Here is a 128,829-nt window from a genome sequence, read left to right on the forward strand (position 1 = left end):
CCACAGCACCTTATAGTGCATGGACACTTGAATCCACGAAGCTGCCATACAATGGGCCTGCTTAAAGAGGGTTGCTCTTTAAGCAGTTGCCTGTTGCCTGTTGCCTGAGGTCCCCTACCGACATAAATCTGGCACAGTCAAAGCTGAACTTCTTTGTGCTCAGCTAATGCCGCTCAAATTATCAGCATCACCACTTTCACGCCCTGCGTGTTTGAGGAGGTGGGTGAGGTGGCTTTCCATATACCGTAAGTAAAATCGTTGTTTTTGAATCCAAGCTCCAGTGAGCCATAGCTAATCAGCCAGCCTTTTCGTCTTTCTTACAAACGGTGTTGCACTTGTAGAATCAATTCCTTTGTAAAGACACTCATATTATTCATTGTCTTAAGGCACACTCTGGCACGACAATAATATTCTCATGAATAAAATATCAACTTTTCTTTGAGGATGATCAAACCCCTTCTCGCATTAAGTCGGATCTCGTGGCACATTGTTAGCAAAATGGGCCTATGCCGACTCAGGTCACCTCACTGCTCACCTGTGTAAAAAAAAACTATGGGCATGGTTTAGGCTGAGGATCTGAATTTGAACAACTCCAATAAAGCAGTGCTGCTAACAAACATATCCAATTGTATGTGCTTGGTTGTGCGTCAGTTCTCTCCGGTAATCAGCCGGTAAAATTATGATTACTCGATGGATAACAGGAATTACTGCTGACAGCATATACAATCTTAAAAGATATGAAATAGAATGGTGTTTCATGTTTTTACCGCATGTATCAGCGTCTAATGGCAACAGCTCAAAACAATGTCGTTATTCCTCCTTGAAATTAGCAGCTGTAAACTGTCTGCTGTGACCCTAGGACAGGGGTGGGCAAACTTTTTGACTCACGGGCCCGCATTGGGTTCTAAAATTTGACAGAGGGGCCGGGCCAGGAGCATTTGGAGGGAGTGTTTGGGCCGGAAATACTAAACCTAAAGCATTAAAGGACGACCGACGCCACCGGACAAGTTATGTCCATAATTTATAAAATCACTTCAAATGACTTCGACTGGGCATATTTTACAAAGATTCTACAGCATATAGCTATAGTTTAAGTTTTAAGACTTGCGCTGAATATTAATGAAGTCTTGTTTTCGAGGTGATTACGACTCCCATGTGACGTCATGTTTGGACCGCCCCAGACCGAGAAAGCGACACACAATGCATTTTGGGTACTTTGTTTGGTCTGAAAACTTCGTGTTGATCCGTGTTGATGGCGAAATTAGAAGGAAAACATAAATAACGCCATGGTGAATCGTTGTGTGTTGCACCAAGACAACTATTTGATATTCGCTGACACAAATTCCCAGCTGACAAATCAGCCCATTTCCAACGGAGCTTGGGCGCAATCTTCTACATTTTCTGGGTGCTACATTGCTGTCATTGACAGCTCGAATTGATATGGGAGGACTCCTTTAATCAATTGCAAACAGGTACGCTTTCCTCTTCAGAACTATTTGAATCATATTCATGCACAGTTACTGTAAATTAAGCAATGTAGCATTTGTAGTAGGTACATTCTTGATTTTAAAATTACTATAGACTTTGTGACAATGTTTTTTAATATGATTTGTTGTCTCATTGTGCTTTAAGTTGTGAAAAATGGTGTCAGGCAACTTTTCAGTTATCTACCCTGTTGTCCGCTAACTTTTTGTCATGTGTTTCAGACATTGTTTTTACTATAATTTGGGAAAATTCGGCGGGCCGGATTAAAAAGCCTAACGGGCCACGGCCCACGGGCCGTAGTTTGCCCATGTCTGCCCGAAACTCTGCATCACTTATTTGAGCTGTGAAAATAGTCTTCAAAATTCACATTCCCACGTCATTAATTTAGACAGGAGTATGATTGCTAACATTTCAAACCAATTCGACCGCAATGCTGTTCTTCTCAGTGATTTTTTTAAAAATAACTCCCTAAATGAATACTGTGAAAAATGTGGATGCCATTGCTTGTGCATATTAAGTGTACAACCAAAACACTTCACTATCTGGGTGTATTTTTCGACATGCTAAACAGCCAATGAAAACATATTTATGATTATTTTTGTGCCCATACTGAAATACACTGACAAAAAAAAAATGCCCATACATATATTGTAAATGCCATTAATTGGGCATGATGGAAGGAGTACTGTACTTGACTTTTCAAATAAAGTATGTCTTTACCAATATTGCTAACAAGCACACTTTGCTAGCCTTGTTATTTCAGCGTGCCAGTACACAGTTTACTTTAGGTGAGACGGGTACATCAGGAGATTTTTAGGATATTGGACCCATTATGACCACATACTTAGTTTAAGTTATCTAGCATCACGTTTGGATTTTAGTTAAACAACTGAATAATTTATTTTATAGATAACATTGATAATTAGATTAACAAATCCATTGCTAATCTAATTAGACATCTGGGAAAACAAACAACATACACAACATGATATGCTATGCACTGAAACCTCATGCTACAGCAGCGGTTAGCAGTCTCTGGTCCGGCTAGCATGTGTTGAATTTTGGTCCAAAACAGAAACTGAAGTTGGACAAACTTGAGAGATTTATAGAAATGAGTTTGTACACGAAATCAAGCATGTTGTTTTTACTTATCCACACGTTGAGTAAAATTCCATACAACTCTTTGTTGTGGAGTGCCTGTTTTCACAGCAAAATTTTAAATGTGGAGTTGAATTGAACTACCTTCAAAAGCTTTCAACGTTTGTCAAATTTTAGCATTAAACCAAAGACAGCATGGTTTTATCCAGACAGGCACACAGAAGAAGGGAAATGTGTCACCCAGTGTAGTCATGTTGACTTCAGTTTAAGCTAAATTGTCCCGACAGTGGGACTTTTCTTTAAGAGCAGATGATTTATTTGGACACCAAAGTAAGCAAGCAATTTCAAAATATCAGTCTTTTCTAGGAACTCGTTTTAGCTGCTTGCCTTTGTGATTTGTAACATCCTCTTTGTTCGATTATTGACAGAAAGCAAAGACATGAAAGAGCATCCCACAGTCTGTTCTTTTCGGGATTGAGCAAATTATTTGTTTCTACCCTGTCATCCTTTCCCCACCTCGTCTTCTGTAGGCAGCTCCGTCAGAATGTCTCCCACCGGAGTCGGTGGGAGTTCTCTCAAGTCAGGACGAGCTTTCCATCGGTTTTGCTCTTCTAACCTATTCACGCGGATTCAAAAAGCTGCTTTTGTCTCAGCCAATCGGTCCTCCGGCAATCTTTGGCAGCGATCACAGCCTTTCAAACACAACGGAAAGCAGTCCACCTTAATACCGTCTTTGGGAGATGCAAGTGCTGAGCCTGGCAACTACAGAAACTTGCCTCTGCTTTACACCCTCTCGTTTATCCGCCACACCACCTGACTCACCCTCACCACCTCTCGCTTCTAACTTCCTCACTCAATCATCCTCTCACACTAGATGATCAAGAGGAAGAATTAAGTCAAGAGCCTGACAGGATTTTCCCCCTCTGGCTGCCAAACGCTGCGTGATTGCCGATGGAATGCAGCCAATGATTCACATCAATTACACCATTTGTACACATGGCTGTGTCCGGTGCGCGATGCACAGTCATTTGCTTTTGCAGCCCCACTTAGGCAAATTCACAATGAGGTTGCTTCTTTGCTTCAGTTTTGAGTGACATATCATGATAGCATTAAAGCCGGCGTGGGTGTCTCCATACTTTTAAATGCAGTCAAACGTTTCCTGATGCATCCCCCTCAGCCGCGCATGTTTTGATTTACATGCAAATGGAAAACGAGAGCCTTTTTGATAGCGTCCTTAATAAGATCCTCGAAAGCTCTGATGCAATATTTTGTCAACGTGCATTATTACTCCCCGCGGCTCATGTTGTAACACAGCAGAAGGCGTTGTGTCAGATATTCAGCCAAGGTAATTTCCAGTGCGTAAACACAAATGTCATCCTTGATAAGGTTGAGCCCATGAGTCCAGAAATGATTATAGATGGCAGCCAATAGACCAAACAAATTGTCCAAACATGCTCACCAGCTCAAAGTGGCAAAAATGACCATTTGGATCACATTGCTCTCATCTAACAAAATTAAGAGGTGTAAAATATTTAGCAGAAGTGCAATGTGGGCTGCCGTTTGGTAATATGAGCACTCAAGTGGATGCTTTGTTCAAAGGATTCAACCTTGTTCTTGAACTGATTGTTAGCAAACACCTGGATTGTAAATGGAACTACGTGGTCGTAAAGTGATGATTCAAATCCATATTTGCATGGAAAACCCTAAAACCCTACTAAAACAATCAAATGAAAAACCTTGAGTGTTTTTTGTGCCGCACAACCATTTTTTTCCGTGCAGATTTAGTTCTTCAATTTCCTCTTCAGGAAGTGTATGGATGCTCTATTGCGTTACGGTCCGGTGATTGACTTGGCCTGTCAAAGACTTTCCACTTTTTGCCTCTGACTATGTCCTTTGTTGGCAGCGTTTTTGGTTCATCATCTTGATATATGACAAAGTCTCTTCTAATTAGTTTGGATGCACTATTCTGTAAATTGCATGGCCACATGGTTTGTCGAGTTGTGAATTCCTTCTGCTTCTACCACCATGAGGTAATTTAGTCCTCTGCTAACCTTTTGTGATGCTCTGTAGGCAACTGCAAAGCCATTTAGGTGAATACAAATACGCTCTCTCTCTCTCTCTCTCTCTCTCTCTCTCTCTCTCTCTCTCTCTCTCTCTCTCTCTCTCTCTCTCTCTCTCTCTCTCTCTCTCTCTGTCTTTACGCTGCCGTAACACACATCCCAATTGAGGTTTTATGCAAACATTCTAAGTTGAGTGGCATTTGAAGTGAGGCCTTGGTAAACATCTACCGTCCAAAAGCCTGTATGGATGAGTAATCATCTTCCTAAGCGCCGCTTCAGAACAATCACCTCATTTGTAGCACGCTGTCGAACAATGCAATGTTGAAAGCAGCCAGAAGCCAAAGAGGAGAGCAGAATGATCAAATCTGCTAAAGACAGGCTTGCTTCCTCTCTTTTCTTTCATTATAAAATGATTGATCACTGTATTACATGGTGTCGCAGCTCACATTGAGACTTGGGGATAACAAGGTCACACACATCCAAACCCCCGGCACCTATTTTGTGAGGCAGAGCCAACTCACAATTTCCATTCTCTTCAGTCAGGCGAACGGCAGTCTCGCATTTGGATACTTAGACCACATTGCAATGTTAGAATTCTTCGGAGAGCCTGTTTTGCACATAATCGCTTAATGACTTGCTCCCAGCCGACGATAACTGAGGAATTATTGCTTTTGTATAGTCAGTTCTTGACTAATGTGCCTAATTTGCATCTCCATGCTTCCTATTTAAGATACTAATTGGCAATAATGCATGTCAAACTGTGGTGTGTTTTATTAAATTAACTATTGATCTTAGCCTCACATGCAGCTGATATCTCAGTCTTCGCACACCTTGGTATTACTGCTGTGGTTTGAGAAGGCCTGTCTGCAGCCAAAACCTTCACTCAAGAAGTAATGTCAATGTTCAATAAAAGCCTGCACATCAAATCCTGGATGGCCTGCTTCTGCTTGTCCTCTTGAAGGCAAATCAAATCCTCTGTGTTGAGGACCTCATTATGATCAGCAACAATCTCCTCGATGTTATCTGCATCCACTTCGAGTGCCGTAGGTGTTAGCAGAGATTTTATTACAACAAAAGGCGCGAGTCCGATGAGTCCACGGATGTGGACTAAAACGCGACAAAAGAAGGTGGGCGATCCGTCCAGCACATTCGCGATCCCGGAAAGCACCAAACTTACGCCATCGCTGCTAACAATCAAAGCAAACTCTTGAACTTGCCAGCACAAGACACAGCGAGGCGTCGTAATCATGTCACTAGTGAGGTGACAGCGACTCGTTGAAATGTCCCAGTATTGGTAATGAGGGGATCAACACGCACACCACGCACATTCGCGATCCTGGACTGGCCAGCTCAAGCGTCGTAATCATGTCACTGGTGAGGTGACAGCGACTTGTTGAAATGAAATGAAATTGAAGTGTCTTCTTCGGCTGGCGGAGGTCGCGAGCGGTGACCCCGCCCCAGCTGTCAACTCGCACGTGACAATTCGGGGTCATTAGTCACGTGAAAGCATCGAATAAATAATGCCTTTGTGTAAAGCTTTTCGGCGAAGGATGGTAGCAATGGTGAACGGTACCGCGCTCTTTATTTGTAGAATGGTCGTAGGAAGTTACTCTTAGGGAAGTGACACACAGTGTGAGAGATGTGTCAGGCTGAGATTCACACGACAGCCGCGGTGCGCACATGTGATTCCACAAACGCACACCTCGTTCGTGTTTTTCAATGATCTCCTTCTTCTCCTCGACGGTGATTATTAGGGGATTATCTTGCATTCATTTCTTAATAGTAAAATTATCTGCAAAAAGGTCCACGGAGGCGATCGACGTGTGAATTCAGAGAGAGGGGTGTGGAAAGGTGCGCTGGCTGGAGCACTGTTCGGTCGTGTGCTTCCGCCGAAGATCCGAAGATCACTCCGCCAGATCCGAAGATCACTCCGCCAGCCGTGGTGGGTGTGTATCGCGAAAGGTAGTGCGTATTTCAAGGTTCAATTTTCATAAATTTGACATTCGTAAACCGAAAAGTTCGTAAGGTAGATGGTAGGTGTTCATAAGCTGAGGTGTCACTGTATAGGTATGGAGTTATCTGAGCTTTAAATGGGGGCGGCTGTACAAAATACAACACAACACATACATATTGATTTATATAGCGCTTTAACAACAGCTGAAGCTTTAACAAAGCGCTAACATGGACAAAAGGCAAATGTTGCCCCCTGCGGAGTGGAAAAACATTGCCAGAGGTCTGACCAGTACTTTATTGTCAGCACCGCAAGAAAAACCAAAACCTGAACAAATTTGGAAATGGCGATCCATGTCACACTTTTCAATTCCCGAATAAATTCAGGAATGGCAGCGAATGAGTTAATTACAAGGTCAATTTATTACTCTTTGGCAGGCATGCAATTCTGTTCAAAAACTGTACAGTTTGTACTTTTATATGAGTAAACCTCGTTTTTCATTCTGGTATTTTGGATTTCACGACAATGCAAAAAATAGTTTTTTACTTATAACATACTTTTAGAAGTGAAAATAAAACTACTGAGTATTTATTTGTACTATTGTTTATTTTTATATGCGGCTTATAGAATAAGAAGAGAGTAAGACAAATATTTATTGCCAATCGAAAATAATACAACATTTGTTTAGGTTCCATCTCTCGGCAGCAGCTAAAAGTCACATTAAAAGTTCGTTGAAGTACAGGTGTGAGGATTCATGTTGCCTGCATTGGTCTCTTGACTGCCATGAGGGAGAAACTGGTCTTGAGTCTGTCGATGAGGGTTTTTATAATGTCAGAGGCTGGACTAACAAATGGACAGGGTCAACCGAGATTGTGTGTCTTGTCAAAGCAGATGGTTGGAGTAAGCCTGGAAGAGGTTGGTGATCCACTGGGCTGTCTTGGCAACCCACTCGAATTTGAGTTTTTCCAATGAAGCTCACCCACCATATACTGTACATCCTACTGCAGGGGTGCTCACACTTTTTCAGCATACGAGCTACTTATAAAAACTACCAAGTCAAAATGATCTACCCACGACAAAAATGCAAAACATAATTATTTTCAAATGTTTTAAGGATTCTTTTTATGTACAATACGTCTGTGGTGGTTCTTAATTTGGTTCTCAAATTTGTACAGATGACGGCTGAAGAAACATTCTTATCGTTGTATGTACAATGTATGTTGATGTACCTTGCACAATATTGCACAACACACATAATAACTACATATTGTGATATCATGAGAGGCTGGCTCTCAGCGGGACAGGACAAGAAGTGCAATGGACGACAGGTTTGGATACAAACAAAGGTTTTAATCAAAGGTTTCAGGGGGGATTCACAAGCAACAAAGGTTTGTAAAGTCTCTTCTGAGGTAAAACTGAAGACGGAGTTCTTTTCCAAGAGTCTCTAGGCCTCACCCCTCTTGACGTCCTGCTCATGTAGCCTAGCCACCTTAGCAAGGTCCAAATCCAGTGTCCTGTCGTGTGGTCCCAACTGGCAATGAGTTCCACGCAGCAATCAACTTCTTCACAGAGCACAGCAATCGAGCTTGTCTTTCTCCAAGCTGCATACTCAGAGGCTCTCTGCCTTAAGAGCCTTGCCTGCCAATCCCGCCCTGATCAGCTGCAGGTGTGTGGTTTTAATTGCTGCCTTCCACCAGATGGGGCCAAGACTCTCTCTGGGTGGAGCCATCTTTGGGGGATGTATTTGCCCTCCGGGACACAGCCTCTCGTGACATCACAATATACATAACATAATAAATAACTATTAACATTTTTTGTAATTACCTGAGTTTACTTTGATGACTTGCACTGAATTGAATCAGTCAGGGATGCATAGTCCGTACAGTAGCTGCTGACAGCCAATCTCAAGCATATTTCCAAATGTTCATCATTCATGGTGGAACGGTATTTGGACTTAATGATCTTCATGTTGGAAAAGGCTGACTCACATAAATCAGTGGAGCCGAATGATGCAGTCAAGGAGGTAGCACATTTCCTCATGTTGGGGTACTTTTCCTGTGTGAGTAAGTTACAGAACTGCCCATGAGCCCTGGACTTCAGCAGTTAGAACACTCACAATCTCCGATGTCTTTCCACATTTGCTGGGTTAAATCCTCAGCCATGGCTTCACAGCGCAGACAGCTGCAGAGCTTTGATTGAAGATAATATCTCTGCCTTATTTTTAAAGTCTCTGAACAAGGAGTCAGCTGCTTCAACGAATGCTTCTTTTACCATCTATCCGTCTTGGAAGGACTTATTGTTTTTAACGATGGCGTGACTCACCCGGAACAATGCATCGGTTGGCGGCTTTCGCTTTTGAAGTATGTTGACTGAAAAATGACTGCTGTCCGGACAACTGGGATTTTAGTTCGTCCACCGTTCTCTTTCACAGCTGGCTTTTCGGCGGGAAGTCAATGTCGTATTTTCCATGAACAGTCCGAAAATGCCGCTCCACATTTTCCCATTCCGTATTAAAGTAATATGTTTTACCCCCTTACTTTATCCAGGTTTCTCACTCATTTTGATCACCATATGTTTTAGCAAGGGCTTAAAATCTGAGGTAATTTGCTGACTAGCTTGTAAATTTTGCTGCGTTTAGCGCCGTTTTTTACGCATGAATGGCGACCTAAAGGTAAAAATTCAGTTGTCATCTGAATGGTTGCCCTGTATGTCAATCAAGTGACTGGACGTTTGATAGGCTGACAAATGTTTTTTTTAACTATCACGCTGCGATCAACCAGTACTACCTCCGCGATCGAATAATGAGCACCCCTGTCCTACTGTATATGTAATATATATCGATATAAATAACGATGTCCCCTTGTTCACAGATAATATGATTTTATGTCTGCGATACCCACTTTGCTGTACGACTGTCCTAAAATCGACTAAGGCATCTGTCTTCATTGTGCATTTGTTTGTACATGCATAATACAATGCATCCATGTTTTGAAGTAGAGCATCAACTTGGAAATCTTTGCGCCGGTTCTCAGGCATGCTCTGTTCTAAAAATAAATGACTGGAAGAACAGATGAACCATTCCAATAACAGTTTGGGTGGACTGTGAAAATACAGTCACAGTATGCTCTTGTTTCCTCAAATGTGGAAGAAGTATCAGGGTGTTGTAATATGTGTGATAAAATCGTACAGCAGCCTAAAAAGTCATATTGCTTTCAAATGGGAGACCGTATAGCTGTATAAATCAGCCTCTGTGAAGATTCAAAAGGGGAAGCGTTGTTTTGTATCTTTTCCATCCACAGGAGAAATGCAAATGAGGTCGTATTTCAAGGTTCAATTTTCATAAATTTGACATTCGTAAACCGAAAAGTTCGTAAGGTAGATGGTAGGTGTTCATAAGCTGAGGTGTCACTGTATAGGTATGGAGTTATCTGAGCTTTAAATGGGGGCGGCTGTACAAAATACAACACAACACATACATATTGATTTATATAGCGCTTTAACAACAGCTGAAGCTTTAACAAAGCGCTAACATGGACAAAAGGCAAATGTTGCCCCCTGCGGAGTGGAAAAACATTGCCAGAGGTCTGACCAGTACTTTATTGTCAGCACCGCAAGAAAAACCAAAACCTGAACAAATTTGGAAATGGCGATCCATGTCACACTTTTCAATTCCCGAATAAATTCAGGAATGGCAGCGAATGAGTTAATTACAAGGTCAATTTATTACTCTTTGGCAGGCATGCAATTCTGTTCAAAAACTGTACAGTTTGTACTTTTATAATAGTAAACCTCGTTTTTCATTCTGGTATTTTGGATTTCACTACAATGCAAAAAATAGTTTTTTACTTCAAACATACTTTTAGAAGTGAAAATAAAACTACTGAGTATTTATTTGTACTATTGTTTATTTTTATATGCGGCTTATAGAATAAGAAGAGAGTAAGACAAATATTTATTGCCAATCGAAAATAATACAACATTTGTTTAGGTTCCATCTCTCGGCAGCAGCTAAAAGTCACATTAAAAGTTCGTTGAAGTACAGGTGTGAGGATTCATGTTGCCTGCATTGGTCTCTTGACTGCCATGAGGGAGAAACTGGTCTTGAGTCTGTCGATGAGGGTTTTTATAATGTCAGAGGCTGGACTAACAAATGGACAGGGTCAACCGAGATTGTGTGTCTTGTCAAAGCAGATGGTTGGAGTAAGCCTGGAAGAGGTTGGTGATCCACTGGGCTGTCTTGGCAACCCACTCGAATTTGAGTTTTTCCAATGAAGCTCACCCACCATATACTGTACATCCTACTGCAGGGGTGCTCACACTTTTTCAGCATACGAGCTACTTATAAAAACTACCAACTCAAAATGATCTACCCACGACAAAAATGCAAAACATAATTATTTTCAAATGTTTTAAGGATTCTTTTTATGTACAATACGTCTGTGGTGGTTCTTAATTTGGTTCTCAAATTTGTACAGATGACAGCTGAAGAAACATTCTTATCGTTGTATGTACAATGTATGTTGATGTACCTTGCATAAATGAATAAGCCAATATTGCACAACACACATAATAACTACATATTGTGATATCATGAGAGGCTGGCTCTCAGCGGGACAGGACAAGAAGTGCAATGGACGACAGGTTTGGATACAAACAAAGGTTTTAATCAAAGGTTTCAGGGGGGATTCACAAGCAACAAAGGTTTGTAAAGTCTCTTCTGAGGTAAAACTGAAGACGGAGTTCTTTTCCAAGAGTCTCTAGGCCTCACCCCTCTTGACGTCCTGCTCATGTAGCCTAGCCACCTTAGCAAGGTCCAAATCCAGTGTCCTGTCGTGTGGTCCCAACTGGCAATGAGTTCCACGCAGCAATCAACTTCTTCACAGAGCACAGCAATCGAGCTTGTCTTTCCCCAAGCTGCATACTCAGAGGCTCTCTGCCTTAAGAGCCTTGCCTGCCAATCCCGCCCTGCATGTGTGTGGTTTTAATTGCTGCCTTCCACCAGATGGGGCCAAGACTCTCTCTGGGTGGAGCCATCTTTGGGGGATGTTGTCCGGTTAAAACTTCGTTTGTCTTTCCTGGTTCGCGCATTGTCTGGAGTTCACTTGATAAAAATATCAGCAAGTACAATAGATGGTGAACAAAAAACTACTTTATTCTAATGAGACAGAGAAAGCACTTCTCGTCTCGGTGGGACGAAGACATGAGCACAAGAGCACAAAGAACAAAGAGAAAGAGCTCCCGCTCTGACAAGCTTTTAAACATACAGAGTGGCGATCTGTTGTCCAATCAGTTGCGAACAAGTCGACCTTTCCCGTCCAATCGGTTACGAGCAATTCAGTGTTGGGCGGGTCTCAGATTGAAGTTGGAGCCGCTGCCTTTTCCTTCCACGGCTATTGTACTAATAAGACTGATAGTTTTATTTAACTAAATTAGACTGAAATTAAACGTGCACAATTCATAATATATACTAAGCTAAACATGAAAAAACATATGTTTACTTAATCTAAACATGAAATAACGTAATATGTTTACTAATGTGCATAAACACTCTATCAGATGTATTTGCCCTCCAGGACACAGCCTCTCGTGACATCACAATATACATAACATAATAAATAACTATTAACATTTTTTTGTAATTACCTGAGTTTACTTTGATGACTTGCACTGAATTGAATCAGCCAGGGATGCATAGTCCGTACAGTAGCTGCTGACAGCCAATCTCAAGCATATTTCCAAATGTTCATCATTCATGGTGGAACGGTATTTGGACTTAATGATCTTCATGTTGGAAAAGGCTGACTCACATAAATCAGTGGAGCCGAATGATGCAGTCAAGGAGGTAGCACATTTCCTCATGTTGGGGTACTTTTCCTGTGTGAGTAAGTTACAGAACTGCCCATGAGCCCTGGACTTCAGCAGTTAGAACACTCACAATCTCCGATGTCTTTCCACATTTGCTGGGTTAAATCCTCAGCCATGGCTTCACAGCGCAGACAGCTGCAGAGCTTTGATTGAAGATAATATCTCTGCCTTATTTTTAAAGTCTCTGAACAAGAAGTCAGCTGCTTCAACGAATGCTTCTTTTACCATCTATCCGTCTTGGAAGGACTTATTGTTTTTAACGATGGCGTGACTCACCCGGAACAATGCATCGGTTGGCGGCTTTCGCTTTTGAAGTATGTTGACTGAAAAATGACTGCTGTCCGGACAACTGGGATTTTAGTTCGTCCACCGTTCTCTTTCACAGCTGGCTTTTCCGCGGGAAGTCAATGTCGTATTTTCCATGAACAGTCCGAAAATGCCGCTCCACATTTTCCATTCCGTATTAAAGTAATATGTTTTACCCCCTTACTTTATCCAGGTTTCTCACTCATTTTGATCACCATATGTTTTAGCAAGGGCTTAAAATCTGAGGTAATTTGCTGACTAGCTTGTAAATTTTGCTGCGTTTAGCGCCGTTTTTTACGCATGAATGGCGACCTAAAGGTAAAAATTCAGTTGTCATCTGAATGGTTGCCCTGTATGTCAATCAAGTGACTGGACGTTTGATAGGCTGACAAATGTTTTTTTTAACTATCACGCTGCGATCAACCAGTACTACCTCCGCGATCGAATAATGAGCACCCCTGTCCTACTGTATATGTAATATATATCGATATAAATAACGATGTCCCCTTGTTCACAGATAATATGATTTTATGTCTGCGATACCCACTTTGCTGTACGACTGTCCTAAAATCTACTAAGGCATCTGTCTTCATTGTGCATTTGTTTGTACATGCATAATACAATGCATCCATGTTTTGAAGTAGAGCATCAACTTGGAAATCTTTGCGCCGGTTCTCAGGCATGCTCTGTTCTAAAAATAAATGACTGGAAGAACAGATGAACCATTCCAATAACAGTTTGGGTGGACTGTGAAAATACAGTCACAGTATGCTCTTGTTTCCTCAAATGTGGAAGAAGTATCAGGGTGTTGTAATATGTGTGATAAAATCGTACAGCAGCCTAAAAAGTCATATTGCTTTCAAATGGGAGACCGTATAGCTGTATAAATCAGCCTCTGTGAAGATTCAAAAGGGGAAGCGTTGTTTTGTATCTTTTCCATCCACAGGAGAAATGCAAATGAGGTAAGTGGTGCAGGTTCGCAACAATGCCCAGTGCAACGCCGCAGAATTCTGCCCCGAGTGAAAATCCGTGCTCAAGATGGTCGCCCGCTTGGAAATGTTTCCGCCACACACAGCGAGCAACATCGCGACTACTCATTCTAATTTAAGAGCGAGCAGTCAAATTGTAAGGAGAAGCCATTTGTGGCAAAGAAAGATGAGTCAGCGTGGGGTGAAACCCATTCGACATCATTCACTTACAATCTAAATGTGTATTACACCTCCAGATTTAGCCGGGGCCCCATCTTCCATTACCATGAAAAAGCAATTTATAATAATGCAAGAATTCCGTCCCTCGTGAGCAAAAGGGATTAAAGAAATTTTATAGTCACTGTGTTTATCGCTACTTAACAGTTAATGATTGGTGAATACGTTGGAGCTGACGAATGATTTTTGGAGATCCATTATCCGGTGTCAAACACAAATAGATGGCGTGAATAGAATCACATCTTCTTTGAGCGACTGTGACCCAGACTTAGTGTTCTTTAGAAGACAACAACACAATTTTGTTCCTTCCTGGCTGATGGCTTGTCACTCTTTGCCATGGGCTATGGCTAGCCTTGCTTGACTACAATATGTTTAGTAGATAGGAAAGACTAGCCTCGCCAATGGCCTCTTTTCTCCTCCATGTGGACGTTTTGATAACCGCCTTATTGAACTAACAGCAGCATGTTGATCCAGGCGCGGCTGGCCCTAAAGCACATTTATTAACCATTGATCGTCAAGTCCCTGCCTGACAAGACCGCCTGAAACCAAAATGACATTATTTGTTCGCCTTGGAAGAATGTATCCATTGTTCAAAATCTGACCAAGGGATCGAAACCCTTAAAGGCAAGCGGGTGATGGGATATCAGGCATAGAAAGGCATGGATAATTCTAAAAGCACTCCAGGGATTCAAAGCCTTGCTTTCTCCTTAGTTCCAGTTCACATATTTAAGTTGGCAGGAAAGAAATTATTTTGCCCATCTAATTTCCATCTTATTACATCTCTGAGTTAGCTCTGTTCACCCTTGATTCACATCATTCCTTATCGTCTTGTTGCTACCTGGTGACATGAAGGAATTCATTGCACTGGACTGGTGTCCCTCTGGGCTCTTTACCAGGGGGCATTGTTCTTCCCTTTTTCACATTCAGTTGCTTATCCAAATGAGGTCAAATCACACCATGTACAGTACGTGTGTTGGGTCTAGTAGCAATTCCTGTTCTCTTGCCTAGTAAATTGAGCCTGAAAATTGCCCATGAGCCGAAGAAGTTGCCTGTCAGCATTTTGACTGTTTTTTCTTTGGAAAGTTTCCCTGTTGATTGGCCCTTTTTCATACTGGTTTTTGTTGCCTTTTTGACGTGTGTGGAGATTTGTTTGAAACGTACTCCAAATACAAAGTTCCTTTAAATGTAACCTCAGTATGCAGGTAGTTAAATGGAGTTGCCTTCTCTGGAAAAAAAACATATTGATCACCTCTCTTTCACGTAGTGAGAAGGTTAACATAAACTATATCTCATAAGAAAATGGTATATAGAAGTCCGTTATGACTGCAGGTGGATACCTTTTTCTTTTGTTTTCTCCAATTACCCTACCAAAAAACTAGAGTTATAATACGGCAAATCATTAGAAAAAAACGACAGTGAGACCTCAACTTACAAACACCTTATCTTACAAACTTTTCGTCTTACAAACGTCAAATTTCTGAAGATTAAACCTTATAATAAGCACTATTTTCATAATACACACCCACCACGGCTGGCGGAGTGATCTTCGGCGGAACCACAAGACCGAACAGCACCAGAGGTTAAGTTACCAACAGTCCTTATGGAAGATGATTCTCCTTCCATAAGCCATCAACGACCATCAAAAAGGTAAATAACACTTTATTTTACAGCACATTTTATTTCTTTAATTACAGTCCTCATGTAATGCACCTCTCTTTCCAAACAGCAATTCCCTTTGACCTCCAACGCCATTCCATCAAGCCATCAATGACCATCATAAATGTAAATAAAGTGACTTTATGATACAATGCAGTGTATTTCTTTAATTACAATACAATAGCACATTTATTATACATAGAATAAGGTATGTTGTGTCTAGTTTTAAGGCTTATTTAGTTGAAAAGTATATTTTATGGAAACCCGAGAACGGATTATTCCAATTGATCACCATATGTTTTAGCAAGGGCTTAAAATCTGAGGTAATTTGCTGACTAGCTTGTAAATTTTGCTGCGTTTAGCGCCGTTTTTTACGCATGAATGGCGACCTAAAGGTAAAAATTCAGTTGTCATCTGAATGGTTGCCCTGTATGTCAATCAAGTGACTGGACGTTTGATAGGCTGACAAATGTTTTTTTTAACTATCACGCTGCGATCAACCAGTACTACCTCCGCGATCGAATAATGAGCACCCCTGTCCTACTGTATATGTAATATATATCGATATAAATAACGATGTCCCCTTGTTCACAGATAATATGATTTTATGTCTGCGATACCCACTTTGCTGTACGACTGTCCTAAAATCTACTAAGGCATCTGTCTTCATTGTGCATTTGTTTGTACATGCATAATACAATGCATCCATGTTTTGAAGTAGAGCATCAACTTGGAAATCTTTGCGCCGGTTCTCAGGCATGCTCTGTTCTAAAAATAAATGACTGGAAGAACAGATGAACCATTCCAATAACAGTTTGGGTGGACTGTGAAAATACAGTCACAGTATGCTCTTGTTTCCTCAAATGTGGAAGAAGTATCAGGGTGTTGTAATATGTGTGATAAAATCGTACAGCAGCCTAAAAAGTCATATTGCTTTCAAATGGGAGACCGTATAGCTGTATAAATCAGCCTCTGTGAAGATTCAAAAGGGGAAGCGTTGTTTTGTATCTTTTCCATCCACAGGAGAAATGCAAATGAGGTAAGTGGTGCAGGTTCGCAACAATGCCCAGTGCAACGCCGCAGAATTCTGCCCCGAGTGAAAATCCGTGCTCAAGATGGTCGCCCGCTTGGAAATGTTTCCGCCACACACAGCGAGCAACATCGCGACTACTCATTCTAATTTAAGAGCGAGCAGTCAAATTGTAAGGAGAAGCCATTTGTGGCAAAGAAAGATGAGTCAGCGTGGGGTGAAACCCATTCGACATCATTCACTTACAATCTAAATGTGTATTACACCTCCAGATTTAGCCGGGGCCCCATCTTCCATTACCATGAAAAAGCAATTTATAATAATGCAAGAATTCCGTCCCTCGTGAGCAAAAGGGATTAAAGAAATTTTATAGTCACTGTGTTTATCGCTACTTAACAGTTAATGATTGGTGAATACGTTGGAGCTGACGAATGATTTTTGGAGATCCATTATCCGGTGTCAAACACAAATAGATGGCGTGAATAGAATCACATCTTCTTTGAGCGACTGTGACCCAGACTTAGTGTTCTTTAGAAGACAACAACACAATTTTGTTCCTTCCTGGCTGATGGCTTGTCACTCTTTGCCATGGGCTATGGCTAGCCTTGCTTGACTACAATATGTTTAGTAGATAGGAAAGACTAGCCTCGCCAATGGCCTCTTTTCTCCTCCATGTGGACGTTTTGATAACCGCCTTATTGAACTAACAGCAGCATGTTGATCCAGGCGCGGCTGGCCCTAAAGCACATTTATTAACCATTGATCGTCAAGTCCCTGCCTGACAAGACCGCCTGAAACCAAAATGACATTATTTGTTCGCCTTGGAAGAATGTATCCATTGTTCAAAATCTGACCAAGGGATCGAAACCCTTAAAGGCAAGCGGGTGATGGGATATCAGGCATAGAAAGGCATGGATAATTCTAAAAGCACTCCAGGGATTCAAAGCCTTGCTTTCTCCTTAGTTCCAGTTCACATATTTAAGTTGGCAGGAAAGAAATTATTTTGCCCATCTAATTTCCATCTTATTACATCTCTGAGTTAGCTCTGTTCACCCTTGATTCACATCATTCCTTATCGTCTTGTTGCTACCTGGTGACATGAAGGAATTCATTGCACTGGACTGGTGTCCCTCTGGGCTCTTTACCAGGGGGCATTGTTCTTCCCTTTTTCACATTCAGTTGCTTATCCAAATGAGGTCAAATCACACCATGTACAGTACGTGTGTTGGGTCTAGTAGCAATTCCTGTTCTCTTGCCTAGTAAATTGAGCCTGAAAATTGCCCATGAGCCGAAGAAGTTGCCTGTCAGCATTTTGACTGTTTTTTCTTTGGAAAGTTTCCCTGTTGATTGGCCCTTTTTCATACTGGTTTTTGTTGCCTTTTTGACGTGTGTGGAGATTTGTTTGAAACGTACTCCAAATACAAAGTTCCTTTAAATGTAACCTCAGTATGCAGGTAGTTAAATGGAGTTGCCTTCTCTGGAAAAAAAACATATTGATCACCTCTCTTTCACGTAGTGAGAAGGTTAACATAAACTATATCTCATAAGAAAATGGTATATAGAAGTCCGTTATGACTGCAGGTGGATACCTTTTTCTTTTGTTTTCTCCAATTACCCTACCAAAAAACTAGAGTTATAATACGGCAAATCATTAGAAAAAAACGACAGTGAGACCTCAACTTACAAACACCTTATCTTACAAACTTTTCGTCTTACAAACGTCAAATTTCTGAAGATTAAACCTTATAATAAGCACTATTTTCATAATACACACCCACCACGGCTGGCGGAGTGATCTTCGGCGGAACCACAAGACCGAACAGCACCAGAGGTTAAGTTACCAACAGTCCTTATGGAAGATGATTCTCCTTCCATAAGCCATCAACGACCATCAAAAAGGTAAATAACACTTTATTTTACAGCACATTTTATTTCTTTAATTACAGTCCTCATGTAATGCACCTCTCTTTCCAAACAGCAATTCCCTTTGACCTCCAACGCCATTCCATCAAGCCATCAATGACCATCATAAATGTAAATAAAGTGACTTTATGATACAATGCAGTGTATTTCTTTAATTACAATACAATAGCACATTTATTATACATAGAATAAGGTATGTTGTGTCTAGTTTTAAGGCTTATTTAGTTGAAAAGTATATTTTATGGAAACCCGAGAACGGATTATTCCAATTTAAATGGTTTCCTATGGGATTTTTTTTAGATAAACACTTTTCGCCTTACACACTCTGTCTGGGAACCAATTAAGTTCGTAAGTGAAGGTCTCACTGTAGTAGTCCTCGGTCCTCAGTCCACAGGGTTTTTAAAGCTTCAAGTGTGAATATGTGATGGTGTTAATACAGTATAGTATATTTCAGTGACGTGCTGTGAGGTTCATGGCAGGTGAGGCACTGACGTCATCACAGTCAGATTTACAAACGTATGAACTCCACAGAGTAGCTTATTCACCATTTGATTGGCAACAGTTAACGTGTTTTGTTTAAAATGTCATGTCAGCATTCTTTATATACTGTATACAAACTGTAGCATAGAAAAAAATAATTAAAAGAAACGTTTTTTACTCATAAATGAAGTCCAAGTGTCTCTGTCTCAATGGAGATCACTGCCAGTGAAGAAAGTCGTCATTGATTCTATTCTGACTGTATGTTTTCAGTCTTTTGTGCTGAGAATGACCGCTCCACTGATGCTGTAGTAGCTGGAACAGTGAGCACGAGCTGGAGCAACTTGGTCGCTTCAGGAATAGTTTTCAATGAGATCCTTCCTGGCCAAAAACCTGAGAAGCTGTCCAGAAGATTTATATTCAGCCCTCACCGTTTGTGAGCTATACAGTCCGGTGTTGATCTTCCTTTAATTATTATGTCCTGCTTCGATTGAAAGTCCAGTTTAGAAAATTCTTTCCATTTAGAGATGCAATCCACCATTCTTAAAATCAGGCCAAACAACACGAAAAAATGACTTGATGGTTGCACTTAACTTGCTAATTGTTTACTGTAGCTTGCTGTCACTAATTCTATTATTGTGCAGCCGAGGAGTCGCAAGAAGAATCTGTAATCACCGGCACCTGTCATGAGGCAGGAGAACGGTGTGCCGTACCTATGCAAACAGTTTTGATAAAAATACAATAAACACTGTAGTACCGTGTTTGTAATGTACAGTGAGTGTACATTACACACACCAGCTAAACTGTAAAAATTTAGTTCATTCACTAAAAGTGTTTGAAAACTTTAATAGCGATATGCAGAGGGACAGCAATGCGGTATCACTGCAAAGCAAGCCAGCACAGTTAGCATCGTGATTGCGCAATCCATGGTGAGGCTCAGCCGGCTGGTGCCTCACCGCTCGTCTCTTCTTACTATTTGAACGGTAAATGTGAAAATTCATCGATTTTGAAAAAAAATCCAAAATGGTGAAGTTAAATGAAAAACAGCTTTAAAGTACAAATCAGTAAATAAATATAATGGCTTATTATTATTATTTTTTTTTTATATTTCCATGATGACAGGTGAGGCACGGCCTCACCTGCCTCCCCTGACTATATTTGGTAAATGGTAGGAATTTCAGAATCAGAATTAGAAGCAGAAAGACCTGTAATCGTTCGACAATAGGGAAATTTGCAGTTCACAGCAGCAATTTGAGATTGGGGGGGGGGGGTGAAAATATAAAAACAAGATATTCTAAGCATAATAAAAAATGTCAGAAGACTGAAGTGTATCTTGTACCTGTGCAAGAATGTTTCATAAAAAACTGGACATAGTGCAAGTATAAAAGAAAAGCACATTGATATATGTACAGTAAAGTCTCGTTATATCGATATCGGATATATCGATAGTCCCGGTTATATCGATATTTTTTTCGGACTCCCTTGAATATCGATATAACGAGACTTTACTGTATCTGAATTGCATCAACATAAGGTGGCTGTGCTATTTACAGTACAAGACTCCAGGTTTTTTTAATTGATTGATTGTATTTATTTATTTGTTTCAATCACACATGATTATTAAGAAGCCTGACAGCAGTCGGTAGGAACGAGCGGCGGTACCTCGCCTTCATGCAGCGCGGATGTAACAGTCTCTGGCTGAACGAGCTACCCAGTGCTGTCAGAGGGGGTGGGAGGGGCTGTCCATCATAGCTTTTAGTTTAGCTTGCGTCTTCTGTCTGTTGCCCACCTCCTCCAGAGTGTCCAATGAGCATCCCAGGACAGAACTGGCCCTCTTGACCAGGCGCTCCAGTCTTTTTCTGTCCCGGGTGGTGATGCTGCCTGACCAGCAGACAATTCCATAGTGGACGGCTGAAGCAACCACAGAGTCATAGAAAGTCTTTAGGGGTGACCCCTGAACCCAAAAAGACCTCAGTTTCCTGAGTAGGAAGAGGCGACTCTGTCCCTTTATGATTAGGGCATCCGTGTTTGTAGTCCAGTTCAATTTATTGTTGAGAGTAACACCCAGGTACTTGTAGGAGGTCACGCTCTCTATGTCTGTTCCCTTTTGTCATATGATAGGGATTTGTATTCAACCAAATGGAACACTATAATGTTTCCTGGTGTCATTTTTTTCTTGACCCGTGTGAAAATGTCTTCCATCAACTTCGCCTTATTTGCTTCTGGCATCTGACCATGCCCACTCTGCCTTCTTGGGAAGAGAAGACAAATTACAACTTAAAACTGTTCCACACAATTCCATTTGAAAAAATAATCGAGGGCCACATAGAAAGGATGAGACAGGACAGCACAGAAACCAGGCAGTGTTTTGTTTTGCCACTGTATTAACAGTGAGATGAGTTTACGATTCTAAAGCTTGACTGACCTCATACTGGAAATACCTTCTGCGACCACACGTCACAAAGCGATTCCTAGTGTCCCCCGGGCTCTTTCCAGGTGCCATTATTTTTTCACGGTCTTATTTTTTTTATTTGCTAGCACCAAATTGCTTCTCTCCACTATTTTATCTCATATGGAGACATGCAGTGGCATTTGCGCTGGAACGTACACATTGCCAAGCTCAATCCCGGGAAGATAGCATTTCTCTTCCCTCCGGGGACAGATCACCCTCTCGCCGACCTTGCTGTCACCACAGACGACACCCCTGGTCTACCCTTTTGAGTCAGGCAACAACCAGCTGTCCTTGTCCATCCACGTTACTTCTGCAGATCCTCTTTTTATTGCTTTCTATCTGCCTCGTTCTAAAAAGAGACCAGAAAGCTCTAGAAACTGTGTAGGAACACAGACAGATTGGCCGATCAGTAATGTAGGTAGGGGGAAAAAAGAAGCATGCAGCTCTGGTTTATATGTCCCACTAGAAAACATTCAGACACTAATAAATAGGCATAAGTATTTGAGCAATATCATTGTTTTTTAGGTTAATGCCGTGACATCATTGTTCCATCATTGCTTGTTTTCTGGCAATTATGTCAGCTTCCTGGAAAAGATTTGATGCACCAATCAGTATTCCTGTCGCAACAGTCAGCAGAAAAGTGTCCCAAACGAGTTGTGTTGTTATTTGACTTTAAATATCATCAAACAGATTTACTAAAAAAAAGAATGTGTCCCAATAAATATGTGTGTGCATTTGATTTGCAATCACAAAACTACAACTCTTGGCTGGTTCATAAATGTTGACAGCAGCTAGTTGGGCCTTCTAAATTGGCAAAATCAATCTATTGAAGCTTTTAAAATAGAATGGTGTGTGTGATTCTCGAAACAGAAACAACAACAAAAAAACTCTTGCCACAGTTAGCATAGCTGATGGTTACACATCTTCTGTTCTGTGGCTCACATCAACAATTCATTCCCATGGAGCCACTGCCGGATGAGAAATGCCTAATTTATACTGGCGGTGCATCCTGAAGTGACATCGAATAGATAATCTGAAAATGTGCCATATAGTCCTGCAAGCGTCATACAAAGGGAACATTATTGTCACCCTTGGGTGAAAAAAAAACCCAAAACCCTGGCACCCTCTCTTTTTCCTCTCTGTGCTGTTCTGCGGTCACAGTGTCACATCTGCGTAGGCTTGGGTGCTGTTCGCACAATAATGATTTAACAGAAAGGGGGTTGTTCTTTTCAGTTGTGTCTTGTGGAAGTTGGGGTAATGGACCCTTGCGCCGCACCTTGGTACGGTTTACCCCGCTCTTATTTTGTATATATATTATTATTTGTATTATTATATATTTGTATTTTGGAACACCGTATTTTCCGGTGTATAAGGTGCACCCCAATGAATGGTGTATTTTCCAACTTTTTCCATATACAGTGATACCTTGGTTTATGAACCCCTTGGCTGACGAACTTTTCGGTTTACGAACGTTAAATTTATGAAAATTTTATCTTGGCATACGAACCATTTTACGGGTTACATACGGAGCTGCCACAATGAGTGACCATTGCAACACAGAACGAGCCCGTTCTTCGAAAAGAAAATGGCAGCCGGCTTGTGTTGGTCCTCTATTCCCCGCCCCCAGTCGTCGTCAAAGCCACGTGATTGCTCAAGAACTCAGCAGTGAGGGGTGGGGGTTGCAGACAGAGAGAGAGTTAAGCCATTTTCCAAAAAACAAAATGGCCAGCAACATTTATTTTGTCCTCTATTCCCCGCCCCCAGTCTTCGATTAAAGCCATGTGATTGGTCAAGAACTCAGCAGTGAGGGGAGGTGGTAGAAACATTAAAGAGACAGGCAGACGACAGAGAGAGACTGACAAAATGGATAGAAAACAGTGAAATTTGGACTCGTCTCAACTTTGATACTTTGAACTTTGATAGTTCAAAGGCAGAGTGTAGACTGCAAGATTAAAATTCCCATCAATCAGGCTCCACAAATAACGCTCACAAGCCATCTGCACACTTGATGCAAAAAGCTATCAACCCAGCTAAACAGAACACAATTGATGAGGAACTAGATACAATTATCACAGAGAAAGCACCTACAAGGGATCATTCCTCAAGATGGTGAAAGAAGAAGGCTATGTTCCTCATCAAGTGTTTAATGCTGATGAAACCGGCCATTCCATTCCATCAAGCCATCAACGACCATCACAAAGGTAAATAAGACTTTATTATACAGTACCGTTTATTTCTTTAATTATAATACCATAGCATATTTATTATATGTAAAATAAGGTAGATATTGTGTAGTTTTAAGGCTTAGAAAATTAGAAAGTAGAAAATTATGTTTTATGGGGACCTAGGAACTGATTATTCTCGTTTTAATGGTTTCCTATGGGAAATTATTTTTTGGGATACACACTTTTCGCCTTACACACTGTCTGGGAACCAATTAAGTTTATAAGCCAATGCATCACTGGACATGTATAAGGCACACTGGACTATAAGGCGCATCTTCAATGAATGAAAAAATATTTTCCAAATATGAGATATAATTATATAAAAAATTTCCAAATATAAGACATACCACATAATAGAGCGCTACAGTAGAGGCTTGGGTTACGTACTACTTCTACAGAGGAAAATGGAGATGGTGGCTGCTGACAGTAGTTATGAAACCTGTTGTGTCTCAATATTACTTCACATGTAAGGTGCGCCTGCGCATAAGGCGCAGGGTCATCTTTTGAAGAAAATGAAGGCTTGTGGAGAAATACGGTAGTTACATTTTTTTGATCAAAGGAAATAAATGGATAAACTACTGTACTACATACACATAGAGCGAAATATTGATCTGAAACATTGATCTGAGTCGACTGACCCGGTCCAGGTACCAATAACTTAAATACTCCATGTGCCTCGCGTGCCGGCGCTCTGTCATCCAGCCTACTTATTTATTCATTCAGTTGTGGCCTGCGGGGAACCTACAAGAAACACTGAGACCCCCCGCCCCTTCCCCTCATCCCAACATCGATATCCGACTAGCATCCATCTTCGTAAGGTCCCCCATAGGTCAGCGATGGAATAACTTAAGAGGTTTTTTTTTGGAGGGGTGGATCACATTGGAAAGTGTATTCTCGTGTTTACCATGTTTACAGCCACACTTGCCACATAAACACACGCACGCACACACACACACACACACACACACACACACACACACACACACACACGCACTCGCACACATGGGTACACGTTCTCGCATGCATAGACACGTTGCTCGGCTGACTTGTAATTCTGGAATTTGGTGAAAGCCATGTTCACAGTCGATAATCGGGACCCACGGGTGCTTGTTGGAACACCAATCTCCAGGCTTCTTCCACAGGCCAAGTCTCGAGAGTACCATCGGGTTACAAGGTGACACCCACCTCTTTATTTGGATTTTACAGTAAAAGTGTGTGTGGGTAGAGGGAAGCTTCATGCCAGTGTTGTTTTGAGCAGAGAAGTGTCGTTACGACTTTTTTTTTGCAATATTTCAGACGGTTCGCGTTATCACTGAAATTTTATGCTCACTTTAATTCATGTATAACTGGCATCTTTTGGCCATGTTTACACCCAAAGCAGATACCTCGTTTTTTTCAGAGCGAGGCAAACAACATCAATAAATGGCACCTTCACTATTTAGTGACAATATGGCTGAGGGTTTTATTATTATTTTTTTCTTTATTTTTGTTTCCTAAATGTGCATTTTGTAAATCAAAAACGGACAGAAAAATTGGTAGATGAACCCAATGTGGTTCCCTGCCCACTTAATTAGCTTTGCAAATTATTTATTATGCATCACTATTTTTATCCGCGTGTCAGTGGAAAGACAGCAATGTGCAAATGAGCAATTATTTCTGCTGCGCGTGCCAAATAAGTTATTGCGGTGACAGCACTGGAATCTGTCAATGTCAATGATAATCCTCTCGGTGCATTGTCCTTTTAATCTCTTACAGAATATATTCCGCAGTGGCGGCCTCCCCGAACACTCATTGTCAGATGTGACCCAGAGGAGTAAAACATCAAAAATGTATTTTACGGCTGCAACAAAATGTGCAGCAGAGGTCATGGCAGACATTATTTCCTTTTATTTGTTTTTCCACCTCTAATCTTAACGTATTCTTCATCATATTTGTGTTTTTTTTATTATATTTGTGTTTGGATTTTCCATAGTTGCATTGATATTAATTACACTTATTATTCCACTTGTCATCGCAAATGTATTTGTTTTCTTTGTTTTTGGTTTGGTATAATCACATATTTTACATTATTTTCAAATACTGGTTTTTGACTGATTATATTTTTGGTGCTAATATTTGCCTGTTTTCATTTGACAGCTGCAAAGTGAGAGGAAAGGAAAGGAAAGGAAGAAATAGAAAATGAAAATACAGGACCTGCAGTAAATGCGCCATCTTGAAGTCAAAACAACAATGACAACAAAAAACTAAGTAAATAGACACAACACAAAACAAAAGACACAGACAAATGTAAGCACTTTCTGTGCCCTCTTTGTTGTATGAAGCAGTTTGATATGAAAGAGGAGAGGAACAAAGCGTCCCTTTCACCAGTGGATCTGGGACATCATGGTGAAATATGGACGTCTGCTACAAGTTAAATGTTGAAAGCAAACACGAAGCTGACAATCATTGATGAAAAGTGATTGTCTCACATCTCCTGAAAATGCTGAAATCCGTATCTGTTCCACATGACGCACAACAACTGAAAGTGAAAAAAAAAAAAAAAAAAAACCAAGGCTCGTGAGAGCACGTGCTGACGGCTGCCTATTTAGGCACCATCTTGGACTTCTTTTTATATTCTTTATTTTGTTTACATTCTCATGTTTCCACTAATATTTGCATGCATTGAAAATGGCTTTCAGTTTCTCACAATGATAAACAGATGACAAGATGGATGGATAGCTTCATTTTAGTTTGGTTTGGTCTTCATTTCAGTATTGTACTGATTTGTTTATGTGATGACCAGTTTATGTGATGACCAGCCTTTACCCATTGTAAAGTTGAATAATCTGGCATAAAAACTGCCACCAAATCATGTGAGTGATTCATGATGACAACTCCTGACAGGGGGAATCTAAATTAAAATCCCTTCAACGAGCCTCTTTTTCATCTCACATTTGCACCTTTTTTCATCTAATCTAAGCGAACTTTCGTCTATTATTTGCATAATTGTGTCGATGATATGTCATTTAAAAAAAATCATTCTGTTTACATGAACAATTCTCAATGTCAACGACGGTAATCCTCCTCAAATCCTCCTTCAAATCTCATATAGAATACTAATGTGACATCCACTCCACTTTCTCAATGTGAACCAAGTATGCGATAGTGTATGTGGAGGTTGTTCGCCTTTATGTTGTCCCGCACGCTCCCTCCTTCCTCTCCTCGGTGAGGATAATCCGTACTGTGAAATTGAAGTGCGGTACAGGGATGTAAGTTATTTTCCTCACCTGAGAGACACTTTCAAAGAGGCGACCGCTCAGTGCGGCTGACCTCCTTCAATCAATCTCGACATCCACACGATGAGAGAGCTTTATGTGAGTTTTTTCTGTCTTAAAATATCTGATGCTGCATCGCAGCGGTGGTACACTGGCTCATATTTTGGAGAATAGAAAGAAGCCGGGACAGCGTGGCGTTAGTATGGGTGGTAACATTTTCAGACATGCAAAAACCCAAACGTGGGATTTTGGTTATTTCACACAGGGACGTGAACATGTTCCCTGTGCAGCCATTGCCACGCGCACACACATCAGTCACCCCGGCACCTTCATAGGGGCATGCACATGTGCCTTTCAAACATACACGGATACCCGCTCAGTTCGAAGCCCCGTCTCCTATTTTTCTCCATTTTAAAGTACAATTTGACCGTGACATTGATTTCGCCTTGACTCAATGTGGCCATAAGAACATTGTTTTGATCCTGGGTTTGGAAACAAAAACCGAACTTGAACATTTTATGTTTATTTATTTATGGACTCAGTGAAGGAAAAGTACCACTGTGAAGGAAGAACTATGGAGATAAAAAAACAGAAACTGCAATAAAGCCACACTGGTGGTCATCACCAACTGCAAAGGCAGATAAAGCACTCACGCTTTGTACTTGGTAGCACGTACAGATAGATGCACGTGTCAAAGAGATTCAAATTTGGAGACCTGTTCATTTCTTCTGGAAGGTACAGGACAAAGAGTCAAAATGAATGTGTTCTATCATTGAGTGTCAGACACCCAACCCACGGCCTTCAGTAGAAAACGACACTCAGCCAAAGCGGAGTCAGGAACAAGAGGCAAAGAACTGTGAAATGTGTCCAATCACAGGTTGACTATTAAAATTATTATTTTACAGTATTTATAAAAAACTATCGGAGTAGGAAACTGTGTGTGGGGGGGTTTGGATGGATGGATGAATGGACGGATGGATAGACAGAGAGAGGAGAGAGAGAGAAATAGAGACAAATAGCGAGATGGATGGATGTGTAGATGGATGAGTGGACGGACGGACAGACAGACAGATCGGTAGTTAGCCAGGCAGATAGATAGATAGATAGATAGATAGATAGATAGATAGATAGATAGATAGATAGATAGATAGATAGATAGATAGATAGATAGATAGATAGATAGATAGATAGATAGATAGATAGATAGATAGATAGTAAAACCCAACAAGTTGAAAGTACTCTAAAATTTTATGGCAACTGATTACATCAAAATTTTTGAGTAGTTTATTCAAAATTTTTGAGTAGTGGAAATAAATTTTATGAGTTTGACTAAACTTAAATGTTATGAGTTTGTTTGGACATAAATGTTATGAGTTTGAATGAACTTAAAAGATGTACTTTCAGTTTACTGTAATGTTTTCTTGTTATCTTATTATTTAAGTTAAACTTAGGTTTCATATTTAAGCGTAACCAACTCAAATTTATAATGTTACATGACAAAATATATTCATGTATACTGTACTTACATTTGCCTTCTATGTCTAAAAACAAAAACCCACCTCACATGTCTGTTTTAGTGCACATTTTTTATTAAGTCTGTGTAAGCTCTCAGTCGTACAGGAGTGGTCCATCGATGAGAAGGTTTCTTCAGCAGTCATCTGTACAAAAGTGAAGGTTTCGGACGTTTCGCCTCCTATCCAAGAGGCTTCGTCAGCGAACTAAAGTCTGACTGGTCGTATCGGCCCCATTTATATATCCCTAATGTCCAGACCTGGTGGCGCCGGACACAGCTTTGATAGGTCCCTACTCTCAGGTTGGGGGGGGGGGGGGCGCGGGACCCCCCCCTGTGGCCCCACTGATTGTTCCTACATTCCTGACTAACGATTGGCCTATTACCCCCACTCCCCCCGGTATCACCTCATCAGCATAACGACCCTCATCAGCATTGCGAAAGTTGCCTAACCTGTTTTGCCTGAGCAAGCTATTGTATGAACGATCCAAATTGAACCTCACACCACCAGACCGGTTTAATGAAGGATTTTGTTGTTTTATAAGAATCGCCTCTTTTACCCCCCTTTCAAACCATCTATGTTCTTTCGCTAAGATTTTAACCTCATTGTCGTCAAATGAGTGGTTGCTAGCTTTTAGGTGCAAATGTACTGCCGATTGAGGCCCACTAGTATTATCCCTGCGATGTTGATAAAGTCTTTTTTTGAGAATTTGTTGAGTCTCCCCAATGTACTGCTCTTTACAATTTTCATTCTTACAATGTATGGAATAAACTACATTACTTTGTTTTTCATTTGGTAGCCTATCTTTTGGATGCACTAATTTTTGCCTTAACGTGTTTATCGGTTTGAAATAAGTAGGAATTTTATGTTGCCAAAGGACTCTTTGTAATTTTTCAGAAACTCCTGCAATGTACGGTACTGCTACTCCTCTCCTTTTAGAATCTTGAGAATTATTGTTTTCGTTCGCTATTCTTTCTTTCTGACATTTGTTGAATGACCACTGAGGGTACCCACAGTTAGTGAGTGCTCTCCTGATATGTTTTGACTCCTTTTCTCTACCTTCAGTGCTAGTTGGTATTAGTTTAGCCCTATGCTGGAGGGTTCTGATAACTCCTAGTTTATGTTGTAAAGGGTGGTTAGAGTCAAAAAGTAAGTATTGGTCAGTGTGCGTAGCCTTCCTAAAGACTTCTGTTTTTAGCGCTCTGTCCTCTTTTATAATTACTTTACAATCCAAGAAGGCTAGTTGGTTCTCTTGAATGTCCTCACGAGTAAATTTAATGTTGAAGTCTACAGAGTTGAGATGATCTGTGAAGGATTGAATTTCTTGTTTCTTAATTATGACAAAAGTATCGTCCACATATCTAAACCAGTGTCTAGGTTTTGTCCCTGGGAAGGATGTGAGGGCCTGTTTCTCCATCTCTTCCATGTAAAGATTAGCCACTATGGGTGAAACTGGTGAGCCCATAGCACAACCATGGATTTGTTTATAAAATTTTTCCCGAAATTGAAAATACATAGTATTAAGGCAGATTTCTAATAATTGGCAGATGTGATCCGGTTTCAGTTTGGTTCTTTCATGCAGAGAAACATCCGCCAGCAGCCTCGTCCTCACCACTGAGACTGCTGCTGGGGTTGGGACAGATGTAAAGAGAGAAGTCACATCGTATGATGCCAAAGTTTCCTCAGGTTCCAATATGAGGTCTTTGATCCTCTCTACAAACCCTGTGGTGTTCTCTACGTGGTATTCTGTGTTACCAACCAACGGAGCTAAAATAGTTTTTAAATATTTGGCTACATTGTATGTAGAGGAGTCAATGCTACAAACAATGGGTCGGAGGGGGAACCCTTCTTTATGTATTTTTGGCAGGCCATAGATACATGGCGTGGCCTCTCCCGGGTATAATCTAAAATACATCTGTTTGTCTATATGTTTTCCTTTCTCTAGCTTTTGGAGACAGTCAATCATTTCTTTCTTGTATCTATTGGAAGGGTCCCTTTTTAGTTGCTCATACGTGTTAGAATCACTGATTAACCTATTTATTTTGTCTTCATAATCCAATGTGTTGAGCAGCACTGTGCATCTGCCCTTGTCTGCTGGCAAAATAGTAATATTTTTGTCTTTTTGTAGAGTAGTTAACGCCTTTCTCTCTTCTAATGTTATGTTGGACGGAGGAAGTTTGGCACTACTGAGAAGAGCTGATATTTTAATGCGTAGATCATCTGCCTCTGCATACGAAAGTTTGTTATTTTTAATAGCCGATTCAGTAGCTGTGATATAATCTATTGTAGGTATAGTTTTAGGAGTCACTGAGAAATTTAAACCTTTGGTAAGTACCGCCTTTTCTGTCTCTGAGAGATCTCTGTCTGACAAATTTTTGATCCAATTCTCCCTTGCAAACTGTTCATACCTAATTTTACGCGTGTTTACCAGTAGCTGAGATTGTTTCAGTAAAAGTAATTTTTGAAATTTACCGTTTTGTCTCTCTTTGGTTTTGCTGTGGTGCCTCATATAACCGAATTTAGTAAATTCACACACTTCCTGATAGATTTTGTGGGTAAGATTAGTTTGTAATCGCTGATAATAAGTTTCTATTTCTGACTGTTTGTTTTTTATCTCTATGTTAAGTCTCCTAATTCGCAAATTTAGAATTTTCCTAGTATAATTTTGTTGCATTTTATCGGCTAAGTATCCGGGTTCCAGGGGTGCTTGCTTCAAGCATTTAGGAATTAACCGGCTCTGTCTACATCTAAGATTGAATCTGAGGTGGTTCTTTAAATCAGCTAATTTAACAGCTAACAGGTTAGGCAACTTTCGCAATGCTGATGAGGGTCGTTATGCTGATGAGGTGATACCGGGGGGAGTGGGGGTAATAGGCCAATCGTTAGTCAGGAATGTAGGAACAATCAGTGGGGCCACAGGGGGGGGTCCCGCGCCCCCCCCAACCTGAGAGTAGGGACCTATCATAGCTGTGTCCGGCGCCACCAGGTCTGGACATTAGGGATATATAAATGGGGCCGATACGACCAGTCAGACTTTAGTTCGCTGACGAAGCCTCTTGGATAGGAGGCGAAACGTCCGAAACCTTCACTTTTGTACAGATGACGGCTGAAGAAACATTTTTTATTAAGGTTTAAAACAACCTTTGATAAAACATTCATGACAACAGTATCAAATGCACAGCATGTCCACGTACCAAAACAACAAATAAACCCCTGAGCAGTTATTTGTTAGTAATTAACACAACATCGTGATAAAGATGTGAAATTAACACAACAAAACAAAACAGAAAAAACAACAAACTATACTCGAATACTTGAATAAATACAAGAGAATACATTTCAATGTACTTGTAGCGTCACCGGTGCGCACCGCAGCTTTAATGTCTTTCAATTCCTTGATCTCCTTGATGTGCGTCTCACCCTGACGCATATCACACGCTTGAAAATGGTATAAAAGGAGCTGCCCCGCTTCTCTCAGCGGGGCAGAGAGAATCAGACTCATCTCGGACTCACAGACTCAAAGAGACTTGCAAAGACCCGCACAAGCACGCCCGGCTCACGCCGGGCGTCGGACGGACATCACGGCACGACTTGCTCGACTCCACGCCACGATCAAGCTCTGCGCGTCACCTGCCTGGGAGATCTGACAACGAACCTACTTACAAATTAAGAGAACAATCAAACTCTTTATACTCGTTATAAGGTGCAAATCAAAGTAAAACTTACTAAAAACAAACAAACAGTATTCATTAAATGAAAAAATATATTTTGGTGAAATCCAGGTTTACACATCAACCTGCACCATTGAACATCCAGGGTTCGGACATTGAGAGGGTGACCTCCTACAAGTACCTGGGTGTTACTCTCAACAATAAACTGGACTGGACAACAAACACGGATGCCCTAATCAAAAAGGGACAGAGTCGCCTCTTCCTCCTCAGGAAACTGAGGTCTTTTGGAGTTCAGGGGTCACTCCTAAAGACTTTCTATGACTCTGTGGTGGCATCAGCCATCCACTATGGCATTGTCTGCTGGTCAGGCAGCATCACCACCCGGGACAGAAAAAGACTGGAGCGCTTTGTCAAGCGGGCCAGTTCTGTCGTGGGCTGCTCGCTGGACTCTCTAGAGGAGGTGGGCAACAGACGGACGCTAGCTAAACAAAAAGCTATGACGGAGAGCCCCTCCGACCCCCTCCTGCCCATCCTGACAGCTTGGGTAGCTCCTTTAGCCAGAGACTATTACACCCGCGCTGCAAGAAGGAGAGGTACCGCCGCTCGTTCCTACCGACTGCTGTCAGGCTTCACAATTCCCAATGATCACATGTGAAAAAAAAAAAAACAAAAACAAAAAAACTGGACACTTGTAAATATGGGTTGTTGCAATATATCTAAATGCATTCTTGATTCTGCACTATGTACAGTCTTGTTTATAGAACGGTTTTTGCACATCTACATTTGCACAGTATACAGTTGACATTTTTATTTTGTTATGCTTAGAATATCTTGTTTTCTATCCTTTCACTCCCACCCCAACCCCATCCCTCTTCAATTGCTGCTGTGGACTGCAAATTTCCCCATTGCGGGACGAATAAAGGTATTCTGATTCTGATTCTGATTCTGATTCAAATTATGAATAGAAAATCAGTCACAAACAGTACATGTCCACATACTAATAACCTCTGAGCCGTCACAAATCAGTCACAAACAGTACGTCAATGTTTAGGTATACAAAGCAGAGTAAAACTATGAAATTACTTATCCAGTGTTGCTTTGTTCCGTAATATTGGAGGGCTTCAATATTGCGGAACAAAGCATTATTCAAACTTAGCAGGCGTGGTTTGAGTGGTCTGTTATCATCAAGACACAGCAGTATTTTCTGAATGAAGGTGAATGTGTGGATTAATTTTTGGGGAGAATCTAAATGCAGTGCATACATTAAACCAAACAAGAGGAGGTGTGTATCAGCCAACCTGGGGAGACATCTCACAATAATGCCATCTTCTATCACAACAGAAATGCTGTTGGAGTTAAACAAGATGGTGCTAGTTGTCAGTTGTCACAGAGAGTAGTGCGACAGGAATGTTTTCAATGTCTGGATCATCTTCCCACTGCAAAATATATCAATAGACATTTGTGTTAAGTCAGGCAATACATACATTGCATGTTTTGAAGAACTGTGAGTGATCTTCTCGTAGGTATGCATGGAGAGCACGAAGGGCCAGACTGCGTCTCGTGTATATCATGCTGTTCCTTTATCAAAAGCAAGAGGAGATAAAAGCCATGTTTTAATTTGGGGAAAGCGACAGGAGCTTAACATTGCAGTACTTGTCTTCAGCATCTCAAACCCAAGACAGTGGCCTATGGAGACCTATGGAGAATTAAGTTTAGGTAAAATTCTGTTCAATATAAAAAAAATACATGCATGTATTATTTTTAATATGATTCGGGTAATTAATCATGTAGCATTAATAAAAATGTAAACATACCTTAGATAATGTTGGTGTTACTCAATTTCCACCCTGGGGCTAAAAGGTTGAATAGAAAAAACAGACAACAAATGTAATCATTGAATTTAATAAAACACCCTGATCCATGTTTACTTTTTAAATTGAATAAATAATCTAATTTACCAGATTAAATAATGCCATCAAGCCAGTCAGGTGTTTGCAGTTTGAAACATGGTGTTTGCAGTTTCAAAAATACATTTAAAAAGTTTTCTGTTGTTGTGAATGACCATTTAGAACTACACCAATTGTACAGAGTGATATTTCATTTGGCTAGCATTATATTTACTTAGTGCCTTCTTAAAACGGCAGCACAACTGTTGCACTTTGAATTAGCATGACTTCTTGTGCTGCCTTTTAAAACAAAGTTAACTCAAAGCACCAACCTGCTGGCGTTGCAGCATCTGTGTGGCGGATTTCGGGTGACCCTTATAACTTTTGAAGTTCATATAAAACTTAATTTAACACCCATTTGACGATTATTCTCAGACCTTTGCCGACACAAACATAACTTTTTATCACCTCGTGATAGTTCTTCTCCACCACCCAAACAAACCTGCGCGGTACAATTATCTTAATAACACTGCCGTGTCTTTCTACAAACAAGAGACGTTTAAGAAAAATTCCTACTTACCACAGAAGAGCTCGTAACATTAGAAGAAGTCCTTGGCTCGAGCGGTGGATGATGTCCTCAATCGCAAGCACGACCACAAACGAGTATCTTTGCTTGCAGCAAAGGCGGCAAGAGCCCCAAACGTTTTTTTCAAAATATTCATTTCTTGTGGAGCGACTACAGCATTGACACACGAGGTAATATACATATATAGTATATTAAATATGATTGTTTGTCTTTCCACCCTAATTTAAAATAAATAATGCGTCGGTCTCTGCCAGATTCAGCCGTTGAGAATTCAAGTCCAATGAGAGCACGCAGTGACGTCATCACGCAGCTTCCTGCCGTGAACTCAAAATGTTTGAGTAAACGATTGTCATGAACATGAAGTATTGATCTACTGCAAATTAAAAACGCAGGACTCATTCAAAAACTCAAAACGTTTGAGTTTTTGAAACAAAAAGTCGGCTTTTGAGTTGACTGACCTCAATGACTTTGAGTCAGTAGTACTGTTCGGGTTTACAGTGTAGATAGATGGATAGACAGACAGACAGACCTTTGAAGGGCGAGATTGTGAGAAGTGCAGATAGAGAGGAGAATAGAAAGTATTTACTTGTGTGCAAAGTCAGTTCTCTCTGTGGTAAACCCAAGCCGCTGTGTATTTGACTTGAATACAAATGAATAAGGAGGAGATTTTTGAGCTCCAAAACTGGAATTTTTATTTGGATAGTTTGGGTAAGAGAAAGATAATTAGTTGAGCAGAACAAAATGCTTTTCCACACAGCTCAAATCCAAAATGGTTTCACGATTAAAGCTCAGCTTTAATAATCAGTGCCTTGCATATCACACCCCCTCACCCACTTTTTTTTGGTACAAATCCAACAGTTGTGCTAGCGAGACGACGATTGTTCAAACTTTTTTTTTCCTTTCAAATTGTCTTGTCATACAAAATCTCTTTGCTTTTACACATAGACTGTAACCCAGATTTTTTTTCGTGTAAATAAATTTGGGGAGCACCATTTTTTTCTTACTTTGTCGTCATTAAAAGATAAAAACATGCAAAAAAATGTTCATTTTTGATGTCCAAAAATCATTTACAGATTTTGGAACTTTTCGCACTTGTTCATATCCTACACCCAAAGAAAAGATAAAAAGAAAACAAAACATTATGTACACACATCTTTTTACAGTGAAGTAAAAGTTCAAATTATCAGATGATGACTAAGGCAAATGAAGTTGATCAGTGAACATTGATCAAAACAGTTTTTTGTTGTTGTTTTTCTATAACACTGTACTACATCACTCCAGACAAAAATAATAATCTGCTACAAAAGTGTGATTCCTAACTCCCTTGCTGTGACGAAGAGGCATAACTGTCATATTTTAGACAAGTACCGCAAATTCTACAGTGTTGCTCTTCATTATTCTTTCCATCTGAGCCGAAAGATGATCCTTCATTAAATAAGGCTTCACAAACAAATGGAAAGACAGAAAGAAAATAAAAGAATAAACGGAGTGATCGAAGCATCCCAGAGTGTCACATACTTTGCTTTGATTTCACTCCCCCCCAAGAAAAACGTCAGTACCATTAAAGCCTTGAACATAAAACTAATCATTTCCATCCTAAAGAAATGTACAAAAAGGCACATTATATCCCAGTGCTTCTGTACTGTGAAGTTCAAGTGTAACTGAGCGCAGTCAATACCCAACAACAGTCTTGAATGGTGTGAGCGTCCACCGGTGCTGCCCACAAAGCATTATGTACGCGGGGACTACAACAATAAGCCAGGTTGGTTGGTTGGTTGGTTGGTTCTTTTTTTTCCTTTTTTTGTTGTTGAAAAAAAATATCTGCATCCTTGTTTTTCCTCCTTTCTCTTATCTCACAGTCCAGTTGCAACTTTTCAATGTCCATCCACAAGGAATCGTTCCTTGATTTCGTTGTTGTGGTCTTCTTTGTGTCCTTCTGTGTCTTAATCATCGCTCCCGCCGTACATGTCCGCCAGTTTTCGGAAGCGAGGGCCCCAGTCGTTAAGGTAATCGTAATCTTGATCACCCCCGCTGCTGGATGAGTTGAGTGAGCTCAAGGAGCCGGCGGTGGAGCCGCTGCCTTCGTAGTCAAACACCAGGAGAGAGTCGTAGGGGGGAGCGGTGGGATCGTTGTCAGCTGCCTTCAGGCCCTGCAACAGAGGAAACGGCGCAGTTACTACAAATTCAGATACAGTAAGACGTGCTAATACGATACAATGATGGTGCCCCCTGTGCGGCTGCCTCGACAGCAGCTCCTATCCCTTTTAAAGTCCCTTTCCATTCTACTATTTTATTTATTTATTTTTTCGATCGTGTTTTGTTTATTTTCGTTCCCGAAACCTATGGTAAAGAGATGGGCATCTTCATTGCTTTTTGTCTCAGGTGCCTCTTTGCACTACCTACACCTTGGGTCTTGCCTGGTGTGGTATATCCCTGCCCCTATGGCTCTGGTGTTCAGGGCCTGCTCTTGAGCAGCCAGGATGAGTGCCTCTGTGCTGTCCTTTAGGCCAGCCCTCTCTAGCCACTGATAGGACTTCTTGAGCTCGGCCACTTCTGTTATGGTTCGGTGGTACATCCCGTGTAGGGGCTTTTCCTCCCATGATTGTCCCTCTTCCAGCACCTCATCCTCTGTTCCCCATTGTCTGAGACATTCTCCGAGTACATCATCCGTTGGAGCCTTCTCTTTGATGCATTCATGGAGCTTGGATGTTTCATCCTGGACAGTGGCTTTCACACTCACTAGTCCCCGGCCTCCTTCCTTACGGCTTGTGTACAGTCTCAGGGTGCTGGACTTGGGATGGAACCCTCCGTGCATGGTGAGGAGTTTTCGGGTCTTAACATCTGTGGTCTGAATCTCTTCCTTTGGCCACCTTATTATTCCTGCAGGGTATCTGATCACTGGCAGGGCATAGCTGTTTATTGCCCGGGTCTTGTTCTTGCCATTGAGCTGGCTTCTGAGGACTTGCCTCACCCGCTGGAGGTATTTGGTCGTAGCCGCTTTCCTTGTTACTAGTTCGAGGTTGCCATTGGCCTGTGGTATACCAAGGTACTTGTAGCTGTTTTCAATGTCTGCTATTGTTCCTTCAGGGAGTGAGACCCCTTCAGTGTGGACTACCTTGCCCCTCTTAGTCACCATCCGACTACATTTCTCCAGCCTAAATGACATCCCGATATCACTGCTGTAGATCCTGGTTGTGTGGCTCAGGGAGTCTATGTCCCTTTCGCTCTTAGCATACAGCTTTATGTCATCATATAGAGGAGGTGACTGATCGTAGCTCCATTTCTGAGGCGGTATCCATAGCCTGTCTTGGCGATTATCTGGCTGAGGGGGTTCAGTCCTATGCAGAACAGCAGTGGGGAGAGTGCATCACCTTGGTATATGCCACATTTGATGGACACTTGCGTTAGTGGCTTCCCATTGGCTTCAAGTGTGGTTTTCCACATCCTCATCGAGTTTGCAACGAAGGCTCTCAGGGTCCTGTTTACCTTATACAACTCCAAGCATTCAGTGATCCATGTGTGTGGTATCGAGTCATATGCTTTCTTGTAATCAATCCAGGCTGTGCACAGGTTGGCATGTCGGGACCTGCAGTCTTGTGCGACTGTTCTGTCAACCAGCAGCTGATGTTTGGCACCTCTAGTATCTCTACCAATGCCTTTCTGTGCTTTGCTCATGTATTGATCCATGTGTCCACTTATCTTAGCCGCAATGATGCCTGACATGAGCTTTCATGTTGTGGAGAGACAGGTTATTGGCCGATAGTTGGAAGCAACTGCACCCGTTGATGAATCCTTCATGATCAGGATTGTTCGCCCTTCGGTTAGCCATCCTGGGTGAGTCCTATCCATCAGCAACTGGTTCATTTGTGCTGCTAGGCGCTCGTGAAGAGCTGTGAGCTTCTTTAGCCAGTAGGTGTGGACCATATCCGGGCCTGGAGCCGTCCAGTTTTTCATACCTGAGACTCTTTCTTGTATATCTGCCACTGTGATGGTAACTGGGTTCTGTTCAGGGAGGTTGCTGTGCTCCTCTTTCAGAGTCACCAGCCATTATGCACTGCTGTTATGTGCGACCTCCTTCTCCATTATGCCTTTCCAGTATCTTTCACACTTTCGCAGGTTGTGTTGCGAACAGCCTGTTTATTCGTCTGGCCTCCTTCTCTTTCGTGTACCTCTTTAGGCGACTGGACAAGGCCTGGAGCCTTTGTTTGGCAGTTTCTAGTGCTTCAGGTATGGTTATCTGCATGTACCTCTTGGGTATTGGCCTTTTATTCACAACTCTCTGGATCTCCGTCAATTGACTCACATCTTTCCGAGCCGCCTTGATCTTAGCCTCCAACCGTCTTTTCCATGGTGGGTAATGAATCTTGTGGCTCTCATGGTTGCTCTTATAGCCAAGCATCTCTAGGATCACCATCATATATATATATATATATATATATATATACAGCACCGACCTTTCCCCTGAACAAAGCGGGGCTGTAAAGATGCTGCCCATTACAGGCGCAAAAAAGCACAATGGCCCCTTTGGTGTCCAGCGATGGCAGTCGAATGGCTCCGACATTCTTCACATTCAAAAACAGTACTGGCATATCCATGCTGCCGAAAAGGCGCAACCGCTCAGCACAGTCTCCTCCTTGATGAATGTCGTGGTCAAAAATGCAGAAAAACAATCCGTATCCGTTCCATACGACGCACAACAACACAAAGTGACAAAAGAAAACCCAAAACAAGACAAAAACAACCAAAAAAAGCAAGGCTCATGAGAGCACTTGCTGAGGCTGCCTACTCGGGCGCCATCTTGGACTTCTTATATATATATATATATATATATATATATATATATATATATATATATATATATATATATATATATATATATATATATATATATATATATATATATATATATATATATATATAATTAAATATATATATATATATATATAAGATAAATTTCCAGAGAAGCGCCATGTTCACAAGTGTTAGAAGGCTCAATATAAAGACGTATTCCTGGAACAAGATTTTGCTCTTCACCCTCTGGTTGCTGTAAAACTCAAGTAGTCATAAATATTGAATTGGGTGTGGTTTGCTTTGTTTATTGAATGCTTTGAGATTGTTGTCTGCAGCTTTCAGTCACTGCACAGCACCCTGAGTCAGGATGACAACCAAGAAAGCATCAATAATCTCAATCTATTCCTTCGTTCGAGTCACGCTTGAGTATGAATGTGTTTATTTGATGTCATTGTTGTGGTCACTGACATTCAGTGATTCTTCCTATTTTATGGGCCAAGGAAGGTTTTCGTCAGGTTTGAGTAGTCATTGGGCTTCATTTTTCTTTGGTCGTGATTCTGTATTAATTTGCTTGGGTCTGTCTGCTGCTAAGTTAGAGTGATCAAGGTGAAGTCTCGTTGAGTCAAGAGCCAAGAATCAGTGATGTTCCAGTTCTCCTGAGTGGATTTATAGTTAGCATTTTGGATGATGGTGCGTCTGTTCCATTCAACTAGTCACACTGTGGTAAATTCCAGTCTTCAGAGACCCGGAAGATGAATTTTATCCCACAGTAGTAAGCGCGGAACCTGGCCGCGCCCTCTTTGATTTTCAGAAGATTTGAGAGCGGATGGCAGCGATACCTTGTCATCTTTAATCTCGATAGCAATCTGGGACTCATGAATAAATAGTCGCTGAGAGCACTGAGCACATCTGTGGCTTGGGCGTAAGGGAGAATGCGTTTGTCACGCACGTGTGCCTTTATCTTGCGATGGGGCTTTGAAAGATGGCCCTCCGCATTCCCAGAAATCATTGTGCTGCGAGAGCTCCTCACTATTGATTTTTCAAGACTCCTCCCCTCAAAAACCTGAAGGATTGGTAACATAGGCGTTGATGTGAGTTTTGTCCACCGACCACTTTGGATACGAGCCAAATACCAAATCATAAATGATTTAAAGAGTCAGAAGGTGATGGACACAGACTGAGCAGCCCCTCACATGGCTTCAAAAAAGAGACAGATTGGCTTAAAAAAACAGATTGATTTAAAGTGTCGAGACAATAAGCAATTACTTCCCACTTGTTAACCGTTGTCAAGTGTTTGCTGCCGGCCTGATAATCTGGAGGGGACTATTACACTGGGATCGTTCATTACAATTACACACGTAATTGTTCTGCTGGTTATAGCCCATTGCCCGGTCTGCAACCAAAAAGCTCCATGGGCAGCTTTATAAGGTTAGACAATCACGCAATGCAATTTTATGCCTGCACCGTCGCCCACTTGTCCTGCTCATTCGGGGGAAGATTCGATTGTGGCCATGCTTGAATAGTCAAATTATGCGTTATTGGAAACTTGGCATTGGCAACAACACACTGCTGTAATAAATCACCCTAAGAGGAGTCTTATCTACTGGCCAATCTAGAATTTGCGTTTGTCTTTTTGGATATGAGATTTGAGCAGTCATTGAGTGGTCATCGGGATTTATGTCAGGTTCATAATTCGGATTCTGAATTACTGGGATTGTTACCTGATCAGAATCAGAATCAGAATCATCTTTATTGCCAAGTATGTAGAACACACAAGGAATTTGTTTCCGGTAGAACACGCTGCACTAGTATCGTCGTTAAAAAAAACTGCTAAGTGGCACTATACAGTTCCATTTTGGCTACTGTTGAAGAGTTCAAAGAGTTAATGGCTTGGGGGAAGAAGCTGTTTAAATGTCTGCTGGATTTGGTGCGCATGGATCGGTAGCGCCTGCCTGAGGGGAGTAGCTGGAAGAGGTGGTGGGCAGGGTGCGGAGGGTCCAGTAGGATTTTCCGCGCCCTTGTTCGGATTCTTGCAGTGTGCAAGTCCTCGAGAGTGGGTAAATGATGCCCTATTCTCTTTGAAAAACGTGCAAGGGAAAGGGCCCGTCTCTCGAGAATCAGCAGGACTTTAATCATGGCCACATCATAGGCTTCATTTCAGATAAACTGATGTAATTCAGAATGATTGGGGACTCGCTTTGTGGTTGTCAGCCACTTCAATGCCGTGTTTTTACTTTTAGTGACAATATGCGCTATGGACAGGGAGACACCAGAATGCTCATTTAAAACATATTTGGCATTCAAAAGGTAGCGGTATATTTCATTTATAATGCCGTGAAAGACATGTCTTTTGGAATCGGCGAAAAATATATGACTGCACTTTTCATTTGACATTCTCCCTTCAAGTGGAGTCAATGGTAGCCTCAGGCGCTCTCAGTCACTCTCACTTCTCATCTGACACATCAACTTTAATATGGAGAAACAATAATACTGATATTTAAGTGTGTGGGCATCACGTTCTTCTTTTATACTGTACATGTCTGAGTAGACATGTTCAAGACTCTAAAACTTTTTTCTTTTGTCTGGGAGTACAATCGACAAAATATTACTTGATTTTGTTTGAGGTCAATTTCCCACCGAGTTGGCAAAATACAAGTTCTATAAACTAAATTGTTTCTGATCAGAAAGTTCCATTAAAAAAATCAGACTTTCATTCTTTTCAGTATGCACCTTGAGATTGCCTTTGCTGCTGCAGCAAAACAACCCATCTTGTCACTAACTGTGTAATTATTGTTTTTTTTTTTGCTTCTTGACACACAAACACACACGCACGCACACACACACACACACACACACGCACACGCACACACACACACACACACACACACACACACACACACACACACACACACACACACACACACACACACACACACGGGTAAGCAGGCCTACATTATTTTATTCGCTGGTGCTTTTTATGCAGAGCCCAGACAAGGCAGAATACATAACAGGTGCAATCATGAGTGTTCACTTCACACTAGGTCATCATGCCAGAACTCGCACTGTCCTTGGTTTAAGACAATAACTGGATGAAAGTCATGATTATATATGTATGCTTCCCAATAGTTGAAATAGTGAATTTTGTGGTGCCGGTGTCCTAAATTGCGCAAAAGTATGGGTGATCAAGGCAGCTGATTTAAAAAAACAGAAAAACATAGACACAATCTCCATTACAAAGCATATTAATAATGTCATTTAAAGTAATACTTAACCACATCCATAATTTAGTGGCCAAAATGCATGCAGACGAATCACGTCAATGGGCGATCAAGATAATGTGATTTAACAATATGTAACAAAATGGATACTTATACTTATATGTTGGCCATGGATGAAAATGCATGTGTGACAGTGAATGGAAATGATTGAAAAAGCGCAGATTTATAAACTCAAAATGTGAAATATTTGCAAGCAATTATTGATTTAATTTAAAATGTGGAACACTGAACTTGGGGTGGCCTAATGCAGTCACATGTGGCCCGGGCCAATGTTGGACTGAGCTGGATTAAAGAACATAGAAGCGGGTCATATGTCCCCCGGGTGGATATTCATACAAAAAAAAAAAAAAAAAAAACAGCAGCTTTTGCAAGCACTGTCAATCGTTTTATTTTATTGTATTCTTTTACCTCATTGATGAAGTCTCCGATGTCTCCAGGGTGCGGGGCAGCTGATCTCATGGGATACTGAGGCTCAGGGTGGAGCGGTCTTTCATCGAGACGTCTGATCCCCACAGGCTTGATGACGTCAGGTTCCAAAGTGTCCGGCTGCTGGAGCTGACTCAGATCGTAGTCCTAAAGAGAAGGGATGGAGACATGTGATAAAACCACTGACCATGAAGCCTTCTGAAACTGTTACTGGAAAGCCGTGAAAACATCAGACATGCACTGCAGCCATTGGAAGCACAGACTCTAATCAATGGCCAGACGTGACATGGTGGCTCTGCATAAGCCAAGGCTAATCCTATTAACATTACCAAGGCAACGCTGAATCATGGCCGGGAGAGGGTGAATTGTCGGATGGTATCAGCGCAGCAGAAGATATGGCGCGCCTAATAAGCATGCGTGATGGACAGTCACCAATCCGTCTATCTCTAATATCCACTTTCAGTATACAGGTGTCATTGCTCAGTTACGAGACATGTACTTACAGCTTCTTGCCTGCAGTGTGATGTATAAATGAAAAGTACACCTACTCTACTCCACACACATCAGTCTCATCTCCTGTCTAACTGGATTATTCATGTGTAAACTAAAGCCAGTGAGCCCTGAGGCTGTGTTGGACAGTGGTCATCACACAAGAATGTCATCCATCATTTTTGTTTTGTTCCAGACTGACTCTGGCCTCTATTGTGTGTGTTTGTGTGTGTGTGCGGGCTTACAAAATTAAAGTCAAAATATACAGCAATCAAACGTTGAAGCTAAAAACAAAAAAATCCTTGTCTCACCCCCCATGGGTGGTGTATGTCCCCCATTTTAGCTCAGGTCCCATACCAGACGCCACGAAAATTGAGGGTTCTGCGCATTATCCGTGCTGTTCCCAGCAGGACCTCATCCTCTGTTCCCCATTGTCTGAGACATTCTCTGAGTACACCATCTGTTGGAGCCTTCTCTTTGATGTATTCATTGAACTTGGATGTTTCATCCTGGACAGTGGCTCTCACACTCACTAGTCCAGGGGTCGGGAACCTATGGCTCGCGAGCCATATATGGCTCTTTTGATGATTGCATATGGCTCACCGATAAATATTACATATTATAATACATATTGTCGTTTTTTTCGTCGTTCATTTCCCGTTGGGGCTGCAGTTGGCGGAAAGCGCAATTTTGATTGGATGACACTGACCTAGAATGGCCGAAAGCGCCATGTTGATTGGATGATAGTGGCCGTCATGTTGAAACAGGTAAACGCCCCTTTAAATGAGCCCAACTTGTGCACTTCAGCCTGAATGCACCGCAGCATTAGAGGAGAGAAAATGTTCTGATACTAATTTGCAATGAAACAATACCATCGATGAAACAGTCGAATGTCAGTGACATTTTAATAAGCCCAATGTTAACGTTAGCATCGACATACTTCTGCGAGAAGTAGATTGCAGATAGCAAGTGTGGAAGCTTATGTGTGCAGGCTAGCTAGCAGTAACTTCGCCTCTGGACCGGCAAATTGAATTTAATTCCGATTGTTTTCCTGGATTTTTACCAAACACGAGGAACGGAAAACCATCCGTGTTAATGGTGAGTACTATCACAACGTTATTTTAAATAATACATTCTGATATTTTGTTGAAAAGTGGCCGCGCATGCGCGTGCGTGTGGCTCTCGCTGAAAAACATTTCTAAATATTTTACTTTTATGGCTCTCTTAGTCAAAAAGGTTCCCGACCCCTGCACTAGTCCAACTCAGTCTCAGTTTGAACTACCTTGCCCCTCTTAGTCACCATCCGACTACATTACTCCAGCCTGAATGAAATCCCGATGTCACTGCTGTAGATCCTGGCTGTGTGGATCAGGGAGTGTATGTCCATTTCGCTCTTAGCATACAGCTTTATGTCATCCACGTAGAGGAGGTGACTGATTGTAGCTCCATTTCTGAGGCTCTTGGCGATTATTTGGCTGAGGGAGTTCAGTCATATGCAGAACAGCAGTGGGGAGAGTGCATCACCTTGGTATATGCCACATTTGATGGGCACTTGCGTTAATGGCAAAATTAGAAAGTAGAAAATTATGTTTTCCGGGGACCTGGGAACGGATTATTCTCATTTTAATGGTTTCCTATTGGAAATTATTGTTTGGAATACACACTTTTCGCCTTACACACTGTCTGGGAACCAATTAACTTTGTAAGCCAAGGTATCACTGTACCCGCAAAAATGTTCGTATGTACCGTAGTTCGTAACTCAAATGTTTGTAAGTCGGGGAGCATCTGTGCCCTGGTGCGCCTTTAACGCCAGAAAATACGGTACTTCTTTTGCCAACCCAATAAATCCATTAAGAAAAAAAATCAATAGGAGTGCCATATCCACGTAATCAGATAATTAGTACACATCTACCCCCACCCCCCAAAAAAACAATAAAAGTAACATTTTATTCAAAAACTTTAAAACCTCATCATTAGAGAACACACTCGTCTCGATTCGGACATTTTCATTTATGTATGGGTAGGACTGCAGCAACCAAGTCACGCTGTCTCTAAGTTAATACATTTACCGCAACCGCGTGTTGATGTGCAACGATAGAATTGCACGTTTTCTCCGAGCACAACTTGATGATTTGTCTGCCTGCGATAGTGGCTGCATCACAGTGCAGCAACGACAAAAATCATACACTGTGAGAGCACCAAATGGACTGACACACCAATTTCCTCCCTGGTGGGAGATAGGGAGAACAGAGGATGAGTATTATCCAGACCACACTGCCAGGCAAGTCACCCTCCCCCCTTTCTTTTTAAGCCAATACTGACTCCCTGGACAACGCAGACGAGGCCATTTTATTCTGCTGCCCTTTGTGCCATTTTAAAGGAAAACTTGTTCGCTCTCAATAAACGACAGCTTAGATTTAATTTGCTTTTGAGCAGCAAGACTTCCTTTTTAGACACGTCCTACTCTACAAAGTTTGTGCGTCTGTATGTGCGGATATAAATACACTGGAAGGACATCTCCGTTGCTTTCTCTCTCTGCCTGCAGATGTTTTGACAATCTTGTGGTCATATTGTTACCTGACACAGAACTTCTTTATTGGAGCACAGCAGATGCCTGTCTTCAAATAACATCAGCGCACCAATTACACGTCTCCTAGGCTAATTTACCATTGTGACAGGTCAGAGCGGGGTCTGCTGCTTATTTGTGCAATATGCGAACAATTGCCACGCTTGAGCCAGTGAGAGAATAGCCTATGCGGACTAACCCCTCCTGCCTCCACCAGAACCCAAGAACTGATTCTGCTGTGCTAACAAGAGGTCATTAGGACAATTGAATTGGTGTCGCTACATGCCTGATCAGCGCGACAAGATGCAGAGACGGGACTTTATTCATGCCTCTGGCGTTTGTTCAGGATGGGCTGTGAGTGTTTGGGGTTTCAAGTGAAAAACGGTAGCGCTGGAGAACACACATCCATTATTTCCACAACCAACTCGACCGTAGTGCGTTTGTATCATTGATTCTAACCGTTCTGCCCATATGCAGAACCTTCACAGTTGAATTGTCAAATTCCCTATTTAGTGACAGACGGAAAAAAATTGTTAGTACACCAACACAGCTGTTTTTCTGCTAAATGCATTCACCTTCACCATTCCGTCTCCATGGGCGGGTTTCAGAGAGTTCCAGCTTTAACTATTGCAATGTTAAAATAGTCTATTTATTTTTAACCAAAGTCGGTTTTCTAGTCCTTTTGGGAGAAAAAGTGAAAAATTCACATGCATTGTAATTTCTCCAATGTGTCATGAATGCAAAACAAGTGGAAAAGGCAGGTGAACAGTGGCAAGGCCAATCAAGAAAGTACTATGAGCAAATGTGCTTCTCGAATTATTAAAAATGTGTCCAAAATTTTTAAAATAAAATAATGCAAAAATTCTCATTTTTTCATATTTAGTGTTTATTTTTTGTGGATCTTTTTAAGTGCCACTGATTCAACAAATTTAGTATTCAGTATTTTTGTTATGCTTTCAGCTGAACTAAATGATGAACATACATGCTACTTCAGTGATAGCCTGACAATATCTGGGAGAGTATTATGATGAATGAATCCAGTAGGATGTTTTAGACCTTGGCTCTGAGACATTTTAGAGGACCCCAAAGCAGTCTCTCAGTCATCCTTTGGATTGCTACTTTTCCATTGAAATAACTGATTGCTGAGCAAAAACATGTGCTTACAGGGCTTTTCAAATAATCCAGAGTGTTATTGGAGGCTATTACTCTTTGCATGCGCGTGTGTGAGTGACATCTTTCCTACCTGATCCTCTTCTCCACCGCCTTCCTCATCATACTTGAGAATGTTGTCTCGCACATCATCCTCGGGATCAATGAGGAGTTGCTTTGCCTGCCGTTCTTTATCGCGGCGCTTCATCCAAACCACAAAGAGTAGTACAAGAACTGAAAAGTGTGCGCCCAAACACACACACACACACACACACACACACACACACACACACACACACACACACACACACACACACACGCACACGCACACGCACACGCACACGCACACACACACACACACACACACACACACACACACACACACACACACACACACACACACACACAGCATCATATTACAAAACGGAACCATGCTTATATTTTCATTCACGTGTAATCGGATCTTGTGTCTTAGCATTTCAGGCCGGCTGTAAACTATATATTTGTTTGATAATCCTGTGCTAATCGAATCGTCGTTGGCATCATGTTTAGCTGCTCTGCTAATCTACGATGGCAACGTTTAGGTGACACTCACTGAGAAGGATGATGATGCAGAGCAGGATTGAGATGATGGCACCCGTGCCAAGGCCGGCGGCCATGATGTGTTGCTGGTCAGTGCAGTCGCCATTTATGTCGCACTGGCACACTTTGACTCTCAGGTGAGAGGTATTAAATAAGGGCAGGTTTCCAGAGTCTGTGATGATGATGGGCAGGTCGTAAATGCCACTCTCAAGGAAGCCGATCTTCAGGCGCAACTGAGCGTAGTCTCCTGCAGAGCAAGAGAGACAAGGCAGAATTGCTTAAAAGCTGAACTTGTTTGAGTCATGCTCATCGTTGCACACTTGTCAACCGCCACAAGTACTACATTTCCTCAAATAGTGGTTGCCCTCAACTGCCAAATTAGTTGGTGAGTATGTCATCCACCTGAGGTTACTCTGTTGCTTGACAAAGGGTGGAAGTTTACCAGAATCTTCTTTTTAGTGCCACTTCTGTATTGTATTGTACCTTGCTTTTACTCACAAAATTTCTCCATGTGTGTCCTTTTTAAAATTACACTTTGACTGGAAATGTCTTGAAATGGTCTTCATTTTTATTCCCCAAATCTGTTAAAATAGATGCAGAGCCTTGTACCTGAATAAGAAAAAGAACACCCCTGGCCGCTATTTGCAGATATGTACACGTTTGAGAGTATATAAAATCCAAAACAAGGATTTTCAATTTGAGGCTCACAAATCGACTGAATGACTCTGGATAATGCTGCTTAAGCTTAAAACTCCTTTTTGTGATCATCCAAATGGTATTAGCCAACAAAAATAATAAAGATACATTGTATTTCAGCACAGATGTCTCTCTACCTAAACTGTTTTGGGTGGTTTTGAGCAAAATGTGCATAACATTTCAGTAGCATTCCAATCACAAATTGTTAATTTTATCAACACGAGACAAGATAGATGCTGACATGAGACTCAGATTTTTTTTTTCTGAAGATACTGAGGGCCACAAGAAAATGGGCAGCTGCCACAAATTGAGAATGTCTTGCTTAAAACATGAATTGAAAAGGTACTGGAAATTGCTTATATCTGAATATATATGTGAAGTTGCAAGCTTATGAATGGCACACAATAAATTTGGGGGACTGGGCTGAACAGATTGTTTGGTCAAAAGTAGCCTTTTAATGTATTTGTTGACTGTCAAATTCCGACTTTGACACTGCATTAGGATAGTCATCCTTACCACTGATCCTAGTGATGGTCCAGTTTCTCTTAAGATCAATGGGCATGTTAGCCAACTCAAAGGCAAAGGGCCCAGCATTGGGTATTAAGTCGCCGTCGATCGCTGTGATGTTGATGGCGTTGGGCTCGGGTTTCTCGCATATTTCCACTTCCTGGGGGAACACCCTCGGGGCATTGTCGTTGATGTCCATCAAGTAGATCTGCAGCGTGCCCGTACCAGTGGCGAAAGGGTTGCCTGCATTTCCACAAAAAACATGCGCATAGACATTTATGCAAATCTTGAAAGTTGATTGCGGAAATATCACGCGACGGGCAGAAAATAAGAAGTGACTGTTGTGTCCATACAGCCTTCGACTCCAGTGGGATTGGCCCCATCCAAACGGCATACTGATTTAAGAAAGTTATCTCAAGTGAGGCGGGAGACAGAAAGAGTGCAGTACTAGAACATTTGGATAGTGCAAGTGTATGCGTGCGGGGGAGAGAAGAACGGCTTCCTGACCAAGGACACAGGATGGGAATACTAAAGCAGCAAAACAGAGGCCACTGTCGCTCCTCTCAGACTTCCTCTATGTATTCACTGTGCTAAGATGCTTCTTTACCATTCAGGCCACGCTCAAAGGAGCTAGTCATCCAGTCCTGACCCATTAATACCGAGAAACCTCTTTGCTGGCAGAGTTTTAAGCCTGTTGGCCTTACGCTATGATCTGCAGAACATGGTAAACTCAAACCGAGGTAAATCTTCAGGAAAAAGTCCACTTTATCCATGCGGCCGGATGATTCTCAGATTCTTAACACATTAGCCTAAGGTGAATAGTGGTCAGTGTTTTGACTTCCGGGCATGGTGGCCGCGTGTTGTTGTCCCATAAGTGGCTCAATTAGACATCAATCGTCACTTTGAAGCATCCCGACAGAAGCAGATAAACCATTAGAGCAGCACATTGAACACTACAAATGTGCATTGTTCCTTACCATTGTCAGTGGCCAGGAATGTGGCATTGTACATGCTGTTCTTCACAAAAGTTGATTCTCTGTCCAAAACGGCCATTGTTGTGATTCTACCGTTGTTTGGATCAATCCTCAGCCAGTTGGCCGGATCGGCGAGTCTTGTGTAGCTGATGAAAGACGCTCACATTCAAAATCACCTCACGGAACTAAGAATCAATGTTGAATAAGGCTCTCTTGGTTCGCACGCGGTGACATAACCAAGGATCCATTTTTTTTTTTTTTTTTTTTTTTTCGGAAAAATACAAACGTGTGTAGCAACCAAGCGCCTACAGATTCAAATGTGATCAAATGAGTGAACTGAAATGAGCATATCCTGATCAATTTCACACATGGTGTCATGAATCGTCATTGATGGTAGCCAAAAGTATCAACCACTGTTGCCATTGCTCATTATCAGGTGTGATTTAACCAGAATACAGTCAGTGCTACTCATTTTTAAGCTCCTACCGGATACTTTGCTGCATGAAGCGATCAGGGTCCTGCGCCGTGAAGGTGGTCAGCATAGACTCTGCTGGCTTTCCCTCTTCCAGTTTAATTAGTTTGGGGTTGGGATCAAAGTAAGGGCTCTCGTTGACATCCAGAACTCGTATTGTGACGGTGGCGGTGGATTGACGGGGAGAGTGGATGCCTCTAGCTAGGGGCGCCTCGTTTCTGGCCTCCACTGTCAGAACGTATACTCTGTGCATTTCATAGTCAATGGGCTGGGAAAACAAAGGACAGGGATAGCGAGGCATACCACCATGTGAAATAGGTTGGGGGGTAGGAGGAACTCGTATTAAACGACAGAACATGATGTGAGAGTAACAAGGCAAATTAAAACATTTCCATTTCCCCCCCTGAAACTCCTCTTGTGAAATACCCACAATAGACTCGGATATTCAGTATCTCTGTGAATTAATGCAGAGCAGCAAGCCCACCAGCTTCTTATTAATTACCTTGTTTGAAATCCAAATGAGAAGACACGACTCAAATTAATCTGGCTGATAAACAACTATTATCTATCTGTTAGACTTGCTCCTAAATTCCACTGCATGTTTGTATTGTGATGGCTGCGTTAATGTCTCGATAGGAAGTTACTGATTCGCTGTGGCGACCCCTTGAAGGGAAAAGCCGAAAGGAAAAGAAGAAGAGTTACAGTACATAACAATAAGACATCATGCACTCTTCAAAAGCATAATTTTCAACTTGTGGCCTACGCTGTTAGCAGGACACAACTATATTAAGAACACTTAGAGTACATCTGATCTATTAGTCAAAGTCAAAGTCAGCTTTATTGTCAAATATGCTAATATGCATGACATACAGCACAGATGAAATTACTGTCCTCTCGGACCCAGCATGCAAGACACTTATAATGACTTTAACAAACAAAATAACATAGTATGATTGCGTTCAATTAAGCAGGGTTACAGAGGGGGTGGAGCCTTTGCTCTTGCTGGTCCAATTACCTCTCAATGAAAGTTCGGCAAACCCCTTGCTGCTCATCTCAAATATTCCTCTTAAAATTCATTGTTTTATTTAATGTAAATTACTTTTGCATCGACAGCACTTTGCAGACAGCAGTGCTTGTTAAAAACCAAACAAACGAGAAATATAGTTGACTTTCGTCCAATTTTGTTTAAGCTGTGAGCATTTGATTTTGTACTGTGTTTGTGTATTTGGTATGACCAAAATATGTCTGTCACACCATGAAACATGGGAACTATACAGCATTTCTGTATGAAGGTAATTGGTAAGGTTGGAAAGGTAACCTTACCTTGACAACTGTCACCAGGCCCTCGTTATTGGTGGGATCAGTGGGCACAGAGAACCTGCCGGTAGGGTCACCTCCAGTGATTTTGTAGACAGCATTCCAGGCCTGAGTGTTGGGTTGGTCCTTGTCAGTCACTGTCAGGTTGGCCACAATCACATTCACACGATTTTCGTGGACCTCGCCAAAGAACTGCAGGAACAAGTTTACTGTTAGTCATCAGACAAATTGTCATTTTCTCATCTTGTCATTGGTGATCTCGGTGCCGGTTGTCATCGAAATGCACACAAGTAAAATCAGCCTGGCTGACTACTTACTTATGCAGTTGAACATAAACTCAATAAGAAAACGCAGTTGCCGCTGGAGCGCATCCAGATTGAAGTCCAGGTAGGTGTTCACTGCTTACCGTGTCAGCTGTGAATTCTGGCGGATTGTCATTGATGTCTGTGACTCTGATGACGGCGGTGGCTGTGTTGGAGAGGCCGTAAATGGGGCTGCCCTCGATGTCAGTGGCCTGGACGATCAGCATGTACTGAGGCACTTTCTGCAGTAGAAAAGCGGGAATGGTGTCAGAGTAGTATGGCAATTTATCTACTTCCACAGCCTTGAAAATTGTAATTTACTCACTCATTAGCTCACTCATAAGCTTTATAAAGAGTTTTTGATGGTGACGGTTTAGAGCAGGGGTGTCAAACTCTGGTCCTCGAGGGCCGGCACCCTACATGTTTTCCAAGTCTCCTTATTGCAACACACCTGATTCAAGGGAACGGGCTCATGTCAGACTTCCGCAGAGCTTGGTGATGATCTGATCATTAGAATCGGGTGTGTCCATTGAGCCTGTTCCCTTGAATCAGGTGGGTTTCAACAGGGAGACTAGGAAATCATGTAGGACGGCGGCCCTCGAGGACTGAATTTTGACACCCCTGGTTTAGAGTCAACAAGGTGACTCAATCCCCCAACACCCAAAATTCCAGCATTGCAAGAAAACATATCCTGTCTGGCCAGTCAGAATTTTGTGGTCCCACTCCAATCAAATTAACAGTCAATTTATCATAAACATTGTGGAGAATATTTCTTGGTCCCTTGTGCAGGCTGATGTGGCAAAAAAGTGCACAACCAAATTGAAACACAGTTAAAATGACTTTCTTATTCCTATGACTAATAATGATAAATTCTCAAGGGAGGGTGAGAGGGAGTTGCACTACTGCTCCACTTTGCTGTACACTTACATGAAGTTGACAAACGACAGTTACTCAGGTGATGGACTAGTCACTTGGTAATGAGAACAGGGCAAATTACTTTCATAGTGGCGACTGTCGCACATAAAACGGCGGCCCCAAGGCAGAAGTGATTGAGCAGGCAAGCAAACCAGATTGCCCTCACTAGGATTACATCAACTGGCATGTGCTTTATATTTCATTTTATTTATTTCGTTCCCACAGCTCTGTGAGCCAATTAGGGGGAAAGGTGGTTGTTTACAGCACACAGGAAGGATAAGTAAAAGACGTGTGCTTTAGAAATTAGGACAGAGAATGTGAGAGGAGGGGATTATTGAAATGATCGGTGAGGCGTGCAACATTCTTCTCGGATTAAATGGAATAAACCAACGCCAGGTTGCCTTGTAATTTACGTGGTGATCAGAAAATGTACTTTGGCTCATTGGCCCTATTAACAAACATGCCCAGGTTGTGATTGCCATCATATTTAACAAATTGTTTGCTCATTTATGTAAAAACTGTACAATTCCAAAGGAAAAAAGGATGGAAGGAGATTTTGGAGCACAACATATTTCAGCACGGCTCTTGCAACACACTCATAGGGGATGCCACATCCTACAATACTAGGATAATATAACCAACAGCAGAAAAAGTGAAGTGCGGACCTTAACAGTATTCTGTCAACGTACAAGGAGCTAATGCAATGTAATGTTTGATTGTGTTCAAGTCAGATTTTCATCACAGTAAATGTTTGGCGCTCCTTTTTATTTTGTCATATTGTGGCATGGTCTAGTTTTGCCATTTAATAAAATAAAAACAGTTTTAGAAAAGCATAAAAAATGATAAAAATACTGAAAAGACAAAGAAAACAAAATAAGCAACATACCTCTCTGTCCAAGCCTGCTGCCACAGTTATGATGCCTCCCGTTTTATTATTGATGGTGAACATGTTGGAGGTGGGACTGTCTGGGTTCTGAGACAATATCTTGTAGCGAATCATTCCATTAGCAGTTTTGGGATCATCTTTATCGACTGCTGTTACCGTCATGACAACTGTGCCTTTTGGACAGGAAGACAAAGGTGTTTTTTTTTTCATTATGTCAAATTAAATACGTATACATAGCGTGTGATTGTGATGTGATGTGTGACTTAGCTACTGTCGACGTTACCTGGTTTGGAGCCCTCAGGGACGGTCCCATTCCAGATGGGGTGGTTGAATTCGGGCCTGTTGTCGTTCATGTCAATCACATTGATCACAATGTCAATGGGGCTTTCTACTTGGTTGCCATTCAGGTCCACCGCATGAGCTCTCAGCTGAAAGAAGACAGAGTCACACTTGAAGGGTGGTTCACGAAAGAAAAAAAAGCTACGTACATCAAAATACCCCAAAAAATATCACTGTGTTATGTTTCTAATTTACTTTTGCTGAAACCTAGTTGGAGTCATTGACCATCATTTATATTTGATGATCAGTCTGCATCACTGCAATGAAAAGTGTTGGCTAAATCGCTTCTCCAATAATCTGCTATTTTCCCACTCAGCCATCATTCCTTCTCATGCACATGCAAAATTCGAATAGCCACTGCAGTCGAGAACTGCTTGAGAGCTGAAGATTACCTCAATGTATTGAACATAGATGGACAAAGTCTTTAAAGTCACAGAAGGATAAATCGAGTTCTCTGAGCGCCACATCATGGCACAAGTCTTTCTTTATTGAGTCTGAGCAGACTGTTTCAGCTACACATGACCCCGGAGCATTTACCAATCAGAGGGAAAAAGACACTATTGCCAGTGAGAGCGTACAAACAGGCAGATCATAAGGAAACCATTAAAGCTTGACTTACATGGAAGTTGGGAATATCCTCTCTATCCAGCGGCTTGTTAACCGAGAGGTCGCCAGAGATCGGGTCGATGAGGAAGATGCCAGTGGGAGGTTGGTCAGCGCCAGGGCCTGTCACGCTGTATCGCAGAGATCGGCTCTTGTCGTGGTCCGAGCGGATCTGAGGGTGGAATGATTTGTTACAAAAAGGTGAAAAAAATGAATTAAAAAAATAACATAAAAAGACTCAACCATTATTATCTATTGTGAAACTTTTCTTTTGCAATCAACGTTGACAAAACACTACATTCCTTTATAGTGTAGTCAGTCCTTGGTTGTGGACTGCTTATTTCAATCTGTAAAGCATTTGACTGGAAATGATCATTTTCCCTTTCCAAATCTACATATATAAATTTCTAAAAATTGGAAAGCCAATCATTCATATCAAGGGCTGTACCCAACAACTCTATTATACTTGTTAATAGTGTCTGGTATCTTGAATGCCTTCTTGATAAGTCATTTAAATTGAAGAATAACATTGATTGATGAGTAGTACTGCCGTTTTGGCTGGATGAAAATGTTTCCCACTTTATTGTAAGTGGAAGGCCTCTGTACCATCTCTCTAGTTCTTGCTGAACAAATCTTCCTCCTGACAATAGTATCCAGTAAGCTCAGAAATATCTAATTTAATTTGGCTTCCGTCAATATCCCATACTACGTACAAAATGTGCGTAGAGGATAGTCAGAAGGATCTCGTTAACTATCCTGAGGAGTGCTTGTCCTTTGTCAGCCACCCACACTGAGCCTCAACTGCAAGACTGTTGTCAATAAAAAGGCGGGTTGAATGTGTCCTTGAGCCATGATAAAAGCACCAAAATATCTAAGGAACTACTGCGCTGGTGAGCACTGATAATTTCTCTCTGCCATCATATGACAGTGGTTGCATTGTATGGCCCTTAAAAAAAATGAGGCAATGACGGTGGGGTGACCTTCAGCAAAGAGCTGTATATTTGTAACATTTTCTCCCAGGTCTCATGGCTGTGACTTGAGTGGAAGCCCGGGGCTATGGGGGAGCTACAAGGTTGTCATATCAAACAGAGGCTTTTCACTCAAGATATGGTTGTGTGTGTGTGTGTGTGGGGGGGGGGGGGGGGGGGGTGTTACCCGAACAAGGTCTTCTGGGAATGGACCTCGCAAGTTCTCTGCGACATTGATTGGGGGTATAACCCAGTCTCTCTTCATGCGTTTCAGATGGCTGTCCAAGTTTCGTGATGGAAATTTTATTTCCTTCAAGTTCATGGAGATGGCCGGATTAGAAGCGAATTCCATGACCTGGGAAAAAAATGATATGATTTGCTGCATCAACTGAATTTATGTGGAAGACGGGACCCGACTTTGTCAAACAAATAACGATTCAACAGTAAGGATCCTGAGAACTGATTGTGTCTCAGTTTGTTTGTAACTCTTATTTTCATATCATTTCTAATACCCATTGAATCAGTGTCAGCATCCAAAACCTATTAATACATTGTAATGTCTGATAAAAAAACAAACAACATAAAAATAAACAAACAAAAAAAAGCTATAATTGTGTCTTAAAAAATGTGAAGTTCTGCATTGGTGATGACCCAATACCAACGGTGTCTGAGGAACCGGTCAAAAGCCTGGGCAAGCAAGTGGTACAGTGCAAGCCTAAGAGACAAATATCAAGTGCAGCAACTAAAGCAGGACATCACCAATAGTCTGGAAAACATCAACAATACTCCACTGCCAGGGAAGCTCAAGCTCTGGTGTCTGCAGTTTGGACTTCTCCCTCGCGTTATGTGGCCACTCACAGTCTATGAGGTTCCACTCTCAACTGTGGAGAAGATGGAGCGAGCCATCAGGAGATATGTGAAAAGATGGCTTGGTATTCCACGCTGTCTGTCGAACATCAGCCTCTACGGCAAAGGGGTCCTTGAGATTCCAATCACAGTCTCACTTTAGAGCACTTGTACTGCCTGTAAGAGACTCCAGAGACCGGAAGATCAGTCAAGCTGCATCCCCTATCAACTGGACGGAAATGGACGCCATCTATCGCAGTGCAGCAGGCCACAGCAGCCCTAAGGCACAGCGACATTGTGGGACACGTCCAGTTAGGAAGAGGGGGGTTTGGCCTTCCAAACAAACCATCTTGCGGGTTGACATTGGCCAGCAATTGATTTTCTCAGTGGAGATTGCAGTCACCACCCTAAGACCAGACTGCTCTGGTCCCCTTCACTCAAGGCTGTCTACATAACAGAACTCACAGTCCCGTGGGAAAACTCGGTTGAAGAGGCCTAAGAGCGCAAGAAGCTGCGCTACACAGAACTCGCAGTGGATGCGCAACAGCGAGGATGGAAAGCCAAGGTATATCCAATTGAAGTTGGATGCCGAGGGTTTATGGCTTCCTCCACCATCAGACTTCTAAAAGACCTGGGTATCCATGGACAGGCTCTGCGGCACACAGTTTGATCAGTCTCTGAAGCGGCAGAAAAAAGCAGCCAGTGGATCTGGATGAAGAGGAAGGACCCTTGCTGGGCTCATAGAACAGCAACTTAAGACACCCCCCCCCCCCCCCCTCCAGCTTCTCATCATCTGATTGGGCATGGGACACAAGCGCGGACGTGATCAACGATAAGGGTGACGAGTGATGAAAGGCCGAAACACCAAATGATTATTTGGCGCACTACTGACGATGTGTCCCAAATTCACAACCTTTCCATCCCTGAGGCACAGCTCCCACACCACTCTCAACATCAAGGCTAATATCATGTGAGGACCATCCATTGGCACAAAACGGACAACATCATGTCCAGTGTTTCATGATTCCAAAGGTGGTCACACCACAAGCTGTGCATCACAGCAGAATGTTGTATTAAGTAGGCGTGACCTAGTGACTGTCATCGGGGTTGTAACTGGTCAACCTCTTGGCACAAGTTGTAGCTATGGAGAGTCGAGCTATGCCCATATGCTAACATAGCTAACATTAGCTTGCCCAATACAACACAGGCATCAAAAAAGCAGTTCAAAACATTCAGCGATAATTTGATAGACCTTAAATCTTCCTCAAAATTCAGTCAGACACCATCGTTTGTCTCAACAATCAGCATTACAGCACAATTCTCCTTGACATGCTCTGGTGTCCGCAGTTAGTGCAGCAGCAGGATTACAACTGCAGCACCGCTTGGCTTTAAATGGCAAAGAAGTCCAAGATGGCGCCCGAGTAGGCAGCCTCAGCAAGTGCTCTCATGAGCCTTGCTTTTTTTGGTTGTTTTTGTCTTGTTTTGTGTTTTCTTTTGTCACTTTGTGTTGTTGTGCATCGTGTGGAACGGATACAGATTGTTTTTCAGCATTTTTGACCACGGCATTCATCAAGGAGTAGACTGTGCTGAGCGGGTGCGCCTTTTCGGCAGCATGAATATGCCAGTACTGTTTTTGAATGGGAGGAATGTCGGAGCCATTCGACTGCCATCGCTGGACACCAAAGGGGCCATTGTGCTTTTTTGCGCCTGTCATGGGCAGCATCTTTACAGCCCTGCTTTGTTTAGCGGAAAGGTCAGTGCCGTTGGACGGTCTGCGGCTGGATGGATGCATGGCTTGAGGAACCCGCAATAAGAAGAAAGGAGCGTCAGCGCAGAGCGCCGATGCGTATGTGGAACTGTTGCGGCTTGGAATTGAAGCAGATTTATGTGGAACAGGAGATGTGAGACAATCTCTTTTCGTCAATGGATGCTACAGCTGCGTGTTTGCTTTCAACATTTAACTTGTAGTTGACATGCACATTCCACCATGATGTCCCTGATCCACTGGTGGAAAGACGCTTTGATCCTCTCCTCTTTCATCTGGAACTGTTTCATCATTCTGTGTCATCACAAAGAGGGTACAGCAAGTCCTGAAGAATGAATGTCTCTCTGTGTCTTTGTTTTGTCATATTGTCTCTATGCTGTCATATTATTTGTTATTTAGTTTTTTTTTGTTCTTTTGACTTCAAGACGGCGCCGCGAGAGTGGCTGCCTTTCCAGCAGCTCATGTATTTCGTTTTTCTACTTTCATTCCTTTCATCACTTTGCTGCTGTGAAATGTAAATTTCTCCACTGTGAGACTAATAAAGGCATATCCAATATCCAATCCAAATAAAATGATAAAATGCACCCACACAGACACAACCGGTTCCCATAATAGATCTGCCATCCTCCCTCAGCTGTAATGAATGAGATTTGAAACAAAGGAGGATGGTACCTGCAAGCCAGACACTAAACACACAGATGGCTCAAATTGCCAATGCCGCTCCAGAGACATGAAGAAGGGGCTGAAGTAATGCCATGGAAAGTTACAATAACCTTGAACAACAACAATTAAACAACAATTAAAAAAACATAAAATCTCTTGAACTCATTATACTAAGCCAACGTAAGGGACCCTGGAGATTGTGGGCCATATATCGCATGTGAGGGACCTTGATCCAGCCTGCAGTGCAATTGTAAAAACAAAGAAAGCCAAAAAGAAAACCCTTAGATTTTTTTTACACACAACTACAATATGTGGTTTCAAAAGAAAATGTAGAGTGTTGTTTCCCCACGACTGTACTACGCGCTGCCTGGTTTGAATGTCCAAACAGTGCAGTGTAACCACAGAAATGATTCAGCACTTTGCCATCATACAATGAGCCGTACCTCTTCCGCACACACAATTGAGCACGATGACCACTGTCAGACAGCTTCCACTAATCATGTTTGAAATTTGATTAGCTTTCTTGTGCATACTGCATAAGTAACAATGTAAGCAGACGCAGAGAGCGTTGTCTTGCATTAGAAATATCTGTTACCTTATTAAAATCGGCATGAGTGAGAGTAGCAATTATTTGCAACCTACGTTGGGAATGATGAATGGCGTGTAGGGATTTTTCACACTGGGGTATATCTTATGTGCGAAGCCCCAAACTGCACGCACACGCACGCACGTACGCGCACACACACACACACACACACACACACACACACACACACACACACACACACACACACACACACACACACACACACACACACGCACGCACGCACACGCACACACACACACACGCACACACACACACACACACACACACACACACACACACACACACACACACACACACACACACACACACACACACACACACACACACACACACACACACACACACACACACACACACACACACACACACACACAGTTCTGACAGCTTCAGAACTTCAACATTGAATTGTGATTTACCCTTTAAGAAAACTACCGTGTCCGCTTCTGAGTGTAGCTGTACTGTGCTGCAGAGTTTGATCGGGGGTAGACGTGTTCTCATCCTAATGAGTTTTGGATTTGGATTTGCCTTTATTAGTCTCGCAGTAGAGAAATTTACATTTCATAGCAGCAAAGTGATGAAAGGAATGAGGTGATTGTTTAGTTTGTCAGTGATTAAAATGTATTTCTCAAAAGAAACACTAACTGTGATAACGATCAATTAAAAAAATAGCAAAATAAAATCACTGACATGATGAAGAAATCAGTATGCAGAGGAAGCAGATCCGTAGTCTGATTTATGATGTTTAAAATAAAAATAATAATACAAAGGTTGACGGTTTACCTGTTTGGGGGAAAAGTATTTGTTCTTAGCAACAGCAGTGACTAATAGTGTCATTAAATCCTACAGCAGCAGTTGCATTTGTGTGTGGCTAATGATAGTGCTTGCAGAGGCTGGGAAATCATTACCGGCTGAAACTTTAATTTAGTTCCTACGAGATGTGCCTGCTGGCCCCAAGAAGATTAACATTCTTCTTTCCTAACATTGTCGTACAAGTAAAGTGGTCACTTTTAGTTATAACATTGTTTATGGACATTGGATGGATTATTGCAGTGAATATTGTCTATAGTTCGGAAAATGTCGACTTTTGGACATATCTCTTGAGTGAAATAACCCTTAATATGTAAAAATGTCACAGTCTCAAAACAATATTGTGAAGATGCTCACCAGTAGCATTATGACAAAGAAGACACACTGTGCTAATTGATTTTTATTGCGCACTGTGTTTTTTCCTTCTTGATTTTCCCAATTCCAATATGCTTGACTCAATTTTTAGCTTTTTTTTTTGGTGAGGCCGCGGTGCAGACTGTGTTTTGGATGCATTTGACTATTGTCAATTTGAGGCAGCCTGCTTGTGCCGTTTGAAGAGAAACAACCCTGGTGTCAGCTTCTCACGCTATTGGCAAGAACACTGAAGACCCAAAGTTATTGTTTTAAAACCGACGTCTCCGGACAAGTTGTGTCCATAATTTGTAAAATGGCTTTAAATGACTTCTACTGAGCGTATTTTACAAAGATTCCACTGCATATAGCTATATTTTACGTTTTAAGACTCGTGCTGAATATTCCGGAAGGTGACAAGTCCGTACGTGACATCACTGAAGGAACACCCCTGACCGAAAAAAGGACACATTGTAGCAGTCCTTCCATCACGTCAATGCATTTTGCTGTGCTTGTTTGGTCTGAAAATGTCATGTTGCACCAAAAAGAGCCAGACGAGGGCAACCAAGCTCCTTATAAGGAATTTATCAGCCTGTGGAAACGGGCTGATTAACTCCTTACAGGGAGCTTGGTCGCCATTTTCTGCCTCTTTTCTGGGACGCTAAATTGCAGTCCAGATGCCTCAAAATGACACGGAAGGACTTCTTTAATCAATCCCTGGTGTCAGCTTCTCACGCTATTTGCAAGAACACTTAAGACCCAAAGTGATTGTTTTAAAGGACAACCGACGTCTCCGGACAAGTTGTGTCCATAATTTGTAAAATGGCTTTAAATGACTTCTACTGAGCGTATTTTACAAAGATTCCACCGCATATAGCTATGTTTTACGTTTTAAGACTCGCGCTGAATATTCCGGAAGGTGACAAGTCCGTACGTGACATCACTGAAGGAACACCCCTGACTGAAAAAAGGACACTTTGTAGCAGTCCTTCCATCACATCAATGCATTTTGCTGTGCTTGTTTGGTCTGAAAACGTCATGTTGCACCAAAAAGAGCCAGACGAGGGCGACCAAGCTCCATATAAGGAATTTTATCAGCCTGTGGAAACGGGCTAATTAATTCTTCACAGGGAGCTTGGTCGCCATTTTCTGCCTCTTTTCTGGGACGCTAAATTGCAGTCCAGATGCCTCAAAATGACACGGAAGGACTTCTTTAATCAATCCCTGGTGTCAGCTTCTCACGCTATTTGCAAGAACACTTAAGACCCAAAGTTATTGTTTTAAAGGACAACCGACGTCTCCGGACAAGTTGTGTCCATAATTTGTAAAATGGCTTTAAATGACTTCTACTGAGCGTATTTTACAAAGATTCCACCGCATATAGCTATATTTTACGCTTTAAGACTCGCGCTGAATAGTCCGTATGTGACATCACTGAAGGAACGCCCCTGACCGAAAAAAGGACACATTGTAGCAGTCCTTCCATCACGTCAATGCATTTTGCTGTGCTTGTTTGGTCTGAAAACGTCATGTTGCACCAAAAAGAGCCAGACGAGGGCGACCAAGCTCCATATAAGGAATTTATCAGCCTGTGGAAACGGGCTGATTAATTCCTTACAGGGAGCTTGGTCGCCATTTTCTCCCTCTTTTCTGGGACGCTAAATTGCAGTCCAGATGCCTCAAAATGACACGGAAGGACTTCTTTAATCAATCCCTGGTGTCAGCTTCTCACGCTATTTGCAAGAACACTTATCCCAAAGTTATTGTTTTAAAGGACAACCGACGTCTCCGGACAAGTTGTGTCCATAATTTGTAAAATGGCTTTAAATGACTTCTACTGAGTGTATTTTACAAAGATTCCACCGCATATAGCTATGTTTTACGTTTTAAGACTTGCGCTGAATATTCCGGAAGGTGACAAGTCCGTACGTGACATCACTGAAGGAACGCCCCAGACCGAAAAAAGGACACTTTGTAGCAGTCCTTCCATCACATCAATGCATTTTGCTGTGCTTGTTTGTTCTGAAAACGTCATGTTGCACCAAAAAGAGCCAGACGAGGGCGACCAAGCTCCATATAAGGAATTTTATCAGCCTGTGGAAACGGGCTGATTAATTCCTCCCAGGAAGCTTGGTCGCCATTTTCTGCCTCTTTTCTGGGACGCTAAATTGCAGTCCAGATGCCTCAAAATGACACGGAAGGACTTCTTTAATCAATTGCAAACATGTATGCCTTCCTCTTCAGAACTATTTGAATCATATTCATAAGTGACTGTGTATCAAGAAAGCATATGCTCCGAATCTGAAGCCATTGTTTTGATTCTCCAGCAATGCAAGACGTCTTGGTGTGACGTCACAAACTGGGGGCGGAACTTTCTGAAAATGCCCAATTCGCAGCTCAATTTTTTGCAGATTTTGGACACTTGAAGTCATTTTATTGGTGTTTAGCATTTGAATAAAAATATCATACTGCGTGTTTTGGGTATTTTAGATGCTATTAAACGTTTTTTTTATGTCAGTTAAGAAACAAAAAAGTGACATTGGTTGTCCTTTAAGTTGCGCAGTACATGTAATCTGTGGTTGATTTAAGATAACTGGATACATTTCCTTGAAACACAGTAATAGGCAGGTCATGGACTCTAGAACAAACGATCCCAAAATAGATTCAGCAGAGTTGTATAATAATTTATATGGTTTTGAAATGCAAAAAATCTGACATTGGCCAGCTGTTTTTCCTTTTGGCAGGTCAACACAAGAGGCCTGTGCTATAGTCTTTCGATGGTCTCGAGCATGTTGAACGAAAAGAAAACATGTCTTGTCTGTGTATAGTCTTGCTGAGCAGGATCACATAATTCCCTGGCATTCAAGTGAAAACTTACAATCCAAGAAAGCCTTTAGAAGTTTCTTTCATTTCCTGACTACAAGACCAATATGGCATGTGAACTTCGCAATGTGAACTTTCTCTCATCCTCGGCCAAAGACAATGTTGACATATGAGCACATGGACGACGTAATTAATCGTAGACGACTGCTTTTCTTGTCCAGGAGAGCTCACACAGATGTTTGCTGTCTCGCAGAGATGGTGCAGAATCAATAAGCTCACGATCACAAGACACATTCACTGACATCTTTTTTTAATGAGCAGTCGTTGCGCATCTGCTCATGCATGTTTGAAGTGGCCGTTGTTGACCGTGTTAAGTATATATTTGTGCTCCAACTAAATTGACACATTAGCTTTTAATTAACAGGCATCCAACTTGTCTCATGGAACACCTGCTACAATTTGGGAAACTAGTCCTCTGTGAATTCAACAGTAGCCAAAATGGAACTGTATAGTGCCACTTAGCAGTTTTTTTTTGACGACGATACTAGTGCAGCGTGTTCTACCGGAAACAAATTCCTTGTGTGTTCTACATACTTGGCAATAAAGATGATTCTGATTCAGATTCTGATGTACAGTGCGGGTAATCATTGCAAGTTGATTGACGCAAATTGATCCTTCTGGCTTTCTACGACAACAAAGTACAAATGAAAACTGTATTCTTGATTAACGATGTTTCCTATTGAGATTGATGAATCTTTTTGCATGTCCTGAACTTCTTCCGTACCAGCGCCGTCTTGCGCTTGAAAACTAAACACCAAACTATGTCAGACTGAATCAACAGTTCGGATTGAAACCAAGTACCTCACTCGATTTTATATGAATTGTTCCATTACACAATTAAACACCATCAATCCCACATGATTCATCCAATTATTAAATTATTATACACATACCTAACACATTATTCTGCGACTCACCTGTTGGATTGGGGGTGTCAGTCTGGCAAGGGTTATCCACTGTTGCTGAGTCGTGTCATCAATGGCCTTGATCAGCAGCGCTGACATCTGGGGTCCTGAGAGCTTCAGATCCCGGGCAGCGTAGACCAAGCCGTCGGCTTCTATCCGGAAGTCCTCTGGATTGTTGCATTCGAAGCGCACAAGACATCCTCGGCTGCAGTTGAAAAACCTCACTGCAAGGGAGAGACAAAGTTAAGAATTGGCCCAGTGGTGAAAAACAATTCTTCAAAAAAGGACAAAGACAATGGAAATGGAAGACAGACAGCCAGACAAACACAAAGAGCAACGGAAGGTCCGCAAAGATTCTGTGATTCACTCCCTCATGCTCATAAATAATTCACTTCAAGCTGTGCCCCTAAGGCAGGGGTCGGGAACCTTTTTGACTAAGAGAGCCATAAAAGTAAAATATTTAGAAATGTTTTTCAGCGAGAGCCACACGCACGCGCGCGCATACAAACGCTCGTGTGCGCGCGCACACGCGCACGCGCGGACACTTTTCAACAAAATATCAGAATGCATTATTTAAAATAACTTTGTGATAGTACTCACCGTTAACATGAATGGTTTTCCATTCCTCGTGATTGGTAAAAATCCAGCCAAACGATCGGAATGAAATTCAATTTGCCGGTCCAGTGGCGAAGTTACTGCTAGTTAGCCTGCACACGGCTCATAAGCTTCCACACTTGCTATCTGCAATCTACTTCTCGGGGAAGTATGTCGATGCTAATGTTAACATGGGGCTTGTTAAAATGTCACTGACATTCGACTGTTTCATCTATGGTATTGTTTCATTGCATATTAGAATCAGAACATTTTCTCTCCTCGCCGTCTTGCTGGAGCTCAAACACTTTGAAAATATTTCAAAAGAAACAGGCCGAGATTCCCCCGTGCACGCCCGCATTCGGTGATCGAAAGCCGGCTTGAAGACTTCCGCAGACGCCCGCTGTCACACTTCCAGGGAGACTGCGTCACCCCCCAGCTCACTCCCACCCGATGCGGTTCCCCGCACCCACACCGGTGCATTCACGCTGAAGTGCACTCGTTGGGCTCATTTAAAGGGGCGTTTACCTGTTTCAACATGACGGCCACTATCATCCAATCAACATGGCGCTTTCGGCATTTCTAGGTCAGTTTCATCCAATCAAAATAGCGCTTTCCGCCAACTGCAGCGCCAACGGGAAATGAACGGCGAAAAAAAACGACGAAACGAAAAAGTAAATACATATTTTAGTTTTATCGGCGAGCCATATGCAATCATCAAAAGAGCCATATATGGCTCACGAGCCATAGGTTCCCGACCCCTGCCCTAAGGTATGCGAGTTTGAAGAGGACGCAAGTGAATTTGAACTTCAAGAGTCATTGCCATTGGGGGTGATTCAAAAGACAAAATAGCATCAACCACAGATAGACGTGCAGATTTCATGCGGCCATTGTATGAGCTGTATAATCAGCCTTCCAGTGCTAGCTTTGTTGCACACTGCATTCTAGAATGCCTTATATGGTGGAATCCTCCAAGGGCACACGCGAAGGCTTGTGATGTTTATTTCATCACAACATACACACAACACACAGATGTACAGAGACACCAAAGACAGGTGTCTCATGGGTGCTCCAGTCCAAGCGAGGGCGTCGGTGGCAGCGTTACAACGCTGTGTTACAAGTGAGTGGCAGTTCAGAATAGCAAAGTGGAAATTGATGGACAGTCTTTACTACTATATGACCCTTTTATCTTGACCTGCACAACCAGCTAGCAAATGTCAGCTTTACAGCGCACAAAATGGCACAAAGGGAAAGATGGAAAATCATTCTCTAGGTTTACAGTTTGTTTAGAGGCTCTGGCTGTTGCTGCTTTGAATTATTCAAGCAGATGTGGGCATTATTTAACAAAAGCCTGCAAGGGGACACCTAATCTTTCTTTCTGCTGGTACCTCAGGGGCCCAACACCCTCTCCAGAGAATCATTTGCACTTGGATGATGTTCCTCTGGGTATGAGCAGAGGATGTAGTAGATCGACTTGGGATCATAAGTTTAACCTAGAGGCCTAATTAATAGCCAACATGCTCCACACCCTGTTCGTAAAATAAAACAGTGATGACAGATATGAATGTTTTCTTTATTACTGCGAGTAGCAGTAGGCTTATATTTCCCCCTGACTAACTCCAGTGATCCTCCAAATTTGATGTGCCAGAGCCATAACAGTAGATTCGCAGATATGCTGCATAGCAACATCGTTTGATGGTGTCAGCAGAGTGTATAGTGTCACACAGTATATTACTCGTCACGTGTCCTGCAACACAACATGGAAGGAGAAGTCAGTCTCAGATGTTCAACTTCACAGCCCCATCCTGGCGTCCGATCCTTCATATGCAGTCACCATCCCACCTCTGATACGGCTCTAATGTCACCTCTGAAGGGGTGACGCTGGTTTGAATTTGTTCCCCAATTCTGTCTGTGATTTTTATACGGAGCAGTTACATGGGAAGAAAATCTTTTCCTTTCGGCTTTTCCCTTCAAGGGGTCGTCGCCACAGCGAATCAGTAACCTCCATCTTCAGAGGTATGATATGGATGTTTTGGCCAAGCTTTTACGTCGGATGCGCTTCCTGACACAACCCTGCTTGGAACCGGCACAAGAAGACATATGTCCCTTTGTGGCTACAGAAGTGTCATGATCTGGTTGGTGACCAACGGGGGGGCGCTGTCGGCCCCGCCTACACCTACACAGGTGCTGGTCGTCCCGATCAGATTGGCGACCAGCGGGTAGCGACGTCAGCCCTGCCTGCAGCCTCGCAGGTGCTGGTCGTTTAATCATTGACACTTAAAAGGACACCCGGCATGATCATCCGGTGTTTGCTGTTTGTTTGCTGCTTGGTTGCTGCATGCATTGTGTATGTGTTTGTTTAACCTTGGCGGACTTTTACTTTTGGTCTTCTTTTGCTACTTTGTATTTTTTCCATTCAGATGATTTTGATGTTTCACATTTTGTTCCTGCTGACTTTATTTTAATACAATTTGTCAAACAACCTCCTGCTCCCTCCTGCCTGCTTTTTGGGATCTGCACCCGCCATCACCACCTCGCAAACCGTGACAAGAACAAGCAACTCGCTCAGTAAAAGGCTCCCAAACACAAAATGGTCATCAGCACAGCAACAATCAAAAAAAGCAAAATGACAAGGAAAAAAAATGTTTTGTCCTGAAGATACTGCATCCCAGCTTTTGTCAAATGTGTGCAGGGAATGTCTTTAGCAGCGACTTGATCATCTCTGCAGTTTCCCCCCTCCATAAGTTCCTTATCTGAGCTCAGCTCAAATTCCTGAACATAGTCTGAATTTTGAACATCATATAACAGAGAGGCTCCACATTCCAGACTCACATCACACATTCCCAGCAAGCACAATGATAACAAATGTGTGTGCATTCATTTGTCAAAGTTTAAAAATCCAATGTGTTCGCATAGCTATTGCAATCTCTTTCTGGACGTATTGACTCCCCACACAACAAGGCCGAATGAGATCTTGGCTGCCACGCCCCATCAGACATGTCGTCATGGGTACAACGATAAAGGGTTCAGTGCGCAGAGAATTGCCAATGCAGCAGGGGGGGCCTGGAGGTTAAAAAGGGAGGGGGTGGGTCGGACAAACGGGTCTGTCAGCAGAATGGCCTGTCCAACTAATGCCCTGCACAGGGGCCCGGAATTACTTACGACTCAATGATCCTATTCAACGTTTCTATACATACCCCTACCCCCCAAATCACTGAAAAGCGACACAAAAACCATGGCTAACCCCGACCGTCGTGCCTCTCTATTGTTTGCTACATCACATGAAAATAAATACTCAGAACCACATTCATGGTTACAGAGCAATGCCAAGAGCTGCATTTAATTTAGTTTGTAAGATGGAATGTTGATTGTGACTTCACTTATTTTTTTAAATGTCCCAACTTCAGGCCTACTCGAATTTTGCAGTCCTTCTCGTGTGCTGTAAATGGGAAAAGCTGGAACAATATCACGGGCGATCATGCCAACATGCACCATCATTCGCTTCCAAGAAGTGAAGTCATCAACAGTTGGCAATTACTCTTTGCAGACACACATATTGATCCAGGAATGATACCCATCCCCCACGCTAGCAAAAGTATACTCCTGACTACAAAGACAAAACAAACCCTAACGGACAATCCTACTCAATGTGCCATACTTCAAACCAGTGTAATCTGCAAGTCTTACTGTATTCAACATTTTCATTATCACAGTAGTAACCATTGTTCCTGAAGGGGTAAGAGACTTTATCACAACATTTTTGCCGAAAATCTAAATACAGTAAAGCCACCCCCGCGACCCTAATGAGGAATAAGCGGTACGGAAAATGAGATGAGATGAGAACATAATACAGTAAGATGTAAGCGTTGTAGTTTCCCTGTTGTGTTATGTACATGCCCACTGTACTGTATATGAATGCAATCGTTTTTTGCAACAATGTTTCTTGTTTTGTCTCCTGAAGCGTGATGATGTTGAAAATTACCATACATTCCAAACTGTGTATTAAAGGACAACCGATGTCACTTTTTATTCAAATGCAAAACAACAATGCAAGACGTCTTGCATTGCTTGTGAATCCAAACAATGGCTTCAGATTTGGATAATATGCTTTCTTGTTACACATCCAGTTATGAATATGATTCAAATACACTGTAGTTCTGAAGAGGAAAGCATACATGTTTGCAATCGATTAAAGAATTATGTGCCATTTTGAGGCAACATTGGGGGAACATCTCTCACCCAAAAAAAAGAGGCACAATATGGCGAGGTCATGGCCAGCTCCGTTTCTTATATGGCGCTTAGATGCCCTCTTTTGGCGGCTTTTGTTAATGCAGTTCGGCGCAGGACGGATATATTGACAGTACGGTTATATCGACATTTTTTCTAACTCCCGAGAATATCGATATAACGAGACTTTACTGTATTAGTCTTTCTAGTTGCATTCTTATCTAATTTTCAGTTCCAGAGATAAACAAAATGCTTCTCGAGGACATAACACCTCAGAAATGGACCGAGATGACCGATCTGTGTCACTTGACTGTGTTACTGTGTTCTGCTCCAGAAAGAATCAAAGCTACTTTGCAAACATTATAATCATAGTAGCTCAAATGTGAGATTGTGATGCATCCCCTTTTATCGATTCAACTCAGTTCTCCATACAGTCAACTGCTTGGAGCTAAAGCTTGGATCTGTAAATAAGGACATTTGCCTTTTGCCAGACTGAAGTCCTTGAAGCCGTTCTAGTAATTCACTTCAAACGAGCAAAACATTCCATACATGAATAGTTATGCATGTCTTTTCCCCCACAAAAACATTACATTAAGTGTTTATGTGCAATTCAAGGGTATCCCATTAACAGCTCATAAAAGTTCAAAGTGACTCAATTTAGCTTTGTGTGGGTCTGAGAATGTTTTTTTCACATTGAATCTGAGAGTACACCTGCTCAGATTACATCATGAAGATGTCCCCCAAAAATGCATGCTGATATGACTTTCTCTTATCACACTCATCCACATTACAGTACACAGCGATAAGCACCACGGCAGAAGAGTGGCTAACAGATTTGAATGCTTCGCTGATTCAAAGAAATGACCCGAAAGGATGTCATTTTCACTTTGTTTTTTGGTTAGTGTTAGCAAGACTACTTTCCAGCTGTAGTAAAAAGGCAATTGCAAAACACAGAGTTGCCTTCTTTGAGAGGATTGTGGTATATCAGTATTTGCATATGGTACAAAGGGTGTGTGCATTGACCAGGTGGAAAACATCACTGGGGCTCTCCATTGGTCGTCTAATCCCACATAAAGTGCTAAATACTCCAGCTAAGCAAAACATAGCTTAACTAAACCATCCACTGTGAGCTTGTTAAAGTGACATTGTGTGATAGCCTATTATTCCCCAGGCAAAACCAGTTTACCTGCAAAAAAAAAACAAGCAAAATTCAAATTGACAGTATTTATGAAACTCAAGATGTCACTGTGTTCAACTGCAGAAAAAAACAAGCACTGGGATTGTTATTTAAGAGGGCATGTTAAGCAAAGTATTTTACATTGAGTGCAATAATACCCAGGCATTGTGTGGATTATTGTGTCACCAGAGCAGAGAACTGATAATGTGAACATTCACATAACAGCATGTAGCAGGAAAGACCTCTGGTGAATGTGTTACATATTTGAGGTGAGTGGCTCAAGACTGGAGTGATGCATTAATTTCGTTACTCGCAAGTCCGACAAGCCTTTCGCTAAGATAGCCACAAATGTGGGAATATAACCATCTGAACCATGAAGCCAAAACGTTTAAAAAAAATCAAAAGCTTATCACCAACAAAACAACTCTTTTTTATGATCTTATGTGTCTTGTGATGACGGTGGTTGGAATGTTGCTGTCTTACCTTTCTGAGAGAGGACAAGCAGGAACAAGTATATAGTAAGTGTGCCAAAGGGCTCCCCAAAGGGACAATCAATGAGCTGTTTTTTTTTCTTCTTTTTTTAATGGAAAATTCACTCGGATTAGGTGACATGTGCTGTGATGTCAGTGGCCTCGGTTCTGATTTTCAGCATGTGGGAAACTTCTAACCATGTTCCCTATACCCACAATAAACACCATCTGTCATGTGCTGCTTCTCAATACAATGGCTGGGAAACCCTTGTTTTGGATAAGAAATGAGACAACTTGACAAATTAAATAAAGGTCGTGTGCTGCAGATTCCTTGCTTTGGCGCTTATTTGGGTTAGGATGTAAATCACTGCGGTCAAAGAATTCCGCCCAGTTTGTCCGCACGAAGCAGTGGAGACATATTGTTTCCATTAAATTCCTGACAGAATGCATATTTGTCATCTGTGAAGTGAGCACATTATAACTAAGCCACATTTTGGCAAACCCGATGGACGGCAAAGAAAAGTTCAAGAAGTGGTTTTAAAAATGCATTTGACAATTTTGATCATTAAAAACCACAAATAGTTTTTTCTTCGTTGGCTCTGATCATGGGGAACAGAACAATTGGCTTGAGGATTCAGAAGACGTTCAAAATGAACGCGATACTGGTGTTCATTCACTGATAAATCAGATTAAACTGGGAGTGTTAGAGGGAGAAAACAAAACTCACAGTTCATTACATCTTTGATTTCCACAGACTAACGGTTGTGCAAATGATTGTGCGGGAAGCCAAGGTCATTATCCAGAGATTAACCAACGAGCAAAGTGCATGCTATCAATTTTGATGAAATTGACGCATCCTACGTTAGAATGTGATTATATTCTGAAAATAGTCATATCGCCAGCGTGATCACTCAACTCACCGTTCACTTAGAAGTGGAAAAAGCGGACCAGTCAGTGACTACTATGAAGACAATCATTCCAGGGCATCCCAAGTAGCCTTCCTGTGTGATGGACTTCACAAATGTAGCGCAGGAGTAATGCTAATCGTCGTGCCTCGAAGCGATGTCATATGATAACCATCTTGCGGGCTCATAGTCATTGATTATGCATACAGTAAATGAGTTAACAGGTTCTCATGAGATATACACTGTAAAGTAATCACAGTACACGTTAACAAATGTGAGGAAATTATAAACATGAAAAAAAAAACAACTTCCACTAAAGACGCACACTGCAGCCCTGGTTTGGAATCGCTGTCTCTCAACTGCATGCCATTCTACTCGCCATGTGAGTTCGCTTCCTTTATTCTCGTTGCCGTGTACATCGCGCCACAAGCTAATGCTAACGCGTGTATACAAACGCTAGCGGACCATGTAAACCATCTCGAACTAAAATATCCAGAATCACCCCTGATCATTTTGGGCGATTTTAATCAAACACGTTTAAACCGTGAACTTCCCAAATATAAGCAGCATATTGACTGTTTCACCAGAGGAGAAAACATTCTAGATCATTGTTACACAGCACTCAAAGGCGCATACCGGTCTGTTGCGCATGCAGCATTGGGTCTTTCTGACCACTATTTAATCCACTTAATTCCCACATACAAACAGAAACTCAAATGTGTAAAACCGGTAGTCAAGACAGTTAAAACATGGACAGATGAAGCAAAGTTATCGCTACAAGAATGCTTAGACTGCACTGATTGGAGCGTCTTTGAAACTTCAACGGGCACATTGGATGAATACACAGACACTGTAACATCATACATCAGTTTCTGTGAGGACATGTGTGTACCAACAAAGTCCTTCCGCTCATTCAACAACAACAAGCCATGGTTCACTCCCAAACTCAGGCAGCTTAGGAAAGAGAAAGAATCCGCATTTAAAAGCGGTGATCGAGCAGTTTACAACCTCGCCCGAAACAGGCTGACGAAGGAAATTAACATCGCAAAGAAAAGTTATGCGGAGAGGCTTAACAAACAGTTCTCCGCTAACGACTCTGCATCAGTGTGGAATGGCCTGAAAGCAATAACAAATTATCGTTTACCTTCCCCCCAAGCAGTGTACAACAATGGTATGGCTGATGAGTTAAATACATACTTTTGCCAATTTGAAAAGGACACCCCCATTTCCCCGGTCTGCCCACTATTACCAGAAACTACCGTATCTCCGCCCTCTGCCCTACAGATCAGCGAACTGGACGTTAGACGGCTCTTCAAGCAGCAGAAGATCAAGAAAGCTGCAGGACCTGACAGAGTGTCCCCCTCCTGCCTGAGAGTCTGCGCTGACCAGCTGGATCCGGTCTTCACACAAATCTTCAACAGATCCCTGGAGCAGTGTGAAGTCCCATCCTGCTTCAAACAGTCTACTATCGTCCCAGTTCCAAAGAAACCAGCACTCTCGGGATTGAACGACTATAGACCTGTCGCTCTGACGTCTGTGGTCATGAAGTCCTTTGAACGCCTCGTGCTGAACCACCTAAAGAACATCACCGGACCTCTGCTAGATCCTCTTCAGTTTGCCTACCGGGCAAACAGGTCTGTGGAGGATGCAGTCAACATCGGACTGCACCACATCCTCGACCACCTTGACAACACAGGAACCTACGCAAGGATCCTGTTTGTGGACTACAGCTCTGCGTTCAATACCATCATCCCACAACTCCTCATCCCCAAACTTCTCCAGCTTGGTGTGTCCCCCACGATCTGCCAGTGGACCCTCAGCTTCCTGACAGGACGGACACAACAGGTCAGACTGGGAAATATATCATCCACAACACGAACCACGAGCACTGGAGCCCCGCAGGGATGCGTCCTCTCTCCATTGCTCTTCTCTCTCTACACAAACGTCTGCACCTCAACGCACCCAGCTGTCAAATTCATAAAGTTCGCAGACGACACCACGGTCATCGGTCTCATCAAAGACGGCGACGAGTCTGCGTACCGACAACAAGTGGAGCAGCTGGAGCTCTGGTGCAGCCGTCACAACCTGGAGCTGAACACGCTCAAGACAGTTGAGATGATCGTGGACTTCAGGAAACATCCATCACCACAGCTACCCCTCACACTATCCAACTATCTGGTGTCAACCGTTGAGACCTTCAAGTTCTTGGGAATCACAGTCTCCCAGGACATGAAGTGGGAGGTCAACACCAACTCTATCCTGAAAAAGGCCCAACAGAGAATGTACTTCCTGAGGCTGCTAAAGAAGCATGGCCTGCCACAGGAGGTGCTGCAACATTTCTACACGGCTGTCATCGAATCCATCCTGTGTTCTTCCATCACCGTTTGGTTCGGGGCCGCCACAAAAATGGACAAAATCCGACTTCAACGGACAGTTAGGACGGCGGAAAAAATCATTGGCACCGCCCTACCCACTCTCGAGGACTTGCACACTGCAAGAATCCAAACTAGGGCGCGGAAAATCCTACTGGACCCTCCGCACCCTGCCCACCACCTTTTCCAGCTACTCCCCTCAGGCAGGCGCTACCGATCCATGCGCACCAAATCCAGCAGACATTTAAACAGCTTCTTCCCCCAAGCCATTAACTCTTTGAACTCTTTCAACAGTAGCCAAAATGGAACTGTATAGTGCCACTTAACAGTTTTTTTGACGACGATACTAGTGCAGCGTGTTCTACCGGAAACAAATTCCTTGTGTGTTCTACATACTTGGCAATAAAGATGATTCTGATTCTGATTCTGATTCTGATTCTGATTCTGATTCTGATTCTGATTCTGATTCTGATGTGCATCCTCTTGGCCCAGAAAAAAAGCAGCAGACAAAAGGAGATGAGGCTGGCGGCCGTTTCAAACCACTATGATACTGTGTGATGGCATCTGAGACACTCTCAGGCACCAGACACGATGCATTTTCTGAAATTTCCTGATTTGCACGCCTGAAAATGTATAACCACAAAATCGATGAGAAGGTTTCTTCAGCCGTCATCTGTACATCTTTGAAGGTGTCGGACGTTTCGCTTCTTATCCCAGAGGCTTCGTCAGCGAACTTTGGTTCGCTTCTTATCCCAGAGGCTTCGCTAGCGAACGTGTTAGTCTTATCGATGGACCACTCCTGCACGACTGAGCACTTACACAGACGTATAACCACAAACTGTTCGGATCAGTTATACAATACTGAAAAGGACAAAGCGGAACAACGCTACACAGTCAGGTGGTGTTTCAAATTCACACCTACCCACCATTATCCCTTTTTTATTGCATGCCTTGTGACGCACTTAATGAAATACTTTTTTCTAAAAACCCTTCATGAAAACAAAACAAACCAACCTACACGGGCACTGCTTCTAGTGAAAGGCTCTGGCGAGGGGCAACAAAGGGTGGGGTGAGTCTTAAAAACAATGTGAGCAAAGAAAAAAAACCTCTTCAAAGCGATGGATTAGGGCAGCTGCCAATACACACAATGTGTGTGTGCAACTATCGTAGCACGTTTAAATCAATACGTGTCAAATTTCTCTTGAAACACAATTAGCCTGTACTTGCCAAAGAAAGAAAAGCAGAAAAAAACTGTACAAAAGAGAAGACCAATGTTGCCCTTAAATGCTCAAAATGAACCCTTTCTCCCTAATTCGTGACATTTTGTAAGAACGTTTTGAAAACATCCACATACCAGATTAGTAGAAACAAGGCTGGTGGTACGGATAAGGGCAAGGGTCCAATCGATCCACGTCACAATTTTTAGTTTGCATGTTTAATAATGCAGTTATGCCTTGCAATTTGTAAGAGACATATTTTTCCATGACAACAACTCACTTTCACGTGCATGACTGCATTTTGTATTGCTGTATTGATGCAATTTGGCTGAGATACCTCACATAATGCACGTGGGAATGTGCTGCATGGAAATGGCACGGTGGAACGGCTGCACAATTTTGAGGTGAGAGTTAAATGGGAAAGAAAACATTGGCTGTATTGTTCATAAAGGTCTGATTAAATGTTGTTTTGAAATCACTATTTGACAAAACCATCACGATCTTGAAATTCCAGAAAAGTAAAGGGGCAGATATTTCCAGCCTTAGAGATAAATGTACTAAGATAGGAAAGCTGATATACAATGAGGACTGCATCCAATTCAAATGATGCACAATTGATTCTGCATTTCCCTAGTAGTACACGGAGACAGATTCATTTGGCATGTGTAATGTCTTCAAATGGGATGTCAAAAAGGCAAGTGTGAACTGGAATAAGAAAGCGGTGCCAGCATCACCTAGGCAAATTGAGAGGTAGCAGATGCGACGTTTCTAATTGTGTTTTTGTGTGTTCTAACGCTTTTCACATTCCAAGAAAAATGATCACAACCTGTCATCAATTCAGTGATCCAATATTGGAGCTTCAAATCATAGGACTCCTTTCAACTCTCAATTTTAGTCATTTCAGTGGGACGTGACAATTTTAAAAGCAATATTCCACACGATAGGCAGATGCATCCAATTGCCATGAAAGAAAGCAACCAGAGCATAGCTTTTATGTGGTTGCTTCTTTTTTTCAATTTTTTTGACATGGTATGATTCTGTTGTGAAACTGAGTAATATACTGTAATTTTTTTTGTGTAACTTACTTATGTTTTATTTATTTATTTATTCATTCATTTATTTTTGTCTCACACTTCCAATCTTATTGCATCAAGCCTCAGTTTGGATGTGTGGTACTCTCTCAAATGGTGCAACCTACTTTCAAAAATAAAGGGGGTATCCAACACCTTTGTCCCTGTTTCCAACAGTTGACATAATTGGTCAGTGAGTGAACATGTAATTTAGTAGCCTTTGTAGTATTTGGTAAAATAGTAAAAGACCACAATCATCGCAGATCATGCTCAAAACCAGCCAACATCGGTTCCCAGATTGAACTGAGCCTCTGCTGTTATGTACACCAGCAAAAGTGCAGTGTCAAGCCTCAGTGATTAGCACTGGCATGACTCTGACAAAATATGTGCAGCAACTAACGTGTACTATCTGTGTTGAGGGAGCATGGCTGTGTGACTAGACTCTTACTCCCATGTAATCAGCTCAACTGAGTGGGTGCAGAGAGGGATGTGTGCAGCTGTGCTTTATTACAGACACAATGAGTCCCAGATTAGGGGAAGCGTAAGCGGGGCGGAAGAGAGAGGAGAATCAAGAAGGGGGCTGGGTCGAAGGAATACGGGGATGTCGGGGTAGGGGTTTTGGAAATAACTCCAAACACATCTGTCCTCAGTTTGTCTGAAGCTATAACATAACAGCAAACCACAAGCATGACCATGTACAAATCTGTTTCCGCTTGGAAAAGACCGCCCGTGGAAATGTTTCCAGACCTTGGGGTTTTTAATGTGAGGAATGACGGAATGTTGTCACATTGCAGTGCCAGCCATGTTTATCAGAGTCACAAAATATATCAACAGTACTGGTATACATCATATGGTGGCACGTCGTCATAAGCATCGAAAGCTTTGGTCATGTTGTTCAGCTTCAACAGATTTATCCTTCAGTGAAACGAGTAGGGCATTATTTTTGTCTGTGTGAGTCCCCGTGCAGTTTGTGAGGTATGGTTCACATGAATGAATTATTTCTGGAAATAAAACATTAGCATGTTGGCAAATTAACATTGTCTTATTGCTTTGAAATCCGGCTAAATTGTACAAGTGCTGCTTCAAATGGCAATGTAGCTCGGTGCTCAACTAACGCTTGTTATTGAGTCCTGCTTTGCCTTGATATATCGACATTGTTGTTGTTTTTTTAAAGATTGTAATAATCCAAACTATTATTTTCAAGATAGTAAAATTATTGAATTGTGACTTTTAGTGCGGCCACTGTCTGGTTATTGTTGTTGAAAACGGTTCAGGGGATTAAATTGTTCAAGGTGCTCTGAGTTGCTCTTCAAACTTTCTATTACGAGAATTGAGCATTTGCCTCAGAGCCACAGTCAACAAGATAAAGTCTGTGTCTAATTGTATTACTAAATCTAATGCTAATTTCAGACTATTGAGATAGATTCAAGTTTTATTTGGTCAAAGAGTTTTCTTTCAAGAGTACAGTACTGTGAAAAGGCCTTGTCACCATAGGATTTGTAGATTGTGTTAGGCACAACTATAAAAGATCACAAGGTAGCACATACATCTTCACTGAGCCTTAACACAAAGTGCAAACAATTCAGAGAGATCTTCATTAGATTTGCTTTGGTCCATAAGCACGTCAGTTGGCAGAACAATTCTTGGTGCCCATACGATTTTGAGTTTAGCAGACTCCAATGGTGTTATTTTGACTCAAGTCTTGAATCAAACTATAATTGGTGGTTGAAAAGTATTTGGTTGTTCCTTTGTGTGCCACTACAAAGTTTTGTGTGCAGTGGTTCTGTATTCATGAAAGTAAAACCTGCTCGGTAATGAAAATAAGGAACCACATAACATTCATAACTTGAACTACAGTTGCTAAATCTTCATTCCCACGCAATGGACACATGGCAGGTTAACACTTTCAAATACAATGCCATTTTGAAGACTTGGGATGAAGGGAACAGCTAAATGACCATAAACATTGCTTGCCTACATATTGCTGAACAGCTTGATGGGGCAGTACGAATATAAAATGGATTGAGTATCACACAGAAATGTCATGAATGCCATTGTAAAACTATTTCCAGCAGTTGTAAAGATTTATTTTTTACATCTTCAGAGGCATGACAAATCTGCCTATTAGCCAAGGCAGCCCCTCCAGGACCACACCGTCCCGATACAACGACATGGACACTCAAGATGGACAGCTTTTATAACTCATATGATATTAATTCAATAATCTGCAGCCCTGCATTGTTGTTGATTGGGAGCTGTAAAACAAACTTTAATACCCCAGTGCGTTGGTGTCACGGTTTGCAAGGTGGTGATGGCGGGTGCGGATCCCAAAAAGCAGGCAGGAGGGAGCAGGAGGTTGTTTGACAAATTGTATTAAATTAAAGGTCAGCAGGAACAAAATGTAAAACATCAAAATGATCTGAACGGAAAAAATACAAAGTAGCAAAAGAAGACCAAAAGTAAAAGTCCGCCAAGGTTAAACAAACACATACACAATGCATGCAGCAAACAAGCAGCAAACAATGAACCGACCAACCATCGGATCCCGCAGGTACATCGGACCCGTCTCATTTCCACCCACAGGTGCAGGCGGGGCCGACAGCGCCCCCCGTTGGTCGCCAACCAGATCATGACAGTTGGGTGCTAATGATCAGTGCTGAAGGTGGGTGGACTGTAACTCAATGTCCATGGCCACCTCACTGCCAATTTGGAGTATAATGTTGCAAACCCTATATGGGAGCGTGTAACCATAATAACATTCACCCAGTGCCAGCAGTGAAACGCACTCACCACAAGAACATTTGCTTTCTTGGGCAATCCTGGCAGGTCATTTATTAAGGACCATTCAACAAGGATGTATCATTGGAGGGCAAATAATTACTCAAAGGAGGTCAGGCTTTGCGAGAAGATCCACAAAAAAAAAGACAGCGTACAAGATCACAAGACTGTCAGCCAGCTGTGTGTGTTGATGCTGCGCAACCCTTTCAAGTCCCCACAACATGTGGTTTGAATCACTTCCATCTGACTTGTGCTGAGATTTACAAAAAGAGAGGACCGGAATTCATCAAATAACATCTCTACATAACATGTATTTTAGCTACTAGTGGTTTGAAATTAAATTATAAATCCACTCATGCTTGGACATAAGTCACCTCAACAATCACCCTTATACTAACGTTTCTTCTCATTAAAACAAAGCACTGTGAATTCTATCCAGGCACCAATTTTCATTTTAAATCCACACAAGGAGACATTATGGTTTAGAAGACATCACAGTATTAAGTATAAGCAGCTCACACAAGAAAAGTAATCCGCCCACCACCTGCTGCACAAGTAGATACTTCACACATCACACATCACATCAAACCCTTGTCAGTGCTGATGTCAGTCCTGCTGCGGGACCTGATTCTGGAAGTGTTTTAACAGGTTCATAACACAAAAGGAGTGATCAGTCATTAGTCAGAACAAGTAGGGGAAAGCAGTGAACACATTTATTGAGTTGTGAATTTACCCCTTGGGCATAAATGAAACCAGGTTCAAAAATGATGGAAAGCACGCAATATTAAAGTAGCACACAGTCTTGTGTAGTTCCATCGCTTTGGAGTGAAATCTGACGTTCAACGTCCTCCTGAAATGGTCAATTGATACACGCTGACAGTCTGGGAGAGGGCGTTGTCCATGAACCTCGTTTGCGCTGCTCCATCTTACATTACACAACCCCCATCCTTTGTGCACAGCGACAATAACATAGCTTCGGAGGGGAGGGGAAAGATCTGGTTACCTTACCAACCACTACCACAACAACATATGGAAGGAAGCTCGATTGCAAATTTCCCCATTGCGGGACGAATAAAGGTATTCTGATTCTGATTCTGATTCTGATTACAGGACTTAGTTGTTTTTACCTTTGCATTCTCACTGGTTCTTATGGCCCAATATCATTGATGGAATGTGTTCCATAACAAATATGTACTCAAAGTCAACCAAGTGCATTTGTGTGGAAATAACAGTGCCATCGTCCATGTATTCTGCACACATTTACATAATGTGTGCAGGCGTCGCGGGGTCAAAGAGCATACCCCTCACAAAGCCCTTTGAGCGAGGTCTCACATCAGGCATGAGCTTGCTGCTTTTAGCCTAGCGGCTGAATGGGAGTCTGCTCCCTTGTTGCTTGTGTTCCCACTATGGCTGCAAGCCACACCTTTACTATCAGCACCAAATTTGAAAGGAAGGTTCCTGCAACCTGAAGCAGAAGAACGCCTATCAATTTTCAGAATGCAGTCGGGGGAGTTGCAAAAGAAAGAAGCAGAAAAGAAATAGAACAGACAGGGTTGGAGTGGTGGAGGAAATGCCCTGTGAGTATATCCTACATTGTTTTTTGGTGCATGAAAAATGGAATCCATGTGAATGGGGCATCCTTCCTTTGGCAATTGTATTCAAAGAACCATCCATCAGAACCTGGGGTCAGTGTAGTCTCTGCCAATTAGTAAAAAATAGACGCTTCTCCTCTACAGAATACAGCACGTGTAAATAAGATTTGCATTGGCTCTTGCAATGACCAGCATACAAACGAGGTTTCAGCGTTCCACTGAGAAACATGATTTAGATTAAAGGCAATGTGGGAGTGGAAGACAATGTACGTGTGCAAAGTGCCCCGCAAGTTTATGAACGTGTCCGCAATCACAATGTGGGGCAGTTTACACGTTATCTTCCCAAAAACGCCGTTCTATACATGGTCGTTTTTCTTCAGTCATAAAGGAAAATAAGAAGATTTACCTCGCTATCCAGTTATCTAGGGGGCTTCTTGCTTGCTAGCTATTTTCTATCTAGCTCCCTGGCCGGCTATCTAGCTAGCTATGTATTAGCTATATAGCGATCTAGCTAGCTTTCTATCTATTTGAGTTCCTTCCGGGTTGAGTGAACGCTGGTGTGTGTGGCTGCCGCTGCTCACCCACAGAAACACTTATTCTGTGACTGTAAAGTGACCTTGAGAGTTTTAAATGGCACTTATAAATGAAATGCATTATTGTTACTATTTATATGAAACTGATTTGGCTATTGAATTACTCAAATTCAACTTTTTTCCCTTTTTTTTAAACATGCTTTGTGGACAAAGGCACTTTTCACCCACCCAACCCAAAATGAAATGTACATGTTTTTATTTGGTTATAATCATCTCCCTGCCACTTTTATTTGATGGAAGCTCTATGATCATCTGAAACATGAAGGCTTCTGCCAAAATAACATAATTTAAGGCCCATAAGAAAATTGATACTTGGTTGAAATTCAGAACTGAAAAAGGTCCAGGGCACAGAAAGGATAACGTGAAAGCTGCACATCTCAGAAGGACCTGGAAGCACAAACATTTGTCTTTCTGATCCACATTCACATTCATGATCCATATTAGGAGGATTATAGCCTTGCAGGAACCCCAAGATGCGCTCCCATAGCAGTTGTGCATCACATTTTACTACCCAAACACAAACAAGATAGGGTGTTCGGAGAGGTACCGGTGTCGCCATGCATGTATACAGTGAGACACTGTCCATTGGAACAAGTGTACATTTCTAGATTTAGACTAAGGAAAACACATATGGTGGAACAGGGGTAACACAGGAAATGTGTGTGATCTAGCAAATCTTAATGGGATGTTTGATGTCCACCCCAATCCAACAAAGTTCTTCTACTCAAGTGGACCAGAGTGAGACAAGCTTTTTAGAATCATGGCAGCCAACGGAGAGTGTGTGATGCCCACGGGCTGCATTTAAAAATGGTCAGACAGCTGGTGCCATGAGCTATGACAACAGATCATTCTGATTGATTTTTTTTTTTTTTTTTTTAGGGCGATACAGCTGTGGGCAAACTGTGGCGCTCTTCTGCAAAGAACATTAAAGCGGTTTTATGGCTTTTACTCTAGCGGCAATCAGGTCACTTTAATGAGGGACAGTGTCTCGCTCATGCTCCTCCTCGCTTAAATAGCCGGCGCAGGACCCTCATCCACATTGAGGAAATCTGGCCCCTTCATAGACAAACATGTCCCATAATGGCCCATTATAGAAAACATGGCCTGGGAATGTGCTTGAATTTATAGTATGAATGAATCCAAACCCAGAATTCTGTCTATTATGGCAACATTAGATTATATGCGACAGGAGGCCCATCATACCTAATATGCCTTATCGTTTCCAGACAATGACGGTTAAAGCCTTCACTACAATACCAGTGCGGAACAGTAAATTAGACAAATGAATGTTGCCATTGCTATAACAATTAAAGCATAGAATAAGACACAATTATGAACCTCATCAGTGGTGTATTTCCAAGCGGGCCACAGGGAAAAGTCCATTATAAATCACTTGTGCATAAATTTACAGTATATTGTTTGATCTAAATAAGTCTTACTCAGTCCTACTCACCCACACTCACTCACCCTCCAGAGCCTTCGAGTGGGGAGGGTGAGGCAGTTGACCCTGACAACTCCTTGGCTTTTCCCAACTTGAGCCCTCTTCATTTCAGTCTTCTTTGTTTTGGTCTTTCTCCCGCGTTCTTTCATTTGTGGGTATCTTGGTTTTATTATATCACCTCCCCCATCGCGCCTACAAACCCAAACGCGTTATCCATGTCAAATCCATTGGAGACAGCCGGAGGAAGTCAACATGGAGCCAATAGATTCTCTGCTGGGACTATCTATGTGGAACTCCCGAGGCAAGGCTGGCAAACGCAAGCTATGACAAACGGCTCAAAAACATCTGTAACACAAACACTGATGTGTGTTGCTCTGAGCAACACTGCTGGAAATGAATCACAATAAAATGTTTTGTTACAACTGAGATGGATGATTACTGTTCACATTGCTATTTTGACTGTGTAAGCTCTCAGTCGTACAGGAGTGGTCCATCGATGAGAAGGTTTCTTCAGCCGTCATCTGTACAAAAGTGAAGGTTTTGGACGTTTCGCCTCCTATCCAAGAGACTTCGTCAGCGAACTAAAGTCTGACTGGTCGTATCGGCCCCATTTATATATCCCTAATGTCCAGACATGGTGGCGCCGGACACAGCTATGATAGGTCCCTACTCTCAGGTTGGGGGGGCAAGGGACCCCTCCCTGTGGCCCCACTGATTGTTCCTACATTCCTGACTAACGACTGGCCTATTACCCCCACTCCCCCCGGTATCACCTCATCAGCATAACGACCCTCATCAGCATTGCGAAAGTTGCCTAACCTGTTTTGCCTAAGCAGGCTATTGTATGAACGATCCAAATTGAACCTCACCCCACCAGACCGGTTTAATGAAGGATTTTGTTGTTTTATAAGAATCGCCTCTTTTACCCCCCTTTCAAACCATCTATGTTCTTTCGCTAAGATTTTAACCTCATTGTCGTCAAATGAGTGGTTGCTAGCTTTTAGGTGCAAATGTACTGCCGATTGAGGCCCACTAGTATTATCCCTGCGATGTTGATAAAGTCTTTTTTTGAGAATTTGTTGAGTCTCCCCAATGTACTGCTCTTTACAATTTTCATTCTTACAATGTATGGAATAAACTACATTACTTTGTTTTTCATATGGTAGCCTATCTTTTGGATGCACTAATTTTTGCCTTAACGTGTTTATCGGTTTAAAATAAGTAGGAATTTTATGTTGCCAAAGGACTCTTTGTAATTTTTCAGAAACTCCTGCAATGTACGGTACTGCTACTCCTCTCCTTTTTGAATCTTGAGAATTATTGGTTTCGTTCGCTATTCTTTCTTTCTGACATTTGTTGAATGACCACTGAGGGTACCCACAGTTAGTGAGTGCTCTCCTGATATGTTTTGACTCCTTTTCTCTACCTTCAGTGCTAGTTGGTATTAGTTTAGCCCTATGCTGGAGGGTTCTGATAACTCCTAGTTTATGTTGTAAAGGGTGGTTAGAGTCAAAAAGTAAGTATTGGTCAGTGTGCGTAGCCTTCCTAAAGACTTCTGTTTTTAGCGCTCTGTCCTCTTTTATAATTACTTTACAATCCAAGAAGGCTAGTTGGTTCTCTTGAATGTCCTCACGAGTAAATTTAATGTTGAAGTCTACAGAGTTGAGGTGATCTGTGAAGGATTGAATTTCTTGTTTCTTAATAATGACAAAAGTATTGTCCACATATCTAAACCAGTGTCTAGGTTTTGTCCCCGGGAAGGATGCGAGGGCCTGTTTCTCCATCTCTTCCATGTAAAGATTAGCCACTATGGGTGAAACTGGTGAGCCCATAGCACAACCATGAATTTGTTTATAAAATTTTTCCCGAAATTGAAAATACGTAGTGTTAAGGCGTCTGTGTAAGCTCTCAGTCGTACAGGAGTGGTCCATCGATGAGAAGGTTTCTTCAGCCGTCATCTGTACAAAAGTGAAGGTTTCGGACGTTTCGCCTCCTATCCAAGAGGCTTCGTCAGCGAACTAAAGTCTGACTGGTCGTATCGGCCCCATTTATATATCCCTAATGTCCAGACCTGGTGGCGCCGGACACAGCTATGATAGGTCCCTACTCTCAGGTTGGGGGGGGGGCGCGGGACCCCCCCCCCTGTGGCCCCACTGATTGTTCCTACATTCCTGACTAACGATTGGCCTATTACACCCACTCCCCCCGGTATCACCTCATCAGCATAACGACCCTCATCAGCATTGCGAAAGTTGCCTAACCTGTTTTGCCTGAGCAGGCTATTGTATGAACGATCCAAATTGAATCTCACACCACCAGACCGGTTTAATGAAGGATTTTGTTGTTTTATAAGAATCGCCTCTTTCACCCCCCTTTCAAACCATCTATGTTCTTTCGCTAAGATTTTAACCTCATTGTCGTCAAATGAGTGGTTGCTAGCTTTTAGGTGCAAATGTACTGCCGATTGAGGCCCACTAGTATTATCCCTGCGATGTTGATAAAGTCTTTTTTTGAGAATTTGTTGAGTCTCCCCAATGTACTGCTCTTTACAATTTTCATTCTTACAAGTAGTGTTAAGGCAGATTTCTAATAATTGGCAGATGTGATCCGGTTTAAGTTTGGTTCTTTCATGCAGAGAAACATCCGCCAGCAGCCTCGTCCTCACCACTGAGACTGCTGCTGGGGTTGGGACAGATGTAAAGAGAGAAGTCACATCGTATGATGCCAAAGTTTTCTCAGGTTCCAATATGAGGTCTTTGAGAAAAGGAGTCAAAACATATCAGGAGAGCACTCACTAACTGTGGGTACCCTCAGTGGTCATTCAACAAATGTCAGAAAGAAAGAATAGCGAACGAAACCAATAATTCTCAAGATTCAAAAAGGAGAGGAGTAGCAGTACCGTACATTGCAGGAGTTTCTGAAAAATTACAAAGAGTCCTTTGGCAACATAAAATTCCTACTTATTTTAAACCGATAAACACGTTAAGGCAAAAATTAGTGCATCCAAAAGATAGGCTACCAAATGAAAAACAAAGTAATGTAGTTTATTCCATACATTGTAAGAATGAAAATTGTAAAGAGCAGTACATTGGGGAGACTCAACAAATTCTCAAAAAAAGACTTTATCAACATCGCAGGGATAATACTAGTGGGCCTCAATCGGCAGTACATTTGCACCTAAAAGCTAGCAACCACTCATTTGACGACAATGAGGTTAAAATCTTAGCGAAAGAACATAGATGGTTTGAAAGGGGGGTAAAAGAGGCGATTCTTATAAAACAACAAAATCCTTCATTAAACCGCTCTGGTGGGGTGAGGTTCAATTTGGATCGTTCATACAATAGCCTGCTTAGGCAAAACAGGTTAGGCAACTTTCGCAATGCTGATGAGGGTCGTTATGCTGATGAGGTGATACCGGGGGGAGTGGGGGTAATAGGCCAGTCGTTAGTCAGGAATGTAGGAACAATCAGTGGGGCCACAGGGAGGGGTCCCTTGCCCCCCCAACCTGAGAGTAGGGACCTATCATAGCTGTGTCCGGCGCCACCATGTCTGGACATTAGGGATATATAAATGGGGCCGATACGACCAGTCAGACTTTAGTTCGCTGACGAAGTCTCTTGGATAGGAGGCGAAACGTCCGAAACCTTCACTTTTGTACAGATGACGGCTGAAGAAACCTTCTCATCATTGCTATTTTGACCAAGATCATGGGGATTCTGCTATTCATAACAATCAAAGGAAGAAAAAAAAAGAAAAAAATTGGTTAAAAACGCATTAGCATTTACATTTTCTTAACCTTTTACCTTTTTTGATTAGACAGAGGCTCTAACCATCCTATGATGGAAAATAGATAATTACAGCAGCAATCGTCAAAATTAGGTCAGGACGAGTAGGATCTGCCAACAAGGAAAGACATAAAAGGTAACATATAAACTATATAAACTACATATAACAACCACCCTTCGGACTGAGACAATAATTACTATCTAATACGATTCAAAGAAACAGTGATCATTTTTTAATATTTGATTATTATCATTTGGATAACATTTTGTTTATATTAGCCAACATACTAACAAATGCATCTTTTCAAAAGTGAATGTCCAGTTTATGTATATGTCCACGAAAACTGACTGTTTTTGTGCTGAATCAAAATAAAAATGTGTGTGTGGAGGGAGAGTATTGGGGGGGGGGGGTCGTTAAGAAACTGTTGTTCCCTACCAATGTCCTAATTATTAGTTTGGTCTCGTCATATTTGTTCTTTATTAGGTTAGGGATACTTGGGACAGGCTGTTCTGACTTTAGAACAAATCGGGAACCATTGTCTCCACTCTTCTTCTTCTTTTCATTTCAGCTTTTCCCTTCAGGGGTCGCCACAGCGAATCAATGTCCTCCATCTAACCCAGTTTTGTTCATCCTCTTCTCTCACACCAGCTACCTTCATGTCCTCTTTGACCACATCCATAAACCTCCTCTTCGGTCTTCCTCTCGGTCTCCTGCCTGGCAGTTCAAGCATCCTTCTGCCGTCACTCTCTCTCCTCTGGACATGTCCAAACCATCTCAGTCTGGCCTCTCTGACTTTCTCTCCAAAGCCTCTACTATGAGTTGTCCCTCTAATGTACTCATTCCTGATCCTATCCAACCTGGTCACTCCCGAAGAAAACCTCAACATCTTCAGCTCTGCTACCTCCAGCTCTGCTTCCTGTCTTTTCTTGAGCGGCGCCGTCTCCAGTCCAAACATCATGGCTGGTCTCACACTGTTTTATACACTTTTCCTTTCATCTTAGCTGAAACCCTTCTATCACACATCACACCTGACATTTTTCTCCAGCCGCTCCAGCCTGCCTGGACACACTTCTTCACCTCTTTTCCACACTCTGCATTGTTCTGGACAGTTGACCCCAAGAACTTAAAATCCTCCATCTTCTTTATCTCTTCCCCCTGTAGCATCACTCTTGCACTTGGATGCCTCTCATTCACACACACATATATTCCGTCTTGCTGCGATTGATCTACATTCCTCTCCTTTCCAGGGCATATCTCCACATCTCTAGTTTCTCCACCACCTGCTCCCCGTACTCGCTACAGATCACAATGTCATCTGCAAACATCATGGTCCAAGGAGATTCTTGTCTAATATCGTCTGTCAGCTTGTCCATCACCATAGCAAATAAGAGTCCCACCTCCACCTTGAATTCCTCAGTCACACCGACAGCACACCTCACAACTGTCTTACAGTCATGATACATGTCTTGCACCGCTCTGACATACTTTTCTGTAATTCCAGACTTCCTCATGCAATACCACAGCTCTTCTCTGGGCACCCTGTCATACGCTTTCTCCAGATCTAAAGGACACAATGCAATTCCTTCTGACCTTCTCTGTACTTCTCTATCAGCATTCTTAAAGCAAACAATGCATCTGTCGTACTCTTTTTTGGCATGAAGCCATACTGCTGCTCACAAATGTTCATTCACTTCTGCTCTTAGTCTAGCTTCAACTACTCTTCCCCAGAGTTTCATTGTATGCTCATCAACTTTATTCCTCTGTAGTTAGTACAACTCTGCACATCTTCTTTGTTCTTAAAAATGGGCACGAGTACACTTCGTCTCCATTCTTCAGACATCTGTTCACCATCTAAGACAGACATGGGCAAACTACGCCCCGCGGGCCACATACGGCCCGTTAGGCTTTTTAATCCGGCACGCCGAACTTGCCCAAATTATAGTAAAAACAGTGTCTGAAACTCATGACAAAAAGTTAGCGGAAAACAGGGCAGATAACTGAAAAGTTGCCTGCCCCGTTTTTCCCAACTTGAAGCACAATGAGACAACTAATCAAATTAAAAAACATTTGCACAAAGTATGAAGTTTTTTTTAAATCAAGAATGTACCTAGGACAAATGCTACCGTGCTTAATTTACGGTAAATGTGCATGGCGGTAGATTTTGCTGCAGTAGTCGATTGTCATTGCAGTGCACAATGCAACGTTTGCATTGCTTCCTACGAGCCACCAAGCCCCTTTCATAAGTCTCACGTACACTTTACAGTCACGGTTTAATGTAAATTTACGTTTTGTAACGTCACATATGTTGTTAGCTTCTTCTGAATCTTTCTTCTGGGCTGAGGTTCTGTGCATCTATTTTGGAAAACGACTTTATAAGGCTTGAGAAAGTCTTGAGAAGTCTCAGCAGGCTTCTGATTGGCCGCCGTGCCGTGTATGCAAATTTCCACTGCAGGTAGCCTATGTCTGTGTGCTCGGCGACGGTACACGTGTATTGTTTGCGCGTGAAGGCGAGGGCGTCAGTGGAGAGTTTGTTGAGCGCTCGTCAGGACAAACCATCTATGATTTGGCGGAATTTAACACAGGAAGGTATTTTTGAGCTTGCATATTTCGTTGTGTAATAATATGTTTTGAATGTTGAAAGTGATTCCATTTTTCAATAAATGTTGATTTCTGTAACTTTGCCCCTTCAATGAAAACTTATTTAAAACAGACGCAATCTTGATAAATCACAGTGCATATGTTATTTTAATCTATTTCCATTTCCTCCTCCAAGTATCTGCGAAATAGTATGTAAACGCCATATTCCTTGAGACAAATGTATTAACTGATCAGGGATATTTTTCACATTTGAAAGACAGTTCATAAATTGGGTTGTAGTGTTCTTTCTGTGCTATGAGGTTTGTACACACTACATTTAAAGGACAACCGGCACCATTTTTTGTTTTTGTTTCCCACTGACATCAGAAAAACGTTTTATAGCATCTAAAATACCCAAATCAGGCAGGCTGATATTTTTAGTTAAATGAAAAATACCAATAAAAATGACTTCAAAATGAATCCGGAAATGGCCAGTTTCAGAAGGTCTCACCCCCTTGTTCGTGACGTCACGCCTTGCTCGAGAATCAAAACAATGGCTTCAGATTCGGAGAAGATGTTTTCTTGTTACTCATCCAGTTATGAATATGATTCAAATAGTTCTGAAGAGGAAAGCAGAAATGTTTGCAATTGATTCAAGGAGTCCTCCCATATCAATTCGAACCGTCAATGACACGGATCGACACGAAGTTTTCAGACCAAACATAGTACCCAAAATGCATTGTGTGTCGCTTTCTCGGTCAGGGGCGTTCCAAACGTGACGTCAATGGGGATCGTCATCAACTCGAAAACAAGACTTCATGAATATTCAGCGTCAGTCTTAAAACGTAAACTATAGATATATACTGTGAAATCTTTGTAAAATACGCTCAGTCAAAGTCATTTGAAGTGATTTTATAAATTATGGACATAACTTGTCCGGAGGCGTCGGTTATCCTTTAATGCTTTAGGGTTAGTATTTCCGGCCCAAACACTCCCTCCATATGCTCCTGGCCCGGCCCCTCTATCAAATTTTAGAACCCAATGCGGCCCGCGAGTCAAAAAGTTTGCCCACCCCTGATCTAAGACCTTGTTGAATAACCCAGTCAGGAATACCACCGCCACCTCTCCAAGACACTTCCATACCTCGATTGGTAAATCATCAGGCCCGAGTGCCTTTCCCCCCTTCATCCTCTTCAGCGCCCTCTTCACTTCATCCTTGCTAATGTTTCCGACGTCTTGGTCCACAACAGTCACGTCTTCTACTCTTTGTTCCTTCTCATTTTCCTCATTCATCAATTCTTCAAAGTACTCTTTCCATCTTGCCATCACACTACGGGCACCTGTTAATACATTGCCATCTCTATCCTTAATCATCTAAACCTGCTGCAGGTCCTTACCATCTTTGTCTCTCTGTCTCGCCAGCCTGTAAAGATCAGTTTCGCCTTCCTTGCTGTCCAGCCGAGCATACAAGTTATCATAGGCCTCTCGTTTGCCCTTTGCCACCTTTACTTTCACCGTGCGCTGCATCTCCTTGTACTGCTGTCTACTCTTGTCCGTCCTCTCAGTGTCCCACTTCTTCTTTGCTAACCTCTTTCTCTGTTTACACTCCTGCACCTCCCCATTCCACTACCAAGTTTCCTTATCTAACTTTCTCCCACTTGATACACCAAGTACTTTCCGACCTGTGTCTCTGATTATGTTCGCTGTAGTTTGCCAGTCATCTGGAAGGACCTCTTGCCCATCCAGTGCTTGTTTTACCTCCTTCTTAAATGTTATGCAACACTCTTCCTTTTTCAACTTCCACCATTTTGTCATCACTTCAGCCTTTGGTTTCTTAATCTTCCTCACTGCCAGCGTCAACCTACACACCACCAACCTATGATGTTTGGCTACACTCTCACCAACCACTACTTTGCAGTCACTGATTTCCTTTAGATGGCGCCGTTGACACAAAATGTAGTCTACCTGTGTACTTCTGCCTCCACTCTTATAGGTCACCCTATGTTCCTGTCTCTTCTGAAAGAAAGTATTAACAAAAGCCATTTCCATTCCCTTAGCAAAGTCAACCACCATCTGTCCTTCAGCGTTCCTCATCTGGAGTCCAAACCTGCCCATCACCTCCTCATCATCTTTGGTTCCTGTGCCAACATGTCCAAGTCTCCACCAATTACAACCCTCTCACTTCTCTGGATGTTCTGTATGACTTCATCAAAGTCCAACCAAAAATTTCCTTCTCCACCAGCTCAGATCATACTTGAGGGGCATACCCACAAACAACATTGAACATCACGCCTTCAATTTCTAGCTTCAGACTCATCATTCTATCTGATAACCTTTTTACTTGTAAGACATTCCGAACAAATTCCTCTTTTAAGATGACCCCCAACTCCATTTCTCTTTCTCTCTTCACCATGGTAGAACAACTTAAACCCTGACCTTAAGCTTCTAGCCTTGCTCCCTTTCCACCTGGTCTCCTGGACACACAGTATGTCAACCTTCCTTCTCTGCATCATGTCAACCAGCTCTGTACCTTTATCTGTCATTGTTCCTACATTCAAAGTTCCTACTCTTAGTTCTATACTCTTGTTGTTCCAGTTCTCTCTTTTCCTCCGGGCACATCTCCCTCCTCTCCTTCTTCGAGCAACAGTAGTCCATTTTCCACTGGCACCCTGAAGGTCAGCAGTACCAATGGCGGCCGTTGTTAACCCGGGCCTCGACCGATCCGGTATGCGATTCAGAGGTTTGATTCGCATATTGGTTTTGACAAGATTTTTTACGTCGGATGCCCTTCCTGACACAACCCTCTGTATTTATCCGGGCTTGGGACCGGCACAATAAGACACTGGCTTGTGCCCCCCTTTGGCTACTGTCATAAAAAGCGGACTCTCTGGAAAGCTACAATATATGTTGGTATTAGATATTCAAGTTAGAGGGACGGACAACATTTCCAGAATGGCCCGTGTGCTGCTACAATGTAGTCTGTTTTATTTGTCATAAAAGCACACAATTATGATCCAAGTTATAACCGTATAATATGGTACTCTTCATACTTGAACAAACAAGGCACAATCAAATCACAGAGCTTATTGGAACTCATGTATATAACTTACGAAATAAAATGTACAAGGAAAATGACTGTGAGCAGGCCAACAATGTGCACCCCTAGGGAGAGACAGAGATGCCACAAAAACACAGAGCATCATGCCCTGTTTTACAATTGCAATTAACACCTGCCAACATCCTGTCATGAGCCGCAGGTGTGAGGAGAGCAATATGTGACCTGATGAAAGACACACGTCAGTGCATCGCTCAGCAGTCATTTCCCCTCGCTGATAGTCCAAGGTTTATTTAGCATAGCCTAAGGAGGTTAACAATACCGCACACCGGCGTAGGATCTAAAAATACGACATTACCAAGAGTGAATCTCACTAATCACATCTACACCACATCAAAATAATATAATACATTGCTAGTGTTGCATATGATCCTGTTCTCCGAAATGTAAACACATCTGGTGGACATCACAGGTGAAAACATGAATCACCAACTGTACATGTCCCACTCCAACTGCCCACCCAGTGGCAGGAAGTCTGCAGGAGACAGTGAATACTAACAATGCAGCCCACTGTCTCCCGGGCCCTCCTCTGTACAGCAGGCGCAGCATGGAATCCTAAATGAGCTACTTTGACAGAAAACACATAGGTTTATCAGGAAGGGGGGGAAGAAATGAATTGACGGATGAGCAGGAGCTTAGGCAATGAATTTAGAAGTTGAGGGAGGGGGCTGAGTTATTTTCTGTCAGCAGCAAGCCCTTCACTAACAAAGGCTCTTTCATATTTGCCTTGAACAGAGTCAGAGACTCCCATGAATCTGGGGGTGGGGGGGCTTTTCCTTCAACATTAATTTTCTCATCGTATGTCTGTCCTCCCATTACTATTTACAGCATCAAGCTAGACGAGCTCTTTGAATGCGAGTGGTCACTCTGAACAGTTATGTTGGTGTCAAGTCTTTATTCTCAAATGTCTCACAAATATTACTCCGAGTGATTATCCAGTTGTGTAGGTTGGTAGAAGATATTTTATTTCCCTCCCTGATCTGCTCGCAAAACACACTGACAATCACAGCAGTTACAACGAATGTGTGTGGTTCAGAATTAGTCCAAGCTAAGGATTTGAGGATTGCGACATGAATCAAAACAGTTGCTAATTAGGCAGCAACCTGAAGCTTGCTTTGTTGCCAGACACAAATAGAGGAGCAAACAGTTGTGTCAAGTGTTTTCTACGCTGTGCCTCCCAAATCATTCCATTCACCGGAACAAAAAGTACAAAAGAAGAATTTGGAATGGCAAATGTGGTAATCAGTTTGCCTCTATTCTACACCTATCCTTTACTTTGTCTGTCTTTTTATGATGGCAGACATCTGGTTTGGAGTAGGCAACTTCAAATTGTCGGTTGATGCCTGCTGTGGTGTGTTGGCCACCTCAAGCGCACCACACATTATAAGCACAGTATTCCCACATGACAATTTCTTTCCTTGTCATGTGTGAGGTCTTTATGAAAGATGTTTGGAATTAGGTGTGGAACCTTTTTAGTCATAATACATATAGCTGGTGCTACTCGAAATTTTGCTTTGCTCCAAGCCACTGGCAGGAAGCTGCAGCAAGCCCGCTTCACACATGCTCCCTCCCTGTTTCCAATGAAAATTGTCCATCAAGCTTTCCATTTTTTTAACAGATGAAACCGACTGAGAACATGCCAACCAAAACCCACCCCGCCTTTTCAACTCTTTCCACACAGCTGCCCATGCTCACTTCCTCAGACCCTTTGGTGGTCTGGGAAAAGACATGATGAGCAACTTAGGAATCGACCTCTAAACTGTGCGGCTCACAAAAAAAAGTGTTTAAACATGAAGTGCTAGATCAGAGGAAAAGCACAAAAAGAGCTCTCTCATTAGCATGTGTGCAGCGTCCAGACCTCCTTTATTTCAGACACAAATCAATGTTGGTGCAATTGCCTTCTTCAAGCACACTGCAGACAGACCAATATATGACTGGCCACATTTTCGTCTCTCATGCATTCAAACCCTGTAATTTCTTCGACAGCTCTGCAGTATGACAGCATGATCTGCTTGACAATTTAGCCTGGTGAAGGGCAACACTGTCCATGGCTGAAAATTGCATCTGAATGATGTTTGCTGATAGGTCTTTTATTGCAACCGACATGGAACAAAACATGCAACTACAAATGCATGTCAGATGACAACAGTTTGTATTTTAATGGCTGGTACCTTAGCAAAAAGTACTTTAACTTAACAATAGGGCTGGAACACAATATTGATGGTGTCATGTTTTGTATTATCGTTATGTCAGGGTACATGATTAGTACGCACATATACAACATCAGTCCTGTTGCTGCCCAACATTGTGCAACCACAGCAGTAATGTCAAGGTTAATCTCAAAGATACAATGATACACTTTTCCATCAGATAGTCATACTTCGTATTTGGAGGTTTATCAGTGTCTCAAAATGTTGGTTGTTCCCTTGAATATAAACATTGATTTATCAAAGTTGATTCTCTTCATCGTCATAGGTTTTATAGTTTCATCATGAAATATTGTGATAATATGAATAATGCCGTCATACCAGCATGTGCCCAATAATGAATACAAACACGATTCATGACGTTAGACAATGCCAAAGAGGACATGAAGGTATCTGGTGTGAGAGAAGAGGATGCACAAAACCGGGTTAGATGGAGGACACTGATCCGCTTTGCCGAACCCTGAAGGAAAAAAGGCGAAAGGCACAGAAGAAGACATTCAAATAAAGCAACAACGCTAGTTTGCATACGTGTCTTGTTCAGTGCTACACATTTTCAGTGGATTTTGTTGTACTTGGACATGCATGATCAAATATCCATTGTCACTAAATCAAACTGTAAATCTTTCAACAGCAACATAATGGAGTAATATGTGTTGGTGTTGTCTATTATGGTTCTCTCAACAGGGTGTAACCCTGACAAATGCAGAACAAAGCAGTGTTTTTTTGCCTTTTGACCTCATCTCCAATGGCCCACACATACTTGGTGGGGACAGGGGAATGTTTTTTACGCTACTTATTTCAGAAGATGTCATTCAAAAATGAAATAAACATTTTTCAAAACAATACAAATGTTAAAAAAAAAACGATGTAAAACAAACCAATTTATTCTTGGTCAAATTTGACCTCCCAAGAAATGGGACTACAGTGGCGCCTCGTTTTACGAACGCCTTGCCTTACGAACTTTTCGGTTTACGAACGTTAAATTTATGAAAATTAAACCTTGGATTACGCACTACTTTCCGCGATACACACCCCCCACCACGGCTGGCGGAGTAATCTTCCGCGGAAGAATACCAAAGCACATAACCGAACAGCGCCCCAGCCGGCCTGCCTTTCCACACCCCCTTTCTCTGAATGCACACGTCGATCCAGAGCGAGCGAGAGAGAGAGAGAGAGAGAGAGAGAGAGAGAGAGAGAGAGAGAGAGAGAGAGACAGACAGAGACAGAGAGACAGAGAGAGAGAGAGAGACACACACACGTCGATCGCCTCCAAGGAGTTTTTTTTACAGATACAGTAAAGTCTCGTTATATCGATATCAGTTATTTATATTGATAATACTGCTTATTATGATACTATTTTCATTTCCCGTGGACATTTCTAGTCTTTTTATGTATAATTAGTTCCGGTTAGTACGATTCATGGTTATTACGGTTACTTTGGTGCTCTTTTTCATCTCCCTCCGGCCATTTTGCTATGTTTATATATACGATACAAAAGATACTGAAGGTGAATTGATATTTGCTTAGGGGTTTCTATACAGTACCACCATTATCGAAATATGTATCGGTCGCGCCGTTGGTCACGTGGCTTGGTTACGTGACCAGCTCCCATGCCTTGTGCAGTGTAGCAGACACCATTTTCTAACACCTTCCGTGTTTTGAACTGTCATACGCGAGCACAATAAAAAAGCGTAGCAGAGCTTATATAGAGTAATGTTGTTCAACACCAATTTAAACCATGGGGAAACGTAAGAATTGTGATCTCGGAACGAAGTACAGTGAGACCTCAACTTACAAACGCCTTATAATACGAACCTTTCATCATCCGAATGTCAAATTTATGAAAATTAAGCCTTATAATAAGGACTATTTTCATAATAGACACCCACCACGGCCAGTCCATCAAGCACACGACCTTCGGATCTGGAGGAGTGATCTTCGGCGGAAGCACACGACCGAACAGCGCTCCAGCCGGCGCGCCTTTCCACACCCCCTCTCTCTGAATTCACACGTCCATCGCCTCAGAGGAGCTTTTTGCAGATAATTTTACTATTATGGGAAATAAAAACCACAGGCTCGTGTTCAGACTCAGTTCAATGTGGTGCGTTACTATGAATAAATTGAAGAAACTACCAGCCGTACGCATCTCCTCTGCTCTGTTTATTTGTCATCCAAGATTTGGGGTGCGTTCACGTTCGAGAATAGCGCACAACTTCTTATGACTCTAGGCTGTTTGGAAAGCATTGTCTAACTGAATGAGCAGGGACAAACACTTGCCAACGTTTCTGTGTTGCTACACTTGAACCCCCTGTCAAGATGCGATTAAAGTGATTGTGATTGGCTAAAGGGTAGAGTCATGTGTCATGGTAAGCCAATCAGAGCTAGTGTTTTCACACACACCGGAACAGCGTGTCAATGGTCACGCTAAATTGTCACGTGCGAGTTGACAGCTCGGGCGTGGCCGCCGTTCACGACACTTCAATTTCATTTCATTTCAACGAGTCACTGTCACTCACCAGTGACATGATTATGACGAAAGTGCATCGCTATGTCTTGTGCAGGCAAATCCAACAGTTTGCATTGCACGAGGTGATTGTTAGACGAGAGTGTGCCATTTTATTCATCCCGCCCGCCTTCTTTTGTCGCGTTTTATTCCGCGTCCGTGGAATCATCGGACTCGCGCCTTTTGTTGTCATAAAATCTCTGCCAGCACCTACGGGACTCGACACCGAGGAGCTTGTTGCTGACCATAATGAGGTCATCAACACAGAGAATTTGATTTGCCTTCAAGAGGACAAGCAGAAGCAGGCCATTCAACAGTTGATGTGCAGGCTTTTATTGAACAGTTCCATCCAGAAAAGGCTATGAGAATCATCAACATGATGAATGATAATGTGATGCCTCAGTTTCGTAAGACCTTACAAGTCAGAAAGCAACAGGTGTCAATTAAGAGCCATCAATGACCATCACAAATGTAAATAAAGTGACTTTATGGAGTGTATTTCTTTCATTACAATACAATAGCACATTTATTATACATAGGATAAGGTAGGTTGTGTGTAGTTTTAAAGGACAACCGACGTCACTTTTTTGTTTTTTAACTGACATCAGAAAAACGTTTTATAGCATCTAAAATACCCAAAACACGCAGTATGATATTTTTATTCAAATGCAAAACACCAATAAAAATGACTTAAAGTGTCCAAAATCTGCAAAAAATTGAGCTGCGAATTGGGCATTTTCAGAAAGTCCCGCCCCCAGTTCGTGACGTCACGCCAATACGTCTTGCATTGCTGGAGAATAAAAACAATGGCTTCAGATTCGGATAATATGCTTTCTTGTTACACATCTAGTTATGAATATGATTCAAATAGTTCTGATGAGGAAAGCATACATGTTTGCAATCGCTTAAAGAATTTATTCAGTGTCATTTTGAGGCAAACGGGCGGGGGGGGGGGGGGGGGGGGGGGGGGGGGTCGCACTCAAAAATGGCGACCAGCTCCTGTGAGGAATGAATCAGCCCGTTTCCACAGGCTGATAGATTCCTTTCATGGAGCTTGGTCTCCCTCTGCTGGCGGCATTTGGATGTAACATCAATGTTTTCAGATAAACAGTACGGCAAAATACATTGACGTGATGAAGGACTGCTACAATGTGTCTTTTTGTCGGTTAGGGGGGGGGTCCTTTCATGACGTAACGTGAGGACTCGTCACCAACTCAAAAACAAGACTTCCTGAATGTTCAGCGCGAGTCTTAAAACGTAAAATATAGCTATATGCAATGGAATCTTTGTAAAATACACTCAGTAAAAGTCATTTGAAGCCATTTTACAAATTATGGACAGAACTTGTCCGGAGACGTCGGTTGTCCTTTAAGGCTTATTTAGTTGAAAAGTATATTTTATGGATACCCCGGAACGGATTATTCCCATTTTAATGGTTTCCTATGGGATTTTGTTTTTGGAGATACACACTTTTCGCCTTACACACTCTGTCTGGGAACCAATTAAGTTTGTAAGTTGAGGTCTCACTGTAGGCAATAGTGGCTGCAATAGTGGCTGCAGAGGAGAATCCAACAAGGAGCAAATCCTCCATCGCGAATTGGTATTATTGAGTGCATATTTTAAGTGTATATCAGCAGCCACCCACTTCATGTCCACAGTCCCCATTTGAACACAGCCTCAAATATTCTGGTCCAAATTAGCCCCCCCACACTTATTAAGGCCAAGTTACCTCCGGATATATTCCTGCCTTTTTTTGTGTGTGTGCTATACGATGAGTACCAGAGATGTTGATGAGACTTGCAAACAAATGTGCTCGCACACACAAGCTCCCATTCTCCTTGTGCATTAGCCCTTTGCTGCATAACAACAAACACTTCAACTGCTTCCTCTAAATTAACATGGCTGAAGCAGCATAAATGGTGAGTGTGCATGTTTTCTTGCTCATTAATTGAGGTTATGGCAACATCCAAAGCGCAGCATAAACAAAACAATTGTACAATATTAAAAATGTGCTTTTAAGTTTAACCTCACTGTGGACGTCCTCTAATGGCAAAATGCATTTATAGAGCAACTGATGTGTTTTTTTTTGTCGTTATTTTTTTTATGAGACTTATTTCCACTTGGGTAGTGGTGCTATTCACAAACAATGCATCAAGCAAAGATATCTTTCTCCAGAGTCAATAAAAGTGGCCAGCCAAGCCCCATCAGGAACTACTTATGTTTATAAATGCAAGTAGTGGGACAGGAGAAAAAAACGGATATCATGGCACGTTGACCCAATATAAAAGCATGCTTTCCTAACAACCCCCAGCTTTTAGGAGGCGGGGGGCGCAAAGGGAGGACAGGACTGCAATAACATGAGCACAATCTGGTCAACCCAAAGCTTGCTCTTCTGCTGCCTACATGACATTCTTTTCATGTTTCTGTTTTTTAATGCTTATCTGAATTGATCAGATCCCCCCACAGACCCCTGTTGCATTACTTCTACAAATAGACGACATACAAAATAAGCCGGAAGTAATACCGCAAAGACTTTGCAATGTAACATTGGAATTTCAAGAAATGGAATGTTCATCGAGTAAAACACTAGGAGACATACTTTTGGGAAGTTAAATCTTCCATGCAATTCATATCGTGCCTTGTGAAGATCGATCACAATAGCCCCTTTTTACACTGACAGAAAAATAGAAAAATACAATATTTTTCTCTTTAAATTGGGGTTCTAAGTCAAGCCCCTAGTTTTCCATGTTTTGAGATTGTTGTATCAGTCATAACGGGAGCTGGGAAGATGCCTGGGTGTAAGGACTGCTGTGAAGTTTCACACCAAAGACTGACTTCTGCTATGTGGAAAGCAACTCCCCCGACACAACAACTATTTCGATTTGTCACACCAATGCTGTGTGAAAGTACACACAGTTGCAGCAACTTAACTTGGATGTGTCCGGTATGAAAAGGCAAAGGCAGATAAATGTGAGGCATTTTCTGCTTGATGCAGCGATATTTGACTCATAGAGTGAAATTGGCTTCAGTGGTCAATTTACACCATGACCATTATTCACCGAAATTGATAGTCAAACTAGCACCTTATATTCCTAGAGATATGTTTATAGTTACTGGCTGGCAACCAGTTCTTGGTGTACCTACTGACCGAAGACAGCTGGGATAGGCTCCGGCACCCCCCATGACCTTTGTGAGCATAAATTGGAGGGGTGTATGGTTTTTGCAGTTGTTTTTGCAGCTCTTTATGTACAGAAATTATTTTGACAATGCTAACTATACACCAAGAATAATTCCCTTTTCTACTACCTCATTCTTGTGTGACCATACCCTTGAGAACTCCTATCATCTGTAATGCAAGAGGAATTGAACTGTGATAAAAACGAAAGGAAAAATACTGAAGGAAAAACTGCTGACCAAGTCCGGACTACATAATCAGCCCAATTCCTTTTCTGTGTGCATCTCGCTCCCTCCATCACAAGAGACAGGCGTGAAAGGTCAATAACCTTGGCTCATACCCTTCATATGGTTAGCAATGCCATAAATGAATGGCCGAGGCCGTTATTCCAAAACTGTTTAGCTTATCTTCTACAAAGGTCACAATGCTTAGAACGCTTAGCATGAGGGGGGGCAGGCAGACGTTAGGCCTATATTAGATTGAGTGTAGGCCAGCATGCACAAAGGTGATGGCATATCTTGCTGAGAAAGTATCATGGTGGGCCGAGAGTTCATAGTGCGGCAATTGTTACGAACTTAATTGGTTCCCAGACAGAGTGTGTAAGACGAAAAGTGTGTATCCCAAAAAATAATTTCCCATAGGAAACCATTAACATGAGAATCATCCGTTCCCAGGTCCACATAAAACATAATTTTCTACCTTCTAATTTTCTAAGCCTTAAAACTACACAAACTATACCTCATTGTATGTATCATAAATGTTATATGGTATTATAATTAAAGAAATAAACTGTACTGGATAATAACGTCGTTGTATTTACTTTGTGACGGTTGTTGATTGCTTGATGGAATGGAGTGGCCGGTTTCATCAGCAATAAACACTTGATGAGGAACATAGCCTTCTTCTTTCACCATCTTGAGGAATGATCCCATTGGAGGTACTTTCTCTGTGATTATTTTAACTTGTTCCTCATCAATTGTGTTCTGTTTAGCTGGAATGATAGCTTATTGCATCAAGTGTACAGATGGCTTGTGTGGGTTATTTGTGGAGCCTGATTGATGGGAATTTTAACCTTTCAGTCTACACTGTGTGGGTTATTTGTGGAGCCTGATTGATGGGAATTTTAACCTTGCAGTCTACACTCTGCCTTTGAACTATCAAAGTTGAAACAAGTCCAAATTTCACTGTTTTCTATCCACTTTGTCACTCTCTGTCGTCTGTCTGTCTCTTAATGTTTAAACCACCTCCCCTCACTGCTGCGTTTTTGAACAATCACGTGGCTTTAACCAAAGACTGGGGGCGGGGAATAGAGGACAAAAAAAAAAATGTCGGCTGACATTTTCTTTTTTGGAGACCGGGCTCGTTTGCGAACGACACATCACTTATTGTGGCAGCTCCGTGTGTATCCCGAAAAATAGTTTGTATGCCAAGGTAAAATGTTCATTTATTTAACGTTTGTAAACCGAAAAGTTCGTGAGCCAAGGGGTTTGTAACTCGAGGTATCATTGTATATGCGAAGACGAAACCCCTTTGGTGGTGTAACATAAAACACACCTATGAAATAGTATCGATGAGAAGGTTTCTTCAGCCGTCATCTGTACTTTAAAAAAAAAAAAACTACCGGCTCTGTGTTTTTGCTTTGACATTACCTCCTTGCCTTGAGCAGAACATTTTTTTATATAAAAATAATACGACTAATCTTGTATTATGTATTTACTCTAAAATACTTGGATTTTAACTTGAACACCCAAATGTGAGATTGCTGTGCTAACCGCGCGTCGATGTGATGAAAACATGTGATGATTGAAAAAAAGGAACAAATAATTAATGAAAAAAAAGGAATCAGAATCAGAATAAGAATCAGAATCATCTTTATTGCCAAGTATGTAGAACACACGGCTCTGGCGGAGTGATCTTCGGCAATCGAACAGCGCTCCGGCCGACGCTACTTTGCACTCCCCCTCTCATTGAATGCATACGTCCATCGCTTCCTTGCAGCTTTTTGCTTATACTTTTACGATTATGGCACCGAAAAAAAACCACCACAGGCTCGTGTTCAGCCCAAGAAGAAACACCATAAAATCACCGTCGCTGAGAAGAAGGAGATAATTGAAAAAAGCGAACGACGTGTGCGTTTGTGTGATTTAGCGACAGAGCGCGGCTATGCTAAGTCCACCATCGTTACCATCCTTGGCAACAAAGAAGCTATCAAAGGTGCGTCTGTTGCAAAAGGTGTTTCCATGCTCTTAAAGCGACGGTCTCGGGCAATCGAAGAAGTTGAAAAACTTCTGTTAATTTGGATTCACGAAAAGCAGATATCCGGCGACAGCGTGGGTAAAGCTATTTTATGCGAGAAAGCACGGCTAATTCACGCCGATGTTGCCATGCGGCAACCTGGAAGTTCGGCGCTTATTCAGGATTTTAAAGCCCGTAACGGATGGTTCGAGAACATCTGAGGGCGAGGAGGAGAAGGCAATGTTGGCAAAATGGAATGATGTGCAGGCTACTGAACAGTTCCATCCAGAAAAGACTGGCTACGACATTCATCAACATGATGAATGATAATGTGATGCCTCAGCCTCGTAACACCTTACAAGTCAGAAAGCAACAGGTGTCAATTAAGAGGTTTTTAATCAGCTAAAAGGATGAAGAGTCTCCAAAGAAGCAAAGAGAAGCCACACCAGAGGTTAAATTACCAACAGTCCTTATGGAAGGTGACTCTCCTTCCATAAGCCATCAATGACCATCAAAAAGGTAAATACAGCTTTATTTTACAGCACAGTTTATTTCTTTAATTACAGTCCTCATGTAATGTGCCTCTTTCCCAACAGCAAGTCCCTTTGATCTTCGACCTCCAACACCATTCCGTCAAGTCATCAATGACCATTACAAATGGAAATAAAGTGAGTTTATGATACAATGCAGTGTATTTCTTTAATTACAATACCATAGCACATTTATTATGCATAGAATAAGGTATGTTGTGTGTAGTTTTAAAGCTTATTTAGTTGAAAAGTATATTTTATGGAAACCCGGGAACGGATTATTCCCATTTTAATGGTTTCCTATGGGAATTTTTTTTTCGAGATACACAGTTTTCACCTTACACACTCTGTCTGGGAACCAATTAACCAATTAAGTTAACAATTAACAATGCCGTTTTTGAAAGCAATTGATGTGGCCGTTGAAAAAAAGCATAAAAAAAAAAAAATCCTCGTCTCACCCACCATGGGTGGTGTCTGTCCCCATTTCAGCTCGGGTCCTCTACCAGAGGCCAGGAAGCTTGAGGGTTCTGCGCAGTATCCGTGCTGTTCCCAGCACTGCGCTTTTCTGGACCGAGATATCCGATGTTGTTCCCGGGATCTGTTGCAACCACTCGTCGAGTTTGGGGGTCACTGCCCCAAGTGCTCCGACCACCACAGGCACGACTGTCACCTTTACCTTCCAGGCTCTCTCCAGCTCCTCTCTGAGCCCTTGGTATTTCTCGATTTTCTCATGTTCCTTCTTTCTGATGTTCCCATCACTCGGGACCGCTACATCCACGACAACGGCTTTCCTTTCCCCTTTATCTATGACCACGATATCTGGTTGGTTGGCTATTACCATCTTGTCAGTCTGTATCTGGAAGTCCCACAGGATTTTTGCTCGGTCATTCTCCACCACCTTGGGAGGTGTTTCCCATTTTGACCTTGGGGTTTCCAGTCCATACTCCGCACAGATGTTTCGGTAGACTATGCCAGCCACCTGGTTATGGCGCTCCATGTAGGCTTTCCCTGCCAGCATCTTACACCCTGCAGTTACGTGTTGGATTGTCTCAGGTGCCTCTTTGCACAACCTACACCTTGGGTCTTGTCTGGTGTGGTATATCCTTGCCTCTATGGCTCTGGTGTTCAGGGCCTGTTCTTGGGCAGCCAGGATGAGTGCCTCTGTGCTGTCCTTTAGGCCAGCCCTCTCTAGCCACTGATAGGACTTCTTGAGATCAGCCACTTCTGCTATGGTTCGGTGGTACATCCCGTGTAGGGGCTTTTCCTCCCATGATTGTCCCTCTTCCAGCACCTCATCCTCTGTTCCCCATTGACTGAGACATTCTCTGAGTACATCATCCGTTGGAGCCTTCTCTTTGATGTATTCATGGAGCTTGGATGTTTCATCCTGGACAGTGGCTCTCACACTCACTAGTCCCCGGCCTCCTTCCTTACGGCTTGTGTACAGTCTCAGGGTGCTGGACTTGGGATGGAACCCTCCGTGCATGGTGAGGAGTTTTCGGGTCTTAACATCTGTGGTCTGAATCTCTTCCTTTGGCCACCTTATTATTCCTGCAGTGTATCTGATCACTGGCAGGGCATAGCTGTTTATTGCCCGGGTCTTGTTCTTGCCATTGAGCTGGCTTCTGAGGACTTGCCTCACCCGCTGGAGGTATTTGGTCGTAGCCGCTTTCCTTGTTGCTAATTCGAGGTTGCCATTGGCCTGTGGTATACCGAGGTACTTGTAGCTGTTTTCAATGTCTGCTATTGTTCCTTCAGGGAGTGAGACCCCTTCAGTGTGAACTACCTTGCCCCTCTTAGTCACCATCCGACTACATTTCTCCAGCCCGAATGACATTCCGATATCACTGCTGTAGATCCTGGTTGTGTGGATCAGGGAGTCTATGTCCCTTTCGCTCTTCTGCTTATATATATATATATATATATATATATATATATATATATATATATATATATATATATATATATATATATATATATATATATATATATGTCACGAGAGGCTGTGTCCTGGAGGGCAAATACTACATCCCCCTAAGATGGCTCCAACCAGAGAGAGTCTTGGCCCCATCTGGTGGAAGGCAGCAATTAAAACCACACACCTGCAGCTGATCAGGGCGGGATTGGGATGCAAGGCTCTTAAGGCAGAGAGCCTCTGAGTGTGGAGCTTGGGGAAAGACAAGCTCGATTGCTGTGCTCTGTGAAGAAGTTGATTGCTGCGTGGAACTCATTGCCAGTTGGGACCACACGACAGGACACTGGATTTGGACCTTGCTAAGGTGGCTAGGCTACATGAGGAGGACGTCAAGAGGGGTGAGGCCTAGAGACTCTTGGAAAGGAACTCTGTCTTCAGTTTTACCTCAGAAGAGACTTTATTTTGATTTAAGTATTGGAAGGGACACTATTCAAACCTTTGTTGCTTGTGAATCCCCCCTGAAACCTTTGATTAAAACCTTTGTTTGTATCCAAACCTGTCGTCCATTGCATTTCTTGTCCTGTCCCGCTGAGAGCCAGCCTCTCATGATATCACAATATATATATATATATATATATATATATATATATATATATATATATATATATATATATATATATATATATATATATATATATATATATATATATATATATATATATATATATATATATATATATATATATATATATATATATATATATATATATATATATATATATATATATATAATGATTGTAACATACAACCATTTGTTTCTGAGCGAAGCTGCTTTTTTCAACGGCCACATGAATTGCTTTCAAAAACGGCATTCTGTTGCATTTTTGGCCTGAACAACTCTGAATAATGATGCAAGCGCTTCAATTTGTTCCAAAAACTGGTGCAGTTAACGAGTTCCACATTCAGCTCAACAAAATAATTCATGAACAGTAAACACACTTGGAAGTGCGTGACAGCGAGGACAAGAAGTGAGGAGAACCGACATTCCTAAGATCGTCAAAGTCCGTAAATAAGCGTCATCATTCTTTTAGGTGCATGGCTTTCATTTCGGGGTATAAAAAAATTGCCGATGATAATCTGAGCTACGCCGGAGTTCACTTGCATGAGAACCACTGTCTAAGTATCATTTACACGTGATCAATTGAACCACACGATCAGAGCAGTTAGACCAGAATTTGTTTAAACTTAACAGAAATTGACCAGTGGAAAGACAGACAGCGTGAAGAGTATAGTGATCTGCAGCCAGCAAATGCAATCATGTGTTAAAAAAAGACAACACATGTGAGCCTGACTATATTGCCTACTGCACCAAAGATTTAATGAGACAGAGAACATAATGGGTATGGTGAGTGGCTCCTTTACATGCCTGCTGATGGAAAATGTTCGGACCTTCAAGGCCCTGTACGCTCTGATTCAGTTTAACTTAATGACTGGGGAAAAAAAGAATGTCGGGGAGATATAGGGGTCTAAATCGAATGTCAGTATTGCCGTAGCAGCAGCCGGGTTGACTTGAAGAAGAGAGGTTGTGTCGTAGACAGGATCTGTGAGGTATGGAGTTATTTGCCTTAGTCACTCCCACCCTTTCAAAAGAAGCTCTCCTGCTGAAGAAAAATGGCTCTGAAAGCTACAAATCAGTCAGACGGAGAGTAAAATATAATCTTCACACCAATGCATTCTCTTTTGAATTGAAGATGTCATTTTCTTGTCTAAAAGAGGATTTCACAAGTGAAGAATACCAAACATCGTTATATGGAGGCATATGCGTAAGAAAGTCATGTCACCAACCTGTTATTTATACATAACCTTGTTGCATTTAATGTACTTTGGATTGGATTGGATTGGATTTGCCTTTATTAGTCTCGCAGTGGAGGCATTTACATTTCACAGCAGCAAAGTTATGAAAGAAATGAAAGTAGAAAAGCAAAATACATGAGCTGCTGGAAAGGCAGCCAGTCTCGCGTCGCCGTCTTGAAGTCAAACGAACAAAAAAAAACCTAAATAACAAACAACATGACAACACAAAGACACAGAGAGACATTCATTCTTAAGCACTTTCTGTACCCTCTTTGTTAAATAAAGCAGTTCCAGATGAAAGAGGAGAGAATCAAAGTGTCTCTTCACCAGTGGATCAGGGACATCATGGTGGAATGTGCACGTCGACTACAAGCTAAATGTTGAAAGCAAACACGCAGCTGTAGCATCCATTGATGAAAAGAGCTTGTCTCACATTTCCTGTCCCCCATAAATCAGCTTCAATTCCATCCCGCGACAGTTCCATATACGCATCGGCACTCTGCGCTGACGCTCCTTTCTTCTTATCGCGGGCTCCTCAAGCCATGTATCCATCCAGCCGCAGACTGTCTAACAGCACCGACCTTCCACTGAACAAAGCGGGACTGTGAAGATGCTGCCCATTACAGGCGCAAAAAAAGCACAGTGTACAGCTTTGTATATTTATTTAAATCAAACAGTAAAGATTTCCTTTGATTGCGGTTGTGTGGAACAAACAGCCTTAAGTAACCTTTAGCCTATGATGTGTCGTCACCGTTTGTGCCTTTCAATTGAACAAGCTAATTATATGCGAAGGACAACCCCCCGCGTGACATAGATGACTGCCCAATGTCAGACACTGCGAGGTGCCACTAATGGAGGGCACAGCCTGTAGCTGATAACTATGATATGAACAGAGGTGATAAGAAGTTATTGGTGCTATGTTGGCCCTCTTCGAAGTACACGTCATGGTCTTAAGGCTCGGTGTGACTGCACAGAGCAAAGGATTATTTTCAGCGAGGCTCAAGTTAGCTAAGAACTTCCAGCCTAAAAAGGTCAGACATAAATAAATTATGCCTTATCCCACCTTGCCACCCAGAAGGCTCAGAAATGCACCCACCAATTAGCTATAGATGTTTGCGCCAGCTTTAATATGCTAACGTTATTATTATTATTTCACTGCAATGGAGCTTGTTAAAAAAACAAATGTGCTAGCCCCTGCACTCCACTCAAGCTTCCAACTCTGCTTCCTTGTTACATTGTAGGCAAAGTGCACTAAAGGTGATTTTTCCAAAGATATATTCTGCCAAGTTTCAATCCAGTGTCACAATTTCTGATGGTTATCTAGGCCATTGTGCTCCCAGATAGAAGAGCAAATAGTCTGTGATGGAAGATGAACATAAATGTATGCAGGGTGAAAACAATAAAAGGAATGAAACCTATTCAACCCAAACCGCCAGTGATGCTTTAGCTGGGAATTGGAGCACTGCCTTCATTACATACGTATTGATAACTGTAAACAAAGAACTCCATGCATTGATTTACTTCCGGAAAGAAAAAAAATAGGAGAATTAAGGCGATGTAGTGATGGTATGAGCAAAGTGCATGTAGTTAAATAAAAGGCCACGCAAGATGTCATTTGAGGGGGAGGAGAAATGGCCATGAGGTCGTCGGTGTTATTCTTGGTGCCCGACAATGACAGAGAATATTTAAAACACAGCAGGACCCACACGTTTTCCATAAAAAAAATAAAAAAGGTCAGATTACTTCCAGTGGTTCATGATGTCGCACTTTGTTCTTTATCTGTGAATACAAAATTGAACGTGAAGAATATGGTTTGATGACGGAACTGGCGGGGTCTGCCAATGTAAGCGCTCTCAACCACACAGAAATTCTGAACGCAAATACCGGTAGGTTCTCGTCAGGAAATTTGAATTTGAATATGAAGCAAAATGTGAAATGTGTATAATGTGACCTTGGACTTCAGGAAACACAAAGGACCAACACCAGCAGATGACATGGCACCCGAAAACATGACTGACTGTGGCAATTTGACTGTGGACCTCAAGCAATGTGAATTCTATGGCTCCCCTTGCTTCCTCTTCAGTCTGGTTTCCATAGGAAATGGAAAATTTGCTTTTATCAGAGAACATGACTTTGGACCATGAAGCAGCAGACCAGTGCTTTTTGTCTTCAGTCCAGGCTTCTGGCGCTGTTTATTGTTCAAGAGTGCTTTGATATGATGAGTGCAAATTTCCCCATTGTGGGACGAATAAAGGTATTCTGATTCTGATTCTGATAAAAGGAATGCAACAGCTGGAAGCCATCTCTCGCATATGATTTTCACACTATTCTACTTTTCTGAGATAGTATTTTTTATTAGTCTTCATTTAGAATCAAATTGAAATGATTTCACACGAGAAATGCATCCGTCCGTTCGGAATAGAAGTATGCATTTTCACTTTTTGAATAGCATGATAGATAAACCTGTTCATGATCTTAATTGTTGACATGCACACTGTACTAATATAGTGATAGCCAAAAAAGAACATTAAAGACATAAGTGTCACAAAATTGATGATATCAATCATCGAATTGCAACAGCATTCTACACAAGTGGTTGTAAACCTCATTTTTATGCTTGTCCTTTAATATACCACTTGGGCCAGCAAATCACAAACTCGTCTCAGGCTTACCGTAGATCGACAGGTAAAGTCAAACCAAGGACATATAGCTAAGGTTGTAAGGACTACTACATACACATTTAAAATTTGGTGCATAAGATGTGGTTTATTTCTTGGTTTAAAAATAAATAAATGAATTGATCGTCCTTCATTTCACGGCTTTGGATGATTCAAAACCAAAGAGAGATGTTGTGTGGGTCCTTGAACAAATTTCGGTCACCGGCTATCCCAAATGACCTGAGATTTCTTGTGCATGGAGGCCACCATCTCTTGTTCAGAAGAAATTTGTAATCATCGTACCTTGTTTGAGGTCCAGTGTGACGCCGGACATGAACATGTTAGGGTTGCCTGGCAAATTGGAATATTGAGATGTATGTCTGTGTGATTCTCATGTTAGAATGTTAATTTGGGTTTTCACTATCTCCAGTACATGATAATCTTGTGAGAACAACAACATTGGATCTTGTGAAACGTTCCTCATCCATTTACAGTAGATATTTTTTTGAAGAAACGTGCAAGAGACTCAAGAAAGCTGGCTGAATCACTGTGGTTAGACGTTTAGACTCAGTGGTCTGTACTTTCAGACAACTGTCTATCTTATTTATGATTGGAATAGTGTGAATAGCCCTGTGAACTTATTGGTTCGCTCATCTGCCTCACATCTATGGTGGAATCAGGGTCAGCTGTGTGAAGTTTAAATTATCCATACAATGACAATTTCCACATCCTTTTGGATGGATTTTTTTGTCCACTGAGCCCGTGATAAATTGTTAAATCATTTGCAATGAATAAGTGAGAAGCTCTTCTCCACCTTGAACTTCAATAAGTCCAAGTACAGGTCCAGACTTACTGATGAGCATCTTCAAGCCCTACTCAGAGTCTCCACTGCCTCCTCCCTCAAGCCAAATGTGGCTCGGCTTTGTGAAAAGAAGTGCTGCCAGGTCTCGAGCAGCAAGAAGTAGGCAAGAGAAATCACGATGCCTCTGCCTCCAGTGGCCCCCGGGTAAATTGAGTTTGAGACCCCTGTCCTAGACGCAAGCACGTGTCGCTCCACGTCTCAATTTCTGACACAAATGGGACAATTTACTTCATGAAGCTGGCCAAGTGTAAAAAGCCCATACTGCAGCTCATGACACCCCTAACAAAAAATCCGTGCAGTGATACAAAATCAGGCAAGAAACACCGCTTTTCCCACATAATAGCCAACTTAAGGCAAATATATGAAGGGATCCAAATGAAGTGTTTCAAGCACAATGAATGCTTCTGGCTTTTTTCATTAACACAGCTTTTAGGGCAGGAAACCTCTGCTGAATAATGCTCCGACTGACACACTATCCCTGGTTGGAAGGCTGCATCTGGATAAAAACAGAACAATGCACACCCACGCTCACAAGACACCAGAATTCCACCGACGGGCAAACTACCCGTTGCCACGACCTACCTGGAATTGAAAGCCATTTTGTGTTTTTGTCTGTAGAAGGCTGCTAATAAATAACTTTTGGGGTGGGAGTGGGGTAGAGGGATCTTCTCTTGACTTATCAAGCCAGAGTAAACATTCTATTCTTTACAAAGTAAGGTCATCTCGGCAGAGAGTCTGGTGGGGTTTTGCATTGGCAGACAATGAGCACTGCCTCTTTTTTACCAGACTGGATCATCATTCTCGAAAAAGAAAAATTGTCCTTCTTGGCTTTTCTTTGCGCAGCTCTGCTACATAACATTGAAAAAATGCATTTTTATGGAAAATCAATATAGCCTCACTTGGCCGGCCGATGGTTAAAGTCTAGAGGACGCCCCCAAGGAATGTGATTAAATCTTACAATCAACTGTGCTGGCCTGGCCAGCCACCCTTTGCCAACATCAAATGCACAGGAAGCCTTCAATTTAGTGCATACAATGTGCACTGTTTACAAGTGAAGTAGGACCATTTCCAGCCTTTTTACACACCCCTGGCTGTGTATTCCCTGAATCTCTCACAAAAGGACAGACCGCAATTAGGCGGAACAAAAATGTTAATAGCTTACCTTTGCTTTGTAGTTTCCAAGTGTTTTGTGTTACGTTATTGTAACCTAACACAGACTATGCCATTTCAAATTAGTAAAATAGCCAAAATAGAACTTGAGAAAAAAATGAAAGTAAAGCAAATGGGTTAAAATGTGTTGCTGAATGAAGAAGGAGCCTTACTATGCAGAATGCAACCTCCTTTCAATGCTTTTCATTCATCAATGAAGCCCTTTCAGGTGAAAATTAACCACGCTATTGAAATGCGATTTTACAGGACAAGCACGAGCATGCTTCACTCTGGCCTGAAACAATTTCCAAAACAGCATGGCCAGGTCAAAATTGAAAACGTTTGGCAAACTCTTCACACCGCAGGGGCTTTTTGTTTCTCCCAACCCACGGCAGGAGCCTTCCACTGGAGAATGCACTTTCATTAACATCCTCCCACGCTACTGAGCTGCTCGGCTGTATTACAATGACACAGGAGTGCCCCTCTCTGTCAAGCAAATCTCCAGTTCAACAAGCCAATTTAAGGGGGGGATGCGTTGGTGAGATGTAGGGGTCTAAAATAAAAGGAACTTGATTACCCTCTGTCATGGCTCATCCACAAGCCGGCAGAGGCAAATCCATCACCTGCAGCATCAAACAGAAATTTGTGCACGATGTAAGGATAAGTGAAATCTGTAACCACCCACCCAAACACTTTTCTACCTCGCTTCCTCCACCCTCTGAGTCACACCGACAGCGGTGTGCAACTTTTCGGCACATACTGTGAAATCCAACACAAGCGAGAATGTTTTCTGGCTCAAGTGACCTCAAGGCTATAACCTCGCTAATGGCACACTGGTGTTATATTCCACTTTTATTACTGCTTGTAAGACCGATGTGTGGCTTCACAGTAGCTGCATCCTTGTTACGCCAGTCATAGCAGTGATGCCTTTTTGTGGATTTCATTAGGCTAGTGCAGTCAAAGGTTGAAGCATTTTGAAAGATCTTGATGTGAGCGTCGTCAGAAACTGATCTAATTTAAACCACCAGTTTTATGCCATACTCCAAAGAAGAATTGGGGCCACATGAAAAAGAATAAAATGGAAAAGTGCTTTTTAGAGTAAATGACACACTATTAGTCGAATAAAGTTGTATTTCCCTTCAGATATAAAACAAAAACAAGCTGCCTGTACTGATAATGATAACAGTCTTTCAGTGTTTGTGGAACCTTTAGTGAAGTTTCGCATTAAGACAGGTCCAACATTTGGCACATAAAGTCGCAACTATACTTTTTTATTTTCAAACATTCAAGTGTTTTATCCCTGACAAACTACCACCTTTACTATTTTAATATATGTACAATTATGACATTAATATTACTTTATTCTTGAAACATTACAATTTTTGCAAATATTCTGACTATTACTGGACAGGTGTGGCTTCATTCTAGTAAAATAATGGCTTTTGTCTGGAAACAAGAATGACATGAATTGTCTAAATTAAGTGTTTTTCATTGCAATATTAAAACTGTAAAAAATTAAAACATGTAATCTGGTATCTTATTTGTAACATCAAATGTGTTACAACTGTTTTTTCATTAAAATCTTAATTCTCTTAATATGATGACTCATTTCTTTGCACTGAGATCTTAGTGCTACACACCTAACATTGAGCAACACTAATTGCTTGACGTTAAAGGACAACCGAAAACACGTTTCATAACTGACATCAGAAAAACGTTTTATAGCATCTAAAATACCCAAAACATGCAGGATGATATTTTTAGTCAAATGCTAAACACCAATAAAAATTACTTAAAGTGTCTAAAAAAAACATGCTGGGTCCGAGAGGACAGTAATTTCATCTGTGCTGTATGTCATGCATATTAGCATATTTGACAATGAAGCTGACTTTGACTTTGACTTTGATATAGCTATATGCGGTGGAATCTTTGTAAAATACACTCAGTAGAAGTCATTTGAAATGATTTTACAAATTATGGACACAACTTGTCCGACGGCGTCGGTTGTCCTTTAAAGTTGCATAGGCATCGAAATGAGTGCAATGGATTTTCGCTGGCTGCCCTCCAGGGACCCCCAGTGAAAGATGCAAATCGGGGAGGGTGTTAGCCACAATGTATGCTTTCACTTTTGACTAACAAGCTGCACTTTGTACACAGGCCGGTGCTCACAACGACAAAGAAGGGCAACATGTAAGCAAATGTAGCAATACAAATGTGAACCACATGTGAGCCGGTTTATGTGAAAAACGACATGGCTCGTAGCTATTCGGGAGGTAATTTTCAAAAATGTTGGGCTTGTTCCACATCGAAATTACGATGAAACAACAGGGGAGCATAGCGGTACTCACACACGAGGGCTCGGGGTAGGTGTCAACACTCACCAGTGAAAAGGAGCTGTCCCTTCTCGATGATATCTGGCAAGTCAACCTTGTATACATCTTCAGAGAAGCCAGGCCTGCAGGGTGAGATGACTCCGCACTCTGCTGCAATCTGTGGTGGAAAGGAAGGTGATCGGGTACGACATTGAGTCATAAATCAATCCACAAAAATGTACCCCATGCCCTCCCGAAAGCTCTTGCTCATGTTCTGAATCCCCAGCACCCCTCTCCGCCCACAATTGCCACCTCTCTCTCAGTTGTACAAAAGCATCTGTTGTTTTTATAGCAGGCAGTGCAATTAGGATAATGAGGCCAAAAGGGTTAAGCATTAGCCAAAAAGCATGGCTGGGCAAGAACAAGCCCCATTTGTCCCAGTGGCGGGCCCTAGGCACAGGCTGGAGTTAGTGCCAAGCCTATGTGTCGGTCTTTCTGATCACCACTAACTGTGTACTTTTCAAGAACAGGAACATGGTCACGGAACGTACATGCCAGCAATCCACTATTGTTGCCATGCAAAGGGGCGTAACACCCAAGAAGCAAACAAAAACTAAAGATGTAATAATGCCCAACTGTGGATTTACTGGAATTCGGATACCCCCCCCCCCCCCCCCCCCCCTTCGGACCCCCACACACGCACACGTTTGAAATGACTCATTGAGATAAAACTAAATATATCAGGAACTTCTGCTCACATTTTAAGGAGAGCCGGCAAGAAATGAATCATGAAGAGATATGAAGCAATTTTCAGGAGTACTCTCCTACTCCCTGAACAGCCTTGATTCGGTTTCTCGTCTGCCTGATTTGACCCCGTTTCTCATGGCATGAACTCTGGGAAGAATGCACAATGGCAGAGGGGTGCCCCGTTGGAGAAAACCCATTGTGGGTATTTGTGCTGCTGCTTAATCAGAGGAATTTAACATACTTGGGAATGGGGGAGGAGTAAAGCTGAGATACTATACAACAATGCTGGGCAACCTTTTTTTCTCATTTGTTTATTACATTGTATGAACCTATTTGTTGGTTGAATGCATTGAAATTCTACTTCAAACCTTTTACAATTATTTTGCTGGTCCTCACACAGCCCACAAGCCAAAGGTTGCTTTTCTAAAAGACAATAATAATGATAAAACAAAAATAACGAGTAAGTATTACAGTTTGAAACAGTGTAGTATTACTGCTTTGTGCTTAATAGTGTGCCCCTGCTGTGTGTGCACTCATTTCGCCCTTAAGCCTCATAAGGCACCCTGTTGCGCGTAGTGTGGTAACATGGACCTCAGTCTGATGATTTTGAGTGTGTGTAGTAGGCTACTGTTTTTATACATCTAAATTGTTGTAGCCTCTTTATTCATCAACCAAAAATGCTTGTGATAACGGGTCTTGGTGATGCAATCAACCCCCCAAAATCCCTGTAGATATTCAACTTAAGCTCTCTCAAACTAGGAGGTTTAGCCCTGTAAAACGCCTCAAGTCGAAGATGCGTGCGAACCGTTAAATTTGCAATATTTAGAAGCAAATCGGGTTACCTGTGATCTTAAAGATCTCGTCTGAAGTTGGAACAAACGAAAGGAAGAAACGGGCTAGCAGCGAATGCACGCGCCACTGCGCCGCCAGTCCCGTATATGTTAAATAGCATTGTTTATTTCATTTTAAAATAAAAGAACGAGAAAGAGTTGCTTACACTTGCGATAAATTAGCGACATTGCGTTTAAAACACACAATACGACAAAAGTGTCCCACTCGGAAATTACCTGCAGTACTGCCAAGAGTGCCAGGAGAAGCAGCCCGCCGCTTCCCTGTCGTCGTCGGTACATTTTGTGTTGTCTTAAATCCGCTTCGAAATAAAGACCACAATCCCACACGATGATCGAAATTGAAATAGGGGTGAGTTGAAAACCGTATTTCTTAAGACCGATGGCTGTTACGGGGTCTTCGGCTGAAGCAGCCTCCTCCGTGCAGTGTTATCCGGGAGAAGCACTGGCTGGTACTGAGGCTGCTCGAACTCTCCTCTTCTCTCTCCTTTGCTTCCTTCACTCCGACGCAACAAAAGACGAGCCACTGGTCCACTCTACTTACTCTAAATGCCTTCTCTCACTGTCTCTCCCTACTGGTCACACGTCGCTAAACTAACCAAAGGATGAGCTCGCGCAACACAAAACTGCAGCAGGAGTGGGGCGTGGGGAGTGAGGGGGTGGGTGTAACCATTGAACAAAAGATTAAGTTCAAAGAGTACAAAGAGTACAAACACACTATGTGAATGTGTGCATATGTTATGTGTTTGTGTGCGTGTATATGTTTACATTTGCTAAAATCCTTGTTGTGAACAATTTCGTGCTGCAAACATGATTTTATTGTAGATGAGTTTCACTCTACAGGTACATTGATTCATAATGTATATAATAATGTTATATAATGTCAATAATAATATAATGTTATAAAGTAATATGAGTTATATCCCTTCATACCCCAAATGTTGTGTCATCCCTCGATGAAAGAAACCAACAAATTAGAGTGATTTTATGTGTTCTTTTGTTTCAAAAAGAAAGAGAACATGTATACAACAACACTTTATTTCTTAAAAATGGTCTCCGACACTCGCTAGGGTCATGAATTGGAGTTTTTTTAAATATTTTTGATGAATGCATGTCATATGCAAAGGCCTGGAAGCCAACAGGTCAGCTATGCAAACTGACATCATAGCAGTCGTCACTGCGTTACCAGCCAACGACCAACAAAAAAGAGGAATCTGAGACACCCTGCAATTGACCAACAATGGAGGACATTTCATGTTCTTTCATTTTGATGTATATAGCTGTTTTTCATGCATTTTTTTTGGTAAGAGCTTTGAAATGCTTTTTGTAGCTTGTTATAAGTAGTGACCATTGGCATACATATTAATCACAAAAACCAACTAAACAAAAAAATAACATGTTATTACCTTGATAGTTTTGAAAGGCGCTTATAAATTACATGAATTATTATTATTATTATTATTATTACAATGACGACTGAGTGAAGACTTCATTGACGCTCTGAGTAGTTAACTGCTTTATGCTTCATTCAAAGCATCGATACTTATATTTACGGGTATGCATTATGCTTTAACGCATGACAAATCAGCAAGTTTTAATCCATTTATACAGGTGAAAGGACACCTCTTCTTCTTTCATCAGGATGGGACAAAACATGGCCGGGGTTGCGGATGCTAACACATTTCTCAACTGAACTTTATAGACTACAAACACACCTTTTAAATTCATTTTATATCACATTTTGCAACTAGCTTAATATTTTTTTAAAAATAGTGGACTGTACCTTAATTCAAATGTTATTTTAAACAATGCCTGAACACATGATTAACCTTTTATGGTACTTTTAAATGTTAATCTGTTAGTTGCATTTTAACATTCTTTTTTAATCAGCTTCAAATAAATGTGATTGTTATCAGCCAATAGCTACTGCTTCGACATGCAGAGGAGTAGTCGATACCATCTGTCATAAGTAGGCGATTTTAATCACGACTACCTGTACTAATTGCTCCTCATGGCTACATTCGATCTTCGGGAATTCATATCTGTCAAAGCTTTTATGCTCATGTCTGTCTCCTTGATATTGCCCAATTAGCTCTCATTTTTCTGGTCACTGTGGAGTTGTTTTTTTCTTTTTTTTCTTTGTTTTTTTGCATTCTGTTCATTCACTTAAGTGTGCTTTTTTTTTCGCGCGCTGCTAAAATATGCAATGAATAATTCTCTTTGCATTACATACTCACAGCTGATGAAGGTTAAGCTATCTCGGTTGTGCTGCTGACACCTAATTAACTACTAACCAATTGAATGTATATTTTGTGGTTACAAAAAAGGGAGGCAGGGGTTCACTTGAAAGTAACGTGTGTTTTTAACCTATCTGAGTTTTGCTTCACCTCTTCCTCAAGGCTAACATGTAGTTCTCCACCTTTATTGGTATATCATCCGGGATGGAGACGGGCGCAATGCTGATCTCTTCCTCCTTCTCCTGCTCCTCCTTATAAATCTAACCGTCTTCCCCTAAGGGTGAATTGTAATCGTCAGCGTTTGCTTACGATTACAATGAGCGTATGAGCGTTACAATGGTGCAATTGCAGCCTTTTTTCAGTATCCACCTCAAAGAATAAGAGTGCTCATTGGTGGTAACAAGTGATTTGTGCTTCCTTGCACTCATGTCATTGATTATCGCGCCTGATGGTTCATGTTTTGAAATTATTAGGAGAACACTATAATGCAAATGAAGCTGCAAATGAAATTTGCTTATGGGGTTGAATATCGTCACTTGTGGAATAAATCTGAATGAAACTGATGGCGGAATTAAAATAACAGTACTCGATAAACTCACAAGTAATTTATTCATAAATTTTTTTAGATGCTTTCTGCATATCTTTAAGAAGGCCGAAATTGAGCGAAGACAACTTCCATTTTGCCGTTGGCAACATTTTGCTTTTGTTTATTGGCTTCCTTTGTCCTCGTTTTGTTGTTTTCAAACAAACTTTTAACATTTTGGCAAATATACTGACCAGACGCATTATGGTTGGGCGTAGTATTATTATTAGTAGTAGTAACACGCCAAAAGCAGGTCTTTGCTTTGATAAAGTCCCTGAGAATGAGAAACTGAGAAAACTATGGATCACTTAAAGGACAACCAACATCACTATTTTGTTTCCTAACTGACATCAGAAAAAACGTTTTATAGCATCTAAAATACCCAAAACATGCAGTATGATATTTTTAGTCAAATGCAAAAAAACAATAAAAATGACTTAAAGTGTCCAAAAACTACTTCAAATGGAACCCGGAAGTGGCCAGTTTCAGAAGGTCCCGGCCCCTTATTCGTGGTGTCACGCCAAGACGTCTTGCCTTGCTCGAGAATCAAAAATTGGCTTCAGATTCGGAAAATATGCTTTCTTGTTACTTATCCAGTTATTGGATTGGATTGGATATGCCTTTATTAGTCTCACAGTGGAGAAATTTACATTTCACAGCAGCAAAGTGATGAAAGGAATGAAAGTAGAAAAACAAAATACATGAGCTGCTGGAAAGGCAGCCACTCTCGCGGCGCCATCTTGAAGTCAAAAGAACAAAAAAAAAAACTAAATTAAATTATGAATTTGATTCAAATATTTCTGAAGAAGAAAGCATACATGTTTGCAATCGATTAAAGGACAACCAACATCACTTTTTTGTTTCCTAACTGACATCAGAAAAATGTTTTATAGCATCTAAAATACCCAAAACACGCAGTATGATATTTTTATTCAAATGCAAAACACCAATAAAAATGACTTAAAGTGTCCAAAATCTGCAAAAAATTGAGCTGCGAATTGGGCATTTTCAGACAGTCCCGACCCCAGTTCGTGACGTCACGCCAAGACGTCTTGCATTACTGGAGAATCAAAACAATGGCTTCAGATTCGTTGAATATGCTTTCTTGTTACACATCCAGTTATGAATATGATTCAAATAGTTCTGAAGAGGAAAGCATACATGTATGCAATCAATAATTTATTCCGTGTCATTCTGAGCCATGAGGGGTGGGAAATGTCACACTGAAAAAAGGGAGAACATGGCGACAAAGCCATTTAAGGAATTAATCAGCCTGTTTCCACAGGCTGATTAATTCCTTACATGGAGCTTTGTCGCACTCTTCTGCCTCTTTGTGGTCCTACATGACGTTTTCAGACCAAAGTACAGCAAAATGCATTTACGTGATGGAAGGACTGCTACAATGTGTCCTTTTTACGGTCAGGGGCGTTCCTTCAGTGACGTAGGGTGAGGACTCATCACCAACTCAAAAACAAGACTTCCGGAATATTCAGCGCGAGTCTTAAAACGTAAAATATAGCTATATGCGGTGGAATCTTTGTAAAATACGCTCAGTAGAACTTATGTGAAGACATTTTACAAATTATGGACACAACTTGTCCGGCGACGTCGGTTGTCCTTTAAATGAAATTGACTTACACAAATGAGGAATGACCTAATACGAGTGTAGTTTGCAACACACACTGGAATGATTCGGACCTGGAAGATTAAGTATGTTACTCATAGGAAGGAAATGACTTAATTGATCGAGAAGCCATCCCCTTCTTTTTGTTCTGCTAAAACAGCCAATGTACTTGCGTCAGGTTTCCTCCGACAGCAAAGAGTAGCATTGTCCATTTATTTTCTTTTGCCATTAAAAGCATCCCTGGGTATTTTGAAGAGTGCTCTCTATTTCTCATTTATTAGGGTGATTATTAGAGAAAACCAGGCTCGCGTTAAAGGCTTGAGTTAAACTGGGGATAAGCAGAGATGTCCACACGTGTTTGAGTGCAGGTTTTTGGGCAATGCTGTTGTCGATGTATTTCCATTGATTTTTTTTTGTCTTTACAAATCGTGTCCAGTTCCTCAATTGTTTTCTTTCAACATTTAGCTTGTAGTCGACGTTCACATTCCACCATGACATCCCCGATCCACTGGTGAAAAGACGCTTTGATCCTCTCCTCTTTCATGTAGAACTGCTTCATGTAAAAAAGAGGGTACAGAAAGTGCTAAAGAAGGAATGACTCTCTGTGTCTTTGTGTTGTCATATTGTCTTTGTTTTGTCATTTTACAGTGGTACCTCATTTCTCGACCATAATTCGTTCCAGGACCCTGGAATTTATACATTTATACAGCATTTATACGGTTCGCGATCACCTCGTCAATGCCGGATGATTGACTCACCTCGCCACCGTACCTGGACTCTTCCTTCGATGCTCGAGTGTATCCGGTCCGAGGTATTTTCCCTGCGTCCCGTAAATTTATGTCATCTTCCGGGATTGCGGAATTTTGCACCCTCGTGTGCCATTTGCTTTTTGGCGTAGTAAGCGGGTCGGATCACCCCCTGCCTTCTTACTCGCTGTGTTTTCTTTGATTTGTGAATAAACATCCTGCTTGGTTAGTACGTGTCTGTTTTGGGATCCCAAACATTCCTCTACGTTCCAACGAGTCAGCTGCCGTCACTCTCGCTCGGAACGTGACAGCTACGGATGACTCGGCTACTGGATGTTCTTTTCTCTTCAAATATCTATCCAATGACACTTGCTCTCACTCCCACGGTCACATCACTAGATTTCACAGCCTCCTTATTCTTTAATATCGTACTGATCGTAGATTTCGCCATGCTGTATTCCCTCGCCAGATCAGACACTCGCACACCTCCTTCATATTTTGCGATTATTTCTTCCTTAAATGCAATAGTTGTACGCACTACTTTTCTTTTGTCACTTTAAGCAGCACTTACTTTCTTTGGAGGCATGATTAGGGGCTAAAACTCTTCGTACACCTATATTAAACGCTAGAGCAAAACGCAGCACGTCCGCTAGTGACAACAGTTGGTCACGAACTGAGCGATAAACCCGTGCGCCGCTCAGCTCCCCACCCTCGCGTACGCACTCACGCGTCGTATTGGTGTTCGAACACCGATAGATGTTCGAACGCCGAAGCAAGAATATCTTGAATATTTTGTTCGAACACCGATTTGTTCGAACTGTGAGGCGTTCGAGAACCGAGGTACCACTGTATTTGTTATGTAGTTTTATTTTTTTCTTTTGACTTCAAGATGGCAGCGTGAGAATGGCTGCCTTTCCAGCAGCTCATGTATTTTGTTTTCTACTTTCATTCCTTTCATCACTTTGCTGCAGTAAAATGTAAATTTCTCCACTTTTCGAATAAAGGCAAATCCAATCCAATCCAATCCATTGACAACACGGTGAGATGTTGGCGGGGATCGCGGTTGGACATGTCCATTTTATAGAACAAAAACAGAAGTTACAAAAGTAGTTAGTTATACTGTATCCTGATTTCTCCCTCCAAAATACATACAATTTTAAATGCAAGCTAATTTCACCTCCTTGATTATTTGAGTGAAGAATGGGGCATCCTGACCTAGCTCGACACATGCTGGTTTGTAACTTTCAAATGAAATGAATTCCACACGTGAAAAAAATATCAGCATGTGTGTTCTCACTGCTCTGATAGTTTGTGTTGAGTTGACAAAACATTTCTACATGGACAATTGTCTCCACCCCTAAATTCGATATCTTGCATACGATCAATGCTGACCTATGAAAAGTGGCATCACTGCCAAATAATATAAAGTAGAGCTGTCGAGATGAAATACAAAAACTTGGCAGTAATTGCAATAGATAAAAAAATCACCTTCCAATTTTTATCTTCACCCAAGTTTCTTTTCGATTTTCACTCTTTTCTCATTCCGAGAAGATATGGTTGCCATGGTGGTTGTCATGGACATTCATATTCAACGTGGCAAGTAACAAGGGAGAGATCAAACCGAATGTCCTGTTGAGAATGGATATCACATTTTGGCCTCAATTTATGTAATCTTATCTAATTGAAACTGTGATCAAACCGCTTCATCTCTTTGATTAATGCTATCTTTCATCAGCATCTGTCTCGATCGCGATGAGAGCAGGCGTCCCTCGATTCAATTTGGTGTCAGCGCATTTCACCTCGTGCAGGGTCATCTTCCATGTTTCATCAAAACAATTTGGTGTAAAATTTGCAGTCAAGGGAGGTTCCGAGTTGTTGTTCAGTTGATGGGTTCTATATTTTCATGGCAGCGCCGAGAACAGATAACGTCATTGGAAGGGGCCTTGTGATTCATGTCCACCGCCATGCTGACATTGCGCTTGACTCTCATAAGCGAGGGTGCCCGAAGGTCTCGGAGGGACCTGTGGTTGAGCCCCCGAGGCTGCCTGCCTTGTATTGTGGTGTGCGACTGTAGAACGGTGGCTTTCATGACACTGGTAGAATACACAACAAAGTTAGCAATGCCATTACATTCGCTACTTCAGATTGACTTTTTGTTGACGCAGGAAAGTCCCACAGGTCAGACCTCCCTGGCACATGCTGCAACGCAAAGCAAAAGCTAAATATAGATGAACTTCTCACAAAGTATGCACACATCCCCTTTTCATTTTTGCTGACTTCATGAGAATTGGACTTCTGGGACCCGTAACATTACGACATAGATGGAATACACAGGAGGCACAGAGAATAGAACAAGGAGATTTTGGGGAAAATGTCACACCGATCATGACGTCGAACTGTCACAATGCGTGATGTCGGCACTCTTTGGTAGACCTCTTTTCAGCCAGAATCAAAGGATACACTTTGGCTGTGTGTTTTGCTTTAGCCCCTGAGTTTTTACTGCTGATATTTTGCCGCCCCCATTCGAAATGGCTCGACAGGACTCGATGTCAAATAAATCCAACTTTATGTAAACAATGGACTCAGGTTTTTTGTGGCTTGTTTGGTGCACGTGAGGCCATTGGTTTGTCGTATTTGATGAGTAGCATGAAGTGAAAGTATATACAGTACAGTAATCCCTTGTTTTTCGTGGTCAATGGGGACCAGGACAACCCATGATGGATGAAAATCTGTGAAATAGAGTTATATAAGAAATAACACACGTGATAAGACACAGGGGGGTGCTGGGTTTGCCCCCTCACATGTGAGTGTTAAGTTTTAATGCTTTACTGTATATTCCACGAAGGGTACCTTATTTTTTAGTAGTACAATACCAATATTACAATTTCAATGTCTTAGTATTCATATTTCACTCGACTCTAGCCCTTACCTTCCTCTGTGACATTCTTTTTTTCTGTAAACACACATATTTTGACCCCACTCAACACTCCTCTAATTACCTTGTCATTGCCAATCCCACACACATCAAAGGTTTCTTTGGAACAAATTAGAACCTGGGAAGGAGCAGCCTATTCTTCAGAGCAATTATCCATTCCAATCAAGAGTCATTGTTATGCATTCAAAAAGGCGTCACCAAAGACCAAAGTAATACTGGGATTATTCTGCTCTCGTGCCAAATCAACCCCTTCATTCTCATCTGCGGTAGGAACAATGGAACCAAATAGCTTTGAAAACATACGGACAAACATTTATACTTGTAGTAATTTAGCGCAGAAGATGAGAAGTGCCAATGAAAACACACGTGCTGTAAAAGCATCTTGGTGCCATGCCCTTGCTTAAAAAAAGAAAGAAAACTTATTTCTAAGATAGTTGTGTTAAGTTCATAGTGTCTACTTGTTATCTAATTTACAACATATTTTCTTTTTTTCTTACAGACAGTGGCTTTTTTAGGTGTTAAATTACCTTACATGTGTGACGGGTGTCACAACAGTGACTGTCTTCATCCCCACGATGCTGCCGTCTTAATGAAGACCAAACGCGTGGATGTGTCTTTTTATTTCTTTTATTTCTGCAACACAGTGTGGCAGAAGGGATGGGTGAAGTCGCATGGGTTTCGTCTTGTGATTAACCTGAATCTCCTCGAGATTGTTTTGCAAATGCAAAACATTGTAGATAACAAAACAGAATTAACAACGTGTGATCGTATAGTGGTTATTTACAGAAAAAGAGAATACAACACAAGTTCACTGTTATTTACAAGATGTCCCTGAACGCATCATACGCGGAGAATCGGCAGAACACGCGGCGCGCCTGCAATGGCTGGCGCACAGTTCAACCCGCCACGAACATTCACGGGCAAATGAAACACGACACAAGAAACTAAATATTGTACAATAAAAATGAAATGAAGCAATTATTACCTGCAACACAGTATGGCAGAAGTGATGGGTGAAGTCGCATGGGTTTCGTCTTGTGATTAACTGCGCAATAGAAAAGCACTATAAGAAAAATAAGATATTGTCATGAAAATGCGCGTTAATCACGACCAACAGAAAATTGCGACTCACCCTCAATCTCCTCGAGATTGTTCTGGAAACTATGGGCGGGACATAGTGTGCGCCGTTGCGTCATTTCCTTCATAATTTAATAATCTAAGCGCACAACTCCGTTACATACACCCCCCTTAAATTATGCAGAAGTGAGGCAACATACACACGGAAGACAATAGAAAGACCAACAGGCAAAATAGACAAGGTTATCGGGCGAGGGTGTATAAGAATGCTGTCTAATTATGTCACTCATCTGACCAACTACGTCAGGTGACTGGAGTAAGGGATCTGTCACCGGTGTGTCAGGATCTGTGCGCTCGTCGGAGATGCACTGCACTGGGTCTGGGAAGGAACTCTGTCCCCACTAACATAAGTGGCCTCAGCTCGCACCTGCCCATTCCCCTCTGTACAAACTACATCACCCTGCATAGCACTACATAACTGTGACAGACTGGAGAAAGGTATCTGTTGCTGGTGTATCAGTGGTCTGTGCGCTCGTCGTAGATGCACTGCACTGGGTCTGGGAAGGAACTCTGTCCCCACTAACATAAGTGGCCTCAGCTTGAACCTGCCCATTCCCCTCTGTCCAAACTACACCACTCTGGATTGCACTACACAACTGTAACACGGTTGGGAAGCCTCTACATCTACCAACACACTCATTCAAAGATGTGCTACTTGTTACTTGTAAGGAGCCCATTCTTAGACTTAACACACGAAAACACGTACATGAAAAAAAAAACACACACTAATTGCAAAACAGCAGGTCAGACAATTAACACACTACATGTATTTTCAAAACGGGGGTCGACACGCCGTCCACCGAGTGATGGGACTGCATAGCGTCTTCATTGTGCAGCATCGCGGTCCCGGTCCGAAGTGGAGTCATTTGTGATCCGGGTCACGGCACCAATGTGACGGGTGTCAAAACAGTGACTGTCTTCATCTCCACGATGCTGCCGTATTAATGAAGACGAGACGCGTGGATGTGTCTTTTTATTTCTTTTATTTCTGCAACACAGTATGGCAGAAGGGATGGGTGAAGTCACATGGGTTTCGTCTTGTGATTAACTTGAATCTCCTCGAGATTGTTCTCAAATGCAAAACATTGTAGATAACAAAACAGAATTAACAACGTGTGATCGTATAGTGGTTATTTACAGAAAAAGAAAATACAACACAGGTTCAGGGTTATTTACATGATGTCCCTGAACGCATCATACGCGGAGACTCGGCAGAACACGCGGTGCGCTTGCAATGGCGCAACAGTTCAACCCGCCATGAGCACTCACGGGCAAATGAAACACGACACAAGAAACAAAATATTGTTCAATAAAAACGAAATGAAACAATTATTACCTGCAACACAGTATGGCAGAAGGGATGGGTGAAGTCGCATGGGTTTCGTCTTGTGATTAACTGTGCAATAGAATTATTGCGCACATGTGCTTCAAAGTTCCACTCGACAAAACGTGAAGTAAATAAACACAAAAAGTAATCTGGACTCGAAATGAATAAGGGAACTAATTAGATAACACTAGACAGTACAAAGGGGGAAAAAAATAAGATATTGTCATGAAAATGCGTGTTAATCGAGACCAACAGAAATTGCGACCACCCTGAATCTCCTCGAGATTGTCCTGGAAACTATGGGCGGGACATGGTGCCACACTGTGCGCCGTTGCGTCACTTCCTTCATAATTTAATAATCTAAGTGCACAACTCTGTTACATATGTTTCGGCGTATACTTCCGTTGAAACATGCAAGGTAATTGAAGATATCGATATCAGTAAGAAAATAATCTGTTGTAAAATTTGTAAGATCTTGCGTGGTCTCATGTGGCAACATTCAAAGAGCCCTTCTCACATCTGTATGCATGGTTTAACTGTTTGATTTTTTTTAGCTTTAGCATGGAGGAATCATAGCTGCCGTATCTATCTGCAGTCTGTCACATGCTGCACCATCATTTAATAATGATTGATTGCCTGATTATGGCAAAATCGTGTCAAACTGTAGAGCTGCCCAATAAGAGGGGGGAAAAAAATCATTGGTTTGCGTTCAAATTAAAAATGGATATTAATTTGAAATGCTGCATAAAAATTGAGGGCTTATTTTCTATTGTCATTAATATTTCATTGTGTGTTGCTTTTTGTCCTGAAACGTTGCATTTTTGGTTCCTTAACAATTTCTTTTGAACCAACATTCAGTAGAAAAAATTATGATATATCACTCGATTCACTGCAAATATTACTGTAAAAAGTTGTGTAGTGCATAATGTTAACAGAGCTCAATAAGTTAGATAGAAACCACATAGCATGTTTAGTATTTACATTTATTCATGTTTAGACTTTCAATAAATTGCATTTTTTTTAAACTGTAGAAGCGATTCTTGGTGCACTAAAGTGCTACTTTAAAAGCGTTTCTCATGATGAAAAAATCCTGCTGGTTAAAAAAAAAATACAAAAAACAAAATCTAATATTAAATAGGCGCTCCGGTGGTCTCGTGATAAACATGTCGAACTCACAGTGCAGAGGCGAAAAGTTTGATTCCAGGCCATGGGATCTCTGTATCGATTTTGCATGTTCCCTTCTCACGCCCAAATTGTCCCGAAGTGAGTGTGAGTGCGGATGGTTGTTAGTCTGTGTTTGCCCTGCAATTGGCTGGAAAGTGGTTCAGGGTGTCCCCTGCTTATTGCCTGCTTGACAGATTGGATAGTCTCTAGCCCCCACTCAACCCTTGTGAGGATAAAGCGGATCAGAAAATGGTTGGGTGGTTAATCGTGAACTAAAACAATTTCAAAAATGACAAATTGATTATAAGATATGGAGTATTTACTGACCATAAAAAAATCAAAAACTTAACACTATATTAAAATTCAATAAGAGTGAATAGAATATATTTTTTCAAATATAAAGGGTGACCCCCCCACCCCCCCCACCCCCCAAAAAAAAAAAAAAAAAAAAGTGGGCCCCAACTCTCATTAGGCCCTGTTTCTTAGTGTTTTGTCTGAATGAAATGGAACTTTGGTCATAACTAGTTTATTATATTCAAAACATCACATCAAAACACTAGGGTCTTTGGCCTTTTTTTCTCCGTTCTACGGCATATCTTCTAGATGGCCTTCATTTAGCTCCGTGCATTTCTTGAGGCGCAGCACGAAGTTGTCCATGACGTTCTTACAGACTGAATTGGGAATGGCTCTCATCTTCTCGCTGATGGCTTTATTGAGTTATGTGATTATTCTGGGTTTCCCTGCATAGACTCTGTCGTTAAGATAGCCTCAAAGAAAAAAAAATCTGTGGGGCTGAGGTCCGGGCTATCAGGTGCCCACTTAAAATCAGTCTTGAGACATATTACTTGGCCTCCGAAGTTCTCTTTCCGCCAATCTCGGGACAGGTTTGACGTTTCTCCGTCCTGCTGGAACCAGAACTTGCTCATGAGCGGTGGGTAGAATGACCAATTCAGTCTGTAAGAACGTCATGGACAACTTCGTGCTGCACCTGAACAAATGCACAGAGCTAAATAGAGGCCATCTACAACATATGCTGTAGAATGGAGGAAAAAAAGGCCAAAGACCCGAGTGTTCTTATGTGATATTTTGAATTATGACCAAAGTTTCATTTTATTCGAACAAAACACTAAGAAACGGAGCCTAATTAGAGTTGGGGCCCGTTTATTTTGGGTCGCCCTGTATTAACAAATGCTAAGTCAGTAAGAAAGCCGTAATTAGGATATTTTTTTAACGAAAACCATTTCTATTAATAAAACATCCATCTATTTTCTAATCCGTTTATCCTCACCAGCGCGGCGTGCAAGCTGCCGCCTGAACCGATTGCCCACCAATCGCAGTGCACAAAGAGACGAACCACCATTCACGGTCACATTCCAATCAAGGGACAATTTAGAGTTGCTGTGTCAAAGTCATTTTTTGCCGCAGGCCACATTGTAGTTATGG

General features: G+C 41.9%; 1 protein-coding gene across 1 annotated transcript; it reads right to left on the reverse strand.

Moving 5' to 3' along the window:
* Positions 1–35,291: 35,291 nt before the first annotated feature.
* cdh2 (cadherin 2, type 1, N-cadherin (neuronal)) lies at positions 35,292–116,211 on the reverse strand. Its single transcript, XM_089008130.1, has 16 exons — positions 115,853–116,211; positions 114,108–114,216; positions 64,741–64,952; positions 56,089–56,256; positions 54,950–55,105; positions 54,275–54,419; positions 53,992–54,164; positions 52,295–52,432; positions 51,895–52,080; positions 50,586–50,839; positions 50,103–50,245; positions 49,135–49,368; positions 47,936–48,169; positions 47,435–47,574; positions 43,119–43,283; positions 35,292–36,791 (listed from the first exon to the last, which is right to left on the reverse strand). Exons 1-16 carry the CDS (start codon positions 115,913–115,915, stop codon positions 36,585–36,587), a joined length of 2,727 nt encoding a protein of 908 aa, XP_088864256.1. The 5' UTR covers positions 115,916–116,211; the 3' UTR covers positions 35,292–36,584.
* Between the last annotated feature and the right edge of the window lie 12,618 nt (positions 116,212–128,829).

The sequence above is a fragment of the Hippocampus bargibanti genome, linkage group LG11, assembly GCF_051943395.1.
Source record: "Hippocampus bargibanti isolate YZ-2025 linkage group LG11, ASM5194339v1, whole genome shotgun sequence".
In the NCBI taxonomy this organism is placed as follows: Eukaryota; Metazoa; Chordata; class Actinopteri; order Syngnathiformes; family Syngnathidae; genus Hippocampus; species Hippocampus bargibanti.

What these genes read in the sequence shown, in the direction of transcription:
- cdh2 (XM_089008130.1), bottom strand. Translation starts at nt 115,915, where the DNA reads ATGTACCGACGACGACAGGGAAGCGGCGGGCTGCTTCTCCTGGCACTC. An exon ending in GGGACAGCTCCTTTTCACTG is followed by an intron (nt 64,953 to 114,107) that starts GTGAGTGTTGAC and finishes TCTCCCTTGCAG; the next exon opens with TGAGGTTTTTCAACTGCAGC. An exon ending in CTGCATCATCATCCTTCTCA is followed by an intron (nt 47,575 to 47,935) that starts GTGAGTGTCACC and finishes CACACTTTTCAG; the next exon opens with TTCTTGTACTACTCTTTGTG.